Genomic DNA, 144,179 nt, shown 5'->3' on the forward strand with positions numbered 1-144,179 from the left:
GGGCCCTGATCGTGGATCCAAACAAGACAGAATCCCGACAGTTTTGCACTTTCCTCCCTTCATTGGGATGTTCCTGTTGGTCCACTCGTGAGGAACTTCGTTTTCTTTACATGGAGTTGTATCCACACTGAAGGCTGCAGTCCTCGATCTTCCTCAGCAAGCGCTTCGAGTCCTCTTCACTTCCCGCAAGCAAGGTGGTGCCATCTGCATAGCCAAGGCTGGTAACACCTGATGTGGAATTCTTCCTATAATCCAGCTTCCCTGATTATTTGCTCAGCGCGGGAGAGTGCACCCCGCTCCTGATTTTAAAGTCCTTTGTTCTGTTCACACGACTTCCTGTCGATCCATGTTCAGGCTGTGAAGTACGATCCAACATCCTTCTTGTGCATGTGGGGAGCCTGTTGCCCCAGCATACTTGGTTGCAGAGACTTTATCTTTCCCGCACTGAATGAAGCTGGTATCCTTGTGGAACATCAACTGGGCATAGGTGTACGGGCTACATGTTTTAAGATCTGGTCCATCCGCATGTCCAGCCCAAGCTGTCTGCCACTTAAGTTAGTCATCTCTTGTGTCCAGGTCCTAGGTCATTCTAGCCGTCCCTCAAGATCTATCTCACTTGAGGATGTTCCTTCGGAGAGGGGGGCCTGTACTGAATACAGGATTTCTGCATTCGTGCATCAATTCTGCTACTCTTCGCCTCGCTGTCTAGTCGGGAACAACGCAGATCCAATCTCTGGCTCACAGAGCTCACCGCACCTCAAAGAAGACAGGGGCACTTGGCTAGCAGGGACTACTATTATTTCTCACGATCATGACTCTTTCCTCCCACGGGTGCCGTGAAAAACAGTCTTATCTTGTTTGATGGCTGCAGCAAACCATTTTTCACACAAGCTGGGACGATGCCAAGCACCTGCTATCCTTGAGCAGGTTGACTTTATACCGAAGCGCAGCGCTAGTTTCCATTTCAGCTTGTGGCTACAGTTCAGCCTTCTGCTGCTTCTTTTATTTAAAAAAATATTTTTATTGGAGGCTCTTACATCTCTTATCACCATCCATACATTCATCCAGTGTGTCAAGCACCTTTGCACATAGGCCGCCATCATCATTTTCAAAGCATTCTCTTCCCACTTGAGGCCCTGATATCAGCTCCCCATTTCTTCCCCCTCCCTCCCTCGCCCACCCTCCCTCTCTCACGAACCCTTGATAAGCTATAGGTTACTATTTCCATATCTTATATCGTCCTCCATCGCCCCTCACCCACTTTTCCATTATTCGTCCCCCTGGGAGGGGGGTTCTAAGTTGTTCCTTGTGACCGATTCCCCCTTTCTGCCCCCACCTTCTCCTCATTCTCCTGGTATCTCTTTCTCCTTGTTGGACTTGAGGGGTTTATCTCTCCTGGATTCCCTGTGTTGCGGGCTCTTACCTGTAGCAATGCGCATGTTCTGGTTTAATCTGGTTTATACGGTAGAACTGAGGGTATGGTAGTGGGGGAAGGAAGCATTAAGGAACTAGAGGAAAGCTGTGTGTTTCATCGGTGCTACACTGCATCCTGACTGGCTCATCTCTTCCCTGTGACCCCTCTGTAAGGGGATGTCCTTGAAATCATTCAAATAATGACTATATTATTTTTTTTAATTTGCCATCTCTCCTCATTTAGGGTCATCTGCAAAGTTGGCAAGCATGTGGAAACTATTGAAAAGTGAGAGATGGAGGAGTAAAAATCACCACACCAATTAGAACCTGCATCTAAACCATGACAACTTTGGGGAGGACTCATCGCTGACTTTGGACATGTTTTCAGGAGAGACTCCTCCTGGAGAAGGATGTCCTGTTGGGTAAATAGAGGGACAGCAAAAAAGAAAGAGGCCCTGGACAAGATGGACTGGCGCAGAGGCTGTAACGCAGGAATAACTGTGAGGATGGCGTAGGACCAGGCAGCGTTTCCTCCTGTTCTGTCTTGGGTTAGTATGGATCAGAACCGATCTGTCTTGGGTTAGTATGGATCAGAACCGATGCAATGTACCTCGCCACAACCACAACAGAGTAGATCAGTTTGAAGGAATGAATATGTACTTTGCTCTGAAATTAGAAAAATCTGCTTCTTTAAATTCACATTTTGGACAAAGCACTTTGCACATGTTATCAGGAGAAACAAGTTCTGAGAGAAGGACCCCATGCTTGGTCAAGTTGAAGGTGAGCAAAACAGAGGAAGACCCCAAGGAGATGGACGGACACAGAGCCCGAAACATAGGACCAAATGGGAGGCTGACTTATAACCGGGAAGGGTTTTATTCTGTTGTACCCAGGGGTGCTATGAGCAGGAGCCAACCTGACAGCACCCAACAACAGGAAGAACAACAATAAAACTATGTATGCACCTCAACCCAAATATCTGGCTTTGAAGGGATTGCCCAAATTGCTGCAGCCGATGGCAACGGGTTTGTTTTTTGATGTAGACTTCTAAGAAAGATAGTTGCGTCATTCAAATGTATTGTCAGATTTACCACCGATCATACATGTCAAAAGGATAAGCTTTTAAATATGTATTAAGTTGAACAAAGACATCTGCTCAACCATTTTGCTGATAATTTGAAGTCCTGGGTTAATCAGGAAGATGCTATTTTTATGCTCTTTGTGGAGAGCGTCCTGGAAAACAGGAAGGCAAATCCAGATGTGTGAGCTCCGACTCCCCCAGACAAGGAGCCTCAAGCTCCTGCGTGAACCTGAAGGTTAGGGATCTCTTCCTAACTTTGGAAGAACTTCTGGTTCCAGCAGCCTCGGAGAACAGACATAATCACAAGAAGTGGATTCCTGGCTCCTCTCAGCCTCTGATTTACGAGGGGCGCTAAAAAGAAGGAAGTCAGGGAGGGAGGTAAAAATAGCTTCTGTTGTGTTGACCATGCCATGTCCTGGGTTTGGGGGTATGTTTGTCCCCCTGGGCGCAGGCCTATCTCCACCCAATGTTTTCCAATCATGCAGAGTTAGTGAGGTAAGATTCTGAAAGCAAATATGGCTTAACATTTTGCTGTTTACTGGGACCAAAAAAAAAAAAAAGATTATTTGAATGAAAAAAAATCCTCCCTGCTTCTCCAACAGTTCTTCAGAACTGTTGGTGGGAATAGGCCTGTTCTAGCCATCATAGAGAACAAACCATCTGCAATGTAAGGAGGCTTCAAAGGATGTGTGAGGAAATTCCAGGACTTTCCCTTTCCCCACCACCTTTCCCAAGACCCTCATACTTAGTAATGTGATGTGGGAACGCAGCCCAGACAGTCCAGCCTTCTCTACTTCTAGGTTAATACTCAGGATAGACCCACTCATCGGTCCATGAGTCCAGATAGGCAAATGTTCATTGCCACATCCTGTATGCGACACAGATTGGAAGAAGCTAAGTAGCCTTCACTTCCTCACTGCCACTGAGGCAATTCCGACTCCTAGCCCTCTTTGGACAGAGTAGAATTTCCTGGTGGTTTTCCCTCTGGCAGTGCAGCTGGCTGGTCTTCACCACTGATCTTTTGGTTAACAGCTGAGACAGTTGAGTACTACCAGACTGACGCTCTAGCTCAGGTTCTCTCTATGGCTCCATATCTGTGTGTGTGTGTGTGTGTGTGTGTGTGTGTGTGTGTGCGCGCCTACATTTCTTCCCACTTCAGTGAAAAAGAAAACAACAACAGAAGGTTTAGAAAATCCCCAAAGAAAAATCAAATAACAAACCAAGACTTCAGAAACAGTGAAAAATTTTGTGCCATGCACGTTTAAAGACCCTGCCCCCACACGGCAGAAGTATACTCAGTGAGTTGAACTGTTTGCTTCTGGGTACAGATACACAATCAGTTCCTGCCCACTCCCACAAAACCAATATTTAAAGAATATCAGTTTGAGAGGATGCCAAATTATTAACCAGCTGTATTAGTCTGGGTACTTTAGAGAAACAAATCCATAGAAATTCATGTATAAGAGAGAGTTTAATATAAAGGTTAAGTATGCATCAAGAAAACATCCCAATCCAGTGCTGCCAAGCCCACAAGTCCAACATTAACCCTTATGTCCAACACCAATCGACAAAGCCCTCCTCCATCTCACAAAACAGACACAATGATGCCGACTGCAGGAGGAAAGCTGAGTCAGTGAATGTGTAAACATCTCAGCACTGGCAGAGGTCTCCACATGGCTGCTCCCGCACCCAGGTTTGTATCGGGGTAGGTCCATGCAGCTTCTCCTTGGGAATGTCTTGCAGGAAGTGAGCCCTGCCAGCTAAAGGCAGCTGTACCCTGGTCCAACCATCAGAAAGCAAAAGACCCGAGAACTAGAAAGGCAAGACCCACTGAGCCATTTATTCCTCCGCCTTTCTATTAACTCCACTTGTGTTTATCGGCCAGGTTGGCACAATAAACTACCTCACCAGCCGAACATGTCCACCTGTCATACTCCGGCCTTGAAAGGATGGCCTTCTTGCAAGAGAGCTGTGACAAAGTTGAGAGGCCATCATCTGAGAAAACAAACATTCTCTAGAAATCCCTCAGCCTGCAGATCCCACAGCACTGGCCAATCAAGAAGAAGGTGGATCACAAATGGCCTACTCCTTGCCTTCCACTCTTGTTGAAGAAACTTCTGGCATTGGGGCTGATCTTTCCAGAGCATTGGTTTCACTTGGACGGATATTTGTGCACTAGACAACCAATGGAACAGAGGCAGCTGGTAGGCTGTAGCGATGGGCATGTTGGCCCTATGCTGCCACGGGGGCTTGGCACCCTAAGGCCATCCCCCAGCACCTTGTCTGTGACAGGGGGACTACATCACTAATGGGATGGTCTCCCGATGGAAAGTAGGGGAGGCTAGGGTCTCAGTGGGTTCTGCAGAGGGAGACCACCTAACTTGTCCTCCAAACTAAACACTTAAAAAGAAATCATTGTGAAAATATATGAGTATGAAAAAAATTTGTAAATTTAACAATTTCTGCATGTATAACTCAGGAGTATTGATTATAGCTGTCTTCTTGTGCAGCCTCAAACTGGGGTACTTTGTAAAACCCTGAAATAATTCCGTGTGTATGTCATTCCTAGATGCAAGAATATTCTATATTGATACCAGTACTATTATTTAATCCACATACTAGTCAGATTTCCCCTTCTGATACACTAACATTCTCTTTTCCTCCCATAGCTCTCTTAATTTTAACTCTATTTGTTTATTTGGTTTTTAATTCATTTACATACATATTTGTTTTTTCCTTGTGTTTTTTCCTTTTTGCTTGTGGAATATAATAGTTACAAAGAAAAACATAGTCTACATAGTAGCACAACTATCTCAAGACAGGTTTGTTGGTGGTTTGAAAGCACAACTATGCAAAGAACCAAAAATCCTATCATTGTGAATGAGGGGGAGTGCAGAGTGGGGACCCAAAGCCCATCTGTAGGCAACTGGACATCCCCTTACAGAAGGGTCACGGGAAGGTAGATGAGCCAGTCAGGGTGCAGTGTAGCAATGATGAAACATACAACTTTCCTCTAGTTTCTAAATGCTTCCTCCCCACCCACTATCATGATCCCAATTCTACCTTACAAATCTGGCTAGACCAGAGGATGTACACTGGTACAGATGGGAACTGGAAACGGAATCCAGGACAGATGAACCCTTCAGGACCAGTGGTGAGAGTGGTGATACCAGGAGGGTGGAGGAAAGGTGGGGTAGAAAGGGGGAACCGATTACAAGGATCTACATATAACCTCTTCCCTGGGGGACGGACAACAGAACCGTGGGTGAAGGGAGACATCAGACAGTGTAAAATATGAGAAAATCATTTATAAATTATCAAGGGTTCATGAGGGAGGGGGAAGTAGGTAGGGGGGGAAGAGGAACTGATGCCAGGGGCTTATGTGGAGAGCAAATGTTTTGAGAATGATGAAGGCAACGAATGTACAGATATGCTTTACACAATTGATGTATGTATGGACTTTGATAAGAGTTGTATGAGCCCCCAATAAAATTATTAAAATTAATAAAATTAAATTAATTTTGGGGAATAAAATCTCAACTATGTGAGTAAGGAATGGACGCCCTCTCCCTCTTGTCAGTGTTCCTGTCCTCCCCAAAAGACATTTATGCACAGGCACCTCACCTGATGCAGTGCTGTGTAACTATTGAAAACAATGTCTGGCGGCCACCACCATTCAATGGGAGAAGAACACCATTTTCAACAGATGGCACAGCATCTCTAAAGATTGGTGTTAGTTGCCATGGAAACTGCCTCACGGTGAGGCTGGGTGTGCAGAGCCGAGCTGCCCCACAGGGCTGGCAAAGCTGTGACCCTTTAGAAGCAGGCTGTCAAGACGTCTGGAGGAACCTCTGCACTGGTTCAATCGTCAACCTTTGGTTAGTGCTGAGCACCCATGGAGTCTTCAAAGCTGATGCACACATGGCTATAATTACATAAAAGATGCTCGACAGTCTTATCCACCTGTGGAATGCAGACCAAACCAAACCCATAATGAAATGCCATTTTATATTCACTAGGATAGTGCTAAGGGACCCTGGTCATGTACGGTGGCACGTTGGGCTGGTAATCACCAGGTCAGCAGTTGGAAACCATCAGCTGCTCCTTGGGAGATGGAGCTTGCTACTGCTGTACAGAGTTACAGGTTTGGAACCCCACAGAGGCAGTCCTACCCTGTCTTACAGGGTCGCCATGAGTTGAAAACGACTCAGTAGCACTGAGGGTTTTTTATTTGTTTTGAGCTGTGGATTTGAACTCTTATTAGCAAGGTCAGTGGTTCAAATCTGCAAGTCATTCCTTAGGAGAGAGAAGAGTCTGTCCCCTTGCTATGAGTCAATATTGACTTAATGGCAGTGGGTTGGCATCTGCTCTGCTTTGGGTAGGATAGCACTAATCAAAAAGGCTAATATGAACCAGTCTTGGTGAAGATATGGAGAATTTGAAACCCTTATACCCTTGTCTGTCAGTTTGTTGTACTGTGGTGGCTTGTGGGTTGGGTGATGCTGGAAGCGATGTCACTGGTATCTCAAATGCCAGCTGGGTTACCCAAAGTGAACAGGTTTCAATGGAGCTTCCAGACTAAGAACAGACAATGAAGAAGGACTCAGCTCCCCACTTCAGAGGAAGGAGCCATGGAAACCCTGATGCATAGCTTTGAAGCACTGTCAGACACTGCAGGCTTCATGAAGGGAAACAGCACTGTCGGAGATCATGCTGAAGCATGGGCCTCGGGTCAGAGAGCACTGGAAAGATGACTGAGGAGGAGTTGATTTCTCTGAGTGAAGTTGACCATGGTGACCTGAGTCGGGTAAAGTCTGAGGGAGTGGAATCTTGAAGGTAGAGCATGACCCCAAATAAGGAGACACATTTTGCAAAAATCTGCTAAAGCTAGGGACTTGGAATGTGTCAAGTATGAATCGGGGAAAATTGGAATTCGTCAAAAATGAAGTGGAACCCATGATAATCCATTAGGCATTAGTGAGTCTAAATGGGCTGGTAATTTTGGATCAGAGAATCCTATGACTTATTGTGCTAGGAACAACACAGTCAAGAGGAATGTCGTGGCCTTGTCAAAGAGGACACTGCAAAATCAACCAAGAAGTACAATGCTGTCTGTGATGGGATCATATCCATTCACCTTTAAGGAAATCCAATCAACACAACTATTATTCAAATGTCTGCACCAACCGCAAAAGCTAGAAAAGCAGAAATGGACGCATTCTACCAATGACTAGAGTTGGAAATTGATTAAACATGCAACCAAGATGCTCTGATAATCATTGGTGACTGGAATGCAAAAGTTGGAACAAAGAGAAAGGAAGGAACAGTAGTTGGGAAATATGAACTTGGTGATAGAGGCAAAGCTGGAGACCATATGATAGAATTTTGCAAAAAACAGCATGTTCTTTGCGAATAACATTTTTTGACAATACAAAAGGTTATTATGCAATGGATGTCTCCAGATGGAATATACAGACATAAAATTGACTATGTCTGTGGGAAGAGACACTGGACAAACTCAATATGAGCAGCTAAAACCAGGCCAAGGCCTGACTGTGGAATAGACCACTAATTGCTCATATGTACAGTCAGGATAAAGCTGAAGAAAATTAAAGCAAGTCCATAAGAACCGAAATACAACCTTGAGTCAGTCTATCTCATCTGCATTTTGAAAACATCTCAAGAACAGTTTTGGTCACTCTTGAGAATTTGATCCAAGGCTTTCTGGAGGAAGTGTAAGGAACACTGCGGAGACCCCGTGAAGTCACAAGCCAGCAAGAGTAAGGGAGAGGTAAAAAAGAGGAGCTGATACCAAGTACTCAAGTAGAAAATGTTTTAGAAATGATGATGACAACATATGTACAAATATGGTTGATGTATGGAATGTTATAAGAGCTATAAAATCCCCCAATAAAATTATTTTTTAAAAGATAACAGGGAGCAGAGAGAGAGCCGTACTGACCTGCACAGAGGTCAGAAACAGAGATGTGCATTGGTTCTGCCCTGCTTCCATTCTAGGGTTTCAGTCATATTTCATAACAAAATGCAAACATAGAAAATATAAGGATTTTGTTGTTTGCCTGTCTACTTTCGTTCAAATGAGCATTATATGAGGGGCCTTCAAGAAGTTTGTGGAAAATTTTTATCAGCTTTAATTCCATTTTTCCACAAAGTTTTTGAAATCCCTTCATATCTTGAGCTCCTGGTGGAGTAGCACTACATGAGAAGATTTTAAGAGTGTCATTGGTCAGATGTACATGAGAAGTGTTGCTTAGTCTATTATTCTGTGGAAATTACTGTCTCCCTCACCTTCATTTACTTTTCTGTACGTCCTGCAGCGGAATTAGCTCTTCTCCTGATGTGGGAAGTCGAGAGAGCCCAATTGATCCTGCGCTTCCCTGAGTTGCCACCGTGATATGTGCCTGCTAGTAGTTATGAAACAATTTTCCTTTTTCCCTCTGAGAGAATTTTTTTTTGGTAGCTCATCCTTCACTCAAGGAAAAATGGGCCCCAACAGTTTTCTTGGCATATACTTCACATATCACACAATCTACGAGTTCACTCACATCGAGGAGAGTTGTACACAGACAGTATGCTGTGTTTCACAGTAAGTCCTCTTTTGCTTAATAGTTTGCCAAGGATGACCCCGACCATATTTCCATCCCACCTGCTTTCCTCATGCCTCTGAGCTTCCCACCAGGAAGTGGGGGTTAATCTCTGCCACCCTCGTTTTCTCCACCAACTCCTTACAGTCGGGGTCGCCTGGTCTGGTTGCCTGCAGAGTGCACTAAGCAACAATAGACCACTCCGCAGGCAAGGACAGAAGGGCCATGTGACTTTCATCTGGTTCTCTTGGGACCAGAAATGCCACGTCAGAGGTCGCACCTCGAACCATCTGGAGGAGCCACGTATGGGCTCCCTAGCCAATAGTTCTAGTTGAGGCCTTAAATGCTTGATGCCCAGTCACCGGCTAAATTTCGAAGTGGTTTGTTGCAGGGAAGCAGTAGCTGAACAGATGGATAGCCTGAGAAAATCTGCCTTCCTTGTAGCCATGACCCAGACAGCGCACTCAGCCCTGAGAGGCCATCCCCACCCCCATTCCTGGTTCCTCCAGTCTCCAACCACCAGCACTGGATGCAACTTGAACTCTGCACGCAACTTACTGATGCTTTTGAACATCAGAATTACTGAAAAACTATAGTGAAATGGTAAATTATTAACAGAAAATATAAGCAATATCAGATGACCAAGACGTGTCCCCCAAAATCCTAAAATAAATCATCCATGGATTCCACTATGGGAAAATGAAAGCATTAACTATGGTGAAAGTTACCATAAACCGAATCAAAAGACAAATATCTGAGAATTTTCCCTTTTTCTTTTTATGCAATATATGGCAATGGATTTTTTAAACAATTTTTTAATTGTAACTGAATTCGGGTTTATGGAGATCAATTTTCCATTCAACAATTCATACATACTTTGTTCCATGTCAGTGATTGCAATCCCCATAAGGTAACCTCACTTATCCTATTTCCTCCCTGAGTTTCAGGTTTCCATTCTTCCTTCCTAACTCTTCTGAGCTTGTCCTTAGTGCCTGGTCTTGGCAAAAGGGACTCCATTTTGAATCCGGTGCCTTCAGCTTGGCTCTCAGAATTCACCTCTCATAGACCTCCCTTTCACTGACCTCCCTCTCACACTGATCTCCCCCTCCCCTGCTCAACCTTCAAATTCCTGGAGCCGGCTCCTCCCGGAGCCAGAATGTTTTCTGAAGATACGCACACTCCACTCTAGCCGTCCTTGGCATATAGACAAGGTCAAAGAACTTCTCCCTTCTGAAGCACCTGTGTGCACAGATCCTCCCCAGCTTGGACCCTTCCCAGCTGTGTCTGCCAGCAGGGGTATAAAAACCGCAGCCTAAATTTCCCAAAGTGCGGTTTCAAAGGCTCAATCTCCTGAGTTGCTGAATCCGCCCGCAAGCCTCCCAATAAAGCCTGCTTCTAAATTTTGCCGATTGGATCTTTGGTTCTGTTTCACGCCCCAAAATTCCTTACACTTAGGTGAATGCTTTTAAAAAGAATCATCTCTAAGGATTGATTACGCCAAAGTGTGAGTCCCCTTCCTAGTGCTGTGGTTGCCCTGGGAGACCAGCTTATGGTTTGGCTGAAAATTGAGTCACCTGAGGGTGATTAAGAGCCACCTTCTCTAGAAATGGGGCTGGGGTGAGGGTGGAGGTTGAGTTCCACCAGTTTCTATCTGACCCATGAATCTGTTTGCTTTTTAAAATACATTTTGAGTTTTGTTCCACACTTCTCTCCCATTCAACCAGGACCTTTCAGAGCAGGTGGTAGAAGCTTCTGGTGCCATAGTGGTTACACTTTGTGGGGCTGACTGAGCTACAAAGTCCAAAGTTTGAAACCACCAGCTGCTCAGCAGGGGAAAGACTGGCTTTCTGTTCCCATAAAGAGCGACAGCCTCGGAAACTCACATGGACAGTTCTACCTTGTCCCATAGGGTCCCTGTGAGTTGGCATCGAGTTTGGTTTGGTTTACAACAAGAAAATAGAGAAGCTATAATAAAATTTAAAGAGAAAAAGATACAGATATGTCATTCCCAAAGGAAGAAATGCCTACACAGTCTTGTGAAAGCAAAGCCAACATCAGGCTTCTATTACAGCCCACAGAGGTGACCGAGTCCTCAATAAATAAACTGCCACACATTTTCCTTAAGTTGCTGACTACCTCCTGCACACCACTCCAGGCCTGAGTTTGCAATGCGGGTGTCTGAAACTGGCCCCACCATGGTGGAAATGATAATCCTGTAAAGAAAATTGCTGGTTTTCCGCCATGAACACGCGAACCACAAATTCAGTAACCTTGGTAATTTTGCCGTGTTTGGCTTTAATGATCTCTTGTGGCTTCATTTGATGAGCAGGTCTGTGACGGGTTCTCCATTTTTTTTTCAAGTACACTTCTTCCCCTTTCTAAATGCTGTTATCTGAGGGGATTTTCCCTCCCTTTTCTGGTCTTTAAATTTCTGAAAATCCGGGGGGAGACGTCAGACAGTGCAATATATGGCAAAATAATAATAATTTATGAATGATGAAGGATTCATGAGGTAGGGGGGAGTGGGGAGGGAGGGGAAAATAAGCAGCAGATATTAAGGGCTCAAGTAGAAGGCAAATGTTTTGAGAATGATGATGGCAACAAATGCACATATGTTCTTGACACAATGGATGGATGGATGGATGGATGGATTGTGATAAGAATTGTACGAGCCCCCAATAACATGATTTTTAAAATTTCTGAGAAACAACAAAATGCAAAAGAAAAAAAAGAATCCAGATATCATTTTATTAAAAAGCAGTTTATTTCTAGGTAGTGCACAGTGCCAGTAAGAGGGCAGCCAGCTGAGCATCTACACGTGGCTGGCAGGGCACTATGGACGCTTGCACTGAGAGCTTTAAGACTTATCATTTCAATCCAGTCCTTTTGCTACTAGCAATTTAACCAATGAATATAATTAGCTGGTGTATCCCACACTTAAAAACAAAAGCAAAACCCAAACACTAAAATGGCACCACCTGTCAACCATGCAATGCATCTTCTCAGGCGAGTTAAAGCTGTGGGGTTGCTCTCGATTTAGTGGAAGACGGGAAAGAGTGGAATCATAGACCAGGATTGAATGTGGGCAAGTTTGTATCTATGGCACCAAACAATGAGAGGTGAATGGAAACACTTTAATGGCCACTCCCCCTTCCTTCTTTGGAAGAGAAATCTTTCCATTGCACTGTCATGTGGGAGCAGAATATGCTGAAGAAGAAGAAGAGGAAGAGGAAGAGGAAGAGGAAGAGGAAGAGGAAGAAGAAGAAGAAGAAGAAGAAGAAGAAGAAGAAGAAGCTTAATTATTTTGAAATTACGCATAATGTTCTGTTCTAAAGTCAATTCCAAATCAAACCAAACTCACTGCCATTGAGTTCATGCCGACTCAGCGTGACCCTGTAGGACCGGGTAGAACTGCCCCTGTGAGTTTACGAGATGGAAACGATTCACGGGAGTAGAAAGTCCTATATGTCTCCAGAGGAGAAGCTGAGGGGTTCAAACTGCTGACCTTGCAGTTAGCAGCCTAATGTGTAACCAGGACTCATTTAAAGTCTGTTAGGGAGAGTCAAGTCTGATGTGGTGGTTAGAGATGAGAAAAGGAAGCAAGGGCGGGAAGAGGAAGAGAGATGGCATAGTGAGCGGGAAGGAGGACAGACAGAGAGACGCAGAAGTCTAGGCGGAATGAGCAAATGAAATCAATCCATGGAGCACTGTTTCTCTCTCTCTCTCTCTCACACACACACACACACACACACACCACCCCACCCCCACCCCCAGCCTGTGCTTCAAGGCTCTACAACAGAAAGCCACAAAGAAGGAGCTCTCTGAACTGACAGGAACACAGATCCGTCTGCTCCTGCACGCACCGAAGGGCAGAGATGCTGTGCACATCAAAGCCACATGGAGGCAGTGTGGACAGGCGCGCACAGGCTGGATGTCTAAGAAGCTGTCGTGGGTTGTTCTGGAAGGAGAGCAAAGGGCCCCACACTCTCCGGGAATGACCAGGGACACCTCAGCGTGGTCAGGCACCTGCTCCCACCTCGAGAAAGCAGGGGGGGGGCACCCCAGGTGTTGCATTATTTATGGAGTGCCAATGTCAAAGCCAGATCCTGGCTTTGTGAAATGAAAAGATCAGAGAGGGCGAGTCAGCGAGGGCTGCCGGGAAGAACAGAGCAGGCTGTTACTTACCAAGGTCACGAGTGCTCACACACCAGGACACAGTGCAGACGTGGAACGCGATCAGACAGGCAGTGTACCGGCAAATTAAGTAAGAGTCTTTAGCAAAGATCAAGCCAGAGTAATTGCCCGTGGCAGGCCCCAGGTACTGCACCTCTGCGCAAGCCAGGCTGCCTTCTGCAGGGTCAGGAGGGTCCCGTGGAAAGAGCTTTGAATTGCTGGGTTAAAGGGGCCTGTCCTCTCACAATGGAAGCGCAGCCGTTGGAGCACCCAGGGGTGAGGTCCCTTTACTGCATGGAGATGGCTTTAAAAGGAACGTGCCCTTGATTTGAATCAGGAAGGGGTCACAGACACAGCGCATTAGCACTCAGGATTGTGTTCCTATTGTGTGGGTGAGGAGGTGCCTAGGTGGTGTCAGGGGTGTGTGCTCGACTTTGAGCTGAAAGGTGCCACGAAAGAAAGGCCTGGGGACCTGCTTGCCCCACGATCACAGCCAAGGACATTGGATGGAGCCATTCTGTGCTGTAACACACGGGGCCCCCTTTGGTTAGAACGGACTCCACAGCAGCGTTTGCCATCTGTTTGCTTTTAATTGGGTCAATAAAGCAGGGTGCCTTGGCCCAGTTGGGGAGAAACAGATCAAGTGACCAGCTAAGGAGTCCAGCGACTTGTGGAGAGCATGCCAGAAGCTATTCGACACCTGTCCCAAGCTCTGCCTGGTGTAGATTTCACCAACCCTGGGTCCTTTGATTCGCTCAGCATCCCTGTGCAGGGAGCCACAACACCAGAGCCAGCAAGTCCTGAGGCTCTCACACCTGCAGCTGTGAATGGCCCATGTCAGCTGCAGGCGCAAAATGTCCCCTTTCCCCAACCTGTTCCCTTTCATGGGGGCAGAGAAGTGGCCTGAGCCCAGCTTCCGTGTGACAGCCTTGGGCAGGATCATCAATGAGAAGGAGGTGTGGAGGAAGCGGGCCTGGTGGAGAGGGGGGCGCTGGGAAGGAAATGCTCAGAGAAGTGCGCCCAGGGAGGGAGCTGGACTTGACTGCGAGGTGCTGCAGCTTCCTTAGCAAAGATAAGATCAAGATGGGGCTTATTGATACAGAAAGAATGACCGACTTCTGCCCAAGTTGTCTGTTCTTGTGTCTGACATGTTAGCAGGAGCAAGCAAGGTGTCCTTTCGGGGTGAACGCTGCTTAAACTTGTAGCCCGGCCCTGGAAGGCACATTTGAAAACTGCATGTGAGATGCAGCCAAGAGAAACCAGCCGCCCTTGACAGCCCGCCCTCTGCAGGGGCTTCGCTGGGCCTTTCTCAGGAACACAAGCCACCATTGTCAAACAGAGCTTGGGACACCCCCCCCACTCAGGGCGGGAGGTCAGGGTGCAGAAGGTGTAACCAGTCCAGTACTCTCAGATGCTTTAGCAAAGGGACCCGTGAGCCCTGTCCTGAGAGCCACTAAACAGAACTGCAAACCTGATCCCTCGTTTTTTGTTTATCTTCCCCACCCCCTTAGGTGCTGCTGAGTCAGGTCTGACTCATCGTGGCCCTGTGTGCTACAGAAGGACACATTGCCCTGTTCTTAGCATGCATCAACTTAGCGATCCTCTGTTAAAGTCTTTGATGGAAGAAGCTGGACTCGCATCAGGGCTCTCAGCCCAACTGCTCCTGGGATCACTCTGGAGATTTGGAAAGAAAGCATCGATTGGGGGACCAGCAAATTAGGCAGAAGACTTTAGCCATGATGAAAACGTGGGGCCAGCCCCACGCGACCACCACTTCCACTCCAGCGTAAGCAGCTTCGGCTCCCCGAGCCCCGTGTGTCAGAGCAGAGCTGTGCTCCATCGGGTTTCAACAGCTGATTTTTGGAAGCGGAATGCCAGGCCTTTCTTGTGAGGTGCCTGTGGTGGACTCACACTCCCGCCTTCTGCTGGCAGCTAGGCATGTTAACTATGAACTGCTTCCACCCCCCACCCCCTCAACCAGGGATTCCAGGCCCATTTCAGACCAGTTAAATCAGAATCTCTGGAAGTAGACAGGTCATTGATATTGCTGGAAAGGGTGTCATGTGGACCCAGGGTTCCCAACCGTGCTCTTCAAACCTTCGTGGGCTTCCGCATCACCTGGGTATCTTGCTAACATTCTGAGTCTGCGCTTTTAACAAGCTCCAGGTGATGCAGATGCTGATGTTGTTGGTCCCATTGCCACACTTGCCATGACCATGATCTTTCACTAGGGGGCTGGAGTCTCACCAAGATAGTAAAACAAAGCCAGGAATCAAACTTGGACCATGTCCATCAAAGAAAACCTTCATGATAGGTGGAGGAGGACAGGGCTCAACAGATCAATTCCACTTTTCATTCATCAGACATTAATGGGAGAAGAACTTTGTGGCACATCGAGGCTACCAAATACGGAAAGAACTTGTGTAAGTCCGTTGACAGCCACAGCCCAGAAGACAGACAACCCAACAGGAAGATGCTCAGAGACTGCACTGATCACTCACAAAGGGGAAACTGGGACAGGCCACTGAACACCTGCGGGGGGTGGGGGGAGTGGAGTGCAATGAGTCTGGAAATGAGGGAAATGAGGCCTAAAATAGCAATCAGACACTTCTTCAGACCCCCTCAGAGCAAAACCAACCCAAATTAGAACGGCACACAGTGATGCTCCGCACAGAAATGTTGGCAGGATTGCGGATTCGTGGAAACTTTGGAAACCAGTGTAATGATGTGTTAGTAAATGTGAAGATGTGCGTATCCAACAACCTGCTAGTATATACCTGAGAGAAAGTCAAATTCATGTGCAGAAGGAGGCATGTGGGGGATTATAGAATGCATTCTTTTCTTTATTAACCAAAAAGCTGCAAATAATCTAAATCCCTCAAGCAGGGAAATGGATACCTAAACTGAGATTTTCTCGTGTAATAAAAATTGGAGAAGAGTTGTACATAAATGAATTGTAGCTACTATCTGGAGGAAAAATATTTAAAAGGTGATTTCTATTGAATCCTAGAAATGACACTGAAAAGAACAAAGTGTAGAATAATGTATGTATATACATAATACATATACACATATTTTGATTAATCTATCAAATCTGTGTTTTAAATAGATGAATCCATGGGATATAAATCTTTCCTAAACTGACCTATACATTAATGACAACTGAAACCTGAGTTTAAAAGTTAAAAGGAGGAGAGGGAGGGAAAGGAAGAAGAGAGGTGTGTGGTCATTTAAAAGGCTGAACCTACAGAACAGCAAGGAGAGCAGAGCAACGAAATCCCGGGGAACACCAAAAATAGACTTTGGGGTCAAGGCTTGCACCCCATCAGACTTGACCAGAAAACACTTCTAAAGGCCAACAAACAGTCCTTGAACTAACTACAGGCTTTTCTTTTTTCTTGTTGTTTTCATTTTTTGTTATTGGCTTTTTGTTGTTTTGTTTTGCTTTCTTTTGTTCAGCCTTGTTTTTTGTGCATGTTATTATCTCCGCAGGTCTGTCTAAATAAGAGAGGCTGGATGAACAATCTGGAGGAGAAACCAACAGGACCAACAGTTCTGGGGGGACATGGGAGAGGTGGAGGTGGGGGGAAAGGAAGTGGTATTAACAAACCCAGGGACAAGGGAACAACAAGTGATCCAAATCCGTGGTGAGGAGGGTATAGGAGGCCTGGTAGGGCATGATCAAGGATAATGTAACCGAGAGGAATTACTGAAACCCAAATGAAGGCTGAGCATGATAGTGGGACAAGAGGAAACTAAAAGGAAATAGAGGAAAGAACTAGGAGGTAAAGGGCATTTATAGAGGTCCAAATACAGGCATGTACATATGTAAATATATTTATATATGGCAATGGGGAAATAGATCTATGTGCATATATCTATAGGTTTAGTATTAAGGTAGCAGATGGACATTGGGCCTCTACTCAAGTACTCCCTCAATGCAAGAATATTTTGTTCTATTAAACTGGCATTCCATGATTCTCCCTTCCTGACACAATCGCTGAAGACAAAGCGGGTGCATAAGCAAATGTGATGAAGAAAACTGATGGAGCCTGACTATCAAAAGATATAATGTCTAGGGTCTTAAAGACTTTAAGGGAAACAAGCAGCCATCTAGCTCAGAGGAAACAAAGCCCAAATGGATGAAGCACACCAGCCTGTGTGATCATGTGGTGCCGAAGAGATCAGTTATCAGGCATCAAAGAACAAAAAATCCTATAATTGTGAATGAAGGGGATTGTGGAGTGGAGACCCAAAGCCCATCTGTAGGCAACTGGACATCCCCTTACAGAGAAGGGTCTCGGGGAGGATATGAGCTGTCAGGGTGCAGTGTAGCTAGCAACGATGAAACATACAACTTTCCTCTACTTCCTAAATGCTTCTTCCCCCTCCCCACACACACACACTATCATGATCCCAATTCTACCTAACAAATCTGGCTTGATCAGAGGATGTGCACTGGTACAGATGGAAACACAGGGAATCCAGGACAGATGATCCTTTCAGAACCAGTGGTGAGAGTGGCGATACTGGGAGGGTGGAGGGACGGTGGGTGGAAAGGGGGAACCTATTACAAGGATCTACATATAACCTCCTCCCTGGGGGACGGAGAACAGAAAAGTGGGCAAAGGGAGACATTGGACAGTGTAATATATGACAAAATATTAATGTATATATCATCAAGGGTTCATGAGGGAAGGGGGAGTGGGGAGGAAGGGGGGAAACGAGGAGCTGACGCCAGGGGCTTAAGTGGAGAGCAAATGTTTTGAGAATGATGAGGGCAATGAATGCAGAAATGTGCTTTACCAATGGATGGATGGATGGTTATAGGAATTGTATGAGCCCCCAATAAAATTATTTTTTTAAAAGCTGAACCTCTGCCTCAATTTCTGATACCACCTGTGTGAATTATCACTTGCCACGATCATGGGGTAGAACAAATAATAATACCTGAACCTCGGTGGCAGAAACAATGGTATTTATTGCTCGGACATCCAGCTGCTCTCTAAGTGGTTCTAATGATCCTGAGCTTACTCACAGGCCAGCTGGCTGTCAGTTGGGGGAAACCAGGATGACGCAGCTATGCTCTGAATGTCTCATCTTCCAGGAGGCTGCCCAGGCAAGTTCTCCTGGCAACCTCAGAGGGGGGTGGGGGGGGGGGGAGAGAGAGAGAGAGAGAGAGAGAGAGAGAGAGAGAGAGAGAGAGAGAGAGAGAGAGAGAGAGAATATGGGCCTGGCATACTCTCACTTCTGTCACATTGCAATGATTTTAATTTATAAGTCACAAAGCCAAGCTCTGATTCAAGGGGTGACAAAATAGACTCAACTCTTTAGTGGGGGAAACTGTAAAGTTTCATGGTTGAGGACAAAGGTTCAGCGAGCATGGCAGAATTGGGCCTCTGGTTGCAATCTACCACATTACCATTTCACTGTTCCCCTGTCTCATCAACATGATTGGCAGACAAGAACCAACGAGGACAGGGTACCCACCACATGCCAGCTCTTGGCCAGACTCTGGAGACTTACTGAGGTAGCAGGCAGAACATTTTTCCTCCTCAGGGAGATACAGCCCAGTTGGTATGAGAGGACACATGACATGGCGGATCAGGGACATATTCATCTTGAAGAGAGCATTGACTGTGTGGGGGAAAAGGTAAAGCTTAGTGGGTGGCCAACTGGTCTCTCCCCAAACACCAGCCTCTCTGCCGCTGAGTCCAGTCTGACTCAGCGAGCCAATGTCGTTAGGTCCCATTGAGTTGGTTCTGACCCATAATGACCCTACATACAGCAGAAGACAGCACTGCACGGTCCTTTGCCATCCTCACCACTGTTCCTCTGCCTGAGCCCGATGTTGCACCTACCGTGTCACTCCATCTTGTTGAAGGCCTTCTTGTAGAACAAGGAAGAACTGTCCCTGGGGGTGTCTGAGACTGTGCTTCAGGAGGAGAAAGCCCATCTTTCTCCCAAGGGGTGACTGGTGGTTTCAAACTGCACACCTTTCAGGTAGCAGCCCAACGTGGAACCACGACACCACCAGGGCTCCTCCTCTAAAGGCTGGTGGTTCAAACCCACTCAGGGATGCCACAGAAGTAAAATAAGGCCCGTCGACCTCCTTCAGTAACTATTACCACCAGGAAAACCCTAAGAAGTGGTTCTACTTTCACACCTACGGAGTCATCGCAAGTCAAAATCAACACAACAGCGGCCGATGTGTTGTTGCTGTTGGCAGTGTGTGGTGAAGAGGACATGCGTACTGCCTTGAAATCAACGATGAGAAGGTACCTGACACATAGTAGCCTCTCACGAAAAGTTCGTTGGATCTAGAAGCCCCATTCATTCTCTCAGTTCCTACCACACCGCCTTTCACCGGGACCCAGCCAGGCTCCCCGCCATCTCCGCAGGGCCATGCGTGGTTGGTGGTTCAACCCCACCAGGGTTACAGGGGTCTTTGCTGTCCCTTTCCTTGGAACACGTCTCATTCCTATGTCATTCTACCGGGCCATTTCTTCAGGAATGCCTGCCCTGGCACTCCTGGGAAGGTCACATTCCTGAGGTTCAAACTCCCTTAGCACTTTATCTGGACACAGATGGGTATCCTTAGGATCGATCAATGATGCTGGTTTCAGCTGCTGTCATCAAGTGATTCCTTATTTCTTTTCTTTTAATCATCTTATTGGGGGCTCATACAACTCTTATCACAATCCATCCATCCATTCATCCAGCCATCCATCCATCCATCCATCCATTGTGCCAAGCATATTTGTACACCAGAGGGTGTCTGCATTAGGCAGGGTTCTCTAGAAAACCAAAGCCAGGACACTTATGATTATGTATATGTACACACGCACACGCACACACATACACATATATTTATCTGCTGGGTCCAAGGTCAAGGAAGCAGACAGTGAAATCAAGGTAGGCAGAGTCTGCCCACAGGCAGCAAACAGCAGGGTGGGTCAGCAATAGTCAGTAGCTCGGAGCTTAGCTAAGTTGGCCCTGATGGGATCGCCAACTCAAGCACATTAACAGGATCCACCAGCCTCAGGCACAAGGGATGTACCCACCAGCGGCATGAAGAAGTAGGTCTTGAAGGAGCCTCAAGCTTTAGCAACATGATCCATGGGTTGGCTTGACCCCCATGTAATGTAGGTCAGAGATTGAGGCAGAGAACTAGCTAAAGCAGCAGCATGCTGGTCCAATCACCAGGGAGCAAGAAGCAGATGGGAGCCAGCTGTCTTTGTTTATTTCAGTCATCCTCGAATCCAGCTGCGTCCAACCAAACTCCGCTCACATGTTTCCATTGGCCTAGTTGGCACAATAAACCCAACTATCACAGTGTCCAACATGAAGGAAGCAATAAAATTCAGAAGCAATAAAATTCAATCAGATGCCCACTCGGAGATGGGCCAGAAGTGAGGGGAAAGTAGTTGCACATCAAGATCCATGGTCAGTCTTTTTTTTTAAAAAAAATCATGTATCGGGAGCTCTTATAGATATTATAACAATCCATAATTCAGTTAGATCAAGTATAATTTTATAATTGCTACCACCATCTATTTCAAGATATTTTCTTTCTTCCTGAACTCTTTGATATTATCTCCCCTTTATCCCTTCACTTCCTCACCCTACCCCCAGGAACCCTTGTTATCATATTACATATTATTATTATTATTGCAATATCTTACACCATCCAATGTATTCATTCACCTGAAATGCTGTTATTCGTTCCCCTCAAGTGGGGTTATACAGCCATTGTTGCTATTAGCTCCCCCTTCCTCGCCTTCCCCTCCTCTCTTCCCCTACCTGCAGAGAATTATTACTCCTGTTACTATTTCTGAAGGGTCATCTATCTTGGCTTTCATGCATCAAGCCCTCTTAATTATACAAATGAACATACACAGGTCTAACAAAATTAATGAGGTAAAACAAAGACCATAATAGTAAGGGGAGAAAATATTAAAGAACTAGAGGATAGTTATGTGTTTCATCAGTGCTACACTGCTCCCTAGATTTATCATCCCTCCCACGGTCAGTCTTGAATTAGTGTCAAAATGAAACCTTGACACTGGGTAATTGCCTGCCACCAACTCAGCTTTGTTCATGAGAAACACCTGAACCTCTAAAAACTTGGCTGTGAGAATGATGATGACCAAAGAATGGTCATTTGTGAAGAGTGACCTCTAGTGGGGGCATGAAGGTTATGCTATTACTATTATTGTGTGTCTCAGGAGTCCTAGTGGGGTAGTGGCTATGTGTTGAGCTGCCATCTGCATGGCTGGCCGTTCAAAACTACCAGCAGCTTCTCAGGAGAAAGACTTGGCTTTCTAATTCCATAAACAGCAGTCTTGGAAACCCACAAGGGGTTGCTATGAGTCAGCACTGACTCGATGGCAGTCAGAGAGCAGACTCATTGGGACCGGACAGAACAGAACTATTGCCCCATTGGGTTTCCTAGGCTGCTGTAATCCCTACAAAAGCAGATCTCCCGAGTTTTTTCTCCGAGAGAACAGCTGCTGTTCTGAACTCCTATGGGGGTGATTGAACCATTCATTCACTGGAAACTGGAACTGCCCCAGAAGGATCTGCCATCTACGCGCGGCTTCTGAAAGACCCTCCCGGGGGTCTAGGGGAGGAGATGAGTCAGTCAGGGTGTGATGTAGTAGGGTTTCTGGAGACGGGGAGGGTGCACTGGTGAGGGGGTCAGAGAGACCAAAAGCAGATTTTGAAACTGATTGTGGTAACAATTGTACAATAGTGCTTGATGTGATTGAAGTATAGAATGATATTATGTCTGTATTAGCTCCCAATACAGTGGGTTTTTTTGGGGGGAAAGGCAAGTGATCAGAAGCGTATGTGTGCAGCCACCTCCTTGAAGGGGCGTGCAGCGGTGTCTATTTCAACTCCAAACACGCGCACTTGTCCACCAGCAGCTGCACGTGTAGCCGTTTATCCTGCAGGTTTACTCCTGCAACGAGCAAGGAGATACACGCCAGGATGCTCACCACAGCAATTCCTGTACGAAAAATGGACGACCTGAAAACCATTGGAACTGGCAGATCTTGTCATTCATATTTTTACAAAAATAACAATTTTTGATAAAAGGAAAAGGACAAGAAACAACCTATCTATCCACCTGCAGTAAATGATGGAATTCATAGTAAACTATGACACGGATATCAAAAGCATGTGGAAGGTCCGTATATGTTGATACAGGAAGATTGGCATTACTGATCTTATAAACAAAGCTTTAGAACAGTGTAGGCTTCCCCAGAATTCATGTCTATATCATGCATGAACATAGTACATTTATGAATGTTTGCAAAGTAATTAATACTCGGGCCAGCTACTATCTTTCCAATCACTATTGGGTTTTGCTTAACTGTGAATACCCAGAGAGGCTCTGCTGCTGGTGTGGGTTACACCTTGGGCTGCTTACCACAAGGTCACCAGTTTGAGCTCACCAGACGCTCTGTGAGAGAAAAACGAGGCTTTCAGCTCCTGTTAAGATTTATAATCTAAGAACCCTACAGAAGCAGTTCTACTCTGTCCTGTAAGGTCACTATGGGTCAGAATTGACATGATGTCAGTGAGTTTTGTTGTTGTTATTGTTTTTTATGAAGCCCTGTTATTCAAGAGAAGCACTGTAGCCCAAGAGTTGAGAACACAGGCACTTAGGCCAGACTGCTAGGGTGCAAATACTGGCTTCATTGATGAGTAACTGCAATCTTGGGTAGGGTCTCTGGCCATGTCTTCGTTTCCTGGTCTCTACGTGGGGATAAATTCGTGGGGAATAAGCTGATACATTCAAAGCACTTAGAATACTGCCTGGAATGTTTGCTGTTGTCATTTGAACGTTTATCATGTTAAAAATGGTATGTCATACCGTCACCATTAGGGGAATCTGCGTGAAGGGTAACAAGACCTCTGTGTACTACTTTGTACCATCCCATAATTCTATAATTATTTAAAAATAAAAGTTAAAAACAATTAACTGTACCCAGGTGCATCAAAGGACTATTTCCAATAACAAAATGTAGGAACTGAAATGCCCATCAGTGGAGGAATGGACGAATCAACTTCAGTACATCCACACAACAGGATACTACCCAATGTTCAAGAATTGCGGTCCATCTGTGAAGCACCTTGTGACACAAATGGATTTGGGCGACACTGTGCTACTGGAAGTTACCCAAGCACAAAGGAGTAAATATTGTGTGAAGTCACAATTATAAAAAGCCAAGAAAAGGTTTTCACACTGAAGGTACATTCTTTGATAATTACTAGGGAAGGGAAAAGAGGTAGAGGAAGCCATGGGCTAGAGAGAAGATGAAGTGCTAACCTGGGCAAAGGAGAAGACCATATACAATGAGAGAGAGGGTGGCAAAAAGTGATGTTGGCAGAACAAGACATTTGAGAGGTTTGCAAGAGTGAAAGGGAACAGGGACAGATACCGTTCTAAACACAATCCTGCCATCACTGTGGTCAACGAGTAGATGCTTGGCTGGCCTTGCAGAGTGCAGAGGTCTGAGCAGAGGGCAGAAGACCCACAAGTATCATAGATTTGACAGAGAATAGTTGTCCATGTCTTTGTGCCGTCGCTGCAAATCTACCCATAAATGTGTACATTTATGAAAACTTCTCAGACAGAACAAAACATCTTGAGGGGATGAGTCGCTGAGTCTCGGAGGATTAGGATCCTGGTCCAGGTGGACCCCCAACTTCAGTTAGATCGTAATTCACAAAGACAATATTCTCCATGCTAATGTAGTGACTTCTAAGACTTCAGTCTTAGAAGCTTCAAAGTAGCCAGCTAAGGTATCTCTTCCTGTCCAGAGCTGAAGACAAAGGGAAACAAACAGGCCAGTAGGCTAATGGACCACACAAACATCAGTCTCCACCACTCAGAGGCCTGAAGAACCAGATGGTGCCTGGCTACCCATGTAATTGCTCTGAAAAAGGACCATATTAGCAGGTCCGGGATAGAATGGGAGAACAATGTGCAACAAAGCTCAAAAGCATAGGAGATGAGACTTATCGTTCAGATAGAGATGGGGAGTAGGCTGGGGGCGATGGGGGTGTGGGGAACCCAGAGCAGGCCCTTCATCACTCTTCAGGCCTGGCACTGAATTCCCTCCTGTATTAGAATAAACAATCTTTTCAGACCCAAAGGGTAGCATTTACCCCAGGATAAGGTTTAGGGGTGAGGAAAGACGGAATGGAACCAAGAAGCGCAGAGACGAGGTGGGCTAGTGATGGTACATTGCGGGGATTGGAATGAGCCAGTGGAAACAAAACGTGTACACATTGTAGACTGTCAAATGAATGCTCCACTCTGTAAACCCTCATGTAATTCACAGCTGTCAAAAGTGTTTGGAAATTAATCGCTATGAAATAACTGATACGAAAGCTGGCCAAAGTGAAAAGGGCAAGGTGTGCGGCGACATGAAGCGGGTGTCGTTGTGTTACAGAAATGGGAGGAGGAAGAAGAAGAACCCATAGATTTATATTTGCCGATGTGTGCTAATGGAAAGTCTAGAAGGACTCACTAGAAAGGAGCATGAGTGCCTACTTGGGAAATTGAAACTGATTTATTTTTGAACCAAGGGACGGTGTGATTCAAAAATGATGTAAAGTAAGTTACCGCGATCAAAGAAAAGGAGGAATTGCAAACAGCACCCTGCTCATGGCATGAAAGCATTTCGATTCGCCACATGTCAAATAATGCAAACAGGACAAATTATAGCGTCCGTTCAGTTAAATAAGATGCTCTGCCCATGGCTCTATGTTGACTCGTCATGTGTAAACTTCCTCAAATGTTGAGGGACACCTGAAGAGCAACCCCCTTTGCTTCAGCTTGCTACAGTTTCAGCGATAACTCCTGGTCCATGGTTTGATTTAGGACCAAGTGCCAGGTCTAGTTAAAAGCTTTCAAAAAGAGGAGGCATCTTGTCTGCGTCACCACCGGGGTCAGGTCTCCCCAAGTTAAAGAAGCACATGCAAGCAGCGCGGGCCCCGCTGCCCTTCGCTGGAGGGGAGAAGAGAACTGTCCAGAGGATTAGCCAGTTAGTCCTGGAAGACGGACAGGAAGACATACCCATAGACAGACAGATACGACACAGATCCCTCTGTCCAAGTTAGTGATCTCAAAACAGACATCAAACGATAAAATCAATTGATAGATTATCTTGTTTTTGCTACAATTTCTAGTCCTCAAGCATCTTTTTTTTTTTAACAATGTAGTAATCAGGGTAGACCAAAATAGCAGCTGTAACCAGGGTTCACACAATACTGATGTTTCTTAATTCATGTCAGTCGCAGTTGAGCTGAGGATTAGGGGGTTGGGGGTGGGGGTCCTTTCCCACAGCCATGTAGAAATCCAAGCTGAAAAAGGCTCTACTCTCTTCAACATCTGACGCTGGATCATTCTGGAATTTGATATCCAATCAATTCACAGGGGAGAGAATGGAAAATGTGGCAGAACATTTGGGGAACCAGGCCTGGACGTGGCGTACACCAGTTCTCTTGGTGCGCCATTGGCCAAAACTCAATCGCCCGGGGCCACCTCACTGCTGGGAAACATGGTGCGTGTACCTGGGAAGGAAATAGGCTAGTGAGCATGGCACAGTGTCTGTCACGAGCTGCACATGTGGCTGTGCATGTTTAATGTTAAACAAAAAAGTCAGTCCTGCTACCCAGTGGTCTTTGCAGTGACCCTGAGCCGTAGGCTGCACAGACACTGCTCATTCCCTAAGGGGAGGGATAAGAGTTCCCAGAGGAACTCTGTGAGCACTGGGCTGGCTGAGGTTGCATGAAGACTACTAAGTGAAGAAGCAGGAGCTTGCCCTCAAGTCTTTCTGCACTGCTCCATCTCCATCCCTCAGCCACTTGTTGTGAGGGTTAATGCATGAGTTCACGCGGCTGCACTGATTCTGTTTTCATAGACATGACATACTCATCTCCCATTTCGTGATGTGACCACCCAATCGGTTAAAAGTTTTCTGAAGGGTGTGATCTGTATCTGTGACAAAAAGAAGTTCTGGCAAAGCTCCTCCTCTCCCGTGCTCAACCTCGGTCCTTGGGACAAAAGCCAGCAGAGGCGATTGCCTGTCTCCATGTGGCACAGCGGAGGCTGGTCCACCAAGAGATTTGGGACATGCCAGCCCCTACCATGTCCCTAGCCCTTTCTCTTGAGTCTACCTCTCCATCCATCCATCCATCCATCCACTCCATTACCTTTGCTTCTCTGCAACAGCCAAAGGCACGGGCCTTCTTTCGATAACGAGCAAACCACAACTTCAGAAAATTATTGAAACAGTAAGCATAGAGCTTCTCGATGCAATCTATCTCCTTTTAAAAAGTTCACTGCTAGCTTACAGGCCATCGTAAATTGTTGCAAATCTATGCAACAATGAAAGTATTACATAAAAAATTGTCATGTGAAGTGACGTGATTTTACTTCTGGAAACATTCGTCTTTCAGTTTTTCAAAAATTGCATCTTGACATTCTGTCCTGAACCTTTTTAGTGGCATGTTGAATCTGTTGCATGTTTTCTACTGACTCCCAATCTTCTCAAAAGTTTCCTTTGCTACTTACTATTAATAGCCTCAGTTTCATTTTTCAGTTCGTTAATTCTGTCTCAAACTATCCCACGTGCTTTCTAATCTGTTCATCTGTACAATGAGTTTTTCACTTGTTTCTATATTCATTTCTAGATGTTCCAGATGGCTCGGTTCCCAATCTCCCTGGTCCTTTTCCAGTGTTCTAATCAGATATTTTTATGTCTTCAACAAATACTCTGGAAGCACGGGACTGTGTACTGTCACTTTGCTGGGCTGTGGTGGCTGGCATGCTACTGGACGCTATGCCAACAGTATTCCAACTACTGTCAGGCTCGCCCAGAGTGGACAGGTGTCAGCGGAGCTCTGGATGAAGACAGATTAGGAAGGAGGACTTGGGGAACTACTTTCTAAAAACTTGACCAGTGCAAACAGGAACAGCAGTGAAACACTGTCTGCCACAGCTCCGGAAGATGAGGTCCGCAGGTTGAAAGGCATGAAGATATGACGGGGAAAGAGCTGCTTTCTCAAAACACAGCCTGCCGTAATGCCTTGCATGCAGCAAAGCTTCCAGGACTTCCAGGTGTCGGAGCGGCAAGACTCAACATGAGAAGTAACAGCTGCAAAAGATTCTAGAATAATCGAATCCTGAAATATACAAAATATGGACACAGGAAAATTGAAAGTTACAGAAGGTGAAATGACTGCCTGAAGACGGATGTCCTAGGCATTAGTGAGCTGGTATTGGCTATTGGGATTCAGGCAATCGTATGGTCTACTATGCTAAAGCAAAGCAAAACAAAACTCACCACACGCTCTGCTACTGTGTTCCACTCATAGCAACCCTGCAGGGCAGTAGAACATTTACAGGATTGGGCGGCCTCGTCTTTCTCCCAAGAGGCAGCTGATGAGTTCAAACCCACGACCTTGCAGTTAGTAGCTCACTGTATATAGCCCACTGTGTCACCAGGGCTCCCATTCTACTAGCCTGGGAATGACCAGTTGAGGAGAAATGGAATCACATTGTCAAAAAGAACAATACAAGATATACAGTGACGTACAATGATATCACGGATATGCTAGCATCTACATACCTTTGAGGAAGATGACTTACGAACACTACTATTCCCATGTATGCATCAACCACCAAAACCAAAGGTGAACAAATGGCAGATTCCTACCAACTTCTATAACCTCACATTGTTTAAGTGTGTTGCTAATTGTTGGTGACTGCAAGAAACAATAAAGTAAAAGAAAGGATGGCTCAAGAAGACAAAGTAAAGCTTTATAATAAAATGTGCAAAGGTCTGGAATGAGGAATCCAGAAAGGGAAGAACACACTTGGAACATCTCGTGCTGACTGAAGAAAAAGCTTCAAGCCTTGAGTTGCACTATTGAAGGATTCTATGGGCAAAATAATGAACGATGCAGGGAGCATCAAAACACGATGGGGAGAACACAGCCATTGCATCAGGAAGAATTTGTTGGTGTTCAACCATTTCAGGAGGTGGTAGATGATCACCAAGCTACCACTGCAGTGAAGGGACTGGCCAAAACCAAAGCTCTGGGGTTTTAAGAAATACCAATTGAGATGTTTCAACAAACAGATGAAACACTGGAAGTGCTCACTTGTCTATGCCAAGGAATTTGACAGACAGCTACCTGGCCGGCCAACTGGAAGCGATCCCTATTTGTGTCCCATCTGAAGAAAGGCAATCGAACAAAATGCAGAGATTGTGGACGAGTATCAATATTATCACACCCAAAATTTTGCTAAAGATATTAAAAGCCTGGTTGTAACTGCACATCTAGAGGGAGCTGCTAGAAATTCAAGCTAGATTCAGATGAGGCTGTGGAACTGCTAATGTGAGGTGGATTTTGGCTTAAAGCAGAGATTACCAGAAAGATGTTTACTTGCGTTTTGTTGACAATGCAAAGGCATCTGACTGTATGGGTCTTAAGAAACCATGACTACATCGAGAAGAATGGGAATTCCAAAGTCATTGTGCTCCTGTGGACCCTGTGCACAGGCCAAGAGGTTGTTGTTCAAACAGAACAAGGGGATTCTGCGTGGTGTGGAATTAGAACAGCGTGCATCAGTGTTTCATCGCACCTACTCAATCTGTATGCGGAGCAAATAGTCCTAGCATCCGAACCGCTGCACCAGGACTGGAGGAAGGCTTATTATTAACCCGTGACTTGCAGATGCCACCACCGTGCCTGCTGAAAGTGAGGACTTGAAGCACTTAGGGTGAAAACGAAAGCATTGAGTACGGATTACAACTCAACAAAAACAAAAACCCTCACCACGAGGCCAATCTGCAACATCATGATAAACGGAGAAAGGGCTGAAGTTGTCAAACATTTCATTTTACTGGGATCGACGCCCATGGAAGCAGCAGCCAATAAAGCAAATGGCATTCTACTGGGCAAATCTGCTCCACAAGACGTCTTGGGTTCAAAATCAAAGATGTCACTTTGAGGACTAAGGTGTGCCTTCCCAAGCCATGGTGTCTTCAGCCATCTCATATGCTTTTGAAAGCTAGACAATGAGTCGTCGTAATAAAAAAAATACAATGCACTTGAATTATGGTGTTGGCAAGGGCTAGTGACTATATTATGGACTGCCAAAAGAATCAACAAATCTGTTTTGGAAGTAGTCAGAATACTCCCTAAGAGGGAGAACAGTGAGATTTCATCTCATGTTCTTTGGGCAGGTTATCGGGAACATCTAGCCCCTGGGAGAGGGCATCAGGCCTGGGAGAGGGCATCAGGTCTGGGAGAGGGCATCGGGAACATCTAGCCCCTGGGAGAGGGCATCAGGCCTAGGAGAGGACATCGGGAACATCTAGCCCCTGGGAGAGGGCAACAGGCCTGGGAGAGGGCATCGGGAACATCTAGCCCCTGGGAGAGGGCATCAGGCCTAGGAGAGGGCATTGGGAACATCTAGCCCCTGGGAGAGGGCTTCAGGCCTGGGAAAGGGCATCAGTCCTGGGAGAGGGCATCGGGAACATCTAGCCCCTGGGAGAGGGCATCAGGCCTGGGAGAGGGCATCGGAACATCTAGCCCCTGGGAGAGGGCATTAGGCCTGGGAGAGGGCATCGGGAACATCTAGCCCCTGGGAGAGGCCCAGCATAAAGGAAGTCCCTAAGAAAGAAGGATTGATGCCATGGCTACCATAAGGGTCTCAAGCACAGTAACAATTCTGAGGATGGTGTATATGGGTCTCAAGTGTAGTAACAATTCTGAGGATGGTGTATACGGGTCTCAAGCACAGTAACAATTCTGAGGATGGTGGGGTGTTTTGTTCTGTTGTTTATGACGTCAATGTGTTGGAACCGACAGGCACTCAACAACATCTGATTGCTCAAGTAGCCGAGACTCTGCGGATCTGTTTGGGAACGTCAGTGACACGGTTGTTTACGCATTGTACTGTTAACCGCAAGGTCAGAGAGAGTCCACTGTACGTGTGGCTGGAACATCTCCATCCTATAATTTCAATCACTTTAAAGTATCAAGGGACAACAGAAAGGCACACAGACACGTGTAAGAACATGATACATGTGGTTGAAGACAGGGAGCAGCAAGGATGCATTTCTTAAAAAAAAAAAAAAAGACTTAACACAATTTGGACAAAAATATGAACCAGTCTGACATAAGAAAGGACCCGCAGCACAGGCTCAGGGGGTTAGAGGTTTATTAAATCAAGCTTTTAAATGATATCTGCACCCACAGTCTGTAAACAAAGGCAGCACACATGAAAGTAGAAGGCTGAGCAAGCGCTCAGAAGTAATGAGAAGATGACGTTTCCTTTGACGCCGGCACCTCCCATGCAGCCTTCCTGGCCAACGGCAGGGCCATGTGCCAGTCTCCAATCAGATGCACATCAGGAGGGCTGATTCTGAGTCCCCCTCGGTGGAGGGGGCTCCAGACAGGTCTTCGTTTCACTGGAAAGTTCCCTGGATCACAGCAAGGCAACCATGATGGTTTACATTCACAGATTGGCCGAAGTAGTACAAATTAGGTCTACTCAGCTAATGTTTTCTTCTCTATTGCCATAATTTGTAAGAACTGTGAATTAAAATAAATGACAAACTACAGGTGGTTATAAAAATAGATAACTCAGAGTAATAAATATCTACAGTTAGCAGAGCACAGACTTTAAAAATTGGCCTTTCCCTCAATTGTGCGGGATTTAGCAGTATGTCCAAGAGGTACTTTCGACAGACGTCAGTGGTAAGACAGTATTTGTAAAGAAAAAACAAACACTCGTGTATAAAACCCAGATTCAGAAGTGAAATTCAGACATCCAACAAGACACATAAAACCTTAATTGCTCCTATCTAATTACTCTACTCAATAGACACCACAATTAGCTTACAGCCCTTTACGTACAAGCAGTCCTTGGGTTACGAACATTCAACTTCCTTCCGTACAACCCATTGTTGCAAACAAATCCCCAGAAATCTTTTAGATTAAAAATGGATACAATGTCTCGTAACAAAGGAGCATTACTTTGCAACATTGTTATTACAGTATTATTACATGATAGACATTTTAGTATAACTGGAAGCATTTCTTTGATTAATTTTTATGCATAGAAAGGTATCCTATATACAAAGACAAAAATTTGACTAGATGATGTTGGATGTGAACCGTAGCTACATGTTCCTGCTTACGTACAAACTCGGCTTGATGATAGATTTAGGAACGGAACTCATTTGTAACCCGGGGACTGCCTGGACCTTAAAAAATAACGCTTTGTTACCTGTGTACAAACTTTAAAAAAGATGTACCCCCCGATGAGCAAAGGTTAACAGTGGCACGAGAATGGCCGAGACCCGGAGCACTGTGTGCGCTTTCCCACACTTCTATATGGGGCCAAAATGTCCCCCAAATGTTTTGATTTTTAAAATTTTTAAACGTCCACCCTCCCCCGCCCCAAATGTATCCTACAATGATTTCAAGTATAGAAAGGGAGTGGGGGAACCCACACCAGGAAAATTTTAAAAAGGTCAAAATCTGACAAAGTGACTGGAAACCCATACATACATGAGTGACATTCGTATGTCCCTCTTAACACTTATCAAGTGCTCTTGTGTGGTACGTGTGTCCTGCCACCTGTAGTCACTCCTGTGCTAACTCCAGATGGCAGCGCTTGTGTGAGCTTCGGAGAGGTGGGCTTCCATGGGGTGGGGCCTGACAGGGTCACCTCACAGCTTACCTCGGACTCACGACAGACCTGAGCTGTTAACACTGGGAACGAAGAGCCTCATGGGGATCCATCGTAATGTCTCTCGGGGAGGGCGGGCACCTGTCTGCTGTCCCCGAGGTCACCATCAGCCCAGAGGGGTGTTCCCAAGTTGCTGATCCTGGAACCCACTCTCCTTGCTGAAAAATCCACCATCCAGTGTGTTTGGAACTTGCTGGGTGTGATGGAATTTGGGATTAAACAGATCCCAATGATTAATATTTTCAAGGTGCATGGGACCCCTTCGCGGGGTGGGGGTAGGGGAGGGGACACAGAGGCTGCTCTTCTCAAATTCCCTTGGCCTTTCCCGGGAGCACCCACTGGATGACACAGCACCCATTTACTATGGAAATTCTAATCTAGGGTCAGTAGTGGTTCTCACGTTTTAGTGTGCATCAGATACCCCTGGAAGCCTTTGTAAGGCAGAAAACCCAGACCCCACTTCAGGTCTGGGGGTGGCCTGGGAAGGAACTGGCACTTTTTAATAGATGCCATGGGAGGCGACTGGGGCTGAGCGGGGGCCATGCTGACAGCGTAGCTGCAGGAAGCCCTCCTGGAGCTGCAAACCGTTCTGTCTCAGGGACTAAACTGGAGATGCAGGCAGTCCTGTGACACCTGGTCCGGGTGCCTCGGTGGGGTTGAAGGGCCCTGGACCAGACCTGGTGGGCAGGGCTAGACATCATAAGGGCAGCAGCCCCTCTCTGGGGACCTGCGAGGCCTAACAGAAACATCTGCACGCATCGCCAGAATAAGCGTAATCACACGGCAATAGCATGTCAGGGAGGAAGGCCCAGCTGAGGTGTCTTCTGCCGCTGCCGAGTCTGAAGAGTGTGTTCTGGCCATGAGCAAAGGGAACCAGCTACAGGTGCAAACAGCTGCCTGGGCGGAGAGCCCAGAGCAGGGGCACTGACTTTAAAAATATCTGCTTTTGTTTTTTAAAAAGAGATCAACCCACAATTGACAGAGTAGGGAATGCTGACTTTGAGACCCCCTTGAGAAGGTATTAGCGTGGTGATTTTTGAATATAGTTCCTCCTCCAACCCCTCGTGTTACTGCTGGTTACGTTTGACGTCCATAAAACGAGCGCAAGAAGCTCCCCCGCCCCCCACCTCGGATAAACGCATACGAAACCAACCTAAAAAAGTGCAGCTGAGATTGGGACTCTCGGGGGGCTACCGCAGCGCCGACGTTTCCAAAGCAAAACATTAAAAAGGACCTTTGTCGTTTGATTCAAAGAACCCCCCACAGAATGCGGCCTGGTGAGGCCGGGCAAATGAGTGTTCGCAAGTGTTAGATGCTGTTCCATGTGCCTGAGTCGAGGACCTAACTGCCTCTCCCTGTTCAAAGTGAACCTAGGGAAATTCATCCACGTCCTTGAAGGGATGAGCCCTGGGGACACCTTCATTTCCTCAGAGTCCTGTTTACATGTGAATGGAAAAGACCCGATGGGGAGGCAGCAGCGGTCTGGCTCTCTACAGGTGCTCTGGGTGGCACTGGAGACAGGACAGCATATCTTTCACGGGCTTGCCTTCATAGCAGATCCGATACACTGCTGTAAACAACGGAAACCTGGTTGGGAAGCCAAAAAAAGAGGACAAGATCAGACCATCTGGCTTGGGTCGGGGAAACAAATCGAGCCTCTCTCCCTGCCTGTGTCCTTTATCCTGCAAAGTGCTTCTGCCCTGAGCTCTGGGTACTGCTCACCCTCTCCCTACAGCTCTCAATCCCACTGCCACTGAGTTGATTTTGATTCATCGTGACTCTACGGACAAGAGTCCGTCACTGTGGGTTTCCAGGGCTGTAAATCTTTACAGGAGCAGCGAGTCTCCTCATCTTTCTCCCCTGGAGTGGCTGCTGGGCTTGAAGTGCAGACCTGTGGTTAGCAGCCCAATGCATAACCCTCTACGCCACCAGGGCCCTAGACCGAGTCCTGTGGGAATCTTTGCAGGGGAATCGGTGGTCATCTGCAGAAAGAGTTGGGCGCCTGGCCAAGCCTGAGTGCCAGTCTCTGCCACTACAGTAAACGGTTTGCAGGGTAGATTTAAGATTGCGTGGAGACAGGGCTCCCCCTTCTCTAGAAAGGAGACCATGAGGCAGCCCACACAGAACCACATGTGAATGTGGAGAGACTCACCATTAGCAAAACACATCAAGAGCATGCTGGAAGACTAGGCCTTGCCTTCCATGAAGTGAACAGGTCCAAGGGAAAGTATGAAGTGGATGAGGGTACAAAACCACACCAAACTCGCTGCCACAGGGTCAATTCCGACTCAAAGTGACCCTACAGAGTAGGACAGAACTGCCCTGTGACTTTCCTAGATGGTAACTCGTTACAGGAGTAGAACACCTCTCTTGTTCCCGAGGAGCTGGCTGGTGGTTTCAAACTGCTGACCTTGTGGTTAGCAGCCCAATATGTAACTACTGCACCACCAGGGATTGTGGAGGAGGGTCCAAGTTGGGGGCTAATCATGCACTGCAAGGTAAGACATCATCATCCCGGCACACAGCTGGCTCAGGATTTTAGGGGCAGAAATCAGTAAGGAAATAACTTCATTTCAAAAAGGTCTTTAAACTCAACACACACACACACACACACACACACACACACACACCATGAGCGTGACAGAATCAATAGCCTTTAAAGGCCATTTCGAAAATTAACTGTTAGAAGCCTTTGACAACAACTTAATTTGAGGATAGTAAAACAGTACCAACATGCCAGTTGTCTTTGGGAGACTCTATCTTTGTGGGTCTGCCGCTCGACGGTCGGCTTGTCCTACTGCAAGGGTTTGCACGCTGCTGTGATGTGGTGGCGGAAGATCTGCTCCGGTGGTTCAAAAACCCACGGCAGGTTTTGCCGGCACCTGGCAATCTACTGCCCAAAGTTTAGCCAGTGGAAAATCACAACGGAATATCGCCTGACCTGCCTATTGGGAAAGACCACCGGGCGCAGTCAGTCACATTGGAAGGTATCATGCTGGGTGAAGTAGAGGAACAGCAAAGGTGGCCCTTGGTGAGAGGGTCAACCCCAGAGTCCACGCCGGCCATGGTGAGGATGACCCAATGTTTCATTCTGTTGTACCTACAGTAGCTAAGAACAGGGCTGGATTCAACAACTAGCTAGCTCCAGGATATTTTAAAGTATAGGGTGTTTTGCCATTGCTTGGGGCTAGGTTGACGGCCTCAGCTGCATTGACTTCAGGCCAGGCTTACAAGCCCCATGGCGCTGTGCTCTCCATGTGTAATGGAGCTGGGCGCACAGGTCTGTGGTGAGCATTCAGTGACTTACATTAAAGCCGGCGGCCTGACACGAGGGCCGGGGCGTGAAGCGCTGTCGCCAGGTGCCATCGAGTTGAATCCGGCTCCTCATGACGCGGCCACCACAGACCACGTCTCTGCCCTGTCCTGCACCTTATGTTTGCGCCCACTGCTGCCGCCGCCAGTCAACCCACCTCCCTGAGGGTCTTCCTCTTCGTCGAGACCCTGTACTGCACCAAGCATGACGTCCTGGACAGGGACTTTACAGGCCTGTTGGGATCACATGTCCAAAGACATCTGACAAGGTCTCGCCTTCTTCTCTTCTAAGGGGCATTCTGACTCTACTCCTTTCAACACAGATGGGTTGGTTCTTTGGCTTGCCTGCTACCAAGGCTTAAAGAATACACCCTGATAAAGACTGACTAGTAGCCCGTGGGCCGCAACCCCCTCACCAAGTACGAGGGAAGCCCTTGCTTGTCGGAGGGTCTCCTCTTCATCTCAGGATGGAGGCGCTTCTCCTCTGGAGACCGGTTAACGGACCTCCATCTCCACTGGGCAGCCTTCTAACGTTTTTCCGCCACAAGGAAGTGGAAATTGAAGAGGGAAGATAAATGCCCTGTGCACCCCCATTCTCAGCCTTCCATAGAGAAGTTTACGGCTGATTAAATGCACACTGGGGAAACGAGGGCTGAGCTGTACACTGGCCCAAGAAGGATGAAGGGGGCTGGGGCAGAGGCGGCTCACAGCAGACACTGCCCGTAACCCGCCAACCAGCTCCGGGAGGAGAGCACTCATCCAGCATCCGGCTTCCTGCTGTCCCAGGCTACCCCGCTGCCCCACTCAAGAAGGCTTATGGGGGCACTGAGGGCATCCACCAGAAGATGCCGTGTCGGTGAGGGGAGGCTGGCAAGCTGGCAAGTGAGAAACATAAAGAGGTGCAGGGCAGGTGGGGCTGGGGAACAGCCTGAGAGGCCGGGCAGCTTTTGTGGTGTGATGGGGGCACTTTCAAGCTTCACGGACCCACCCCACATGCAGCATGCGACCACCTGGGAGGGCAGTGGGGTCCAGGCAGCGGCTCCGACCGGACTCACACGACCGGAGGCGTGGTGGTCATGCGTTGGGGAACTAACCAGTAAGAGCAGCTTACCGGCAGTTCGACGCTGTCCTATAGGACCCCTATGAGTCGGCACCGATGGCAATGAAGTGGGTTTCTTTGGCTTAACCTTTTTTATTACTTCTTTTAAGATCATTTTATTGGGGGCTCTGGTGTAGTCTTTTGAGAAATAAACTGCCAGCCCTTTCTTCAGAGGAGCCTCTGACTAAACTCGAACCGCTCATTAGCAACCGGCTAGTGCATTAACCATGTGGTCCACACAGGGACTCCAGAAACAACTTAGGTCTAAAAGGGACCCAGACAAGTGTGTTCTGTGTCCATGCACAGACATGCCCACCAAATGGCAACACAGGTCACTCCTGACGGCAGGAGCCGGGGTCCCTTGTCCTCCTTTGCGGAACCGTGTCCCATTTGGTGAACAGGGATGTATCTTTTCACAGGAACAGACAGGCACGCATTGCTTACAAATTAGCCACCCATGCATGCAGCTCTCTCTGAAGGAGCCAGAGTCCCCACCCTGGCCCTTCCGAAGCTGAGCCGGGCCTGCTCTCTGGGCAGGTGTTTGCTGCCATGGAGGTTCACGCCAAGGGTCCCAGCACACCTGGTGGGGGCTGGCCCGGGAGAGGGTGGGGAGGGTGGGCATGGCTGGGTGCGGGTGGTGGGGGGGCTTACTTGTCCACCATCCCCTTCTGCTTGAGGATGCGGTACACTTCAGCGGATGTCTGCGGTCCCTGCAGCTTCTGCCCATTCAGCATCTCTTGCTCCAGCTCTTCAATGGTCTTAAAAACAAGAGTTGTGGGAGTTAGGAGAGAAAGGCCAGAGAAACCCTTCTGTCCACGAAGAGAGGATCCGTCTTTTGAGATACACGTGGGAGAGGAGAAGGGCGAGGCCCCATGGCAGGCCAAACAGACGAGCCCAGGACACAGAACCCAGGAGTCCAGAGCTTCGGGGTGCGGAGAGAAACAGACCAGCAGGCCACAGCCGCCCTGTCCATCCCCCTGGTCCATGAGCACACCCACCCAGGAGCCTGGAGGCGCTGGGGAGGGCAGTGAGCGGGGCACCCACCTTCCCAGTCCTGGCGAAGGCCTCGGCCACCCTGCGGTTGCGGCCTCCGTAGCAGGTGGTGATGAGGTCGGCCACGCCGCAGCTCTCCAGGAAGGTGGCGGTGGACACCTGGTCCTTGCAGAAGACCCTGGCGAAGGCGATCATCTCCATGAGGCCCAGGCGGATGACCGCGGCTTTGGTGTTGTCCCCGCAGTGCAGGCCGTCGCAGAAGCCGGCGCCCACAGCGACGATGTTCTGCAAAGGAGAGACCACAAAGCCGGGGGGGGGGGGGGGTGAAGTCCCCGAGGGGGAGAAACTGAGGCAGAGACAGGGGCGGGGGATGCTGGATTCACTTGCAAAGCTCTCGGCTGGTTGATGCACCTCCCTGGTTAGGGGTCGGGCAGAGGGACGAAGGGACAGCTCTTCCACAGTGTCATTCAGAGGACAGAGGGCCAGACTTGGGTCCATGGAGGGCGGCTGCTGCAGACCCCAGCCGGAGCCTCGGAGCAGATGCCGTGCGGGCAAACCACCTGACCTTTCATGAGTTCACAGCAAATGCCACTGTGGAGTCGCTGAGTGGTACGACCGGGTTAACACACCCAGCCGCCAGCGGCAAGGCTGGAGGTTTGTGATCCACTGAGAGACACCTTGGGAATAGACCCGGCGGTCTGCTGCTCTGAGATGCTCTGGACCACCGTCAGTCAGATTTGACTCAACTGCAACTGTTTTATATTATATATATATTCAATTGTAATTGTAATATATATACATATATTCAAGCTATTACATTGATAAGTATCTATATTTATCAAGCTATTACACTGATACCAAAAAGTACATGACTCAACAATACATGGCTTGATGATGCTTTCCAAACTGAGTAACAGACCCCCTACCCCCTGTACCCAACCAGCAGTGGGATTAAGAGACAGAATGCACCCAGTGCCATGAAGGCCCCCCGCAGTGCCCACCCCTGCTCCCCACATGGTCGCCACCTTTGGGCTTTATGTGAGTGAAATCACAGGGTGTCATCTTTCGTGGCTCAATCCAGTGTGATGTCGGTGACGTGCACCTGCCATTTACAGAGCGCGCATTCATTTGAATCTCGGCAGAGCATTCCACGTGTCCGCTCCCCTCTCCATCGGCGCTGGGACCATTATAAATGGCGCTGCAGTGGACACCCTGTTACAAGTCCTCCAGGGACTGGCAACACTGCTAAGCCACGAACGGGTGGCGGCCCTGTATGTACAGCTGAACCGGGCTCCACAGGGATTTCTGAGTCTGTGGAGTTCTGGAAGCAGGTCACCAGACCTGTCTGCTGAGGCACCAGAAGTGCCCACCCTTTGGCCTGCAGTCAGGCGCTTCACCATTTGGGCTGCCCAGGGATTCTCTGGGGTCAGGTGGAGCTATTTCTGTTGGGTCTGGGCTTAGGCATGGAAGTACTGGATCAAGGGACACTGCTGGAGGATTTGGGCCAACTGCCGGTTTTGGTAAATAAAGTTTTATTGGGACCCATCAATAGCCATCATTTGCACATCATCTATAGCGGCTGCTCCTCTACGGTAACAGAGCGAAGGACCGGCAACACAAGGTGCACAGCCATCCAACTCGCAAACGTTTTCAATCTACTCCTTTCCTGAAAACGTTCGCCGACTCTTGACCTCCTAATAAATAAAACATGCGGACCAAGAACTACAATACTTCACAGAAAGTGGCAGCATTCCCTGAGAGGCCGTGGAAATCTGAGACTCATTTCCACGCAGGCATACTGAGCATGTGTCCAGGGTGGAAGCACCAGGACGGGCCCTGGAGAGACAGGTGCAGCACAGGGAATGGGGTTCCTTCTACGGTGGGTTGGACAAAGCCTGTCCTCCAGGAGCTGAGGATCTGGATGGGAGGAAAGACATGCCTGTGCACATCACAAGCCAGAAGGAAAGGCGTGTCCTCAGAGTGGTGGGGGCCACCCCTCCTTTTGGAGTTGAGTTCAGGAGATAAGTTGAGTCTGAGCTGGGCTTCAAATAGCACGCCAGACAATAGACAACATGTAACACTTGTGTGGTGGCACAGGGTGGGGACTTTCTGGCCTGTCCCCCTCTCTGAACTTCTTTACTAGGAACCCCTGAAGCCAGGGAAAATGCATAGACTGACCCGATCTAGCCACAGAGAAATTTTCCACAATACCAGGCTGTGGGTGAGGCAATGGGCTGCTAACTATGAGGTTGGCTGTTCAAACTCACCAGTTTCCCCAAGGGAGAAAGATGAGGCTGTCTGCTCCCAAAAAGATTTACAGTTTAGGGGGTGGAGGGGAAACAAGACGAGCTTATACCAAGGACTCAAGTAGAAAGAAAATGTTTTGGAAATGATGATGGCAGCCTACGTACAAATATGCTTTATACAATGGATGTATGGAATGTTATAAGAGCTGTAAGAGCTCCCAATAAAATGATTTTAAAAAAAGATTTACAGTTTTAGAGACCCTATATAAGTGTGTTAAGAGTCTGAATCATTCAACATCTGAGGGTTATTGCTTGTTGTTAGACATGACATTGGGGCAGTAGTGACCTTTCAGAAGCAGATCAGCAGGACTTTCTTCTGGGCCACCCCTGAGTGGGGTCCAACTGTGCTAACCCTCCAGCTGGTGGTCAAGCACGTCCACAGCTGCGCCACCCAGAGAAGGTAAAACACTAGGCCCAGGGCCATCGAGTCAGCACTGGCTCATGACAACTTCCTGTGCTATGGAGGAGAACGGCCCCACGGGGGTTTCTGGGCTGCGCTCTTCGTGGAAGCAGCTCCCAGGCTTCTCTTTCGCAGTGCCCCAGGGTGGGTTTGAAACACCAACCTGTTGGTCAGTGGCAGACCGTTTGCATCACCCAGGGACTCTCCTACGGTGTCGGCACCGTGCTATCGCAGTCAGAGACGGGGACGCGAAGGAACCGAGGACTGTCGTTTGCAAGAGGGCGTGCAGTTAAGACAAGCACCTGGCCTCGAGTCTTCTCACTCTGCTGCCTCGCAGTCATGCACAGGCAAGAGGAGGGAAAGACCATGCGGTGCCCTCGAGGGTCAGGGAGTGAAAGGCGCAGGAGGGGCCCCCAGAGTCAAGATGAGGAAGACAGTGATGCAAGTCAGAGCACAGGAAACAATGGGCCATGCAAATGTCAGTGTCCACAATCCTGAGGTCAACAGAACTAGATGGTGCCCGGCTGCTCTGAAAATGATGGCCTTAGAAGGTCCTGGATACGGTGGGAGGAAAATGCGGGACAAAAATGCCACATCAGGAGAGACTGGTCTTACTGCTTAGCTAGAGATGGATGGAACCTGAGACTCTGGCCTTTAGTCACCCTGCAGGTCTAGAACTGAACTCACTCTCCTCCCTCGGCCCCCATGTGACTCATCGGCCATGTAAGATCAAAGTGGCAGCATTTTCTCAAGGACCGACCGAGTTCAGAGGGTCAGAATAAAAGGGGGCATGGGAACATGAGACACACAGAGGGATGGGCTTAAGCGATGGTACAATGCAGGGATTGCAATGGGTGAGTTGAAACAAAACGTGTTTGAATTGTTGAATGTAAAACTGATGATCTTCTCTGTAAATATGTACTCAATTCACCATTTTAAAAGTTAAAATAAGGGCTTTTTAGCAGGAAGCACTGGCATGCATCCCACCTGACCCACTGAAAAGGGTTAGAGGCACAGGAGTGAGCTCCCTGTCACTGGAATCATCCAAGCAGGACCTGTGTGGTGGCTTCGACCACCAAAGCATTGCTTGTGACCTCTCATGTATCAGAGTCCTCAGAGAAAAGGGTGCTATTGCACAGGCCGTTACAGATGTGAATTGTGTCCCAACCCCACCCCACATATGTAGTGGACCCCTAACCCCCACACCCAGGGATGGAGCTCTTGTGGCATAGTGGGTTGCACATTGAACTGCTAACACCAGGTCAGTGGTTCAAACCCACCAGCTGCTCTGCAGTAGAGGCGAGGCTGTGTACCGTGCAGAAGGACACTGTGCTTGGTAAAGGAGAGGGCAGCAGACAAAAAGAAGGCCCTCAGGGAGATGGACTGGACACGGTGGCTGCAGCAGCAGGCTCAAGCACAGGAGCAATGGTGAGCAGGGTGCAGGACCAGGCAGTGTGCCCCATGCTGTGTGCACAGGGTCGCTATGGGTCAGGACCAACTCGATGGCACCTGCCAACAGCTTCTGTAGAGATTATAACCCAAAGGGGCATGGGTCCTGTGTTCTGCAGGGTCGACGTGATGGTGGTGAGGCAACCCATGGATATCATGGCATCACCTCCATGATCTAAGCTTCTGTAGCACAGTCAATCGGTGGGCAAGAACCCATGCCTGGATAGGATGGGCCCTAAATGCAACCACTTCTAAGCTATGAAAACAGCAGATTAGACTCAGGCACATGCACATGTGGATGGAGCAGATGTGTCACAGGATCTACGACAAGCTAAGGAACCAGGAAATGCCCAGGGCTACTGACAAGGAAGGTGCTGGTACCTGAGTTGAACTGTTAGCCTCCCGGACGGCGAGAAAATACACTTCGATTCTTTCACACCATCCACCGCTGTGGCGTGTCTGACAGCAGCACTGGGAAACCAAGACGGAGCACAGGCGCCTGCCCAGCCCGGCTCCAGCTGCCCTCCTTGGGGAGGTGGGCGGGCTAGCAGGGTGTGATGTCAGGGCAAACTCTGGGCCGGCCCTGACCCAGTTTAATCGCCTTAGGGTGGATCTGGAAACCCACACGCTATCCCTCCACCACTTATCACTGTCAAAAGGAAAATCAATACCCTGAACGGGTAGGCTGGTGTTTGAATAGCATCCGAGCAGATGTCCTCTGAGATTGCTCAGCTGTGAAACTTATCATTATCCACTGCGCATTTAAATCTGCTTTTTAAACTATTCTGGAGCTAAAAATACCCTGAGCTGCAGGAGACACGGGCGCTTAGGCCCTTCCCTGCTCCCTGGGTGATGGCAGTGCTCGGCGGTAACCGTCCACCTCAGCCGGCACACAGGACGCCATCCCTCCTTGCTGTCATCCTCCCTCAGAGGACAGAAGGCTGCAGACAAGCAAACACTCTCCCCACCTGCGAAGCCCTGCCCACTGAAACCCAAATCAGTAACTGCTGTTTTCTTCCCAGCCAACAATGCACCAGAATTTTCCCTGGGCCAGCTCCTCCATCAAGGGCTGAAGTGGGAGTCTGCCTGCAGGGTAGCGGCTGACAGGGTAGCAGGAGATCCTCTTGAAGGCAGGGTGGTCAGTGCTGGCAAGGGGGTGGGGTGGGGCGGCAGCTAAGATCAAGCCCACCTGCGGCTCAGTTAGTCGAGTGGATTGCAACCCAAAGTGACCCCCACAGGGCAGAGTAGACCTGCCCCACAGAGTTTCCAGCCTATGGCTTGAATCCAAGAATGCAATCTTTCTGGAAGCTGATGCCACACCTTTCTCCCTGCAGAGCGGCTGGTGGGTTCCACCGATGCCACACCTTTCTCCCTGCAGAGCGGCTGGTGGGTTCCACCGAGCAATCTTTCGATTAGCAGTTGAACGCTTAGCCTCTGAAGGCAATTCCAACTCATCACTCACGCCATCTGGCTGATGCGGACACACAGCGAGCCTATAGGTCAGGGCCAAACTGCCTCTGCGGGTTTCTGAGACCTGAAATCTTTACCAGAGGAGATAAACCTTTTGTTTCCCCACAGAGTGGCTGATGGCTTCAAACTGCTGACCTCATGGGTAAGCAGGACAATGTGGAACCCACTACGCCACCAGGTCCTCTTCCGGCCTACAGCAACCCTAAGACAGAGCAGAACTATAGGGTTTCCTGAACTGTAGAATATCCTCACCTAATTCGCAATGAAAGAGTCCTTCCTTAAAAACGTAAGAAGAAGATACCACTGGGGTTCCAAGGCTGTAACCTGGGTGGTAGCAGCCTGCCATGCCCTTCGCCCACAGAGTGGCTGGGAGGTGGGTTTGCACTGTGACCTTTCAGCTGGCCTCCCAGGGCACCAGCCACCGTGCCTCCAGGGCTCCCATGCCCACACTGGTGGCAGGCATCATGCACCCCCTATCGGCTTCCGGCTCGCAGGGCTGGACAGTCATCTAAGTCACACACAAGTTCAGCAGGAATGCCTGTCGCAGGCGCCTCTTTGGAGCCGGGCATCCAGAATCTTGCTTCCTACCCAGCCACCTCTGTTCTAGGCCGTGTTTCACAGCATGCCCTTCGACCCCTCCAAAATACCCTGTCACTTAAAAACAGCTTTGGAAAAGCCCAGCCCAGTGATGAGCAATCAGGCGTTCCTGGTGCCTCCTGCTGTTGAACGGTCATTAGTTTAATGAAGTACTATTAAAAACACATAAAAAACTCAACCAACAAAAATAAACAAAACAGCCACAGCAGCCAGCAGCTTAAATGTATAACGGGGCTTGCACGCAACGTGAAGGGCGTCCCACACACAGTTAAGGATACGGGCGTGCTTTGGCTGGGAGCCAGGCCTTTAATCGGCTTTACGTTTTACAATTCTCAGTGAATAGGGACAAGTGGCCACACATATGCCACCCGGTATTTCTTTCAGAGTATGGCTTTAAATGCTGACTAGGGAAAAACATAAATAAATACATATATTCAGAAAAAGTGAGAGAGCTCCCTTGGACTTTGGTCTCTCTGAGTATTGACTGCCTAAAATGTCCAGCTTCCTTCTGAGGTGCCCAGATCCTTGAAAAGCGATGCCCCCCGGCCCCCAAAAGAGGACACACAGAGTAAGCGAACAAGTTGTTCACACTGTTAGTTCCAACTCACAGCCACCCTGCAGGGCAGAGGAGAACTGTTCTCTAGGGTTGGCAGGGCTGTAAATCCTTACAGGAGCAGGAAAACTCTTCTTTTTCCCAGGGAGAAGCTGGTGTGTTTGAACCACTGACCTTACGGTCCGCAGCCCAATGTCTAACCCAGAGGACCACCTAAGGGGCTCCGATTTCAAGGAAGAACCGTCGGGCTGTGTCCAGTGAGTGAGCAGCCCGGGTGCAGACACACCTTCCTTTCACCCTCAGGAGGCGCGGGCCTACAGTTACTCTTTCTCTAACTGATCTTGATCCCTCATCGGCAAAGATACAACTGTTCAGAGAGAAACCTTGCTTGGCAGCAAGCAGGTTCACCCCCGTCTTTAAAAAGAACAGCTAACTAAACCAGGAGAGCGGCCTCATTCGGAAAACAAGCCCTGTTTCCTGCTCCAGATAAGAGGAGAAATATATGAATGAGGAACACAATGCTTGCTCTTAGGCAAAAGCCTGCAATCAAGGTACTCCAAACGCTTTCCACCTGTCAAGGCTGACAAATCCCCAAAGGACAAAACCCCAGGATCGGCTGAGCTTTACAGATGACAGCACACTAGAGCCACCCAGGAAAGGCTGGGGCACAACAGCAAGTGACAGACAGGGCTCCGATTCACCATTCTTCCCAGCAATGAGCACACAGGACACAGAGCCATTCTTCAGGGTCAAAGACCAGCGGGGGAGTCGGGGGGGGGGGGGGGGCACAGCTCCTTTCCTGCGGGAGAAGTAACAGGGCAGGCCTTACCTTAAGTGCTCCACAAAGTTCAACCGTGTCTGCATCATCAACCACCGTAATCCGGAAATTTGGAGTCTGCAGAAGTTCTTTGAAGAGGAGACCATTCTCCATTACTTTGCTGCCTGTTTTAGATTCGGAGAAAACAAAAATTAAGTCACAGTCTCGTTTCTTAATTATAACGAATTTGGCTTAAGAGTCCCAGTGGTGCCACGGTGAGGGGCTCAGACGCTAACCAAAAGGGAGCTGGGTCCAATCCATCAGCTGCCCTGCGGAAGAAAAGATGTGGCAGTCTGCTTCCTTAAAAATTACCGCCTGGGGGGCAGTGCTGGCCTGTCCTATAGGGTAATCATAAGTTGACATCCACATTGACAGCCGTGGGCAAATACAGTTTTAAGGAATAAATTTTAAACTGTTGACTATAAACAATACATAGAAAAAAAAGGAAGAAAATATATCTGATAATTCTACCAGGAATGACATTAATAATTTGATGTACATCTTTAAATTATAGCACTATTAATAAAATTTCATAATGCCTTTCTCAAATCTGAAAACATACTGTAGATATGATCTTACAACTTGCTTTCCCCAAATTTTATGGCACGAATAATTTTGAGCCGCTGATGATTTTGAGCTGCCGACCTTGCTGCTGGCATACCAGAGTGCACTGGTTCCACCACCAGGCTCTGGTATGGCAGTTAGGGCCTGGCAACCCCCCAGGAAGTGACCTAGCACAGTGTAATGGACTTCACGCTGATCTGCTGTGTAAGGCTGGAGTGGAGTGCAACTGACCTGAGGCTGTGGCCTATTCCTAGATAAGTAGGTGCCAGGCTGGGGTCCACATCTGGCTCATCAGCTCTGGGCCATTAGACTTGAGCTAATGGATCTGACAGATCGCCTGCTGATCCTGGGAGCCACGGGCAGATAGCAGGCTCATCTGCCCGGCTGGCCTTGGAGTCAACCATCTCTGCATACACTAGCCATGGTCTCCTGCTTCCTGGTTCATCAGTCCTGGCAAAGACGTGAGTCAGGAAAATCCTCCAGTTTAACTTTGGACCCACAGACCTGAACAGGACTAGATTTACATGCTTCTACACGTGTGTCAGCTACTTTCTGGATGTGTGTATGTGTGTGTGTATGTGTTGTGTTGTGGTGTGTGTGTGTGGTTTTGCTTCTCTAGAGAATCCAGCTCACCATGTACACTCTTCTCTGGATTCCCAGTTCCACTCCACCATCTTTCCTGCACCTCCCTGCCTCTGACTCTCGTTTTTGGGCAAGTGTTACCCTCTTGGTCGCAAAGAACTGGTTGTTCTGAGATGCATACTCCTCACGAGCATGGCCGTTCACTTTATAGGCCTGACTGTCTGGCTGAAAGATGCGCTGGAACCGGATTCAGTTCCAGGCTTCAAGGATGTCTAAGGGCCAGAGTCTGAAGGGTGTCCCCAGTCTCGGTCAGACCAGCGAGCCTGGCCACGTTCACGATCTGCAATACTGCTTCCTCATTTAGTCTCTCTCTCTGCCAGGGCCTGACCAGAGCCAGACACACATGTTTGCGAACACTACTTCCTGTCACTGGGGCAGCACTGGGGATGTGACAACTGCTGGTAGTTTTCACACTTGATGTTTGTGTCCCAGGGCTTGGGAAATGGGCTGGAAAACAACGCCTGATGTAGAACATGCTCTGGTTAGTGGGTGCGAGGTGAGGCTAACCAAAGCCACCTGAACAATTGGCAGTCAACTTCCTGCCAAGTCAACAAAGAGCTCCGCACACGGAAAGCTGGCGCTGAGAGGAGCGCGCTTGGGCTCCGCCTGCCGGTAGGTCTGAGACCAGGCGTTCTTGAGCTTGTCTGCACTTCTTTCAACACAGCAAAGCCCAGGCCAACGACACGGCCAGCTTGGGCCCAGCAGCATTGGCAGCTTTGGAAGTTTCCCAGGTGGCTCCAATGGACAGACATGTTTGACTGATGTAGATTCCTCTGGGAAGGAGCCCGGGTGGTCTAAGTCGTTGTGGACCACAAGGTCAGCAGTTGGATACCACCAGCAGCGCCCAGGGCGACAGAATTGGCTTTCTACTGCTGCCCGCAGTCACAGTCAGGGAAACTCACGGGGCAGCTCTACCCTGTGTTCCAGTCGGCAGTGCGTTGGGTTTGAGGCTCAGTACAGGGAGTCCCAGAGCAGTGCAGATGGCTAGGTAAGCACTGAACTGCTAGCTGAAAGAGGAGCCGTTCAAACCCACCCAGAGGCGTCTCAGAAAACAGGCCTGGTGATCCACTTCTGAAAGGCTGGATGGGGGGTGGCAGTGGGGGGGCACCAACTGTAGTCTAGTCAATTCCAGCCCACGGCAACCTTTCAGGGTCAACAGAATGGCCCCGGGTTTCCAAGGCTGTCGCCTTTACAGAAGCAGCTCCCTCGGCTTCCTCCAGAGGAGTGAACTACTGAACTGCTTTGACCACAGTCTCATGGGTCTCCTTCCCACAAGCATGAACAACAACAAAGCCCAACCCCGCTGCCATCCAGTTGCTTCCAACTCACAGTGACCTTCGACAGGGTTTCTGAGCCTGTAAATCTTTACAGCAGCAGGCAGCCTCGTCTCCGTGGGAAACGAACACTGAGGGAAATAAGACGAGGAATCTACTCCCTAACTTACACCAGAGGGACTCTGGAAAGCTGAACTCCACGGTAGGAAAGCCTCCACATCGGTAACAGAGAGGTAAAGTCCAAATACATGATCCTGCTTTAAATATCATCCCCACAGATTCTCCCCTCACAGCTATGCAGCCTTAAAGTGAGCACATGGTTGCTTTCATCTCCCTAGAGAAGCACCATGGCACCCAGCCCCGCTCATACCTTCCCCAATGCAGGTATTAGGTTTCTTCACCTGTGAGCTCAGGGACTTTACTGTATTACTGCTCACATTGTGATGTATGTGACTACTGAACATGCATGTCTATGGCTACCTATAAATGTCCCAAGATAGTCACAGGTTCCCCCTCTCTCCTCTCAGTTCCACGTGTCTGACTCCTTTATTTTATTCTCTCTCCTATCTTTCCTATCCTCTATGACTTTACTGTAATCTTCATATGTTATTGCTGTACAATTGTGCCTACTGGCCTTTGGGTTGTTGGAGGCTGGTTTCCTCTGACACGGCTTTCTCCCACAGAGTGGTTGGTGGGTTTGAACTGCTAACCTTGTGGTTATCAGCCCAGTGGTTAGAAGCATCCTAAAGAGCAAGTCTCCAGGTCTGTGCCTTCGCTTCCTTGTGAGTAAAGATAGCACAGCACTCTCAGGGCAGTTGTGAGGTTCAGTAAACAGACACCTACGTGAGAACAGTGTGTTCGTCCTAATAGGCGCATGGGTACCTTAGATTCGGCATCCCAAACACGACAACAGCTGACATCTGCATGCTGGTGTCTGTAATTTGCCCTATTTTACAGACGGGGAAACAGAGGCCCAGAGAACTTTCCCAACTTGTCTGGGGGTCACACAGCTAATAAGACAGAGAGTCTAGAATTTAAGTCAAATTCTCTGGTTCCAAAGCCCATGTTTGAAACCCCGTGCTGGGCTGCCTCTTGGGCGTGGGAGCAGAGGTGATAAGCAGCAAGCAAGGAAGAATCACAGCTACAGTGATCTACTCCCACAGACCAGAGACCGCTGTTCAGTAGCTCTTCCCAGAAAGGGAGCAAAGTCCCAACAACCCAGGCCAGGGGGGCATGTGTCGGGAGTATGCTCGCGAACAAGCCTGGCCAGGAGGCAAGTATTGCTGAAGGCAGGGGACTGGTCTGGGAGGCACCGGACTCTGCTCTGTATTTTACATCTTCTATAATAAAACATTTTTTAAAAGTGTGTACATAAAACTTTAAAAGCTTATTTCCCATTCCACAAGCGTGTCTGAGATCCACCTACTGGCCGACTTCTGCTTTTTCAGAATGGAACTGGATTGGCTTGCCTGCTGAGAAAGCCAACTTCTTCCTCCATTCTCACTGGCAGCAAGGCGATAGACACTGACTCACAGCGAGCGAGCCTACATGGCAGGGGAGAACTGCACCTGTGAGTTTTTGACTCTTTACAGGAATGTCTCGCTCTGGTTGGCTAGCGGTCTTGAACTGCTGACCTTGCAGTTAGCGGCCCAAGATGTAGCCACTACTCCGCCAGGGCTCCGGAATCCTGGGAGGAGGAAACAAGTTTCCGTTTCTAGGTCAGCAATGAGAGCAAAGGGGGCTCTTACCACCAGGGGGCGCCTAGTTTTCGATGACAGAGAGGATTGTTACCAGATGCAGAAAGTCAGGCCATTTAACATCTTCCTTCCCAGGAGTCGTTTGACTTGACTCGACCATCCTTAAAAGTGAGCTGGTCATCAGGAAAGGAGATGTACACAGCCCCAACGCAGTGATCAAATCCAGGAACTGCTCATGTTGATCGTGGGGCTCTCTCATATGCATCAATCACTCCAAGGCTGGCTGACAGCAACTCTGACGCCCCGGCCCAGCAGCCCACACTGCAGTGGATAGTTAATACGGCTCACTTCCTTGGCCTTCTGTTCTCTTTCACAACAGTGGTTTCAGAACATAGCCTTTACCTCGGAGGTGTCTGCCTCGTGCGGTGCCAATTCTGGCCACAGCCTGCGACTCCAACCAAACCACCTTTGTGCTGCTGCTGGATCTGAGCGAGACGGTGGGAGAAGACCGGGTTCTGATTCTGCGGTGAGTGGCGGAGCCAGGCAAGCAGTAGGTGGGGTCTCGCTGACAGCCAGAGGTGAGGCCGGGATGCAGCGCGTACTTCGGACCCTGCATGCATCTTGCCTTTCTTTGTCTGACCTCCGGTTGTTGGGACTTGCGTTGCAGCCTGTCACCTGACCTGTTTTCACAAGCTTCCACCACTGCCTTGAAGACGAGCATTCTCCAGGCAGACAGCTGAATGTCAGGCCCCGCAACTACACGCACATTTCCCTTGGGTGGGTGGCCCGTGCAGACCCCTGGGATGTGCACTATGGGGAGACGGTGGCGGCTGATGTCAGAGGCAACAGAGAGGGAGAGCAGTTTGGAAAAACAGGTCATTTGGGAAATACTTAACCTCCACCTCCATGAGACGAGTGCTAATTTTCCTAGAAGAAATGGCTTTCTTTTTTCCCAGTCTGATGTTTTGTCATGACTAAACTCAGGCGATGTAAGGCTATTTCAATATATATTGCCTTCGTGTTTTATAGCATTCTGGTGGCGCAGAGTTCTAAATGCCTGGCTGGTAGTCCAAAGGTTGGTTTGAACCCACCAACCCTGCGGAAGAAATCGGTGGTGATCTGCTTCCATAAAGATTAAAGCCTTGGAAGCCTTTTGGCGGACAGTTCTACCTTCCTTATAACAGCGGTTCTCAAGCAAGGGGTCAGGCCCCTTTGAGGGTCATCTGATTCATAACAGCAGCAAAATTACAGTTATGAAGTAGCAACGGAAATAGTCTTATGGTTGGGGGAGGGGGGTAACCACAACATGAGGAACACTGTATTAAAGGGTCCTGGCATTAGGAAGGTTGAAAACCTCTGTCTTATAAGGTCACTGTGAGGCAATGTGCTTTGGGGCTTTTGCGTTCTATCTTTTATTGTTTTATTTGATTCATTTCACCAGTGCCAATCTCAGTCCATCTGGGGTCCCTCCCACGTGCCCTTGCTGCCTGCCTTCTGGACAATCATCCTCCCCTGTGCCCCTGCTGAACCCCACCCACTCAAAGGGCCACAGCTGGTTGCAAGGAGTGGACTCCTGACTATTGTTGAGCTCATTGGAGTCTCTCTAGAAGTCCACACTGGCGCCAGCCTCCCCCAGTTTGCTAATGCTGGCCCTGGCCTTTGTGGGCAGGTCAAACTGGAGTTGTCCATGCTGGGTCCCTGTGCTGTAAGCAGGTGTCCCTATTCTGGGGATGTGGGGTAGTCATGACACTGAAAAGTTGGCTGTTTCTCCGAAAGGCTTCCTTCGACTGGGTGACCAATGACGGTGTATGTTGCAGGTCCTCCTGAGAGAAGCCCACTGTTTATCTCCTATGTTACGAATGTGGGGGCAGTGCGAGTGACAACGGAGAGGAGGCTGGCAAGTCTCCCCGCACCCCTTTGGGCCCTGAGGCTCCCCTCACTGAGGCCTCTTCCAAGAGCACATGGGAGGGATACTCTATATCCTCGGGGCATACCCTCTGGCCATTCCCCCTCCCAGAAAAGCCACCAACCCAAATCCATCAAGCACTGGACAGTCAGGGGACAGTGGAGGGCCTGTTAGGACGATAGGGAGTAGAGAGGACTGTGGCCAACCGGACAGCACATGCCCCATCTACCGGGGGCAGCTATTCCTCGGCCATAGACTTCTGCTGCCCCATAAAAGCTAACCATTCCGTTCTTTAAACGATGCCACAAACCTGCACCTATGCATGGGCGACATACTGGAGTTTCAAATCTTGGGATCCAATTCTAGTTTCTTAAACACACTACGAAGGTCTCTTCCACTCACCTTAAAAAACATGGCTGTGGGGGCCAAGTGCAGGCCAGCGGTGACCCCTTGCTTTATTTACCCCACAGGATAACGGCTGTACTAGTCTTGGCCACCTCAGTCCAAACTATCGGCTAATCTGTATTAAGGAGAGGGGATCTGGGAAGGGGGAGGGGGCTCCTTTTCTCAGCACTGTTTATAAAATTAGCATCCTATAACAAAAGACTTTTGATTCAATGCAGAATAACTACACCAATGATGTGCTCTTTGGGGGTGGGGGTGAGCTCCGCGGGGAGGTGGCGATCACCATGGGAACGCGATGGGGACAGGTGTCCGGAGTCTTCACAAGACCTCTCAGTCACTGAGTATTCTGGTTCCCAGGCCCGGGGCGGCCCTGGGCTTTGCAGAGAAAAGTTCAACAATGGCTACAAGCGCGTGGAAAAGGGACCCACCGTGCTTACGGCGACCGTCAGCCACAAGCGCTTGCAAAGGATGGCGTGCCATGTGCACTCCACCCCAGCGAGCCACTCTAGCAAACAAGGGCGTCCTACCCCACGCACTGATTACATGTCCCCAGATAACTTCTCCTGGAAGACAAGTGCCAGGTGACCCCTGCACTCCTCCATTCCCTGCGCCTTGTGCTCCCCAATCCCCATCGGGCAAACACTGTCTCCTCCTGCCAAATCTTCCTCTCTCAGAGGCTGCCGCAACAAGCAGAAGCTGAGACCCACAGAGAAGACAAGGAGCAATAGAAACCCCGGGTAAACAGAAGAGGGCCCAGGCTGTAGCATGTGTACATTTGTTTGCCTTTACAGACCAAAAAAGCCTCATGCACACAGGTGAGCTATTCCGAAACAGCTGGGGTTCAGACCGGTGAGAACTCCTTGCCAAAGTCTACAGGAACACAAACAGGGCGGGAAGGAAGTTTCAGACGGACTGAGGGACCCGTCATTTCCAACCAGAGGGGAGAGATGGGTTAGTAGTGGAGGCCTAACTTGTTCATAATCTTAACGGAGCAGTAAATTACAAAACCATCTCGCAGCCTATATCAAGCCTGCAGATGGTAAAGGATTAAGTGTAAAAGAAACGTGTATGTACACTGTTAGGTTGCCATGAAGTGTCTTCTGACTCACATACAAGTGCGCTCCTTACAACTTTCAGACTGTGTGACCTTTCAAAATCAGATTGCCAGGCATTTCTTCCAAGGTGCCTCAGAGTGGGTTTGGACCAGTAGCCTTTCAGCTAGTAGTTGTGTGTTCAAGCACTTGCACCACCTAGGGATTCTCATTCTCTCTCTCTCTCTCTCTTACACCTATTGTGATTGTTAGCTTTTGCATCAACTTGGCTGGGTCATGGTCCTCAGTAGTTCGGACCTAACATGCAATGGAAACTCCAGGTGGCCCAGTGTAGCAAGCAGTGGTGGGGAGATTAGGGTGCAGAAGAACTTCTTATCCAGTTCGCAGCCTGCTATCTCCTCAGAGACGGGGCTGTTTTGTCTTCACAGAAGCCTGGGAGCACTCACCCCTCACCTTGCTAGCGCAGACTCTGCCTCTCTCACATGGACCCCAAACCCAACTGCCCGCCATACTGCCTGCTGACAGTGGGAGCCGTCAGAGCTTAACATCTGACCTGCCAGTCCTCCTTCCTGCTTTATTCCATGTCCTACTCCTGCTTCATCCTGTTTCCTGGTTCGCCTTCCTGTTTGCCTAGCCCCAGCAGCGAGGCCTATCGGGAAAAGCCGCTGCTTAACACCTGACACATGGACTCCAACCAGACTGAACTTAATCACATCTACTGTGTGAGCCGTTCTCTTATATAAACTTCACACACTCCCTCACCCCACCCCACCCCACCCCCCATCACTGCTTCTCTAGGGAACCTAGCCTAACACACATTTTACCCCCAGCCCCTGGAAGGATAATGAAGAAACTGCCTTGGGGGGAAAAACCCGGGTGGAAAAATACAATCTGAATTCTAATACACACCTTGTCACACAAGTTGACCTTTTTCCCTATGTCTCTACCACTTTTGCAGACACTGTTGTTTCCTTCTTCGTACGATTGGCAATTCCTCTCCTCTCAAAAATATGTTCTTTCTCAAAGTCAAAGCAATTCCATAACCAAAGAACCCAGTCCCACACAGAGTCTTAAAAGTGTCCAAATCTGAGATGCAGGGTGATCCATGAACTACCAGATCTCTGTGAACATACAGATGGGGAGACTTTGAATCTTGTTCTGTATGAGTGAATGAAGCCAGGTGGGGTGAATTACTACAAACAAGTTGCATGCATGCATATCCTGTTAGCACTGGCAGAAAAAAACCCAAAACCAACTCAAAACAAGATAACAAAAATTAAAATAATGCAAAGATGGTTCTTTTTATTCCACTTTCCTAAATATGATATGTTGTCTATGTGATTAAGAATAAAGGTTTATTAAATTTCCAGTTCAACTTGTAAATCTGTTTTTGTTGTGCATAAATACATACTAATACTTGATCTAAAACAAACAAACAAAAAAGAATAAAGGTTTCACAAGCAAACTCGCCCTAATGTGTGGGTACAGGTGAGAATCAGGAGCAACATTTTCCTGTGTGTCTGTCACTTTCAGAGAGCCTCTCCTGCCCCAGCGCTTTCATGTGAAATCCGAGATGGAAAGAAATGACCTTAAATGACATACGTGTTTGGCAAGGGTGGAGGCGAGTTCTACAGTGGTCAAACATACTTCTCTTGTGCAATTGTATGCCTCTTCCAACGTCCTTTTGTACACAAAGGCTGGGGAGCCCCGTCAAAGCCCTTTTGAGAAGCCGGGGCCAGTTGGCATAGCTCTCTGGGGTCGTGATGAATGGAAACGCCCGCGGCTGTGGGTCCTTTGCTGCTTTGTAATGTGGGAGCAGCACTGTTCACCCATAATGTGAGCACAGGGCCTTTTATCCCCCCAAACAGGAGACCTGGGCTCGTGCCTGGTTCCAGTTCACCTTAGCCAGGTGACTCTGGGCAGGCCCTTTATTCTCTGAGCTGTGCTTTTTTCCCACCTCTATAGGTGGGAACCATTCCCGCCAATTGCAGATCTCTTTGGAATCTGGTGAGGATCTGTAAGGGAAAGCTGGCTTTGGAGGCCAGTAGTACCTACCTTGGCTGAAACCTGCCGCTCCCTGGCATAAGCAGCCTCGACTTTCCGTTTATTCTCCATGGCTCCTAACTGGGCAGATCCAAATGCTCTTGCTGGCTTTAGACTAGTGGTTCTCAACCTACCTACTGCCGCGACCCTTTCATATAGTTCCTCATCTTGTGGTGACCCCCCCAACCAGAAAATTATTTTTGTTGCTACTTCATAACTATAATTTTGCTACTGTTATAATCGGGCGACCCCTGAGAAAGGGTCATTCGACCCCAAAAGGGTTCGCGACCCACAGGTTGAGAACCGCTGCTTTAGACTCATTCTTGTTGTTGAAACACTTTAGTTCCATAGGACGGGCTCCTTTATATATATCCCCCACCCTATTGAAAATCCTAAGGAGCATTCACGTTCAGTGGGGCTGGAAAGAGTCTGCTATGGAAATTGCCAGAAATGGAAAACATATGAGATAAACCACCCACACCTCCCACTTTGGGCGGGAGCCTGGGAGCACTTACCGATGGTGGTCTCACAGAACTTCTCCGCGGCCACCTCGTTGGCGATGTTGGCGCCCATGAGCACGCTGATGTCAATGCCCATCTTCTCGCGAATGATGTCGGAAATGAGTTTCAGCCCCTCGGGGCCTTCGTCTATCCCCTAAAGAGATGCCAAGAAGTTAGAGGGGAAGCATGTCAGCAAATGAGAGGCTGGAGATAGTTCTACTTCAAAACGCGTCTCCGATGACAAGCTGAAAGCACCTCTTCCCAGAATCAACGCATGTAGCGCGCACGTGGCATGCTTATAGCATGCTCAGAATAAACGCATGTATCACACACATGGCATCCTTATAGCATGCTCAGAATAAACGCATGTAGCGCGCACGTGGCATGCTTATAGCATGCTCAGAATAAACGCATGTAGCACGCACGTGGCATGCTTATAGCATGCTCAGAATAAACACATGTAGCACGCACATGGCATCCTTATAGCATGCTCAGAATAAACACATGTAGCACGCAAGTGGCATGCTTATAGCATGCTCACAAAACAGACATCCATGTCCACTACAAGCCCTCTCTGTGGGAACTAGATGATTAACACTACTGAAGGCCCCAGAGTGTGCACCCCCACCTCCCTCAGGTTCCTTCTCCTCCTCCCCCACCGGGGGGAACTATTCCAAATCTGTCTCCATCACTCCTTCCTCGGCCAGTCTCTCAAACGTGAAGGAACTTCAAAAGGCTGTGGAAAAGCCCATTACCTTTCAATGCCCATGTTCCTCCAACCTTTTGAAGCCCCTAATCTTATGTCACTGTCCCTCATCAGGTTGCTGTGTGTGTGTGCTGAGCACCTGTGAATGGCATGAGAGTGTGGGTGTGGTGTGCTCTTGGGCTACATCATACATTTGGAGACACCCATCTGGCTGCGTGTAGTTTCCGTGTGTTCCTTGCACACTGCTGTGTAGTAGTCCACTGTGCCGCTCGTCCATCCGTCCCCTGTGGGAGCACTGGAGCGGAGAGTCTCTAGGGTCTCCTTCATCTTCTCCCATCGCAGCCCTTCCCCCCGCAGTCTGGTGGCACTTACAGAAGGCTCTTCAGCAGAATGTGTTCAAAGGCATAAAACCAAACACACAGAATCACCCAGAGAGCCAATGAGATGGAAACAGTTACCAAAATATTTTTTAAAGGATAATGTGTAATAAAAGAACATATGCACTATTTCATTAGGGTCTTAAAGATGTCACGTTGGGTATAATACTACCAGTTTCCAATAGAGAGAAGTGTAAATGACACTCTGAGACACCTGTAATTGCTCTAAAGTGGCACCCAACTAATTATTAAAACCAATCATTGGTAACCTATATTCATAATAAAGGAAATGCCCATTCCAGTTAGAGGTTAAAATGACCCCCCCCCCCCAATTTATGTTCTTGGCAGAAGGTTCACGAACTTCCCGTTAAAACCTGGGTTCTGGCTATCAAAAGATATAGCATCTGGACTCTTAAAGGCTTGAAGTTAAATAAGCAGCCATCTAGCAAGGAAGTAAATAAAAGCCCACATAGAAGAAGCACACCAGCCTGTGCGATCATGAGGTGTTGATGGGATCAGGTATCAGGTATCAAAAGATCCAAAACAAACAATTATATCAATGTGAATGAGGGGAGTTGGAGTGGAGCCCCAAAGCTCACCTACAGACAATTGGACATCCCCCCACAGAAGGGTTACAAGGAAGGGACAGTTCAACCAGGGTGCAGTTTAGCACCGATGAAACACGTAACATTCCTCTAGTTGCTGAATGCTTCCTCCCCACCACTACCATGCCCCAGTTCTACCTTACAAATCCAGCTAGACCAGAGAACACACATTAGTACAGATAAGAGCTCTCAACACATGGAATTCAGGACAGATTAGCCCCTCAGGAACAGTAGTGGGTGTAGCTATATCATGAGAGTAGTGGGCCGGGGAAGGGGGAAATCCATCACAAGGTTGGCTATACAGCCCACTCCCAGGGAGATGAATAACAGAGATGTGGGTGAAGGGAGACAACGGACAGTGTAAGACATGAAATAACGACAATAATATATAATTGAACAAGGATTCATGAGGGTGGGAAGGTGGGAGAGTGATTCATGAGGGTAGCTGAGGGAGGGAAAAACAGAGAAATTGATAGCAAGGGCTCAAGTAGAGAGAAAATGTTTTGGAAATGAAAACATAAGCACAAGTGTACATAATACAATTAAAGGATGGGCTGCCATAGATTTGTAAGAGCTCCCCAGTAAAATGATTGATAAGTCCAGCAAGCCACCCCAGGCTTTGGGTGCACACTTGGGGGTGACAGGGGGGGGGATTGCTGTGTCTTAAACGTAAGGGTGGTGAAGGCGGTGCAGGAAGGACCGCACGGTACTTCATTCTGTTGTACACAGAGCCACTGCGAGCCAGAACCCATTCGACCAAAAGCGTGCACACGTGTGGCTTCTCCAGGAGTGATTTCCAGACCTGAGACGGAGGCTGCTGACTGGAGGTGCTTCCTGACCAGGACGCTCAGCAGGAGGTGCCTACCCTCTCATTCCTGCAGCTGCTCAGCTGCATCAAGAGAAAGCGCTCCCTCCTAAATCTGGGCTGAACTGGCCTCAGAGCAGATAGGCTTCTGATCACCTTACAAGCATCGAAGAGAGCAAAAAACAGGCAAAACCGCCCAAACCCATGCTACAGCTCCCCCTTCAGCTCCACACCACGGTCAGAGGAAAGTGAAGGAAATGGGAGTGAGTGTTGGGGGCGTGGTTCCTCCCCCGAGTCTGCCCAGGAGTTACCTTGATGAGGGTGATTCCCAGCGCCTTCTTGGGCACCCTGCCGGTGATCTCATCGCAGATCCTGTGAATGAACTGGTGAGGGATGACAAACACCAGCAGGTCTGCATCCTGCACGGCCTCGTTGAGATTTGGGACAGCAACCTGCACCCAAGAGAAGAGTCGAGGATTTACTTTTAGATCACACCCACCACGAACCAAACAAAAGACTCCGAGTCCACTGCCGTCACGGAGATTCTGACGCTCAGCCCACCCGCATGCTGGAGAGTGGACCTGGGCTCTGTGCGGGTTTCAAGGCTGTCATCCCACAGAAGCAAATCGCCAGGCCTTAACCCAGAGCACTGCCAGGGGGATTCGAACCACCAACCTCTAGGCTAGTAGTTGAACACAAACCACTTGTGCTACGCGGAGGCCTAATATCACGATATGTTTATCTATCATGGGGGCTGGGAGCCAACGGAGCCACCTGGGCAGGGGACTGGCCCTCTCCTGCCATCATTCTCATTTCTGAGAGTCAGAACAAACCTATGTGATCTGTTCGCTGTTGTTTCCCCTTAGTCCATTTCTCCCCGCAGAGGTGACCTTCCAAGGACAGTCTCCCCTTTGGGCTGGTGGCCAGCTGGCTTCAGCCAATGGGGGGCACAGCCAGGAGGTCAGAGGGGGGAGGAGAAGGCGGGCACGGTGGACCACTCCTGCCAAGGCTTGGCATTTTTCTACATACTCCTCTGCTTGGATTACACTTCTAAGCTCTCTCCTGGCTGGTTTGGTAACACTGTTCTGTCCTCTTTGCCCTTTCAGAGGTGGTAATAGCTTTCTGCAGCCGCTAATCTCTGCACATTTCTCCAGTCCCTGTCGATTGCAACAGACCCTGCATGTGTGTGTACACACACACACACACACACACACACGCACACACACACACAAACCAAACTCAGTCAATTCTGACTCCTGGTGACCCTATGTGTCTCAGAGTTAGAACTGGGCTCCAGACGATTTTCCCTGGCTGTATCCAATGGCGGTAGATCTCCAGGTCTGTCTTCTACGGCACCTCTACAAGATGGACTCAACCACCAACCTTTAGGATAAAAGCCGAGAGCAAAACTTTGGAACCCCCAAGGGCTTTCAATTCTGCCCATAGCTATACATACTGGCTATGATGGTTAGTGTCTGTGTCAACTAGACCTCCTGGGTGGGGGTGGAGCCTAACCTATCCCTCAGGTGGAAGTCTGATGACACCTCCTGAGAGGGTGTGGCCTTTTGTATAAGAGAGAAATCCTTATACTGAAGCAGAGCCGACTTCTCTTTGGCCATTCATTTACCTTCTGCTAGAGCTGGATCCTGCATCTGATTCCTTGATCTCAGGTCCTGTCAGCAGACTACCAACAGTGGATCCACTCAGCTAATTTTGGATTCACTGTACCTCTGCCTCCTGTGCCCTCCCTGCCTTGCCCCCCAGTTCCCACAGCTACAGGAGTCAGGAGACGCCTGGCTTGAACTGGACTAACTATCTAAGGTACAACTATTGGTATCTGCTTGCTTGTTTAAGCAAGAATGTAACCAGAACCACAGAGAACAAACTACAAGGTCTACACAAGCCAGGACCTCAACTATCCTGTGACTAGAACTAGATAGTGCCTGGCTACCAACAGTGACCAATCCTACCAGGACCACTAGTTAGAACGGAAAAGAACTTCAGATTTTAAAAACGCCCAAACTAACTGGACCACTGAGATCACAGGACCACTTGATTTAAACCTTGAACCAAAATGATCCTGAGACCACCCTTTAATCGAAAAACAGAGTGTCACACATGATAAAGGCTATGCCCCATTGGATCAGAGTTCTACTCTTTTTAAAACCTGCGTTAGTCCAAAAGGTGAGCATTTAATTCAATCCAAAGATGAGAAGCCAAGGGGGCAGGGAAACTAGAATATAGGAAATGGGACAACCAGAACACAATTAATCTACTGCCTAGCCGCTATTCTTCCTTCTAATCAAAAGTGTCCCTATGTTTCCTTTGCAAAGCTACCTTTGTCTCCATTGTAACCATGTGATTCAGGTACAGGTGACTTCTCCCCAGCTCTGGAAATGGTCCTTAAACTCATCCAGCCAATGAGCACACAGAATTGGAGCCAAGAAGAAACCAGGAGATGTTTGCTGGGGATGACAGTGTGGTCTGGAGCTGGTGCAACCAATCAACACATGTGACGGGGGGACCTAGATGTGACCAGAGACTGCCTATGGATGAAGCCAACCCAACAGGGGAAGCGGAGGAACCTATAAGGCCTTGTGGCTATATTTTAAGCCAAGTGCTCACCTGAAAACAGCCCTAAATGGATTTTTTCTCACGAACAAAAACACTACGTTAGCTTAACTGGTTTGAATGGCAATATAAAAAGCCATTCCCCAAAAAGATCAGGTCTAAAATGAGCACTTTATGCCCATGAAGGCAGGGCGGAACCTGCTCTCCTCTGCAGAGGGGGTTCTCCAGGCTGTTAATATAGAGTGAGTAGTCTCAGCTGACATGGATTTATAGGCATTCCCCAAGTCACCTGTGTTTATTCTCTGCGGCAGTTGGATTTTATGTCAACTTGAACCTGTGTGAGAGGGTAGGGGTGGAGTGCAACCAGTCCATCGGGTCCCAGCCTGATGATGCCTCCTTAGGGGTGTGGCCTTTCAATAAGAACAATAGTGAGACCTTCTCTCTCTCTCTCTATTTTGCTTTTTGCCTTCCTCCTCACTGGGACCCTGTGTCTGCCTCCAGAGGCTACCCTACGGGGCCCCAGTGTCCTGCAGAGCTGACAGCACCCTGCCATGTTTCCTCTGACCTTGGAAACACATGACTAGGCATCCAGTGGCCTGTGAGCTCCCTACATTCCGCTTCACCTTTCACTGGCTTGCAGCTGCATGCGTCTGACGAGGACTGCAGCAAGCATCAGGCCCGTGGACTTGGGTTGGACCGGGCTGGAATGCCTTCTTGATATGAAGTTCCTTCTTATACACAGGTGAGTGTCACTGGTTTTCTCCCTGGACAACGCAGCCTAACAGCCACCTCCAACAGGCAGTTTGTTTGGCTGCATTAGCCTCCCATGCTAGCCCACATGCCCTGTTGTGCCTAATGAGCAAAGTTCATGGTGCTAATTTGATCCATGCTTTCCCCAGGCAACTTAAGAAGCCCCATTCCTCATGTCCCCTTGGTCCTAGCCAGGGCCCCTACTCCCCTTCCTATACAGAACCTAGCAGCTTCAATTTTTAATCTTATTGTATCTCCTCTTTCCTACCCAACACAGACACACACACACACACATACACACACACATGTGTGCACACCTTCTTTTCAGTGCATCTCTGAAATGGAAGAGACCAAAGCAAAGGAGATAAGATGTATGTTCGACTCCTACATCTGCAACTGACCCTCGGTGTGACTTTGGCCAAGCGACGGCCAGTCTCCCTGGGTCTGGAATAGGGACACAAATGTCCCTTCCTACCTGGCTGCTTCACAGAGCTGCTGCAAAAGCATTAAGGGAAGTGGCAGAGCTTTCAAAACAACAAAGACCCAAATGAACACAAGCCACTATTCAGCAAACAAACCCACCTGCCGCCTCTAAATCCCTCCCTTTATAAAGTTGGCCCAGCCCCACTTTCTTTGTTTAAAAACCTTTCCCGAGAAACATGAACAGCATTCTCCAGGAAGCTGGCAGCTGCTGGGGCTTCCTCCTGCCCCTTCCAGTTCCCTCCTCCAGCGAATCAGAAAGCCTTGCCTTGCGTTTGGGAAGGAATGTGAAGGGTCTCCTAGAAGGTCTGACCTGGGCTCACAGGCATGCGTGCGGCATCCTCCCATTTTTCTTGGCAAAATACTTCGGATTTAACTCAAAAAAGCCATGTGTAATCTGAGCTCCATGTGTTCTGTGCACATGGTCCAATCACCGAGCATTCTCGGAGTTTCTCCATGATGATGAGGATATTGGGAGTCCTCCAGAGACCATTCCTCTTCTCCCATACTAGCAGAGCACGATCTCTAAGCAGACTTCCATCCTCCAGAATAAAACTGTTGGCTAAACCGCTAGCCAATCTTTCCCTCGGGGCAGGGTCAAGATGCTGCTTTGGACATGCAGACCCATTTCCCAGGTCTCTTGCCAAAATCTCTCTGAAGGTGTGTGCCTGTCAAGATCCTGATATATCACAAGGCTTGCCTTTCAAGGGCAGGCAGGGCAACTAATCAAATCAGAACACAGTGGACATGTTGTCAGGAGAGACCAGACTCTAGAGAAGGACAGCATGCTTGGTAAACTAGAAGGGCAGCAAAAAAGAGGGAGACCGTCCACAAGATGGACTGGTACAGTGGCTGCAACAACGGGCTCAAACATAACTATGAGGATCGGTGCGCAGCCTTTTGGCTAAGGTCAAGTGTAGAAGCGTAACAGAACTATGATAGCAAGGCAGTGCCGGACCTGGCCGCATGCACGGGGCAGAGTTTGGCACACGGCTGAGGCTATTTTGTTAGCAAAGGCGCTCTGTTGCTCAGGCTAAAGGAATCCGGAGGACACAATGGTCTGTGTGTAAACAGACTATTACGGAAAAAACACCACGGGATATTTATTCATCAGCTTCAATCGGGCAGGGGGCGGGTCTGCCCTTCTCATGTCTACATGCCTCCCTTGCCCCTCCCCCAGGTTCCTGGACCGGGGCCAGGTCAGAGCCTCTATTTCTCCCTCCAGACTTAATATACTTCTAAAGGGTCTTCTGACAGTTTCCAATTTTCTCATATCTCTGTGTATAATTTAGGCTGTGAGGAGGATTTTTTTTAATTAAAAGATCATTTTATTTATTGGGAGCTCTTACAACTCTTATTACAATCTGTATACATCAATTATATCAGGCATATTTGTACATATGTTGCCATCATTCTTTTCTAGACATTTACTTTCTATTGAGCCCTTGATATCAGCTCCTCTTTTCTCCCCCGTGGCCCCTTGTTAGATTATGAATTATTATTTCCATATCTCACACCGACCACTGTCTCCCTTCCCCCAGGGTGTCTGTTGTTAGTCCCCCTGGAGGGGTGTGTGTATTTATGTGTCAATCATTGTGCAATTGGTTCCCCCTTCCTCCCACCTTGTCTTCCCCGTCCCCCTACCCTTCTGGTATCGCCATTCTCATTCCTGCTCCTGGATTCCGGGTGTCCTGGGCAATTATCTCTTACCTGTACCAGTGTACGTGCTCTGGTCTACCCCGCAGTGAGAGGCAGCGCTGGGGTCATGATAGTCGTGGGGTGGGGTGGGGTGGGGTGGGAGGTGGGGGTGAGGAAGCCTCAAGGAACCAGGAGTTTCATGGAAAAGATTTTCCCCACACCCCAGTGCCGCAGCTGTCCCAGAGGGTTGATCAAAGGGGGGGGGGCACTTCAAGGGGACGTTGGGAGGCCACGGAGGCCTAGCAGCAGCAGCAGCAGCAGCAGCAGCAGCAGTCAAGGGCAAGGTTGCGAGTTCCAGCCTCCAAGTGGACATGGTTCTAAACACCAGGCCCATTTTTAGAGTCAGAAAAACCCAATCCAACCCAACCCACAACTCGTAACAGGGGAAAGAAATTGGAGGGGCCCCACCCCGCCAAGTCCCAAGCTCTGCCTTACGGGTGGCATCTCAGAAGATATGCCTCTCCCCCCAGTCTTACCACATTCTCGGGCAGTTTGTGTCCGGGGAGATATTTAACGTTCTCGTGGTCGTTATTGATGATGTCCGTCAGTTTCCTCCCATCAACCGTTTCTTCAAAGACCCACATCTTGACCGTAGAGGCAAACTTCTGGAGTTTCTTGACATTGTTGCCTATTATTTTTGCCACAGCTGAGCCCCTGCACAAGGAACCGAGAGAGAGAGAGAGAGAGAGAGAGAGAGAGAGAGAGAGAGAGAGAGAGAGAGAGAGAGAGAAACAGACAATTAAGCATACTTGAGTCAAAGAGAAAAAGCATTATAGAGTAACATGACAAAGACTCTTGTTCTCCCCTTCCCCCACCCCCACCCCCCAGACTATCATGATCCCAATTCTTTGCAGGTCTGGCTAGACCAGAGGATGGATACTGGCACAGACAGGAACTGGAAACACAGGGAACCCAGGCCTTTGAAATGAGCTATCACTTGGCTCTTACTAGACAACTTTCCTGTTGGGAAGAACAAACGGGAACCGGTGGTGGGGAGCACCCTGCACGCTCAAGCACTAGAGATCCACGATGGCTTCCAGCAACCATCTCAAGACGGTCTGGCCGGGTGGAGGGGGATGGTCCCGTGAGGAGAGGACGCACTGACACAGGGGAGCATATGGAGACAGGATCCTGGCCGCCTGGTCCTAGGCAGTCCCAGCGCCTCCCAGCTGGTGCACACGCCTTGTGTGCTCTGACAACCAGGAAAGGACAAACGGAGCAAACATCTCAAACTCAAGCTCACTGCCGGCGAGTCGATGTCAACACGCAGCAGCCCCACAGAGCTGAGCAGAACCACCCCTGCGGGTTTCGGAGACTGCAGTTCCTGCCGAGGAGAGGCTAGTGGTTTCGAACTGCAGACCTGGCGTAACCCACTGTGCCAACAGGGCTAGTCACTGTCCTTTCCCTCAGACAGAGAGAGGAGAGGCGACACAGTGGCTCTCACCTGAGCTGGGCACCAGAAGGTGGTGTTGCCCTGTCCCTGTGGTTCGGTGGTTCTCAACCTTCCTCATGCCACGACCCTTTCATACAGTTCCTCATGTGACCCGCCAACCACAAAATTACTTTTCATGGCTACTTCATAACTCTAATGTTGCTACTGTACTGAATTGGGTGACCCCTGTGAAAGGGCCGTTCCACTCTCAAAGGGGTCGAGATCCACAGTTTGAGAACGTGGGTTATAATGACACTGTGGGACAGAGCAGACCTGCCCCTCCAGGCTTCCCAGGCTGCAGGTCCCCAGGCCTTTCCTCCCAGAGCTGCCACGTGGGGCCAATCACTGACCTTTGGGGTCACAGCCAAGACTTACCCACTTGTGCCCCAGAAGTCCTCCGCATTAGAATTACTTGCAGGGATTTTTAAAAATCCTTAGTGCTGGGCTGCAGCCCACATCTCTTGGGTGGGGCCAGGCTGTGGGTTTTAAAGCTGTCCAGTTGCAGCCAGGTGCTGTCAGGCCGATTCTGGGTCCTGGTGACCCCATCCACGTCAGAGCAGAGTCGTGCTCCGTAGGGTTTTCAGTAGCTGTTTTTTTGTGTGTTTTTCCCCCCAAAGTAGACTGCTACTGAGCCCGCCTTCCAAGGAGATCCCTGGATGAACTTGACCACCCCCCTCAGTTGGCAGCCAAGCACATTAACCATTTAACACCTCCAGGTGACAGAGTTCCCTGGGTGATTCTGATGTGCAGCCCTGCTGAGTACAATCACGTGGGAATGTCCTCCTCCTTCAGCAACGAACAGTTATGGACATGGATGGGAGGGCTATGTGGCCTTATCTGTAAAATTCGTATTCTGTCCTTGCAGGAGGTTTATGAGCTAAACACCCATCTGTCCAATTCTCCTCCTGAAGCTTTGTAGAAAAGCAGCCTGAGGTCTCATCACCACCACTGTCTCCTTCATTCTAATCTTGGAAACAGCTGCTCACCTGCTCTCCCAGGCGCCCAGCCTGCCCTGGCATCGAACTAATGTACACAAGGTCAAAGAGAACAACTGTGATGCTGGCGGAGGAAGCCCGAAATGACGGGGGTCCTATGAGACGATGGGAACCCAAATCAGGCAAATAAAGGAGGAAAAGAAATCGGAGCCTAAAGACCTCTCTTGTCGACCTTACTGGAATGCCCGTGATGTGTGCTGGAAGGGAAATCCTAGTTCCATTATTCACTCAGATCAGGACCTTCCTTCTTCTGCCTCCTCCCCTCTTTCATCAGGCACTTATCTCAGTCATCACACATTTCTGCATACCTACTATGCAGCAAGGAGGAGCCCTGAGGGTGTCAGGGTTACACACTGGGTTGTGAACTACAAGGTTGGCTGTTCGAAACCACCAGCTACTCCATGGGAGAAAGACAGGACTTTTTACTCCCGTAAAGACATGCAGTCTCAGAAACTCACAGGGGCAGTTCTACCTTGTCCTACAGGGTTTCTATGAGTAGGCATCAACTTGGTGGCAGTGTGCTCGGTTTGGAGATTTTTTACTATGGAGCAAAGCAGCTCTGGTAGTGCAGTGGTTAAACCCTTGGCGGATAACCCAAAGGCTGGTGGTCAGAGCTCAGCCAGAAATAGCACCTGGGGAGAAAGGCCTCATTGCCATCCAGTTGGTTCTGACTCATGGCAACCCTGCAGACAGGAGAGAATGGCCCCAGTGGCTTTCTGGAACTCTTTACAGGAGCAGAAAGCCTCATCTTCCTTTGCTGGAGCAGCTGGTGGACTTGAACTGCTGACCTTGTGGTAACCCACTGCATGACACTAGGTGTGTTAGTCGAGGTGGACTAGAGAAACAAATTTATAGACACTCATATGTGTATAAGGAAGAACTTTATATACCAGAGCAATTGAGTAAACATCCCAGCCCAGTCCAGATCAAGTCCATAAGTCAGATATTAGCCCTTATGTCTGATACCAATGTATAAAGTCCTCTTCAGACTCATGGAACACATGCAATGACACCCATGAACCATAGTGAACAGCAGGTTCTAGCTGGGGAAAGGGTGGGGATGGCTGGGAAGGGGACCAAGGACAACCCTACTCCCACGGAGACATGGAGAGGCTTCCCAAATTAGCCCTGAGAAAAGCTGGTGCGGCACACATGTGCACAAATAAGACCTGAGTGATGGGGAGAAGGCAGATGAAGGAATCATAGCACAAAGGACAACAGACTTTTAAGAGATGTAAGTTCAGAACTCCAGGGAGCCTGAAATTTCCTAATCTCATCTGCTGGCTGCCTGGATGTGGGATACAGAAAGGCTTTCCCCAGGACGTCCCATACATATTTATGACACATGGTAAGTGACTGTACACTTGGAGCTTAGAGGTTGTCTCCCTGAGGGAATCAGCCATCTAGAGCAATCACACTCTATAGCCTGTCCCACCCTAAGTAGGGCCCACTCCCTGCTGATATGGATAGTGGATTGCTCCCCTGAAGGAGCGCCCAAAGACAAGGTTAAGACCACTCCAGGAGGACCAAGGTTAGGCTGCCATCTTGAATCTAGAGTCTGCCCATCTTGTTCCATGTGTACCCCTAGTGCCTCCCCTTCCTATAGCGTGTACACCCCTAGCTCATCCTCTTCCTGTCGTGCATATGCCTATTGTACAGGCCTTTCTGTTACATATGTGGTTATCTGTAATCAGGGGGCTTGCACATCCCCCCAGATGTATATAAGCCATGACTGGAAATATATCCTGCTCTCTGCATTGACCTGGCTGCTGAGATCATGGCTGTCTGGGAGGTGAGCAATTGCATGTCTTATATTGTCTGGTGTCTCTTTAATTTGACCCCTTAATTACACAATCGCCCCTTGGACCCACTCGATTCTGGCAGCTGATACCCCACACCTGGGCACCCTGGCCAGCAACCATGGCTTCCCAAGAGAGCACCCAGGTGTAAGAGGTGGATTATGAAAGTCGCCCACTTCTCCATCCCACCCTGCCACTTCTCCCATAGTGAGTCTATAGAGGATGTACACTGGTACAGGTAAGAACTGGAAACACAAGGAACCCAGGACAGATAAATCCTTCAGGACCAATAATAAGAGTAGAGATACCAGGAGGGTAAAGGGAAGGTGGGGTAGGAAGGGGGAACTGATCACAAGTATCTACATATAACCCCCTCCCTGGGGGATGGACAACAGAAAAGTGGGTGAAGGGCAATGTAAGACATGACAAAATAATAATAATGCATAAATTATCAAGGATTCATGAGGGAAGAGGGTGGGGAGGGTGGGGAGGGAGGGGAAAATGAGGAACTGATACCAAGGGCTCATGTAGAAAGCAAATGTTTTGAGAATGATGATGACAACAAATGTACAAATGTGTATGACACAATGGATGGATGGATGGATGGATTGAGATAAGAACTGTAGGAGCCCCCAAAAAAATAATTAAAAAAAAGAAGAAGCGAGTCTATTTCCCCATTACTTGGCTCTGGGTGGGCTTCAGGCTTGATTAGGCCAGGATAATGTTGCGGAAGCAACGCCAAAGCCAGTTCTAAGTCTAGGTCTCAAGAGACCTAGCCTGTTTCCGCTCTTCATTCTGGAGCCCTGTGATCAAGCTCCTGGGGGCCTGCTGGAGCACAAGAGGCCGTGTGGAGGAGAGGGCCCCGCTGACCCAGCTGACGCCATGCTAGACCAGCAGTCAACCCCAAACACAGCAGAGTCCAGCCAGACTCAGCCAGGCTTCCCACCAATACTACTCGGCTAACTACGGGCACATGCATGAGGCCAGCCCAGCCAAGAACTACCTTGCTGATCCATAAATGCACAAGCAAGATTACACACACACACACACACACACTCTGCTGCGGCACTCATTCCAACTCAAGGCAACTGGCTGTGTTACAGAGCAGAATTGCTCCCCAGGAGTTTGCTGGCTGAAATCTCTGTGGAAGGAGTCCCTGGGGAGGTACCTGACTACTGGCTGAAAAGCTGAAGGCTCGGACACACCCAGCGGGACCTGGAAAGACAGGCCTGGTGACCTGGAAGGCAACAGTTCTGCTCTGCAAAACGCAATCTGAACGGACGGAAGCCAGCAACCGTTTCTGTGAGACCAGGCCGACAAGTCTTTCTTCCGTGACACCGCTGGGCAAGTTCGAATCATAGACTTTCAGGTTCACATTTGGGTGCAACCTCTTTGGGCCACTTAAGTACCTTAAGCAATAATAAAGGCTGGGAATTTTAAGGTGTGGTTCCCTGGGCAACCAGCTAGTCACTTTCAGTTTCAATAATGTCATCTGCTTCTCTTTTTCTCCCCTTCATTCATAAGATACATGAAAGAAGAAAAAATTATGAATAATCCCACCACCTAAGAAGAACCACTGTTAGCACTGTGTGTAATTCTCTGTAGTTAAAGGCTTTTAAAGTATAATCAAAGGCCAGCGTATTAAATGCACAAAAAAAAGAGAAGTATTTTAAGAATAGATCTCACTTGGTGAATGTTTATTTGATCTCAGGATAGGAAAGCTCTCTAAGCTTAAATTCAAGAGAAGAAACCACAGAGGAAAGGGTCTCTGTGAGCAACTTCACTGACAGGAAAGGAGGGGAGAGGGAAGAAGAGGAAACCGAGCTTTCCCAACCGGCAACATATGAACCCCAGAGGAACGTGCTTTGGTAGAGTGCTGACAGCGCTTATAAAGCAGGGCGCCCGATTGTACATAGCGCACGCTCACAGGCAGAAATGACCGAGGGAAAGACAGCATCCACTATGCAGCATGGAGCACCTGGTCTGAGGTCCTTCTCTACTCAGATGGAGAGGGAACTGCTTACCCCCCCCACCCACCCCACCCCACCCTATCCCCCATCCTGCTCTGAACTGCACCATCAGCATCTGCCGGTTCCCCAGCTTCCAGGGTGACTCGCCAGCTTAGTGCACAGTTGGAGACGGGCTGATGTTGTAGCGCTTCCATGGACCAGGCTTATAGAGGATTGTTTATTCTGTATACTTTTCTATATTTTAAAAAATGTCCTCAAGAGACACATGTTCGTTCCCTAATTTTGCTTCCTTCCCCAGCCCCCTGCTTCCTGCCTTCCCAAATTACAAATCTTTTCCACCTGTGAAAATATTTCAACACATCCCAAGTCTAAAACAAGCAAGTTCCAGCAAGCCCCAAGGCTATCTGGAAAACAAACTGACGGGGAGAATGGAACCCACAAAACCCTTCAAACTCATCTTGAACTCACAAAATCCACAGGTATAGAATCCATTCCAACTCACAGCCATCCTGGAGGGCAGAACAGAATGGCCCCGTGGGGTTTCCAAGGCAGTCCCTCCTTATGGAAGCAGGCCACCACATCCTTCTCCCACGGAGCATCTAGAACACACCTGCCCACCTTTCAGTTAACAGCGAGCACTTGACCACTATACCACCAGCGTTCCAGAATTCATTTTCGGCAATACTTCTTTTCCAGCCTACACCAAGCAGCATCTAGGAGCAGCTGTTAGAGACAGCCTGTCCATGATCTGCTCACCCACGCGGCCGTTCAATCACACACGCCACAGGCAGTATGGCTTCTTAATGACTAGAGTATGACGATGATGAAGTCATGTCATTGTGAAAGGCTCAAGGAGCAGGAGATGCCCCAGGAGCCCAAATTATAGGGTCCCAGACAATGGCTTAAGCATTGGACAGCTGATCACAAGATTGGAGGTTCAAACCCACCAGCCACTCTGGGAGAAAAATAAAGCTGTCTGCTCCCATAAAGATTTACCAAAAGAGAGAGCGAGAGCAAGAGAGAGAGAGAGAGAGAGAGAGAGAGAGAGAGAGAGAGAGAGAGAGAGAGAATATGAACCAGATATAGGAGTTTCAGTAAGAAAGAATGCAGAGAATGGTTGTTAAACGAAAGAAAGAAAACGGTTTACATTCGGAAACCTTAAGGGGCAGTTATGTTCTGTCCTGGAGAGTTGCTAGGAGGAAGAACAGACTGGACAGGTTTTGATTTTTGGTTTGGATGATGTCCAAGTCACAGATTCATAAATCACTGATGGCTCTCAAAGCAATGATATTGAGACTTAACCTGCCCCCAGTGCTTCAAACCTTACACTCTACTCACCAGCCTAAGCCTCTGGATAAGCACATCCATCCTCCAGACCTGTCTAAGAATGATGGGAGAGAGCCACGTGGTCCACATTCTAACAGCACCTACCACCTGCCTACTGTTGACACAGTAACCAAAGTCTGCTGCCCTTCCAGGCGAGAATGGCTGAAGGTTATTGTCAAAGCTCTCCGGAACCCGGGTAAGGCTCGGACTGCCTTGAAAGCTCAGCAGTCGCCCCCTGGGCGAGAGATGAGGCTGTCTGTAGCTGTAAAGAGTTACAGCCCTGGAAGCCCTGTAGAGGGCCACTCGGAGATGGGATTGACCCAGGGGCAGTGCCTTCCAATCCCACCAAAGTGGACGCTCAGATTTCCAGTCTGAGCTGGGCTCCTCACACGTTTGTTATCCCAGAGCAAACAAAGCACTCTCTCATATTTCTATCCACTCTAAAACAATCTCCCACCTGAGAATGCCACCTTTCACCCTCATCCTACCTGCTTCTTAAAGAGAAAAATGAAGTAGGAAATCACAACTACATAATTTTCATACATCATTAAGAGATTGGCTTCTACAGATAGATCTACAAATGGGTGAGTATAAGGTTACTCACGTAACACTGCTAACAGCAAAAGCATAACCTCCCCCCCCCCGTCACCCATCGAGAGGGGATTACCTAAAGATAAAACTGTACACAGGAATACCATAAGCCAAAAAACCAAACCCACTGCCTTTGAGTCAGTGCCAATTCATAGCACTCCTATAGGACAGGGTAGAATTGACCATGTGGGCTTCTGAGACCACTATCTCTTTATGGCAGTAGAAAGCCTTATCTTAATCCCAAAGAGTGCTGGTGGTTTCAAACCGATTGTCTTGTGGTTCGCACGCAGCTCAATGCATAACCTACACCACCAGGCCTCCCACAGGAATACCATGCAGCCATGAAAAAGAATGAAGATGTTCACTGCGTGCAGGTATAGGAAGATCAAAGCCCTTTGAGAAATCAAGGTGTAAGGAGAGTATCCGCTGTCACTGTCCCAGGGGGCAGTCATTAGCTGCGCATTTAAAAAATTAATTTTAACTAACTTGAATGAAATCAAATGACAATTTTTAGTCACAACAGCCATGAGTGACTAGTGGCCAGTACATTTAAACAGCACAGATAGAAAATGCTTCCACCAATTCAAAACGTTCTATTGGGGAAACCCTGATACACATGGCACTACTACACCTTGTATCAACAATTAGAAGGAAGAAGCAATAAGACGTGAGTTTCCAAGACTGTAACTGTTTGTGGGGGTAGAAAGGCCCATCTTTCTACCTCAGAGCTGGCTGATGGCTTTGAAATGCTGACCTCATGGATCACAGCCCAATACATAACCACTACTCCACCAGGGCTCCTTGGTAGTGGAATAAGATTCAATAAAAGAAAAAGATTTACTATTTTACATGAATGACACAAGTATTCTGAATTTTAAAAAATTGAACATTGTTAAAAACAAGGTGTTATGTAATAAATTTATTTTTCATAAATCAAAAAAAAAAGAAAAAGATTTAATAAAAGATGGGTACCACATAGAAAAAGCACACCAGCCTGTGCCATCATGAGGTGTTGACAGGATCAGGTAACTGGCATCAGGAGACTCAAAAGAAACATTGTTGAGAGCGAGGGGGAGACCCAAAGCCCCTCTAGACAATGGGACATTCCCTCACAGAAGGAAGGGACGAGTCAACCAGGGTGTAGCATAGGTCTGATGAAATGCACAATATTCCTCTGGTTCCTTGAGGCTTCCTCACCCCCACCCCTCGAATATCATGAACCCAGTCCTGCCTTTCACTTAGGGCTAGACTGGAGCATCTACACTGGTATAGATAAGAGCTCATGACACACAAATTTGGGTCAGAGATGGGTAGCGGACAGGTGGGGGAGGTGGGGGGAAAGAGGACTGACCACAATGATCGACACATATCTACCACCACCCCTCCAGGGGGAGGAACAACAGAAACCGTGGGGAAAGAGAGACAATGGTCAGTGTGTAAGATAAGAAAATAATAATTTATAATTTATCAAGGGGGCACAAGGGAGGGAAGGGGAGGGAGGGAAAAGAGGAAATGATAACAAGGACTCAAATAGAAAGTAAATATTTAGAAAATGATGGCAACATATGTAAAAATGTGCTTCATACAATTGTTGTATGGAATGTTATAAGAGCCCCCAATAAAATGATCTTTTTTAAAAAAAGATGGGATCAGAAAGAGAATTTTCACATCTGCAGTCTTAAACCATGTGAATTTTTTCCTACTCATAAAGTTTAAATTAAGAAGTGAATCTGGATGGATGCATGAATGGATGAGTAAATGAGTCCATGGGTGGGTAGATGGATGCAGCAGTAGATGAGTGTGTGGTTGGATGGAGGGGTGGGTAGATGGATGCAGCAGTAGATGAGTGTGTGGTTGGGTAGAGGGGTGGGTAGATGGATGCAGCAGTAGATGAGTGTGTGGTTGGGTGGAGGGATGGGTAGATGGATGCAGCAGTAGATGAGTGTGTGGTTGGGTGGAGGGATGGGTAGATGGATGCAGCAGTAGATGAGTGTGTGGTTGGGTGGAGGGATGGGTAGATGGATGCAGCAGTAGATGAGTGTGTGGTTGGGTAGAGGGTGGGTAGATGGATGCAGCAGTAGATGAGTGTGTGGTTGGGTGGAGGGGTGGGTAGATGGATGCAGCAGTAGATGAGTGTGTGGTTGGGTGGAGGGGTGGGTAGATGGATGCAGCAGTAGATGAGTGTGTGGTTGGGTGGAGGGGTGGGTAGATGGATGCAGCAGTAGATGAGTGTGTGGTTGGGTGGAGGGGTGGGTAGATGGATGCAGCAGTAGATGAGTGTGTGGTTGGGTGGAGGGGTGGGTAGATGGATGCAGCAGTAGATGAGTGTGTGGTTGGGTGGAGGGGTAGGTAGATGGATGCAGCAGTAGATGAGTATGTGGTTGGGTGGAGGGGTGGGTAGATGGATGCAGCAGTAGATGAGTGTGTGGTTGGGTGGAGGGGTGGGTAGATGGATGCAGCAGTAGATGAGTGTGTGGTTGGGTGGAGGGGTAGGTAGATGGATGCAGCAGTAGATGAGTGTGTGGTTGGGTGGAGGGGTGGGTAGATGGATGCAGCAGTAGATGAGTGTGTGGTTGGGTGGAGGGGTGGGTAGATGGATGCATGGGCGGGAGAGTAGGCAGGTCAGTGAGGGACTATGATCAGACTGCTCCACCACTTCGCTGATAACTTAGAACACATTATGTAACCGTCTTGTAACCATCTATGCCACTGATTCCTTGACCTATTCTAAATAAGGATGATGACAACATTCCACTGAGGTAACGTATGGTAAGGATCCAACAAGTGTTAGTCTTTATTACAGTACCCAATGTCTGAGAGTGGGCTGGCTGCACCATGCAGATCCTCAACGATAGGTCCTATCTTGGTAGGATCCTCTTAGTCCAGTAGTCCTCCACTTTCTGAATGCCGTGACCCTTTAATACAATTCCTCCTGTGGTGGTGACCCCCAACCATAAAATTATGTTCGTTGCTACTTCATCACTGTCATTTTGCTACTGTTATGAATCAGGCAACCCTGTGAAAGGGTCATTAGACCCCAAAAAGGATCATGACCCAGAGGCTGAGAACCGCTGGCTTAGTCTGAGCAGCCACAGCTGATTCAGCAGTTACTGCCAGGACCCTGCCCAGTTCCCATGGCCTCACGGTCACAGATCCCACAGATCCCAGCACATCTTCCTGCCACTATGACTTCCTTCCTCAGGCTCCTCACAACCCAGAGCTCCACACGAACTCCAAAACCTCACTGCCATCAAGTCCATTCTGCCTGACAGCCACCACCAATAAGCTGAGTCAGCACTGGAGACTGCATCTAGTAGCATGCATTGCTGGTCTTAGTCCGGCGTTCAGAGTCATGTGGCCCAAGCTAGTCCGAGTTCATTGTAAGCAGGTGGGACATTCAATGTATTATTTAAAACAAGGTCCTTTAGAGAGTAATGAAGGGGTGTACTGGGCAACAAGCACAGACTTGAACTGTCCCAGGCAAATGAGAATGCATGGTCACCCCAATTGTAAGTAGGGATACAAATGTGTCCATAATAATTACTTATGTTTCTATAGCACTTGACCATTTACAAAGTATCACCAGCCAACTCACAGGGTGGGAACTAAGGGAAGCCAGGGAGGGGTTCACTAAAGAGATGCAAGTTATACATGACAAGATTCCATCTAATTGTAGGCAGTAGGGATTTAGATGCTTGAGGGCATTTCCATCAAGTTGGAGTGGTTTCATGAATGACTGGGGATATTTCTGTCCCAGTAACTGGTGCCAAAGCAATTAGGTCCGATCTTACCTTTCCCAAGGCTGGGGGAAAATGCGGACAAATTCTAGTGTTTGGTTACCCAGAATCCCTACATAGCACTCCTTCCTTTGGCACTGGAACACCCCACACACACTCCACACAAAAAAACAAGTAAAAGGCCACCCAAAGATAAAGCATTTTTAAGAACCGTGCACCTTGGGATGCCCTCTGGCTATGCTGATGAGAATGGGACACTGCATATCTATCCAAGGCAGTAATTCTCGAATGGAGGCCATGAATGCATTGAAGTAAATGCAGTAGAGAAGAAGCTATCAGACACCAAATAAATAAATAAATAGATAGATAAATAAATAAAAGACACATTTCTGACCGCGTGCACTAAACATCCTGGGTTCTGTTAGTTGAAGCCGCTGATGGAGGAGACTGGGAGCTTCCCTGAAGCACACACTGGAAGAGCAACTGGCCTCATTCACCCAAAGGCTGGAGAATGCTCGGGCGCGGAGGCCAGGCCTTCCTAGATGGCACCGACACACCACCTGCGGGAGCCCGAGCTGGCCTGCTGAAGGATGACAGGCAGGATGGCTGGTCACGGGTGTCATTCGAGCCAGTCCCCCCGCTGGATAAGAGGAAAGGCTGAGGACCCCACCCGCTGACCACGGCCACACGAGGAAGCACAGACGAGCCCAGGAGCAAAGCCAACCAGTGAACCTCGCCGAAATTATCCTCCCAAAGAAGCACGACCTAATCGATGATCATTTTTTGAAGCCACTGTATTTGCGGGGTAGACTGTTAGGCAGCAAGAGATAACAGATTTGTTTCCCGTCTTCCAGCTGTGGAAGGGGTTGAGCACCAATCTAGGAACAACAACAAAGTGCCACCACACCGGCTGCTGGCAGTCACAACTGCCTCATGGTGACCCTAGGTGTGTCCCAAGAGAACTGCACTCTGTATGCTTTCTAGTCTCTCCTCTGGGGCAGTGGTTCTCAACCTTCCTCATGCCGCCACCCTTTCATACAGTTCCTCGTGTGGTGGTGACCCCCCAACCATAACATTATTTTTGTTGCTACTTCTGAACTGTCATTTTGCTTTGCTACTGTTATGAATCGGGTGACCCCTGTGAAAGGGTCGTTCGACCCCCAAAGGGGTCTCGACCCGCAGGTTGAGAACCACTGCTCTAAGGGTATGTCTGGGTAGACCCCAAACTCCCTCCTTCCCATTAGCATCCGAGCACGGTTAGCATTTGCATTACCCAGGAGCTCCAAAGTGCCACTCGCATGGCCTTAATGGAGGTCTGAGGCCTTCAGCATGTTGAGCTTAGTTCTTAGCATCAAATGTTGATGCGAGACGGCAGGTGGAGGGGAAGGTGTCCTGAATGGCCAGGACCCAGAAACTACCTCGAACCAGCAACCTTTGGGAGACTAGGGGAGATTACTCAGAGGTTAGACTTTTCTATCCAAAGGAATGTGTTATAAAAGAAAGTGGATTCACTGAAGCATTGCTCTGAGAATAACAGGCGAAAATTGAAGGTGCAGCTAAAAATCTTTTTCTATCAATTAATCTGATAGAACAATGTTTCCATCTGGTCCCTTCAAAAGCCATAAGCTGTGATCATGTATCATGTCTCCGGAAGAAAGGACAGACACAAAGCACATGATAAATATATCTAAAGACACGTAGAACCCTGGCACTCACCCGCACCAGAACTTGATATCATCGGATTTCAACGCCAAATGTCGAGAGAATTTTTAATTGGAGCTCAAACGAAACATCAGAATCTGACCCAACGCACGTGGTTTTTGTAAACAAAAGCAGTTCGTGTTTCAGTCACTGGGAGTTAGTTGGTGTTGTTAGTGCACATGGTTTAAACCTTTTGAGGCTGTGTTCCAATTGTCTTACTATAATATTCCTAGTTTTTGTGGCTTTTTGTACTGTTTTTAGATTTAAAAAATGGGTCCTAAGAAAGAAGTTTTTTGAAAAAAATCATCATAAGAAACTGGCTAACCGTGCTGTTGATGTTGTTGATACTTTAATAAACCCGTTAGGGAAACGCCAACAGCAGACCACATTAGGCAGATTTTCTTTTCTTAGAGAAAGCCAGCCAGGTCCTAGTGAGAAAAAAAAAAAAGAACAAAAAGATTTTTTTTTTTTCAATAGAAAGCCAGCCAGGTTCCTAATGAAAAAGGCAAAGAAGAGGGAAAAAAAAAAAAAAACTCCTGCAAAGCAGCTACCAGTTGATTTGATGGAAGGGGATTCCCCTCCCAAACAGTGACTCTCTCTCTCCATCCCTCCTCTCTCTCCATCCCTCCTCTCCACGTCCGTGTCCACAGATCCAGATCCTCATCAGTCTCATGGTATGGACCATACTGTAGTTGTTAAAAACTTTTTGAATGTTGTGTTTCTTATTTAAATTATATTATTTAACTCTGAACTTATTTACATTGTAATTTCTGTGTAATGTTTTGTATAAAAAGGCAAGACTAGGGTAACAACTTGGTGGCCGAGAACGGATTAATCCATTTTCTGTTATTTCTCGTGGGAAACATTGATTTGGAACTCGCCTACATTGCATCTCGAAGCTCCGTCTACAACGAATTAGCGTTGAGGTCCGGGGTTCTGATATATATCCATGTGGAAATCTCCTCTGATACAGATTCATGATTTTTAAGACTTCATTTCAATTTTACTTCTTGTAAGTGGAAGATTCATTGGCTTTTTTTTGCTGTGTGTGTGAGAGAGATGAGTATATAAGCAATATTTTATGCCTATAAATTTGTAAGGAAGAGCCTGCTTCTTACTGAAAATAGTAAGAAAATGAGCAGAAACCTTGCCTCTGGGACTCAAAGGGCCAGTGTTTCAACACTGTCTGAGTAACCACTGACCTTGAGCAAGTTTTCCCTACGCCACAGTTTTGTCATCTAAATAGGTATCATAAAATTACCCCTGGAGGCTGGGGTAATATTTTAAATAGAATATTAAAACAACACTTTAAATAGTTTAAATAGAATGCGGCATGTGCCTGCGGTGGGCAGAGGCATCTGACTTTATTTGGCAGCAGTTTCTGGTGTTATTACAACAATCATAGCGGTTCCTGGCCTTATTACAACAATGGTTCACCGCCCGAGCAGAGGAAGTGGATGAATGATGAGAGCGGTGAGGACTGGGAGGCAGAGGTGAAGAGATAAGAGAGCTTCTGGGTCACTCCTAGAGCCAGACTCATGGATCGCTACCTTGAACAGGTGGGGCAGGTGATGGAAGTAGTTGATTAAGTATCTAGTTTTTATTTGTGGTTTTCATTTGACAAACTTTCATCCCCACCACCCACCACCCCACGCCCACCCGGAGGCAAAGAGTGGATGCTACTCCCAGCCAGGCTGCATTTAGTCCCCTCAGGTCTTCTGGAGCTGAGTCCTCTGTGGGCCGGGGCGGGAGGGCTTGAGGGCGGCTGCAAGCAGGCATGTGGCAGGAATCACAGACAAGAGGGGGGCCAAGGGGACAAATACCAGAGTGCTCTGACCAGACAGCTCTAAAAGACCCCTCAAAAAGGTACTATAAATTTGAGAGCCCAGTTTCAGTCTTCAGTGCAAAGCAGGGCAAAACACTCACTGACCTTCGGTCTCAGAGAAAGCAAGTAATGGTAAAAACAAAGGCCACAACTTATCAGCGACACTCTGCTTTGTGTCCTCTCTCTGGCTTTTGGCCTACACCAGAGTCTGTTTTATGACTGAGGAGGGCATAGGCCGAGGACGCTGAAACTAATAAAAATTAATGAGACTCAACTTGCCGTCATGGAATCGATTCTGGCGCTGTAGCATTGGTTATGACAGCCCCTCGGAGGGTTTCCAGTGCCGTAACTTTGTGGGAATAGAAAGACTCATGAATCGTGTGCCGATCACTATGCCCCGGTGGTGCAGTGACTGAAGTGCTGGGCAGCTAACTGCCAGGTGGGCAGTTCAAACCAACCAGCAGCTCCTCAGAAGAGAGAGGAGGCTGCTGGCTCTCATAAAGCTTTTCCGTTGATTTGCTGGCGGTGGTTTTTTGGCAGTGGGAGCAAACATACCCTCTACCCGAATCATCTCGCTCAATCTGCGCCGTGCTCCCAGGCAGCAGGTACCAGCAGTATAAGCAATGATGCTGGGAGAGAAGCCAGTGGCCCAAGCCCGCGCAGCTGCCAAGTAGGGCAGCCAGGATGGACACCCAGGGGGTCGGGTTCGAGCCCTCCTTACAACGGTTGCACAACTTTGCCCTAATGCACATTTCTGGACATGGGTGCCATGCCCTTGGGAGGTCTGGCTGTAAAAGAGAGTTCTGAGGTTTTCATTCTAGAAATGTAATCTTACATTGTGGCTGGTGAGCTTCTGGAAGGGCTGGGGTAGAAACTTTGTTTCATTTTTAGAGGGACCAAAGTCTTGTTTTACCCAGTCACCAAAATCAGGAGAAAAAAAAAAATCAATACCACTGTAGAGACCCTCCCCCACACACACACATACAACAGTTTCTGAGGTGGCGTATCTTTATGGGAGCAAATGGCCTCATCTTTCTTCTAAGAATGGCTGAAGGCTTTAAAACCCCGCCCTCGCACTTAGCAGTCCTTGAAGTCATTTAGATGAGGAAGTCTGCCTTGCCTTGAGCAGTAGGGCCGGGCTCAGCTGCATGCCAGTGCTCCAAACCCCATCCCTGGCTTCTTTATCGGACCCTCTCCAAGCCACCCAGCTGAGAGGAAAGGAGATATGCTTCAAGGATCGGGCAAGGTAACATCATTAAGCTTGTTTTCTTTCCCTTCGGGAGTCCTTTTGGATAAAGCTCCTGGGCTAGTTAGCTAAATTCGATATTCTAGTCACTGTAGTAAACTCAATGACAGTTTATATGGATTGTGATAAGAGTTGTATGAGTCCCTAATAAAATGTTTGTTTTTTTTAACAATTTATTGGGGCTCATACAATTCTTATCACAGTTCATACATACACATACATCAATTGTATAAAGCACATCTGTACAGTCTTTGCCCTAATCATTTTTTTCTCCTCTTTTCTTTTTTTACATTTTATTAGGGACTCATACAACTCTTATTATAATCCATACATATACATACATCAATTGTATAAAGCACATCCATACATTCCCTGCCCCAATCATTCTCAAAGCATTTGCTCTCCACTTAAGCCCCTTGCATCAGGTCCTCTTTTTTTTTTCCCCTCCCTCCTAAAATGTTTTTTTTTTTTAAAGACAATTCATAAGAGGGAAGTGCTCAGTGTCAGGGTGAGGTCACCCTCCCTATGAACTTGTCCGTGGCAACATTTAGATAAGCTCCTTGAGGTGTTTCAAAGTCCTAAGTGTAACTATTTTGTCCAAGCAACTTTTACCTTGCTGAAGTGGGGGCCAGATGGGCGGGGTTGGTTAGGGCTGTCGATTGGTGATGTTTCAGAATTATCATAACGAAAACATGCTCCACTCTCAAGAAATAAGATTCAGCAAGTCTAGCTGCAGGGGGGTATTTCTGATGGACTACTTTAACAATTAACTTCGATATCCACCATTTTATTCAGTCCATTTAAAATGTTCAGCTTCTCGGATTATTTGCTCCCCATATAGATTTAGTGAGTACGGAAAAGGATACAACGTTGACACACACCTTTCTGGACCTTAGGCTACACGGTTATCCCCTTGTTCTGTTTAATGCCTCCTCTGGGTCTATGTACAGGTTTGTCATGAGTAAAATTATTCGCAATGTTATCCATCATTTGTGATGAGCCACGCCGTCAAATGCATTTGCATAGTCAACAAAACACAAGCAAACATCTCTGGTGTTCTCTGCCAAGATCCAGCCGGCAGCAGCAACACTGTCCCCCACACCATGCCTTCTGAATCTGGCTTGAAGCTCTGACAGTGCCCTGCTAATGTGTGGCTGCGATTGTGTGTGAGTTATTTCCAGCAGAATTCTATTTGTGTGTGACATTAATGACATTGCTTGATCATTTCTACCTTCTTCTGGATCACCTTTCTTTGGACAGGGCACAGATAAGACTGCAACCATGGGCTGAAAGACAGCAGTGGTTGTGGGATGAGGCTGCACAGGGCAGTGTTTTGTTCTGTTGTACAGATGGTCACAATGATGTCTAACAACCTACTGATGTCTCTCCTTGCGACAGATAATCCATTCAAGTTTGTGTTCAAGAAGTTCCCTTCCACCCTCTTGTCCTCCACAGACCCAAAGGCAAGTTTCTTAAGGGCAGGGATTGGGGGGGATTGTATCCATTGGGTGGTATCATCCTGTCCTCCTCCTACAGCCCCACATCCATACCTACACAGGACCAACCTACAAATGTCTACTGACCAGAAGGAATCTCCCTTGTAGGCATCTGGCTTTTTGCTTGCGTGGCTTTCAGTTCCTAAATTCCTGAACCTCTTTGGGGAGACCGTGCCCTCTCTCTAGGACAGGAGCATCCCTGCACACAGGACGGTGGCAGGGAAGCCAGCAATGATTCCAGTAAGATTCCATAATTCATGAAGCCAGGCAGCCTGCCCAAACTGTAGCGTATTTCTCAATTGTCTTGCGGCAGTGTCCATCAAGTTCTACTCTATTTCCCTGGGCTGGAGCCAGCCAAGAAAACCACCGCGTACACTGGAGGGAATCCACAGGCCGGCAGCCAGATCCCAGTGGAGGGACAGGGACCTCCCTCCACTGCTTTCACTCTGTACCCACAGCCAGTGAGGCCTGGCCTGTCTGCTTCTACTACATCTTGCCAGGTAGAACCAAGGGCAAGAAGGGGCAAGAAGAGGAAACAAACCTTCAGAAAACTCAAACTATATGGTGGCTTTTTCCAGTCCCATGGCCAACGAGGCAGCTGAGAGCTCACCCAAGTGACCTTGGGATCAAAACTGGCAAAGGCGAACTGAAAGTCTACCAACAGATTTGCAGGGTGTCAGGAGCAAGCGCATTCCATGTGGGGAAGAACATTCCATTGCCAGGTGAAAGAGCTCACAGAAAAGTGTATCATCCTCCAGTACTTGTAGGGCAGAGGGGAAAGAAAACACAAGGGGCTTCAAAAAGTTCATGGAAAATTGGAATGAAAAGATGATGGCTTTATTTTTTTTAAACTCTCATATATATATAAACATTTGCTGGCCTCTATATGAAATTCCTTTGGGGGTGGGCACAAGAAAATACTAGTTTTTCCTCCAGGTAGAATGTAGAGAAAAAGTATGGGTAGGAAGGAGATTCCCCACTGGTGATTTGTGTGTGTGTGTGTGTGTGTGTGTGTGTGTGTGTTTTGTGTGTCCTGGGGTGGTTCCAACGGTTTGCGTTTGGGCTACTACCCTAATGTTTAGCGATCTGAATCCACCCAGCAGCAGCTAAGAAGAAAGGTCTGGGGATCTGAGCCCGTAAAGACTGCAGTCACCAAAGTCTAAGGAGCAGTTGGACTCTAAAAAACAATCACCTGGAGTCGAACCACCTGGCAGCAAGAGGTTTGTAGTCTGAGTTTTTGAATGACATGCTTGAATGCATTTCCTAGTCAAATATAAGTAAGTAAAACGTGAAGTCTTCAAACATCAATGTAGTATGTTTGTTTGTATGTGCCGGGCACCGGGAAGATGCAATTCTCAAAAGCTGGGGGGAGAGGAACGGAGACGATAGTCAACTCACTGCCTTGAAGTAACCGAGGTCAGCAACAGGGGTACAGGGAGCGACCACTGTCCTCGTTGGGATGGAAAAGTCTTCAAGCAGGTAAGGATTCCTCCAGGAAGTGCTTTCTCGAGTGGAAAAGCAGTAAGGCTGGGACCAGGCTGCAGCTAGTATCCACTGCTGCTGCACTCCTGAACCCCCAAACTGTTCTGAATGTCAGGCCAAACAGACCACTGGTCATCCGAACCACTGAAAGGCCAGTCACTCAAGTACAAGCCCTCCCTTAGCTGTAGGGCAGAGTGCACAGAAATGGGGCGGGGTAGGGAGCGGTTCAAACACCAGATGCTACATCCTACCTTTCCTCCCTTCTGCCACAATCACTGCACACCAGAAACCCACCGTGTGTTCCACACAGGTCGCTAAAGGAGCTGACATCTGTAGAGCGCTTCTAGGAGCGCTGGGCACACATTGCTTCATGTTCGCTAGAGTCAAATAAAAGCCCAATAAGGGGGTGGGGGTGGGGTGTCCAAGCTGTGCCCCGGAGTATTCTCAACGCCCCTGCACGATACTGGGAACGGGGCCTGTGGGAATTGGATTTTCTTCCTGATACAAGATTCCTAGGAGTGGACTTGTCAGAAAGGGGAAGGAGGACACTTCGGAGGGCCAACGCCTGCCCCACCAAGGACGTACCCAACGCCCTTTAGTCCTCTCTGCCTCCGTTTCCTCAACCCCAAAAAAACGACAGCAGGAAAGGCAGGGCTTCCACCAAAGCGATCCGAAGTGTTGCGCAGAGCCGCCGGGCGCGGCGCGCAGGTGGCCTCGGTGCGCCCGCCGCGCAGCAGCGGGCGCGCAGACAGGTGCCCGGACGCGCAGTGCCCTCTCCACGCTGCTCTCCACGCGAGCGCCTCGGCGCGGCCTCCACTGGTGCGCGAGACCCAGCCCGGCCGCCCGCCCGCCTCCCCGCGCGCAGCGCCGGTGCCCGCGCCACGGCTGACCGCCGCCGTGCCCAGAGCCCCGGGAGGCGGAGCCTGCACCGCTCCCACCACCGCTCACCAGTTCCCGGAGCCCACGATGCACACTTTCAGCGGAGCCGCTGCCATGGTCAGGCCGGAACGCAGCAGCTCAGCCCTCGCCTCTCGGATCGGTGGCTCGCCGGGGTCCGCTCCGCCTGCCCTTTAGCGGCTCGCGGTGGCCCCACCCCTCCTGCCACTCGGCCAATGGCCGCGGCCACCTCGGCGCGGACGCTCGGGGCCACAGCTGACAGCCCGAGACGACCCGCCCCGCCGCTCCCGAGAACCACTGCGCACGCCTGGGCCTGGCTGCCCTCCGGGCAGGTTTCGGCACCGCCCCGTCAGCCCAGTGCATGCCGGGACTTGTAGTTCTCACCTCCCCGCTGCGTGCGCCCTTGGTGAGCTTGCTCCCGCACAGCGGCGCCTGCCTCTGAGTTCATACGCAGCGACCCTCGCGCCCACCTCAGAGACTCCATTCCACCCCGCTGGTCTAACCTATCTGGCTGAACCGGCCCAAGGGAGGCTCCTCGGGTTAACTCTATAATGGACTGTACATGAGTCAGGGCTTGAAGTGCACACACTTGTCTTTGCAGCTTCTGCCTCATAGAAACTTGACATAGCCAGGCACCTCTGAATGAGCTCAGATGATCTGGGGCCTTCAAGACCTGGCTGGGCAGTACTTCACTTTAGGGTTCATACCTTTCCTAGTTGTCGTCAGGAAGATCAATCCCGATTTGTAGCCACACCTATTGCACCAGAGCTACCCGGGGCTGGGTGCTGCTTCATCCGCACAGGGTTCGAGGCCTTTCTTACAGCCGCTGGGTCAAGCCGCTTCTGGAGCCTCTTCCTCGTTTTCCCTGACCCTCTACTTTAGTTGCATAATGTCATTCTCCAGAGCGCGTGGAACGCCAAGGGAGCAATCCGGGTGTACCTCTTCAAAGGCAGATTTTTTTCATTCTTCTGGCAGTCCAGGGTATAGTCAATATTCAATTATCGGCACCATAATTCAAATGCATCGGTTCTCCTCCGGTCTCCCATATTCATCGTCCAGCTTTCACACGCATATACGGTGACTTAAAAGTAAGAAGAGGACGTGGAATAAGGGATACCGTTGCTGATGTCAGACGGATCTTGGCTGAGAGCAGAGAAAGCCAGAAAGATGTTTACTTGTGTTTTAGCGACTTTGCCAAGGCATTCAACTGTGTAGATCATAATGAGCTATGGATAGCCTTGAGAATCATGGGAATTCCAAAGCATTTCTCTGTGCTCATGAGGAACTTGTACATGGAACAAGAGGCACTTATGAGAACAGAATGATGTGATACTGCATGGTTTAAAATCAAAGTGTGCCTCAGGGTTGTACCCTGTCACCATACTTATTCAATCTGTATGCTGAACAATTCATCAGAGAATCTGGCTTAATGAAGAAAAATATGGCATCAGGATCCGAAGGAGGCTTATTAACAACCTGGGATATGCAGATGATGCAACCTTGCTTGTTGAAAGTGAGGCAGACCTGAAGCACTTGCTGATGGAGATCAAGGATTGCAGCCTTCAGTGTGGATTACACTTCAGTGTGAAGAAACTAAAAATCCTCACAACTGGACCAATAGGTAAGATTGTGATTAATGGAAACAAAACTCAACTCAAGGATTTCACCTTGTTGGGTGCTCAAGGAAGCAGAAGTTAAGAGGTGTAAAGGTATGTTGTATTAGGTAAATGTGCTACACAAGACCTCTTTAGAATATTGGAAAACAAGGATGTTACTTGAAGACTAAGGTGCGCCTTAACCAAGCCATGGTATTTTCAATTCCCTCATAAGCACCTGAAAAAGTGGAACTTTGAATAAGGCAGACCAAAGAAGAAAAGCACCATGGACTTCCAAAAAGACAAACCAATCTGTTTTAGAAGAAGGTATTCCTTAGCGACAAGGGTGGCAAGGTTTTGCCTCACACACTTGGACGAGTTGTCAGGAGAGCCCTGCCCCTGGAGAAGGACATCACATTTGGTAAAGTGGAGGGCCAGTGGGAACAAGGAAGGCTTTCAAGGAGGTGGATTGAGAGTGACTACCACGAAGGCCTAATGCACAGGAACAATTGTGAGGATGGTGTGGGACCAGGCGGGGAGATGTTCTGCTCTGTTGTGCATACAAGGGGTCACTAAAAACCAGAAACAACTTAATGGCACAAAATACCGTGATGGGGGGTCAGGCACACTTAGACCTCAAAGTGACAGCTTCCTTTTTAATTTTCATTTTAACACTTTCAAAAGGCCATTCACATCGGATTTGCCTAACGCAATAGAAGAATATGCTGCTGATTCATTGTCTGCTGTTTCCATGGACATTGAGATGTAATCCATTAATCTCCCTAGATGTAATCCATTAATCTCACTCCTCTAGCCATAATTCCTTATATGATGTATTATAATTCTGGACTCTGTGTCTGTGGATAGAATTCCACTTTGGAGGGAGTTATTTGCCATGCTCCTGGACAGGATTGAGGTAGGGTTAAGTACTGGTGGTGTAGTGGCTATGAGTTAGGCCAAGATCCAAAAGTCTCGCAGTTGGAAATCACCAGCTGCTCCTTGTGAGAAAGACAGGAATCTCTACTCCCAAAGGCCATTATAACCTCAGACACTGACAGAGGGAGTTCTACCCTATCCTATAGGGTCACTATGAGTTGGCGTTGACTCAGTGGTAGTGTGTTGAAGAGTTCTGACCAAGTCACAACCTTTGTTTCCTTAGAGGCATTTTTAAGACTGCTTTGCTAAGAGGTGTGACTGGAGACGCCATCCCTCATTTTCCTTGGGGTATGGTTGGCTAAAAGTTAAACAAAACAAAACGCCTCCATCAAAGCCATCCTTCTGTGCATCAGGCCTCTCCAACAGAGAGAAAAGGCCTAGGACCATTGGAAGAGTGTCTACCGGATTGTTTGAAGTGGTGGAGGCACCGAAGATTTGGGCACATTGATAATAGTAGGACAGAGTAAGCAGAGCAGCAGGGACTAAGGGATGGTGAGGTAGAGTGACAGGCGAACTTCCTAGTCCTTGAAGGCAAAGCCCAAGGGATCACGTGGCTTGGTGGCTGAAAGCCCAAATGACTTGGCAGTTACCAATAGCCATATACTTACTGTTTGTTGATACTAACGCATGAAAATGAGTCCCTAGTACTATTTATCAAGGAAACACCACTGGAGCAAACTCCTCAGAGACACTGCCCCTCTCTGGGCTGGCTGGAGAGGGATGGAAGTAATCCACTTTTTAATGCACTCTGCCTGAGGGCAGGACTATCTACCCAAAACTCATCCCCATCAAAGGGATTCCAACTCCTAGCAACAAGATGACAGGGAAGAACTGTCCCTGTGGGTTTTCGAGACTGTAACTCTTCATAGGACTAGAAAGTCTTGTCTTTCTCCCTCTGAGTAGCTGGTGGTTTCAAACTGCTGACCTTGCGTGAAGCAGCCCTGTGGGAAACACGCTATGCTTCCAGGCCTCCTAAGATTATTGCATCCTTGGTTAATTATCGGAAGGAATTCAATGAGGGCTTAATCTAGGCGGGGACTCTGCAAAGTGATTTTGGGTTTTCACTGTTGTCCATAGCCTCCTGCAACACCTCTTGGTCTATGTACATGAACACAATGAAATGTTCTGAAATTCCCATTCTTTGCATTGATACCTATAATCTGTTAGGATCCCAGGAAAATGCCTAAATCGATAAACAACTAAACATCTTTTCTTGTGCTCTGAACTGTCAGCCCAGATCCATCTGACATCAACAATGATTCTGAATCCAGTTTATATATCTGGTAGTGCCCTGTTTCAGGTACTACTGCAACTATTGTGAAATGACCTTCATAAAAATATTGCTTACAGGAGCTATTTATAACATTGTTCCATAATTTTTGCATTCGGTTGGATCATCTTTCCTTGGAATGGACACACATAAAAATATCTTGTAGTCTGCCAGATAGATATCGTCCCAATATCTTGGTATAAGCCCTCCCAATGCTGAATTACATTGTTGAAGCATGTCAATTAATAGTCCATCAATGCCTTCAGTGCACCTTGTACTTCTTTCAAAATCACTGGCTTCTGATCATCTGAAATGGCCGAATACTGACAAGTTATTTTTGGCTCAGTGACTGAATTTATTCTATCCTATTATGATATTTCTCACCTCATTCAATAGTTTGCACATAGAATCTTTCAATATGGGAACTCACTCCTGATTTCCAGCCCCTCAGTTCTTCCACTTGGGAAAATCCAAGTGGGTTTTCCCCTTCGGGCTTTCTAACTCCAAGTCTTTTCACAAGTCATTCTAGTACTTTGTCTCCTTGTGCTGCCCTTTGAAATCTTCTGTTCACTCCTAGACAGCATCACTTCCACCTATCACTGTAGCTACTCTATGCTCACAGGCAAGTTTCAGAGTTTCTTCTAACATCCATTTTGGCCTTTTCTTTTTTCCTTTCTTTTAAAAAATTATCATTATTATTATTAGTTGGGATTGAATACATATATCATAGCATACCAAATCTCAATCGTGACAAGTAGAATGTACAATTGCAACCCCAATCAGTTTCCAAACATTCTTTTTCTACATGGACTCCTGACATCTTTTCTATGTTTTTAATGATCATTTCCTTTCTTCAGGTATGATGTCTTCATGACATCCAACAATTAAGTTAGTCCTTTGGTCAGTATTGCTCAATGAGTCAAAGATGTTCTTAAAAAGGTCTCTGTATGAAGGTGGGATAGTCTCAAAGTCTTACTTTGGCTCTTGTGGACTCATTTTAATTTTCACCATCTTCATCGTAAACTTGCATATGAGCCCTTGATACGCTAATCCTCAGTGGGTCCCTGGCCTTCTCTGCTTGATGATATTGAACATCTGCATCTGGTCTTTCCATTCTCAAAACCCAAACCAAACTCACTGCCATCTACTCAATTCTGAATCATAGCAGCCCTATAGGAGAGAGTAAAATTGCCCCCGTGGGTTTCCAAGACTGTAACTCTTAACGGGAGTAGAATGTCCCATCATTCTCCCGAGGAGCGGCTGGTGATTTCAAACTGCTCTAGTCAGTTTGATTACTGTGTATTCCATCCAGAGAGGTCCTTGTACATGGTCACTTTTATGTTTTTTTAAGGTGTTTACAAAAAATCCTTGGTGTCACAACATTCGATCATGCAATATTCCGCATTATTTCTATCACCAAGGCCATGTTTTCCCGCTACCAAATCCTTCTTTGTTTCCAACTTTCACATTCCAGTCACTGGCACTTATCAATGCATCTTGATTGCATGTTCGATCCATTTGAGACTACAGAAGCTGATAAAGATCTTTGACTTCTCCCTGGTTTAAATTAGTGATCTGTGCATAAATTTGAACAGTAATTCTATTAATTGATCTTCCTTTTAGGCATATGAATATTACCCTATCACTGACAAGGTACTCAGGATGGGTCTTGAAATCTTCGCTTTGATGAGGAATGCAACGCCATTCCTTTTCGATTTTTGATTCCCAGGACAGTATGTTTGTCCAATTCAACACGGCCACCCCGGTTCATTTCCATATCTATCTTTACGTGTTCCATTTCTATTTTGACAACTTCCAGACATTTGATTCATGTACTCTACGCCCCACTTATTGGTGGATATTTGCAGCTTTCTCTTTCATTTTGAATTGTGCCACATCAGCAAATGAAGGTCTTGCAAACCCACTCTGTGCGGGTCACTGAGGTCTACTCTGCTTCGAGTTGCGGCTCCTCTCCAGTCGTATCTTGCTTGAGTTCCTTCCTCCCCGAACGAGTCATCTTCTGGCACTGTATCAGACAATGCTCCACTGCTAAAGATTTCACTAGCCTCACCCCACCCCCTTCTCCCAGGTAGGTCACCAAGTTCTCCTTCGCATGGAGGCTCCACTGAAGCCTATCTACCTTGAGTAACTCTTTGGGGATCTGAAATACCAATGGCATAGCTTAAATTTTAAGCCTTGAACATCATGGTTACAAACCAGCCACAACAGTACGACAAATTGTCGCCTCATGGTGGAGTTACAGGTGGGGGAGGGCAAAGTCTTTTACACCAATGATCTATGTCTTAGAATCATAAGAACTTTTAAAACCCCCATGCCCAGGCTCGATCCCAAAGCACCTACCTTTCAGGAGGCAAGATGCAGGCACCAAGAATGAGTTTTCAAGTTCAAGAAGAGATTGCAAAAGGCAGTCAAGACTACAATGTCAGCTGAGAGTGGTTACAAGAACAAGTGCTCTAGCACCTTGAACAATACTAGGCTATTAGTTTAACGCTGGGCTGTGAGTCTGAATCCATGTGGGAGGAAAATGAGACTTTCTACTCCTTAAAAGATTTAGTCTCAGAAACCTACAAGGAAAGCTCTACTCGGTCCCACAGGCTCGCTGTGGATTGGAACTGTTTGGAAGGCAGTGAGCTTGTTTTTGGAGTTTATTGTAAACTGTAGCCTTATGCAAACCTATGCTCAGAATTTAAGCTCTAATACAGCTTTTGTCTAAAAATTTCGTATCTCCTGCCTACGTACTCCTATTCCAGAAGGTGGTAAGTCCACCTGCAACATCATGAGCTGACTATTTGGCAGACATCATCATATTCTATTCATTGATCAATTGACACACCTTACCAATCTGCCTGTGTAGAACATTGAATTTGTTGAATTTTGTAAACTAGGGGTCAAGATTAAGGCAAAGATGAGACAGGTGCCACTCAGGAACCTAAGGCTGAGAGAATCAAGAAAGCTGCTAGAGAATGCATGCTTACGACTTCATTGCTGTTAGTTCAGAGACAAGCATAATTAAATATGTCAGAAGAGCTCAGGATTGAATTGAGTCCTCCCAAAACAAATTGTAAGTCCCAACCCCTATTTGTAGTGGTGAATGTAATCACATTTGAGAACAGAATTTTCTTTGGTATGTTAATTAGGTCATATCTGTGCGAGGTGTTTCCTAACACAATCACATTTGAGTTATAAAGAGGGCAGGTTAGGCACAGAAGCAAGGAAGCACAGATGAAGAAAGATGGATGTCTCTGTGGAGATTATCAAAGACACAACAAAGAGAAGCTGGTGGAGACTAGGATTGCTCCTGGAGCCCTCTGGGAGAGCCTTCCTTTAGCAGGGGTGCAGAAGGTCCAGCCCACAGGCCACCTAAGGCCCGAGAAATCAATACCAGCCAACATTACTCTAAACGCACTGCCATAGAGATGATGCCGGCTCATAGCGGCCCTATAGGGCACAGGAGAATTGCCCTGTGAGTTTCTAAAAATGTAATTTTTTACGGTAGTAGAATGTCCCATCTTTCTCCGACTGAGCTGCTGGTGGCTTTGAACTTCCCACCCTCGGTTAGCAGCCCCACAACTAACCACTCTGCTAGCAGGGCTCCTCCTTGCCAACACCACACACCCCATCAGAGAGAAGCCAGCTCCTCCAAAACCAAAAACTCAATGTTATTGAGTTGATGCCAACCCACAGTGGCTCTACAGGACAGGGTACGGGAATGGAAAGCCCTGTCTTTCTCTCAAGCAGGGGCTGGTGGTTTCAAACTGTTGACCTTCCAGTTAGCAGCCCAACTCATTACCACTATACACTGCCCTGTTCTGCCATCTCATTAGGGGTGAGTTAATTAAATGTTTGACTAGTATGACTGGCCGATAATGGTATAAATATCCAAAGGACTCTTGGCAGAAAAAAAGGTTCCCCTCCCCACTAGAGCCATGTGGCCTGATTTCAGACTCCTAAACTGTGAGAAAATAAATCTCTGCCCTTTAAAGCCAACTAGATGCCACATTTCCATTATAACAACATCAATAAATATGTATAATATAAAAATATAATAATATATTATAATACCATAAATGATTATTTATTTTTAAAATATTTTTTTTTTTGAAAAGAGAAATTATACACTCGAAATGTAGAGTATGGCTATGGTGGAGCGGGGAGTTGATGATTCTTGCATCTTTCACAGAGTGTAAATATTTCTTGCATCTATGGAATGCAGATCTAAGAGAAGGGGAAAGCTGCAACGCAGATGAGTGATGAGATGGAAATGGGCAGCAGGCCGTGAACACGAGGGCTCTGGATCCCGATTTGGAGGTTGTCTATCCTCTGCCAGTTCCAGGCCTGGTTGTCTGATGTGCCAGAGCCGATGATGTCGAACTTGTATGAGCTGCCTTTTCATAAAAGGTTTGACCAGTCAGATGACAAACGGGCCCAGTCTCCTTGTGTCTCTTGGGAGGCCTGGAGAATTTTATAAAACATCTGTGAAATTCATGGAAACAGTGTCTCTAAGAACGCGGTGGGCAGGTGCACGCAACAAGATAAAAGACTGGTTGATGCCTAGGCAGCGAGGAGCAGCCTGGCAGCAGTTCGGAAACCCGGCCCAATAATCTCCTTAGCTAGGGTCTGGGTTTCATGAAAAAATATATTTTTCTTCTTTTAAAAAATGTTTAATGCAATGAATGTACAAATGTGCTTTACATAATTGATGTATGTATGGATTGTGATAAGAACTGTGTGTGCCCCTAATAAAATGATTTTTTAAAGTTTAATGGTTTTATTGACAAATAATTCAGATACCATATGAGTCCATGGTTTAAACATATTGAAAGATTTGTGAGTTGGGCAATTATCACCACAATCGATTTTAGAACATTTTCTTCCTTCGTATACTCAATATTTTTAACCCTCCACTTCCCCCTCAACCTCCCACACCATGAACCTAAGAAACTATTAATCCAGTTACAGCCACTATATATTTACTTCTCATGGATTTCATATAAAGAAAAACAAACAAACAAAAGAAACCAAACTTGACCTATGGTTACCGTGGGTGAAGGAGGAGGAGCTTTTGCTTAGGGGGCATTGAGTTTATTTTAATCTGGTAGAACAATTTGGAGAGAGATATCAATAGTAGTTGTACAACAGTTCTTCCCATGCAGCCATGTGCTTCATGTATTCATCACTGCTTTCTAGCAATGTGTAGTACTCCATTTATATGTATATACCACAGCTTTTTAATCCAATCATTAGGAAATCATGCTAAGCGAAGTAAGTCAAGCACAAAAGGACAAGTCAAACATGAGTCGCTGGGGTAAGCTTTTTAAAAAAAAATGCAAAAGGGCCATGGGCACAAAGCTACTGTGTACAAGCATTCCTGGGATGAGGACCAGGTAATATGGCAGGGACCAGACCAAATACAGTGATACATGTGGTAGACAACTAAAATGGAGGTGGGGATATAAAAAAAGAAATAAGAAATGGGTAGCGGGGACACAGGGCACTAACCTACCCAGGGAGAGGGTATTGTTTATATCTCCACAAGGAAAAAGGGACCAGACTTCAATCCAGTGCTCCAAGATGTGAATGCCAACATGCCCGCATGGAGTAGGGAACCAGTAGAGAGGTCTGGGAGGCCGGCCCCAATCCCAACTATGACGTGGACACCTGCTCCTTCCCCCAGAAGAATTTATTTCAAAGGACGACATTGAATCTGCAGCTCCGGGAGAGAATCATGTCTGATCGGAGCACAGGGGTGCAGATGAAGTGGGAGGAGGAGAGAGTGGAGCACATCCTGGCCCACCAGGCCGTGAGGACGATGTTTCCAATTAGAGCAGCCAGGCCACAGAGAGGACCAAATGGCCGGCCCCACTATGAGACATGACACCCCTCACTGACCCATAGCCCTACTTGGGACAATACCAGAGACACAGTGTGAGAATTGCACCTGATCTGATCCCGCCACACCGAGACAAAACACTAAGGGCATGCAACAGAACAGCAAGGGAATGGAGACGCGAGGTCCCCAGGGAATGCTGAAGGTGGACTTTGGGGCCAGGGCTTGGTGCCCCAACAGACTAGACTGGAAAACACTCTTAAAGGCCAACAAACAGTCCTTGAACTAACTACAAGCTTTTCTTTCTTGTGTTTTTTTTTTTTGGTCATTTTTTGTTGTTGTTTTGCTCTATGTTGTTGCTTGGTTTTGCTCTGTCTTGTTTTTGTGCATGTTATAATCTCTGCAGGTCTGTCTAAATAAGATAGGTTGGATGAACAATCTGGAAGGACTGACAGTTCCGGGGGGACATGGGAGAGGGGGAGGTGGGGGGATAGGTAGTGGTGTTAACAAACTCAGGGACAAGGGGACAACAAATGATTCAAATTGGTGGTGAGGAAGCTGTGGGAAGCCTGGTAGGGCATGATCAAGGGTAAGGTAACCAAGAGGAATTGTTGAAACCCAGGTAGGGACTAACCATGATAGTGGGACAGGAGGAAAGTCAAAGGAAATAGAGGAAAGAGCTGGAAGGCAAAGGGCATTTATAAAGGTCTAGATAAAGGCATGTACACATGCAAATATATTTATATATGAGGATGGGGAAATACATGTGCATATATTTATAGGTTTAGTATTAAGGTAGCAGAAGGACATTAGGCCTTCACTCAAGTTCTCACTCAATGCAAGAATACTTCTATTAAACTGGCATTCTATGATGCTCACCTTCCTGACACAACAGCTGAAAACAAAGTGGGTGCATAAGCAAATGTGGTAAAGAAAGCTGATGGTGCCTGGCTATCAAAAGAGACAGCGTCTGGGGTCTTAAAGGCTTGAAAGTAAACAAGTGGCCATCTAGCTCAGAAACAACAAAGCCCACATGGGAAAAGCACACCAGCCCGTGTGATCATGAGGTGTCGAAGGGATCAGTTATCAGGCATCAAAGAACAAAAAATCATATCACTGTGTGCTCACCTACATGATATAATCACTGAAGACGAATGGGTGCATAAGAAATTGTGTCAAAGCTGATGGTGCCCACCTATCAAAAGATATAGGGTCTGGGGTCTTAAAGTAAGGTGACCAGACATCCTGCTTTTGGCGGGACAGTCCCGATCTTTAACAATTTGTCCCTCATCCCGCGGCATTTTTTAAAAAGTCCCGATTTTTGGAAAGAATGCATGACAAGCTAGGGAACGGCGGGAGAATGGGAAGGGACTATACATAATACATAATGCCATTCAAACAGGTGCTGACATGTTGCACGTAGATGTGGACAATATTGTTATTAAAATATATCCCTTATTTATATATATACACTGTGCACGTTGATATGCTTAAAGAATTTTGTGAAACTGCGCAAGTCGAATATCAGAAAATACTTGGATACAGTAAAACGCGCTGGTTAGCTCTTTTGTCAGCTGTCGAAAGAATTTTGAAAATATACAATAATTTGAAATCCTACTTTCTATCACAGGATAAATGTCCTAGAATTTTAGAAGAGTTTTTTGAAAAAGAATCTTAAAAAATTTGGCTAGAGTTTGTACACAATCAAGCAGCTCTTTTTCCAAATGCTATAAAACTTATTGAAGGTGACAAAATTTCGGTAATCAAAGTAGCAAATGAAGTTAATAATTCAAAATTTAGTGTCAAGAGCAGTATAAAATAATTTTTTCCCATTAACTATCCATAATAGTATAAGCCAGCTAGAAGAACAAGGTGCAATAAATCATGTAGATATTATGAATCATGTTAAAAAGTTCTATACTAACTGCATAGATTATTTAAAAGAATGGATGGAACATGACAATGATATTAAACATTTTCATTGGGTTACATTAAAACAAGAACTTAATTGGAATGATGGGCAAAAATCATTCGATCATATTACTCAAAATTTCCCATATAGTAATATTTCTGAAAATGATCTTTTTAATGAGATATCATTATTAAAAAATATATTGATAAGGAAAAGGTTAAATCTTGGGCATCAGCAAAAATCACAATAGAAAACAAACGGTTAGAAATATTTTATCATTCTGAAACAAACCATGTTCCATACAATAATGCACGAAAAATTGTGGAATATGCACTGTCCTTACCAGAAACTAATGCTGAGACTGAATGCGTTTTTCCTACAGTAAATAAAGTGTGAACATCAGAAAAATCACAATTAAGTGTTGAGATTTGAAAGCCATTTTATGTGTGAAATATAATTTAACAAATTCTTGTGAAAAATTTTATGACCTTTTAAATGACAGCAATCTACTAAAAAGAGTCACTCAAATGAGAAATATGCCAAAGAATAAAATACTATACATAATTTTAATGTATTATATTTGTAAATTGTACTTATGTTTAAATTTTAAAAATATTACAATACTATTTTTGCATTTCTATGAAAATTTTTGTTGCTCCATATAGATCAAATTTTAATCAAGAATCCTCCCTCCCCCACTCTCAATGGTGTCCCCTTAACCAATGTTAAAATCTGGTCACCATATCTTAAAGGCTTGAAGGTAAACAAGTGGTTATCTAGCTTAGAAGCAACAAAGCCCACAGGGAAGAAGCACACCAGCCTGTGCAATCATGAGCTGTGGAAGGGGTCAGATATCAGGCATCATCAGAACAAAAATTCTTATCATAGTGAGTGGAGACCCAAAGCCCATTTGTAGGTCACTGGACATCCCCTTACAGAAGGGTCTCGGGGAGGAGATGATGAAAAATACAACTTTCGTCTAGTTCCTAGATGCTTCCTCCCACCTCTCCCCCGACTATCATGATCCCAATTCTACCTTGCAAATCTGGCTAGACCAGAGGATGTACACTGGTACAGATAGGGACCAGAAACACAGGGAATCCAGGGCGGATGATCCCTTCAGGACAAGTAGTGAGAGTGGTGATACCGGGAGGGTGGAGGAAGAGTGGGTTGGAAAGGTGGAACCTATTACAAGTATCTACATGTGACCTCCTCCCCGGAGGATGGACAACAGAAAAGTGGGTGAAGGGAGACATCAGACAGTGTAAGATATGACAAAATAATAATTTGTAAATTATCAAGGGTTCATGAGGGAGGGAAGAGCGGGGAGGGAGGGGAAAAATGAGGAGCTGATGCCAGGGGTTTAAGTGGAGAGCAAATGTTTTGAGAATGATGAGGGCAATGAATGCACAAATGTGCTTTACACAATATGTATGTATTGATTTTGATAAGAGTTGTATGAGCCCCTAATAAAACGATTTTAAAAAAAGAAAGAAGACACGCTATCCCTCCCCCCACCAAAAAATAGTTGTACAACGGGAAGAGTATAATTAATTTCACCTAATTATACATATAGAAGTTGCTGAATTGGAAAATTAAAAAAGAAAAGAAAAACATACAACACATCCTGTGTGAAACAGAACCGGGAAATGAGTGTAGGAGGACAAACACTCAACGTGAAGGAGTCTGGGAGGCTGGGGCTCCTGTGGAGGGACCTTCACGTTCGTGGATTGGAGGTCTTCCCACTCCCATTCTCCTAAGCAAAGTTATTCCCCAGGATGTCCCCCCATTAATAATACCAAATCTAAGGTGCTGTCTGCAAACACAGGGTCACTGACAACATACTTGGAGATCAACTGTTTGAAGGTTATCTACCTGAAGGTTGTCAGTCATCTGAGGCAATCAGACTCTATTGTCTGTCCCACCCTGAGTAGGACCTGCTCCCTTCTGATAAGGAGAATGGATTGTTCCTCTGAAGGAGAGCCCAAAGACACCTAAGGTCAAGCCAACTCAGGGAGGACCAAGGTTAGCCTGCTATCTTGACTCTAGAGCCCGCCCATCTTGTTATGTATATGCCTTCCTCTCACATAGGTGCCTCTAGTCCCTCCCCTTCCTATTGCATGTACACCCCTAGCTCATCCCCCTCCTGTTATGTATATGCCGAGTATACACCCCTTTCTGTTAGGTATGTGCCCACCATGGCCTGCATGCTGAGATTATAACTTGTGAGATTACATTATGCTCTCTCTCTGTGCCGACCTGGATCATGAAGTCATGATCTTGTCTCTTTAATTTAATCTTCAATTATACAACCCACCCCTTGGACCCATTAGCTTGTGGGGAGGCTGGTCCCTCATGACTCCCATCCCTAACAACGATAACACAAATAAAACATAAGAAAACCTGAATTCAAAAGAGAAAAAGAATAAAATCAGAACACATTTAAAATGGGTCAAAAGAAGGAACAAATGATAGGTGTTAAATTTTAACCTGAACTACCTCTACATTATTCTACTTTCCAGGGAACTCAGTCTGATACCAGGACTATTCATAGGCCACCTTCATGGTCAGAGAGAATTACTGGACCTAATTCATGTAGGGACCCTGCAAAAGGACTTGGGCTTTCATAGTCATCTGGGTGCAAACTGGCTGCTACGAGTTTAAGCTCGAATATAGTTCCTCCCTCGGGTCTTAAATTCTTATTTACAATCCTTGGATCACACAGGCTTAGGTGACACCTAACTTAGATGGCTGCTTATGAAAGACGTTTCTTATTCTATAAGACTGGAATCGCAACAGCGTTGCCAACATCCCTGTACAACCTGGATCCCTTTTTCTCCAGCTTTGAAGAACACTTCCCTCATTTCCATTGAGCCGTCCTCACCAACCTCATTATAATATAAAAGTAAAATATTATGACGAAATGTGTACAGACCTAGAGTTAGAAAACCAAAAAGGAAGAGCACACTCAACATACCTTAAACTAAAAGAACTGGAGAAAAACATCTAGCCTCAAGTTGCCATATTGACAGATTCTATGGGCAAAATATTGGATGATGCAGGAAGTATCAAAAGAAGATGGACGGAATACACAGAGTCACTGCACCAAAAAGAACTAGTCATCATTCCGTCATTTCAGGAGGTAGCATGTGAGCAAGAACTAATGGTACTGAAGGAAGAAGTCGAGGCCGCACTGAAAGCACTAGACAAAACCAGGTTCCAGGAATTAATGGAATACCAATTGAAATGTTTCAACAAGCTGATGAGCCACGGGAAGCACATACTTATCTACGCCAGGAAATGTGGAAGACAGCTACTTGGCCAAGTGACTGAAAGAGATCCATATTGTGCCCATTCCAAAGAAAGGTGACCCTACTGAATGCTCAAATGATAGAACAATATCACATGCAAGGAAAATTTTGCTGAATATTATTCAAACAATATTCACAGCAGTATATGAACAGGAAACTTCCAGAGGTTAAGTCTGGGAAGAGGACATGGAACATGGAATATCATTGATGTCAGATGGATCTTGGCTGAAAGAAGAGATTACCAGGAAGATGTTCACTTGTGTTTTATTAAACATGCCAAGATATTCAACAGTGTGGATCATAACAAACTATGTATAATCTTGAGAAGAATGGGAATTCCCAAACACTTCCTGTGCTCCTGTGGAACTTGTACATGAATTAAAAGGCAGTTGGGAGAACAGAATAAGGGGATATTGCATGGTTTCAAACCCGGCATGGTGTGCATCAGGGGTGTATTTTCTCACCTTACTTACCCAACCTGTATGCTGAGCAAATACTTAGAGAAGCTGGAGTCTATTGAGACAAACTCACACTAGCCACTGTAATGCCATCTTGTCGATTGCTGAATGACCTGCCTCCTTCCACCTCCCACCTTGGAAAGTCTCACTAGTGATTGACTTTAGAATGTACTCTCATGTTCTGGAGATCAGAACATTGCAAATAATAATATTGTTCCTTTTGATGTTGTAGCCATGATATTACTAGTTTTATTTTACTAACCAGGTTGTTATAGTCAATGCTGTACCACGGAACACTCACTAACTCTACAGAATAGTAACATTAGTTTTGCTTTCTGCTTATGTCCATGCTTGCTAAAGTCCTATAAAAATGATAAATGAGTTTTTTGCCTTTAAAGATGGACTCAAATATCTACTCAGGACTACAACCAATGAATCACTTTTAGATTCTAGCACTCCGATTATAACTGAATAAGGAATCTTCTAAATTATCAAGACATTGCAGTGGCTGCCATTTATTTGAACCCGCAACACTATGAAGAAGAATGCAGCATCAAGATTGGAGGAAGGCTTATTAACAACCTGCAGATGACACAACCTTGTGTGCTGACAGTGAAGAACCTGAAGCACTTACTGATGAAGATCAAGGAGGTACAGCCTTCAGAAGAGATTACAACTCAATGTGAACAAGACCCAAATCCTCACAACTGGTCCAATTGCTAACATCATGATAAACAGATAAAAAAGTTGAAGTTGTCAAGGATTTTGTCTTTCTTGGACCCACAATCAATGTTCATGGAAGCAGCAGTCAAGAGATCAAAAGAAGTGTTGCCTTAGGTAAATCGACTGCACAGACCTCTTTAGAGTATTGAAAAACAAGGATGTTCCATTGAGGACAAAGGCACACGCGACCAATGCCGTGATATTTTCCATCGTCTCAATTGCATGTGGAGACTATGGAAAATTCCATGGCTTGGGTTAGACACAGAAGCCCTGGTGGTGTCGTAGTTATTCATTGGGTTGTGATCTGCAAGACTGGCCATTCAAAACCACCAGCTGCTCCTTTGAAGAGAGACTTTCCACTCCCGCAAACAGGTACAGTCTTGGAAACTCACAGGGGCAGTTCTACCCTGTCCTATAGGGTCACTTTAACTTGGCATCAACTCGAAGGCAGTTAGTTTGGGGTTAGGGGCACCTTAGTCCTCAAAGTAACATCTTTGCTCTCCACTTCTCTAAAGAGGTCTTGTGCAGCAGATTGACCTAATGCAATGTGTCTTATGATCTTTTGACTGAGCATTGAGGGTGGATACAAGCAAGAAAAAAGGTCCTTGACAGCTTCAACCTTTTCTCCATTTATCGTGTTGTTACCTATTAGTTCAGTGGTGAGGACTTTGGTCTTTACATTGAGTCAGGACCTACACATAACTCCTAAGGAAGGCTGTAATCTTCGACCTTTACCTCCCCACATTCAAGAGGTCGTGTTATCTACAAACCGAAGGTTGTTACTCAGCCTTCCTCCAATCCTGATGACACTTTCTCCATAGACTCCAGCTTCGCGGATTATTTGCTCTGCACACAGAATGAACAAGTATGGTGACAGGATACCACCCTGACACAAGCAGGATTCCCTTGTTCTGTTGTCACAACTGCCTCTTGATCCATGGACAGGTCCCACATGGGCACAATGAAGTATCCTAGAATTCCCATTCTTCTTCTTGTCAATGTTATCCAAAATTTGTTATGATCCACAGAGTCAATTTCTTTGGCATAGTCAATAAAACGCAAGTAAATATCCCTCTGGTATTCTCTACTTTCAGTCAAGAGTCATCTGACATCAGCAACGATATTCCTTGTTCCACGTCCTCCTCTGAATCTGGCCAAATTGCTGGCAGCTACCTGCCAAGGTGCTGCTACACCTGTCTTAGGATGATCATCAGCCAATTTAACTTGCTTGCAAGATCAGGGATATTCTTCCATAGTTTGAGTGTTCTGCTGGGTGACCTTCAATGGCATGGGCAGAAATGTGGATCTCTTCCAGTCGTTTGGTCAAGTACCAGTCTTTTAGATTTCCTGGTGTAGAGGGGTAAGTACTATTTATACAAATTACTATTAATTGCTCTTCTAAAAAGTGGTTATGCATTGGGCTGCTCACTACAAGATCAGTAGTTTGAAACCACCAGCTAGCTACTCTGGTGAAAGCGGAGGGTTTCTACTCCGGTAGAGTCATAGCTTCAGAAACTCACAGTGCAGTTCTATCCTGTCCTATACGGTTGCTATGAGTCAGAATTTACTGGATAGCAGTGAATTTGGTTTGGGGTCCAGGGGTTAGGGAGGGTGGGGGAGAGGGAGAGGGGAGGGCTGCCACTGAGTTCATACCAACCCTTTTTAAAAAATCATTTTATTGGGGGCTCATATAACTCTTATCACAATCCATACATACATCCATTGTGTCAAGCACATTTGTACATTTGTTGCCATCATCATTCTCAAAACATTTGCCTTCTGCTTGAGCTCTTGGTATCAGCTCCTCATTTCTCCTTCTCTCCCCAATACCCACTCCCTCATGAACCCTTGATAATTTATAAATTATTATTATTTTGTCATATCTTACACAGTCTGACGTCTTCCTTCACCCACTTTCTATTTTCCATCCTCCAGGGAGGAGGTCATATGTAGATCCTTGTAATTGGTTCCGTTCCCTCCCCTCACCCTCCCAGTATCACCACTCTGAGCATTGGTCCTGAAGGAATCATCTGTCCTGGATTCCTTGTGTTTCTGGTTCCTATCTGTACCAGTGTACATCCTCTGGTCTAGCCATATTTGTAAGGTAGAATTGGGATCATGATAGTGGGGGTGAGGGAAAGGAAGCATTTAAGAACTAGAGGAAAGTTGTATATTTTATCATTACTACACTTCCCCGCAACCATTCTATAAGGGGATTTCTAGTTGCCTACAAATGGGTCTTGGGTCCCCAATCTGCACACCCCCTCATTTACAATGATTTGATTTTTTGCTCTTTGATGCCTGATAACTAATCCCTTTGACACTTCGTCATCACACAGGCTGGTGTGCTTCTTCCATGTAGTCTTTGCTGCTTCTGAGCTAGATGGCAGCTTGTTTACTTTCAAGTCTTTAAGACCCGAGATGCTATCTATATCTTTTGATAGTCGGGCACCATCAACTTTCTTCACCACATTTGCTTATGCACTCATTTGTCTTCAGCAATCATATCGAGAAGGAGAGCACACATTGTTATGATTTTTTTGTTCTTTGATGCCTGATATCTGATCCCTTCAGAACATGATCATACAGGCTGGTGTGCTTCTTCCATGTGCATTTTGTTGTTTCTGAGCTAGATGGCTGCTATATAGCTTTAAATCTTTAAGACCCCAGACGCTATATCATACCAGCTCTTAGTGACCCTGTGAGAAAGAGAACAGCCTTGTTGGTTTTCCAAGGCTTTAAATCTTTTCAGGTGCCTCGACTTTCTACTCCCAAAAAGAGTTAGTCTCAAAAAATCACAGGGGCAGTTCTACCTTGTCCTATAGGGTTGCTATGACTTGGTATTGAGTCAATGGCAGGGAGTTTATCTTTACAGGTGTAGAAAGCCGTATTTTTTTTCTCTTCGGGTGACTAGTGGTTTCCAACTGCTGTTCTTCTGGGTGGCAGTCCAAAGCATCACTCATCATACTTCCAGTCTCATTTCCAAAGAACACAGATAGAAGCTATGGAAACAACAGTCTGAAGGGCCTTTCTTGATCCAATAGGCAGGAATAGAGGAGGCCAACACTAATGATCATTGCTTTTTATCCACCTACTTGTTTCTGAAGATACCCCTAGGCCAAGAACTATTCTTGTTAGGTGCCATAGAACTGGTTCCAACCCAGAGTGACCTCATGCTCAACAGAACAAAATACTGCCCAGGCTGTGCCATGCTCACAAAAAACTCTGTTCCTATGCCCGATCCCACTGTTGCAGCCACTGTGTCAGTCCATCTCTTGGAGGGCCGTCCTCCTTTTCACTGCTCCTCCATTGCACTGTGCCGATGTCCTTCTCTCGGGACTTGTGTCTCCTGTCCAAAGTATGTGATACAAAGTCTTGTCATTTTTGCCTGTAAGGAGCCAGACTTCTTCCAAGACAATTCACATTGCCTTTTCAGTAGTCCATGATATTTTCAATATTCTTCCCCACAACCACAATTCAAATGCATTGATTCTTTTCCATTCTTCCTTATTCAATGTCCAACTTTCACATGTATATAAGGCAATGGTAGATACCATGGCTTGGGTCAGGCGTGTCTTAGCCTTCAAAGTAGCATCCTTGTTTTCCAATACTCTAAAGAGGTCTTGTGCAGCAGATAGATGCAATTTAATGTGTCTTATAATCTCTTGACTGCTGCTTCTATGAGCATTGATTGTGGAGCCAAACAAGACAAAACCCTTTACAACTTTGTCTCCATTTATCATGATGTCCAGTTATGAGGATTCTGATCTTCTTTACAATGAGTTGCAATCCATATTGAAGGCTGAGATTCTTGAATTCCACCAGCAAGTACTTCAAGTCTCTTCACTTTCAGTAAGCAAGATTGCATCATCTTCATATGCCAGCTTGATAATAAGCCTTCCTCCAATCCTGATGCCACATTCTTCTTCATTGAATTCAGCTTCTCTAATTATTTGCTCAACATACAGATTGAATAATTATGGTGGGCGACTATAACCTTGATGCATATATTTCCTGACTTTAAGCCATGAATGATTCCCCTGTTCTGTTCTCACAACTGCCTCTTGATCCATGTGCAAGGGTTCCAGTTTGTAATCTATTAGTTTAAATTCTGAGCACCCAATTTACCACAAGCTGTGGATGACAGTGGTAGCCTAGAATACATTTGCAGAGTCCCCACATATATTAAGCCTCCACTGAATTCCTTCTGATCATTAACCAAGCTGTAGATAATTAACCAAGCTGTAGATAGAGTGCAATGGAAAGTGGATTATCTCCACCCATCTTCAAACATCCCAGGGAGGAGCAGTCACTCTTCAGAGCTTGTTGGACTGTGGCCTTGAGGGACAGCACCATACTGGCAGTGGTATTGAGAGTTACAGTCTTGAATCACACCCTATCTATCAGTTATGGTCTGATGGCCTTGGTTGGAAGGTTCTGAACCAATCTTGTAAACTCTTCTATCAACCATAAAATACCTGTCTCAATCATAGTCCCTTTCCCATTTCCGTGGGCTCACTCCTGACTGTGATGCGTAGATCTGCCGTGAATCATGAATTTGTGACAATTTTTGTTGTTCTATGCCTTACTTATCTAGTGTCCTGACTATGAATCCTTGCACATTATCTCATGAACTCATGCTGTGTTAGTCTGGGTTGACTAGAGAAACACACTCATGTGTGTAAGAGAGAACTTTATCGGCCATCTAGCTCAGAAGCAACAAAGCCCACAGGGAAGAAGCACACTAGCATGTGTGATTACGAGCTGTTGAAGGGATCAGGTATCAAGCATCAAAGAACAAAAAATCATATCATTGTAAATGTGGGTGAGTGCAGAGTGGAGACACAAAGCCCATCAGTAGGCAACTGGACACCCCCTTATTGAAAGGTTGTGTGGAAGAGATGAGCCAGTCAGGGTGCAGGGTAGCAATGATGAAACATATAACTTTCGTCTAGTTCTTAAATGCTTCCCCCCCGCCCCCCACTATCATTATCCCAATTCTACCTTACAAATCTGGTTAGACCAGATGACATACATTGGTACAGATAGCAACTGGAAATACAGATGACCCCTTCAGGACCAGTGGTGAGAGTGGTGATGCCTGGAGGGTGGAGGGAATGTGGGGTAGAAAGGGTGAACCGATTACAAGAATCTACGTATAACTTCCTCTCCGAGGGATGGACAGCAGAAAAGAGGGCGGGGAAGACACCAGACAGTGTAACATATGACAAAATAATAATAATTTATGAATTATGAAGGGTTCATGAGGGAGAGGGAGCAGGGAGGGAGGGAGAAAATGAGCAGCCGATATTAAGGGCTCAAGTAGAAAGCAAATGTTTTGAGAATGATGATAGCAACAAATGTACATATGTGCTTGACACAATGGATGTATGTAGGGATTGTGATAAGAATTGTATGAGCCCCCAATGAAATGATTTACAAAAAAAAGAACGGAACTAATGTCACAGAATTATATATGCAGAAAATGTTATAATGGAAAATGCTTTTGCAGTATGTATTTTTTACCATAATAATTTTTAACAATAAAAAGAGAGAACTTTATATCAAAGAGTAATTGTACATTAAGAAAACATCCCAGCCCAGTCCAGATCGTCTGGTCTGATTTTACCCCATATGTAAATACTACTCTGTAAATTCCTCTTTAGACTCACACAACCATGCAATGATGCTGAATGCAGGAAGAACATGGGCCAGTGGGTGGAAAGTCTTGTGGATCCTGTGGCGGTGTAAGCATCTCAGCACTGGCGTGGGTCTCCACTTGGCTCCTCCAGTTCCAGGGTTCTGGTTCTATCAACCTAGCTCCATGTGGCTTGACAATAGGAATGTCTCGCAGGGAGAGGAAGCAGAGAGAGAGTGTGTGTGTCTGACCTCCACTGAGCTATTTATCTCCATCCTGCTTCCAAAATGAGGTCATCAAGCTGGGACCCAACTGACAGGCTAGACTCCACCCCTTCTCAAGTTGACAGGAGATTATGTAACTGCCACATGTGCTGAGGGTCTCACTCATTCAGATGATGTCTTTGTCCTGTATAAGATTTAATAAATGTTTTCCTTAAAATATATTCGAAATTGGAGTCTCTTTCGCATCCAAAACAGTAACTCTCCCAGGTCACACGGTGGTTGCCTTGTTTCTTATCTCAATCTCTGTGGAATTTTTTTAATGTGCTATCTCAGAAATAGGTTAGATGCAGATGTCACCTGGAAGGGCCAGATAACTCAGAAAATTTCTTGTTTGTCCCACTGTTAGTGACCAAAAGCCTAATTCCTGCTATCTGGTTAGTCAACAGATATATCCTGAGACTAAGACAAAAAAAATCCTTATTGTTTGTCTGCTTACCCATGATTAACAATGTTAGCTTGAAACTAAGTTGTTGTAAAACATCTGTAAGTGGAATCTGGACTTGTCCCAGAGTATGAATTCCAAAGTAAAACATGTATAACCTCTCTATGTATTCTGATTTCAAACCAGATTCCCTCAGGACAGCCTGCGGGTCCTCATGGGTGCCATCTTCTACTAAATATTTCTTTTTCCTTCTAATTTGCAGTCAGTCAATTGGCTCTGCTGCTCCAGGGCATGAATCCTTATCAGAGGTAACAGTGTCCTCCAATGACCTTATCTCTCCCTCCCTTCCCAAATTTATCAGGGAGATAATCATAGTTCCTGCTTCTCCCTACTCCCTGGAATTGGTGGTCACATTGGCAGTCCAGCGGTCAGAAGGGTGTGCATAAAATACTCACCATTGCATTTGGATTGTCTCAAGCTCTAAAACAGAGTTAAGGCACTGATTGTAGGTTGCAGCCTTCCAAGAATCCATGCCTTTTGGTTTCAGGCACTAACGCATCAGAAAGAGGAGGCTGAATGGGCACACAGACTCAAAAAGGAATGTCTAGCTCCCACTGTAAACCATCACCACTTGTCTGTTAGTTTGTTGTATGTTGTTTTTATTTCAAATACCAGGAGAGTCACCCCAAGTGAACAGGCTTCAGCGGACAACGAAGGATCGATCAGGCTGTGCACTTCTGAGGAATGAGCCACTGAGAACCTTAGGGCTCGCAGCAGAACATTCCCAGAGAGCGTGCCAGAGATGAGCCTATCAGTTCAGAAGTCACTCAAAATATGTCCTAAAAAGAGCTACCTTTTTAAAGTGGAGTCACTCATAAGGACATGGATGGAATAAGGCAGTGGTTCTCAACCTGTCTCGATCCCTTTGGGCCTAAGTCCATCAGAAAACACATAAATATTTCACAATATATAATCACATATTGTTTTGTGATTAATCACAATGCTTTAATTATGTTTAATTTGTAACAATACATCTGATATACATCCTGCATATCAGATATTTACATGACATTTCATAACAGTAGCAAAACGACAGTTATGAAGTAGCAACAAAAATAATGTTATGGTTGGGGCTCACCACAACATGAGCAACTGTATGAAAGGGTCGCGGCATGAGGAAGGTTGAGGACCACTGGAATAAAGCCTTCGATGCCGTCCTTTGCACAACTCATAATGAGAAGAAACAGCAGCTAACGTCTACTAACTGGAACTTGGAAACCTACAAAGGCAATTTTTCTCTGTCTTATAGGGTTGTTATGAGCTGGAACAGAACCTCTGGCAGTGAGTTTGGGAGTTTTTGGAGCAATCTCAGAAATAGAGATGGGAGGACACTCGAATCTTTTAGGATGTGGCTTTCTTTATGCTGACTCGGTACTCATTAGGTACTCATCACTATGGAAAATTGTCCTGTTAAACAAAAGCTAGTTAAGTCTTGGTGAATTTTCCATCCTCTTGCACAAGGCAAAGTTGCCCCAAATTGAAGAGAAAAAAATTTAAATGTCAAATATTGTACTCTTTTGAATTCGTGTATGATTATATTTTCAATAGATTATTTCACATATTGTCAATTACTTGCCTTCTGTATTAGAGCTTAAAATCTGAGCACCCTGATTTTCAAAAGTTATGGAGGGTAGTGACAGCCCAAAATCCTTTTGCATGGATTAAGCCTCCACGAATTATTTCTGATTATTAACCAAGGGTGTAGCTAATGTTGCCCTCAGCAGAGTGTCTTGAAAAGCAGATGAGCTCCACCCCTCTCCAGGCAGCCCAAGGGAGGGCCAGTCGCATAAGGGTTGGCCTGGATGTGTCTTTAATGGAGATCATCCTACTGGGGACAGTGCAGGGGGTCCCATGCTCATGAGTCATGCCCTATCTGCCTCACCCTGATGGCTGTGGTCGGAAGATCCTGTACCAATCTTGTAAGTCCTGCGATCTAACATCATATATGCGTCCCAATCATGGTCCAATTCCTGCTTCTGTGGTCCTAACTGTAGCTGCGAGGTATTTATCTGCCACCAATCATGAATTTGGGACATCTGGGTTACAAACCACAGGGTCAGAAGTTCAAAATGACTGGAGCCTCTGCAGGAGAAAGATGTGGCAGTTTCTTTCTTTGGAGAGTTAGTCTCAGAAGCCCACAGGGGCACTTCTACCTTGTCCTATATGGCTTCTAGGAGTCAGAATCGACTTGGCAGTAAGTTTGATGTTGGCTTTTGATCCCTTTTCCCCATGCTGTGAATCCTTGGACATCATTGTGACCTCTTGCTAAGGGCAGCCCTCACCCGATGACGTGTCTGTGTCTTTGTGTTGTGTCTCTGTCCCTTTAAAGACAATAAATTATATTTGAGATTGGGGTCTCTTTTGTACACTAAGACACTTCTCACTTAACCTAATTTCACATTAACAATGTTAAAATGAACATTGCTGTGGATTCAAGTATGTCACACCCCCACCCCACATACTAGCAGGATTCAAAATGTTCATGGAAATGTTCTATTATAATTTAATTCCATTTTCCATAAACTTTTTGAAGCCCCCTCCTTTGTGCTGTAAATCCTAGCCCCTATACTTGTGGTTTAATCCCATTTTCAAGGGGTTTTCTTTGTTATGTTAATGTAGAAGGATTGGTGTAGGCTATAGGGTTACTGTACCAAGCAGAATGTCCTTTTTTCCAGGAACTGGAAAAATAGACCAAAAAAACAAGTGCATTGCCATTGGGTAGCTGTCACTCCTAGTGACCCTCATATGGCAAGGTGGAACTGCCCCTGAGTTTCTGGGATGGTAACTCTTTATGGGAGTAGAAAACCCCATCTTTCTCCTATGGAGCAGCTGGTGGTCTCTGAGAGGTCAGCACTGAGACACTGAGCAGAGAGGATTGAGACTAAGAATCTGAGGTTAATAGTGACTTTGTGAGCGTAGAGAAAGAGCTCTCGGGAGGGAAAGGAGAACAGAGAACGGGACAGGAGCATCTTGAGCTCCTGGGAAGTTCCAAGACCCAACGAGTTAGGTCAGGGAAATCGCAGCTTGTTGGTGAGGCGGTGGGAGATATCTAGGGCTCAAGTTGTTGGTGGCCAGGTCAAGCAGCGTTAATGGCCGTTCAAAGTTTGGAGGGAGTGACCCTCCGTGGCTAGGCGCCAAGGGGCAGTCCTTCTCCAGTGGCCTTGCTGACCGCAGGATGGACAAGGCTTAGTGGGTGGCCAGAGATGTAGGTAATGCTTAGCCCAGTGCCCTTCCTGGCCGCATGTGAAGCAGGGTCGCAGCGGCAGGTGGTTAGAGTTACTGCTGAAGATGCCGTTTCCTGAAGTCTCCTGACTCCTCCCTCCAGCCGGCTGCAGGGCGGCAATCAAGACTGGGCCTGGCCAGCTGGCCCCTGTGGGCTCGAGATTCGTAAACTGCCCCAGCCGGTTCTTCTCTGGCGTTAAAACCTTAAATGCCATGTTGACCAGGTCACGGACAGGGGTCTGAGGGCCATCCTCGGATGTTTAAAGTTTTTTTTTTTTTACATTTTATTAGGAGCTCATACAACTCCTATCACAATCCATACATATACATACATCAATTGTGTAAAGCGCATGTGTACATCCCCTGCCCTAATCATTCTCAAAGCATTTGCTCTCCACTTAAGCCCCTTTACCAGGTCCTCCTTTTTCCCCCCTCCCTCCCCGCTCCCCCCCACCATGAGCCCTTGATAATTTATAGATCATAATTTTGTCATATCCTTCCCTATCCGGCGTCTCCCTTCACCCCCTTCTCTGTTGTCCATCCCCAAAGTTTTGTAAGGTCTCTCTCCCCGGGACTAGATTTCAGCCTCGGTCCTTGGCTCCGCACCAGAAAGATTTCACGCCGAAGCCGGGCTCGTGATCCAAGTGAATTTAATGAAAGTTCAAAAGAAGCATCAGGTTTTACGCGGCACCCATAGGGTTCCTTTGACCACGCGGCCTGGCAGAGACTGCCCCAGGTCACGCAAAGATCTCTCTCCTTCCACGAAGATGACCAGACCACACAAGCAAGCCAAGACAAGACCCCTCTCCCTCTCGGTCCCTGCCTTTTCAAGGGTTCCCGGGGGAGGCGTGGTGAACGACCCCAGGTTGATCCCATTGGCTGAACTGCAGTCACCTGGCCCAGGTGGGCTGCTCCAGGTGTAACGCACCCATCTGGGCCCACCAGCGGGAAAATCCAGCTTTGTCCTTTGCTGGCTCTCCTGGGCATGCGTAAATGGACTTCCCAATTCCCTAGGCTAAGCTACCTAACAGTTTCTTTTCCATGTTGGTGGCTGACTGTGTTATAAAATGAGTGGCTAGCACAGTACCCCCGTTGGAGAGGTGGGTCTAGCCTGGCATACGGGGGTAAGGCTTCAGTTAGGTGAGTGAGGAAAGCTGCCAGGTCCTTATCTGTTTGCTGGGTAATTTCCTGCGACTTGTCAAAATCTACTGCTTTGTGAGAAAGGGTTTGTAAGCCGTCCAGCAAGTACTGTATCATGCGGTCTCGGGCGGCCCCACCTTCGCGTCTTGAGTACCTATTTGATAGGTTTAACCTGGCTCTTCCCTAGGAACTGCCTGAGGACCCATGGGTATGGTGGCGCCTGTGAGATGGAGCTGATCTGCATGTTGCTGAGCGGCTGTAAAACCCACTCTTGCTCATCGGGGGTGAGGGTGGAAGTGAGGACTATATAAGGCTTGTGCCAGGTTCAGTCATAAGCCTGGGTGAGATATCGGAACCCCTTAATGTATAATGTATGGAGTGGGGTTGACAGAAAATGTTCCCAAGTGCTTTTTTTATCTTGGAGAGATCTGGGAGGGAAAATGGCGCATGGACCCTGATGGGGCCTTCGGCTCCAGCCACCTCACTGAGGGGACAAATGTGATGTGACCTACAGTGAGAAGCGACAGGGAAGGTAGAGGGCCGGGGAAGGCTGAGGGGGCTGAGGCTGAGAGGGAGGGGAAGATTGAGGAGGCTGAGGAGGAGGGGAAGGTTGAGGAGGAGTCTGACTAGGTTCCGGCCCTGAAGGGGGTGGCAGGGAGTAAGGTGGAGGACGGGTAGGTGGGAAAGACAATGCTTGCAGGGAGTCAGAAGGGGTGATTTCGGGTTGAGTGGAGGTGGAAGGTAATTGGAGTTTAGCAGGAACCCGAGGGTGATTGAGCAAGTAAGAACCGGGCTGGGTTACAGGTGACACAAAAGGAAGGACAGGAGCAGAGGAAACGTAAAACCTGAATGTACAGAACCTCCAACCATTTTTGAGTCTGGCAACAAAAATTGTTGAGGTCACAGAGAGTGTTGTAATCGAAAGTCCTAGCCAGTGCGGCTCATTGTCCAATTGGGATTGTGGTCACAGTTGGTTACAGAAAAAGACTGAGTGCTTAGGGCGAATATCTGGAGCCAAGCCCGGTTCAGTGACATTGGTCAGGAAGCATCCCAAGGGCCTGTCCCTGGGAGGCTTAGAGAGCGAGCTTTCCGTGGTGTCTTAAACTGCAAGGGGTACAGTCAGAGGAGAAGGACGTCTCCTGGTCCCCGTCTGCACCCATCAGTCAGGAGGTGGCCCAGTAACCCTGAGAGGCATCAGGTCAGAGCTAGGGGCCTAGTTGGAGAGTCCTGGACTCCCGGAACAGGGAGGTTCCCTGGTGCAGGCCTGAAGCTTTAACCAGCAGACTGGGACCTTGGGTCAGTGACAGTGAACAATACCGCAGGGAGATAGGGAGGGGGAGGGCCCTGACTTTGTGGCCTTTGCTCAGGAGGGAGCAGATTTTAGATAAGGTCTGAGAGCAGGCACCGCAGAACTGCCAGCACAAAACACACAAACAGGTAGGAGAAGGTCAGACACACTCTTTGCGTTCTAGTCCAATCAGAGGGTGCAGTCACTGCCAGGCCCAGTGCCAGGAGTCCTGTTAGCCCCAGAAATCACAGAAAGTAAACACAGGCCGGGGGAGGGGGAGGGACGGCAGAGGGGTGGTTGGGAGTTGAGGGGGTAGTGGAAGGAGGTGATGGTGAAGGGTACCCAGAATATGGAGGAGGCTTTACTGGGGACGCAGACAAGGAGTCAGGTTCAGAGAAAGATTAGTGCCGGAAACCTGATTGGTGAGCAGTGGGTCTGTTTGAGCTGGCAAGTGTTTCTGGTTAGGAGAGTACTGGGCTCAAGGAACTGGGGCGGGGTGACAGGGAGTACAGAGAGAGGGACAGGAGCATAGAAGGAAGAAAGCTTGGACACAGGGGACCTCAGGCCATTTACCAGTTCGCTGGCAAAAGTTACTAAGATCAGTTAAAATGTTGAAATCAAAAGTACTGTCTTCTGGCCATTGAGACCCATAATCTAGTTTACATTGGGGCCAAACCGAATTGCAGTAAAAACAAGACATTTGGGCCAGAGATTTGGTGGCAAGCCAAGAGTTGAGAGATTAACCAGTAAGCAACCTATAGGTGTGGAGGAGTCAGGCTTGGAATTTTTGTTTCCCATGCTGCAGGGTTCTTGGAAGAGATGGAGCTAGACAATCAGCATCCTGAGTATCCAACTGGGCCTCTGGAACGGGGAAGGGAAAAGCTTCCCAGCTCCCCCAGAAAAGGAGCAGAGAGAATCAGGTGTCCCCAAGTGCTGTCCTCTGGATGTGGCTCTGCTGTGGGCCCACGGTTCAGAAATGAAATGAGTGAACACAGCCTCTAAAGAACCCAGCAGCAAGGGGCAGTGGCCGAAATAGCAGAAGTAAAGTTTTGTCAGGTACTGCCAGGTACTCACTCTTAGATGTGGTGAGTGGCAGCTGAGAGGTCCTGGTCCAAGAAAAGCAGGGATGGAGGAGAGAGGGGCGCCGCACTGGCCCAAGGGAGGGCAGGGGCTCCTCAAAACACCTCTTACTCTTCCCGGGTTTCAGGCACCATGATGAGAGGTCAACACTGAACGGAGAGAGGATTGAGACTAAGAATCTGAGGTTAATAGTGACTTTGTGAGGGTAGAGAAAGAGCTCCCGGGAGAGAACGGGACAGGAGCATCTTGAGCTCCTGCGAGGTTCCAAGACCCAATAAGTTAGGACAGGGAAATCGCAGCTTGTTGGTGAAGCCGTGGGAGATATATAGGGAGGTGTATGTTGACAACAAGAAGGGAGATTTGTTGCTTGCAGCTGCAGGACCTTGCGTCAGGATGCGATCCTTGGGAAGTGCCTTTGTTGGTTGCCAACCTACTGGGCCAGGGGCTGCACAACCTTGGTCTGGAGAGAGAAACTCCTTGGAATGTTGGGGCAGAAGATGCAGCCTTCAATAGATCATTCATCTTCCCGAGAGGCTGGAAATGGGGGCCTTGAAGTTCTATCTTCCTGAGGAGCCGGAGAGGAGATCGGGGCTGCCTAGTCCAGACCTGGCCCAAACAGTCTCAAGCGTTCAACCTTGCAGTTCGCAGCCCAAGTGTAACCACTATGCCACCAGGGCTGCTAATGAAGAAGGAGAAGGACATTGGAAAAGACCCTTGATGAGATGAACTGAGATGCAGTGGCCGCAACAATGGGCTCAAACAACAATGAGTGAGAGGACGGCACAGACCGGGGAGTGTTGTGTTGTGCTGTTTATGGGGACAATGGATCAGAAGCAATTTGAGGACACCTGACAACATGACACTTTCGGCTTCCTATGAGTCAGAATGAACCCAATGGCAGCGAGTGTGGTTTGGTTTTAGTTGGTGTCTTGTAGTAGAGTTTTAAGTTCTAAAGTATTTGGTTTGTGGAAGTCTGTAGCTTACAGTGGGAACTCATTTCTGACCATTAACTCAAAAAGCCCCAAACACACCCACTGCCATCCAATGATTCCAACTCTAGCAACCCTGTAGGGCAGGGTAGAACTGCCCGTGTGAGTTTCTGAGACTCTTTATTTTTTAAATTTTAAAACATGTTATTGAGGGCTCATACAGCTCTTGTAACAATCCACACATCAATTGTATCAAGCACATTTGTACATATGTTGCCATCATTGTTTTCTACACATTTATTTTCTATTGAGCCCTTGGTATCAGCTCCTCTTCCTCCCACCCTCGTGGCCCCTTGGTAAATGATAATGTCTCCTTTCCCCCACAGTTTCTGCTGTTCATCTCGGGGTGGGGGTGCGGTTATATATCAATCATTGGAATCAGTTCTCCCTTCCTCCCCTCCTCTTACCCCCTTCTCCCTGCCCTCCTGGTATTGATACTCCCATTCCAGTTCCTGGATCCCATGAATCATGAGCTCTTATGTCTTATCTGTACCTGTGCACATGCTCCAGGCAGTACTAGGCTCATGATAGTGGGGGCTGAAGAGGCCTCAAAGAACCAGAGGAGTATTGTGTGTTTCATCGGTGCTATACTGCGCCCTGATTGACTCATCCCTTCTCTGTGACCCCTCTGTGAGGGGATGTCCTATTGTGCACTAATGGGCTTTGGGTCTCTGTTCCAACGCTCCTCATTCTCAACAATATGGTTTTTTGGTTTGTTTTGGGTCTTCTGATGCCTGTTACTGCTTTGTCTTCAGCGCTTGTGCTGGGAGGGTGAGCATCACAGAATACCAGGCTGTTAGGACAAAGTGTTTTTGAAGCATCAGCAATCTAGCTGAGAGCAATCTACTAAGAGGCAGAAGTAGGTCAAGCGTGATGATGGGGCAGGAGGAAGGTAAAAGGAAACTGAGGAACAATCTAGGAAGCGAAGATATGGATAGAGGTATAAGTGTGTACGTATGCTAATACATTCATTCATAAAAATAGAGATATTGGCCATGTACATATATTAATATGGCAATTCACTGAGGTTATGGACAGACTGTGACTCTTTAATGGAGTGGAAAGCCTGGTCTTTCACCTGGAATGCAAACAAATTTGCTCTTCTGCAGAGGGGGATGAAGGTAGATTCCCATCTCTCTCCCTAGCCCTGGGAGAGGCAGCCTTGCCCTCAGGGGCCATGCCTGTGTACAGCCTTTTTATTTTCCTGTGTGTGTGTGTGTGTGTGTGTGTGTACAGCCTTAAAGCAAGATCCATGGCGGTAGAGTGGGCTTTGCTAACTGCAAAGTCAGTAATTCAAACCCATCATGCATACATTCCCCCGGGGACAAAGATAAAACTGTATCCTCTCATAAAGATTTATAACCTTGGAAACCCAAAGGGGCAGTTCTACTGTCTGCTATAGGGTCACTGTGAGTCAGAATGAACTCAATGGCAGTGAGTTCAGCTTCTTTGGTTGGCCCTTAAGTGACGTTTTAGTACCAAGGCTGAGACAGATAGGTAGCCAGCACAGGGACTGGGATGTCCATTGCATATGCTCAGAGGTTCCAGCCTCTGGCCAGGAAGGGGTGGAACACCTCGGTGGGTGTTACACCTGGATTGACCCATCTGGGCCAGGTAAATTCAGTTCAGCCAATGGGGTCCACCAAGATCTTCGACCACGCCTCCCGTCGGAGGACCAGAAAAGCCGGAGTCCAGAGCCTTGAGCCCTTTCTTTGTCTCAAGCTGCTCCTCAGAGGTCACGCAGTGATCTCCTCTGGCCTTAGGACCCCACGTGTGGGGGTGAAGTGCCCTGAAGGTGCCTGTGTAAAACCTGAAGCTTCTTCTGTCCTTTATTAAAAAACCCATTGGGATCACAATCCAGGCTTCGGAGTGAATTCTTTCTCGTGTGAAGCCAAGGACCAAGGTATTTCCTCCCGAGGAAATTATAATAATTATATTATGGCCACAGAGCCTTTGGACAGCACATGGCCTCATGCTGGTGGTCCCTCTCATCCAGATGATTAGTCTTGTCTTATTCAAGACCTCCTAAAGGGCTCTCTATAAAATATGTTTGGTTTGGCTTTGTTTCCCCCTAACCGATCTTAACTCGGTCTCTTTGGGTCTATGTCATTGGGCAGAGTAAGTCAAGAAGTCCTGCAGTGGAGATAGCGGACAAGAGATACCAGGCCACAGGAAGGTTACTGAGAAACAGAACCAGACGATTCAGAGAAAGCCTTCCCCTGGAGCCAGAGCCCTGGATCCAGACTTCTAACCTCCTAAACTGAGAGAAAATACACTTCTGTTCATTAAGATCACTCACTGTGGTGTTTATAGAGAGCAGCGCTAGATGCTTAAAATAAACGTTAAAATTTTGGAAGGAAAACGAGAAGATTAAATTTTGGGTTTTTTTTTTTTTTTTTAAAGAAAGCTCTAAGTGTTTTTTGTGACACCACTATGACTCTGAAAATTTTTCCACCAGCGAGCACTGGTTGGGCTCATTTCTCTCTTTCCAAGTAGACCATATAGCTGGGTGGCTCTAGGGAAATATTTTATCCACTGCTCTCTGAGTCTATACATCACCGCTTTACTTCCTAATTACACGCTGCGCAATCCCCAGTGGTGGCATTTGTTCTTGGTACAACTGGCTTCAAATGAAATTTCCCATCCTCAATATTGCTATTGACAGTCTAATGAGGAATTACAGGATTTTGGCTGGGGAGAACAATGCCTCATCCTGGAAATGTATTTGGGCTTTTAGCTCACTCCCTCAGGGGGATAGAGACAAAATGGATGAAAGGCAAGTTTGGCTGTTTGCAAAAGCCAAATGGCACCCCAGACAACAGCAGATGCAGGTGCCAGTTACATTTCAGTTATTTAGTTGTCAAAGTTTATTTAGTTGTCAAAGGGGCGGCACCAGATTTTGCCCACCAACTGTACCTTTTCACGAGGCCCTTAGAGGGGACGGTGCCAGGACCTGTTGCTTCTCTTAACGACCATCTACCATCATGCACCTGTAGGTTAGGAGGCAGCTCCAGTCAAGCCAGGGGGATTACTAGAGATTATTATGTCGGGGTAGCAGCCACTTTGGATCATGTGGAGAAATTGCCAGCTTTAAAGAGGGAATGAAGAGACAGCATTGCATTTTACCAAAGAAAGGCAGAGATAATTATTCCGAGTTTTTACTAGATTAAAAAAATCAAATGTCCACTAGAATTTGGTCCTTAATTTGATTCTTGCTCATTTGTTTATTCAGTGGGAACTCACTGGGTTACTGTGAGGCTAAGTGTGGTGGATATCATGCATGTCACCCCCAGACCCAGCGAGATGCTGGGGACTCCTGTACTTTGCCTTCCTTTGTTTAAGATTCCCCACTGGGCCCCAGCTTTACACTGGGACTGGATGTACTTTGCTCTCCTTTTTTTCATCTTGTAATTCGGTTAGAGTTCATGATAAACAGACATGCCTTTGCTGTTTCCCTTTAAGAGTTAGATGTTAACCCTCTTCCTTTTGAAGGGGAGAACTGGCTAAGCACAGCTGCAGGGCGCGTGGAGAAGCAGAGAGCCATCTGAGGAACAGAGGGCTTGGCGCAAGACTGACGACACAGCTGTTTGCTACAACAGTAGCTCAACCATAGCGAGGATCGTGAGCGGCACGGTACCCGGCCAGCTGTGTTTGGGTCTGCTGCCCATCGGATTCCTGAGTTGGAACAGATCGGAGGGCATCTGACGGCAACAGCGCAGGCAGCTTAGAGGAGTGGCCTGGCCACCTGCTTCCCTTTTCCCGCGGCCACTCAGCATGGTTCTCCCCTGCCACACACGGAGTCCCCATGCGTCGGACTTGACTGCAGGGCAGCTGGTTTGGGTTTTGACTGGGGGGAGTGATACGATCATATGGATCCTTTAGAATAGTCCTTTAAAGTATTAGATAAGGAATTTAGGGAGCAGTGAGTTTATGCTAATGGGGGAGGAACAACTTGGGAAAAGAGGGTGAGAACGGCTGCCTAACTCAAAGCACATAATCGGTGCCCCTGAAGGACACGTGGCGAAATGGCTGAATTGGTCCATGCGCTTCTGTGGACAGTCTCAACACCCCCCAAATTAAAAAACCAAACTCAGTGTCATGCAGCCGATTCCAGCTCTCAGCGACCCTATACGACAGGCTAGACCTGCCCCATGAGTGTCCGAGACTGTAGCTCTACAGGAATAGAAAGCCTCGTCTTTCTCCCACAGAGGGGCTGGTGGTTTTGAACTACTGACCTAGCAGTTTGCAGTCCAACTGACAACCACAGAGCCACCAGGGCTCCCTATTCTCAACAATAACCATGGGTCACCTGATTCTAGGAAGGACGAGGTTCTGTAAGGGGTGAAGCTGGAAGCAAGCAGGGCACTGAGTTCCAAAGCCCTTGTCGTGGGTAAGCCAGGCAGCAGGAATGGGGAAAAGCAGCCTGGGTCAAGGAAGAACACACAGGGCCTGGCAATTGAAGGAATCCAGGGGAAGAGAGAGGAGAGGGGTCAGCATGGCTTCCAGATTTCTGACTTGGACTGCTAGGTGGGTGGTGGTGGGTTCGAATGACCAACACTTCTTAGCAGTCGGGCCCTTTAACCTTTGTGCCACCTAGATTTCTTCAGCAAATAGAAAATGGCTTTTTAGAGCCCCTTTCCCACAATTCCATTTACATTATTTCCTTTATAAGACAATCGCAATGAGTAGCATGCACAGGTATCATCTTACATACATGTGAATTTTTATTTAGGATAAATGACCATAGTGGAGTTTCTGAGTCAAAGGACATTCCGGTTCCTACTTGTGGCAGATTCCTCTATTTGCCCTCCTGCATCCATTCTTCCTAGTTTCTTTAGTACGCCAGTTCTCAGCCTGTGGATCTCCACCTCTTTGGGGTCACCCAATTCATAACAAACAGTAGCAAAATGACAGTGATGAAGTAGCAAGAAAATAATGTTATGGTTGGAGGGTCACCACCACGTGAGGAACTAGAAGAAAGGGTCACGGCACGAGGAAGGTTGAGAACCACCGCTTTAGTAAAATCCCTCCTACTTTTCAGCCCAGCTAGAGAGTCCACTTCCTGGCCTGCCTTCCACACTCGGTGGGCAGATGACTAAGTGGTGGCCAGTGCAGCGTGGGTTGACATGGCTTTCCACCATGGCCTGTTTCACCGTTCCCTGTCCAGCCTGACATTTTGGACTTGAAATCGGAATTGGAAGTTGTGTGTTGAGGATCCCAGAGTCGCCCTTCCCGCGCAGGGCACCACCTCCATCTTGAGAATGTTGGCCCCCTCAGAGCCGCCTCACGGACGGCAGCACGGAGCCCTTGCCCATCCCGAGTCATCATCATGCTGGTTGGGACCTGTGAACCCATCGTTAGCAGCTGTCGACTGTGCCCGCCGTCTCCTGAGGGCTGTCCTCTTTCTCCTACGACCCTCCGCTTGGCCCAGCGTGGTGTTCTCAAGGACAGGTGCAAACTCAGCAGGGTAAAGTCTGGCTGTGTATCCATCTCTGTGCACCTGCTTATATCCCCCCTAACAACACACTGTCCTTTTAGTGTCTGAACTGCGCCCCACCCCGCCTCTCTCTGGAAGAGTGGGGAGCTCTGGTGACCTTGTCTGGTGAGGTTTGGATTGTCCAAGGGGGAGAAAGTTGTGGCTATCTGCCTAGGAAAGTTTACAGCCTTGGGCAGTCCATAACGGGTCGCTATGAGTTGGAGTCGACACAATAGGGTGTGTGTGTGTGTGTGTGTGTGTGTGTGTGTGTGTAAGTCTCTGAAAGTGTTATGCTTCTCCCTCTTGTCCCTAGTGTTCTGAAGTGTCTTGACTCCAATCAGTCCTTTACCATTCATTATGACGGGCCCTTTCTGTGCCCTTTCCATCTGCATTACAGCATCTTCAATTCTGCGATATTTCCTGGCATTACTTTTATTTAGAATTCGCTCCTTTCCCTTTCTCTCAGAGTTTCTGTCTGAATGTTAATTTTTTTCACAGTAAAGCCTTTCGTTCTTCATTTCCAGCAGTTTGCCTGTCCATCCGATGTCTCACTCAGCTCTTTCAGAGCATTCGAAAGGCTGAGGCTCTCCTGTTTTCTGTTTACAAGCGCATTTTTTTTCATTATCCTTTTTATGTTTCTGAAGACACTCATTTTAGCTTTTTTTTTTTTTCTCTTCCAATTTTCTTTTGTTTTGGTGTGTCATATGTGTGCTGCCTTTCAAACGTCTGGTGATGCGTGCCTGGCTGTTCATGTTTAAGAGGTAGGCAGCTGCTTTTCTGGGTTTCGGGGCTTGTCAACTGAAGGTAGCTGGGTCTAAGTATGTCATCCACATGAGGTGTGGCGGTTACTTAATCTCCTGTCAACTTGAGCGAAGGGGTGGAGTCTAGCCTGTCAATCAGGCTGTAGCCAATAATGCCCCTGTGTGGGCCTGGCATTCTCCTAAGAATTCTGGGATCTCCTGTCTTCCTCCCTGGAGATGGGACACATTCTCTCTCAGTGAGACTTTCCTGTTGACAAACCACATGGAGCTATGCTGACGGAGCCAGAGTCCTGGAGCTGCAGGAGTCACATGGAGACCCATACCAATGCTGAGATGCTTCCACTGCCACTGAATCCACAAGACTTCGACCCACTGGCCTGTGATCTTCCTGTATTCGGCGCCATTGCATGTGTTGTGTGAGTCTGCAGAGGAACTTATAGATCGGTATGGGACATATGGGCTACTATTGGACTTATGGACTTGATCTGGGCTGGGATATTTTCTTAATATACAATTACTCTTTATTATAAAGCTCTCTCTTACACATATATGAGTGTCTCTGGATTTGTTTCTCTAGTCAACCAGACTAACACATGAAGTTACTCCCAGGTGTCAGTAGCTTGATGTCTTTTCTCCAGAGCAGATGGATTTCTCAGTAGAAGAGTTCTCAGGGAAGAGGGGCAGTACTATCACACGTCTCAGGGAAGAGAGAGGCAGAGGAGGGAATAGTTCACATATTTGTACCCTGAAGACTCACTCAATTCACTGCCCCAGGAGGAAATCTGACTCACAATGACACTGCAAACTAGCATTCATCTACAAAGATTTTATTTACTTTAGTGAGTCAGGGGTTTGCTTTTGGTTTTATACATTTCATTTAAGTTTTGGTGAAAACACACAAGCAAAACTGGTTCCCTTTGGACAGCTTCTCTTGTAGACATGTCACGCTGTGTCAACAGTCTTGTTATTTCTGGCCCTGGTTTTTCATTGCCATTGACTTAAATGCCCTGATGCCCACCCTTCCTGTCTGTGCTTCAGATTAGCCATTCTCCATTTGGTCTGAGGTAAGTAATTGCATAACATACGGCAACACTCAAGGTGACACGCTTTACTTCTTGAACTAAGCTGTTACCTAATTTAAAGTGACTTTAGGGAGTAGTTTGCATCCAATATTTAAAGAATAATTCAAGGCAATGGATGCGACAAGGATTTTGAATATTTTTTTCAGTAGTTATACATATGTTTGCGTATTAATTTAATAAATATTAGCGTGAGTTTTCTCTGTGCATGTGTGTGCTTTTGTGTGTATAAGACAGGGAGAAAGAGGTCCCGGGAATACATATTTGAGAGAAACCATGTCCTTCCCTGTCTTGGGAATGGACATGATGACAGACCATTGTATGTCCAATCAATGAGGTGGAGGCATCCCAGGGGCACCAGGAGAGGAGCCCACCATAAAGAGCCCTGGTGACATAGGGGGTTACTTCTATGACTGCTAACCACAAGGTGTGTCAGTCCTGGTAGACGAGAGAAGCACATTCATGGACACACTCATATGCGTGTAGGAAAGAGCTTTATAGACAAGAGCAATTGAACATGAAGAAAGCATCCCAGCCCACTGCAGTACAAGTCCATAAGTCTGATATTAGCCCATATGTCCGATACCAATCTATAAAGCTCTCTTCAGACTCATGAAACACATGCAATGATGCCGACTGCAGGAAGATTCCAAGCCAGCAGGTGCAAAGTCTTGTGGATCCAGTGGCATTGTAAGCATCTCAGTGCTGGCTGGGGTCTCCGCGTGTCTCCTCCAGGTCCAGGGCTTTCACTGCCATCTGCATAGATCCATGTGTCTTGTCAGTAGAGAATCTCTTAGGTAGTGAGCCCAGAGTGTGTGTCTCCCACCTCCAAGGAGGGAAAACAGGAGTTCCCAGAATCCTCAGGAGAAGGTCATGCCCACACAGAGGCCTCATTGGCTATATCCTGAGTGACAGATTAGACTCCCTCCCCCCACACATGCGTAATCCTCAAATTGACACCAGATCATGTAACTTCCAGACAAGGTCATCAATTCGAAACCACTAACTTCTCTGAGGCAGGAAGATGAGCTTTTCTTCTCCCTTAGAGAGTTACAGTCTCAGAAACCCACAGAGGAAGGTGTGGCTCTGAAGAGAATTGGTGGCAGTTTGCTTTGGGTTTTCAAATTATTATTTAAAATTTTTTTGCATGGGCCAGGAAGTGAACCTGGGCCTGCATACATAATTCTAGGTCTGTCTGCTGACCTTTATAACTATCTCCCCACCGGTCGTGGGGGGTTCCAGGAACTGCCCCTCCTAGCCTGAAGTCTATTTTGGCATCTCCTCAAAGTCTTTGTGGCTTGGCTTTGCTCCTGTTGCTGATCTGTTATGCTCCCTTCTTGGTCCGCCCCACTCTGGGGGTGGTCAGACCAGACTCACTCCCTGACTTGTGTCCCCAGGATTGTCCTCTGTCACGGTATGTTTCAGTGAGGGGGCATCATGTCTTGAGCTATTGCCCCCCCTTGTTTTTAAATATCAGAGTGGGGACTATCAAAAGTGGGGGGGAATGGAGGGTCTTTTGCCTGAGCTTTCCCAATCACAAAGGGCCTCACATTTTGACCTTTGACATATGTTATCTCCAAGTGAGGTCATAGTTCAGTCATGGAGGTGGGAAAACCAGGTGTCAGGGCTCCTCCTTTTGTAGAGGGGGGCTGTGGCGGATGGTCTTTATCCCCTTCCTATCATTTCACTGGTACACAGTCCCTTCCTGTTTGTCCCCACTCCCGAATGGATTTACCCACTACCTAAAGGAAAGGACTTCAAAACATTCATGGAGAGATGGGTTTTGTTTGGTTGTTTGTTTGCTTGTGGAGGAGGCAACACAGCACTTTTATTGAGCAGTAAAGTCAGGAGACATGGCATAGGTCCCCAGTGGTTCTACACTACTGCAAAGGCATAGGTAGTGAAACCTCATTATTTTTAATTCAATCTTTCCATGAATTTTTGGAAAGGGATACATATATTACTTATACACAGTATAAACATATATATATACTGAGTTAGTTTATTGTGCCAACCTGGCTGATAAACACATGTGGGGTTAATTGAAGGGCCTGGAGATAAATGGTTTGGTGAGCCTCACCTTTCTAGTTCTCGGGTCTCTTGCTTTCTGATGGTTGGACCGGGGTGCAGCTGCCTTCACCAGTTCCCTACTTCAACTGGCAAGACTGACTTCCTGAAAGACACTGCCAAGGAGAAGCTGCATGGACCTACCCTGATGCAGCCCTGGGTGCTGGAGCAGCCGTGTGGAGACTCCTGCCAGCACTGAGATGCTTACACATTCACTGATTCGGCTTTCTTCCTGCAGTCAATGTCATTGCATGTGTTTTGTGAGATGGAGGAGGACTTTGTGGATTGGTGTCAGACATATGGATTAATGTTGGACTTGTGGGCTTGGGCAGCACTGGGTTGGGATGTTTTCTTGATGTGCACTTACCCTTTATATAAAACTCTCTTATATATGAGTTTCTGTGGATTTGTTTCTCTAAAGTATTCAGACTAACACACACAAAAACCCACTTTGGTAGTTACATAACCTGATGTCAATTTGGGACTTGAGAGGATTAAGAGTGAAGGGGTGGAATCGAGTCTGTCAATCGGGTCATAGCCAATGAGGCCTCTGTGTGGGCAGGGCCTTCTCTTCAGGATTCTGGGAACTCCTGTGTTTCCTCCTTGGAGGCAGGCAACACTTTCTCTGTTTGTTTCCTGAGAGATGCTCTACTGACAAGACACATGGCACTATGCTGAGAGACCCTGTGCCCTGGGACCTGGGGGAGACACGTGGAGACCTCTGCCAGCCCTGAAACGCCTCTGCCACCACTGGATCGACAAGACTTTGCACCCATCAGCCTGTGATCTCCCTACATTTGGTGTCCTTGCATGTGTTGCATGAGTCTGAAGAAGAATTAAGAGAATGGTACTGGACATCTGAGTTAACATCAGATTTATGGACTTGAACTGGACTGGGACGGATGCTTTCTTAATATTCCATTGCTCTTTTATATAAAACTCTTTCTGCTACACATATAAGTATCCCTGGATTTGTTTCTCCAGTACACCCAGACTAACACACCACTCATTTTATAATCCATCTCTGAGAGGTCTTGGCTCTCCCTCATGCAGTCACGAGGGACTTAAATAGTTGGCCGCTTTATCAAAGTACCAGCCATCGTGATACAGCAGTTGGCTGCTAAGCTTGCGCCTACTCAACAGAGTGATAAGACACAGGCCCGGGGATTTGCTGCCATAAAGTTTACAACCTAGGGAGCGAAGTTCTATTCCATCACAGGGATCCCTGTGAGTTGAGGATCAACTCAATGACATCAAACAACTTAGATAAAGTAGATTTAGTTGAATCAAAATATCTCCACCTAGGTCTTTTAGACATGTGCTTGCTCTCTTCCTGGTGTCCTTTGGTTACCCTTGTCTGGCTAGGATCTCTGGGTTCTTCCTAATTGGTCATTTTGTCTTCCTACTTATTCCCAGGTTGAATTCCCCTGCAAATTCTCACAGAGACTCCACTGTTGTGGACTTTTCCCAGCTGTCTCCTTTTTTTCTTATTATCAGAGGGCTGAAATACTTCACCTCCCCTGCCTGTTACAAGTTAGCAAATTGAAGAAAATGTGGAACAGAAAAATGATAGATGTCCTTGACATATCAGAGTTCTTACAACATTTCCCAGAGGAAACAGAATAGGAAACCAGTGAACACAGGGCATAAAAAGACAAGTTTCCCTAGCTGAAGCACCAGTGGCCAGTAAACATAAAAACATATTCAGTATGAGATGCAGTTTAAATACTACCAGAAGAAAATGAACTGAGATTTGATGTCTTTCCTAGTAGTTGTCTTAGAACTTAAAAGTACATGCTAATACTCTACATTCATGAAGATAAGGATTCCATTCTACTCTGAGATGGGAATATAAAAATGGCATAACTTCTTAAATAATAAATCAACTATTGTGCTTCTATGAAATGTGACAAATGTGTGCAAAGATAATTATGAGTAAATAATAAAAATATACTTTTAAGCTAGATGGCTGCTTGTTTATCTTAAGCCTTTAAGACCCCAGACCCTATATCTTTTGATACCTGGGCACCATCAGCTTTCTTTGCCACATTTGCTTATGCACATATTTGTCTTCAGCAATTGTGTTGGGAAGGTGAGCATCATGGAATGCCAATTTAATATAACAAAGTATTCTTGCATTGAGGAAGTACTTGAGTGGAGGCCAATGTCCATCTGCTGCCTTAATATTAAACTTATAAATATATGCATGTAGATATATTTCCCAAACACACCAGCCTGTGTGACCATGAGATGTCGATGGGATCAGGTATCAGGCATCAAAGAACAAAAAATCATATCATTGTAAATGAGGGGATGTGCAGATTGGGGACCCAAAGCCCATCTGTAGGTAACTGGATATCCCTTTACAGAAGGGTCGCAGGATGGAGAAGAGCCAGTCAGAGTGCAGTGTAGCACCGATAAAACATTCAACTTTCCTCCAGTTCTTAATTACTTCTTCACTCCCACTATCCTGATTCCAATTCTACCCTACAAATCTGGCTAGACCAGAAGATGTACACTGGTACAGATAGGAACCAGAAACACAGGGAATCCAGGACGGATGAACCCCTCAGGACCAGTGGTGAGAGTGGCAATACTGGGAGGGTGGAAGGATGGTGGAGTTGAAAGGGGGAACCAATTATAAGAATCTACATATAACCTCCTCCCTGGGGGATGGACAACAGGGAAGTGGGTGAAGGGAGACATCTAACAGTGTAAGATATCATATAATAATAATAATAATTTATAAATTATCAAGGGTTCATGAGGGAGAGGGGAGCAGGGAGGGAGGGGGAAAATGAAGAGCTGATACCAAGGGCTTAAGTAGAAAGCAAATGTTTTGAGAATGATGATGGCAACAAATGTGCTTGACATACAATGGATGTATTATGGATTGTGATGAGTTTTATGAGCCCCCAATAAAATGATTTTTGAAAACCTCTTTAGCAAATATATATATATACTTATATATATATATATATATATACTTTTACCTTAACTATTGCTTCTAAACTTTCTATGTGTATTATTTTCAAAACAAAATAAAAGCAATGAAATATTTTCCAACCCATTGGGATTCAAACCCTGCTTTCTGGAGCCTGAGTTGTAAGTGAAGCCCACCTCGAGGGCAGTGTTTGTCAGGGAGGGACAAACTGTGTTCTCCACCCAAAAAGTGTTTGCATTTGAAGAGGAGTCCCAAGGCCTTCACACAAAAGAGAGAGCAAACATATTGCCATTTTTGCTGGTTTCCCAATACACTGGGTCACTATTCCCAAAGACCAACAGGTACAGAATCACCTTAGTCCAAAGGAGAAGACAAATATATATTCTCTTCTTTTCTCCTCTCATACAGAATCACCATTCCCCGAGGCCGCCAGACACAGAATTGTTATTCTAAATATGGGGTGGGACGAGGGCAGATGAAGAAACTTTTAAAAAAATCATTTTACTGGGGGGTCGTACAACTCTTACCACAATACATACATACATCCATTGTATCAGGCACATTTGTTGCCATCATCATTCTCAAAACATTTTCTTTTTACTTGAGCCCTTGGTATTAGCTCCTCATTTTCCCCCTCCCTCCCTCATAAACCCTTGATACTTTATAAATTATTATTATTATTTCATGTCTTATTTGGCCCAATGTCTCCCTTCACCCACTTTTCTGTTTTCTGTCTCCCAGGGAGGGGTTATATGCATATCATTGAGATTGGTTCCCCCTTTCTCCCCTGCCTTTCCCGGTATTGCTACTCTCATTATTGGTCCTGAGGGGTTCATCTGTCCTGGATTCCCTGTGTTTCCAGTTCCTTTCTGTACCTGTGTACATCCTCTGGTCTAGCCAGATTTGTAAGGTAGAATTGGGATCATGATAGTGGTGGGGGGAGTTGAGGGGGGAGCATTAAAGACCTAGAGAAAAGTTGTATGTTCATCAGTGCTATACTGTACCCTGACTGGCTTGTCTCCTCCCCCGACTCTTCTATAAGGGGATGTCCAGTTGCCTACAGGGGCTTTGGGTCTCCATTCTGCACTTCCCCTCATTCACAATGATATGATTTTTTTGTTCTTTGATGCCTGATACCTGATTCTACAGACACCTCGTGATCACACAGGCTAGTGTGCTTCTTCCATGTGGGCTTTGTTGCTTCTCAGATGAAGAGACTTTTGAGGGGCTGGAAGCTGCCTCTGACATGTGAACTGATATTGTGAGGACCTTTGGAGAGAGCTGATTATGGATATTGGACTGATGCCTGGAAGAGAAACCAGTGTTTACATGAATTTCCAGAGACAAGACCATGATTTGTAGGAAGATGTCCCAAGAGAAGAGCTGTAAATGGATAGAACAGTCCCACAGGAAGGAGGGGGAATCTATCTGACCTTTTTGGGGGGATGTGGGGGGAACATCTTCTCTTACAGAGCTCACTCAGGAAAACAGGATATACACCCAATCTGTGTGATCCCATCAGTCATTTGGTGGGAATTACAAAGACCGTGGCTAGAGATAGCATATTAAATAATTCACTGTACCTTAGTTCTTAAATTCTGTGAGTCCATTTGCCAGTGTTGTCTTTCTGAATATCCCCAAGGCAGACAACGGGAAAGCCAGAACTGAGTCTGTTGCTCACCATAGTAAGATAGGACAGCAACCCCACTGAGCTTTGACAGGACCCAGAGCAGTGATTCTCCACTTTCCTCCTGCCGCGGTCCTTTCATGCAGTTCCTCATGTTGTGGTGACCCCCACCCATAGCATTATTTCGTTGCTACGTCTTCACTGTCATTTTGCTACTGTGATGGATCAGGCGGCCCCTGTGAGAGGGTCGTTCAATCCCCCACAGGTTGAGAACTGCTGGCCTAGAGGGTAAGGTAAAGGAAGAATTTGTTGAAATTTGGGTGAAAATAGGATTTTCATTGTGAAGACGCTGATTAATATTAGATAAGAATCCTGATACAAGAGTCCAGGATTAGTGAGGATTTTGAGGTAACAGATTCTGAGACTCTGAGGGCACAGATTTGATGGGCCCTTCAGGAAGTTCCTGTCATGTATGGTCTAGCCATCTAGAGCTAGCTGGGGTTAAGAGTTTGCAGGAAGAGGAGAGCCATGCTAAAGCTACCTTACAGGAACCTTGTGTGCTGGCTGGCAAGAAGTGACTCTCGAGCCTTATGCGGCTTCTTGGTATGTGTGTCCATGTGGCTCTGAAGTAAAATTAAAAAAAATTAAAGCATGTATGTTAGTCTGGGTTGACTAGAGAAACAAATTCATAGACACTCATATGTGTGTAATAGAGTACTTTAGATCAAAGAGTAATTGTATATTAAGAAAACATCCCAGCCCAGTCCAGATCAAGTCTACAAGTCCGTTATTAGCCCATGTGTCTGATACCAGTCTAAAAATTCCTCTTCAGACTCATGCAACAGATGCAATGATACTGAATATAGGAAGATTACCAGCAAGTGGGTGGAAAGTCTTACGGATTCAGTGGCGGTGTAAGCATCTTAGTGCTGGCGTGGGTCTCCATGTGGCTCCTCCAGGCCATGGGCTCTGCTGGTATCCACATAGCTCCATGTGGCTTGTCAACAGGAATGTCTTGCAGGGGGACAAAGCAGAGAGAGAGTGTGTCCTACCTCCAGAGAGGAGATAGGAGTTCCCAGAATCCTCAGGGGAAGGCCATGCTCACACTGATGCATTATTGGCTGTGACCTGATTGACAGGCTAGACTCCACCCCTTCGCAAGTTGACATGAGATTATGTAACTTCCACAGCATGTTATTCAAATAATAGCGATTTCATTAGTTTGTAAAAAATATAGTGAAGGCTCTCAAATTATTTTTAAGTTGTTGTGAAGGCAGGATTGGCTCTTCTATCTCAAGTTTGCCAACCCCTGGTACAGTGGTTGCATGTTGGGCTGCTAACCAAGTCAGGAGTTTGAAACCATCAATTCCTCTACTGGGGAAGATGAAGCTTTCTACTCCCATCAATAGTTACAGCCTTGGAAAGCCCCGGGGTCAGTTCTCCCCTGTCCTGTAGGGCTGATGTGAATCAGGACTGGCTAACTGGCAGGGAGTTTGGTTCTGTCTGAGTAAAGCTATCTTCTCCCATAAAGATTTAGAGCCTCAGAAACTCCCATGAAGACTGACAGCTTTAGGGTCCCTATCAGTTAGCTAAATGCTCCTTAGAAGAGGGCAAGACTTTATCTCACATACTTTGGATGTTATCAGGAGAGAACAAAATGCCAAAGTCACTGCCTTCAAGTGGGCTCTGACTCATAGTGACCTTGTAGGACAGGGGAGAACTGCTCCTGCAGGTTTTGAGACTGTGACTCTTTGTGGAAGCAGAAGGCTGTATCTTTGTCCCAAGGCGTGGCTGGTGGTTTCAAACTGTTAACCTCATGGTTAGCAGCCCAACTTTAAACTCACAGCAGCATTGACCATTGGCAGGTAATGTAAAACAAAAAGGCTTGTCCTCAGGCAGGGTGAGTTCAAAGTGACTCTCCTGGCCAGCCGCCCTTCCACCAAAAATACTCAGAAACCTCACTGCCATCAAGTTGATTCTAAGGCTGTAAAGTTTTATGGGAGCAGGAAGCCTTCTCTTTCTCCTAAGGGAAGCCTGGTATATCTGAACCCCTCATTTCTGTTTCTCCCAAGGAAAGCCTGGTGTATCTGAACCCCTAATCTTGCTGTTAGCAGACCAAAGGATTCAGCAGAGTCCCCAGACCCCATGGATAATCTCACCCTCAAGAATTTTTGTACAAATGCCATTGGTGGAAATTGGGGTTTGTGTTAGTCTGAGTTAACTCTATCCCTTCGCAAGTTGACAGGAGATTACGTAACTGCCACAGACCACCCCTTGTCAACTAGACACTTTTACATGACTGACTCTTTAACCATATATAATTTTTAAACAAAATAATAAAATCATATGTGTACCTAACAGGATAAAACTAAATGCATATAATTCAATACGTGCCAAAGGCTCATTTAAACATAATATCCTACAAGTAAACTAAACAAAAATATTCTATGCTTAACCATTGCAGTTAAGTGAATATCTGTACCAGCGGTTCTCAACCTGTGGATCACGACCCCCTTGGGGGATGAACGACCCTTTCACAGGGGTCACGTGATTCATAGCTGTAGCAAAATCACAGTTATGAAGTAGCAATAAAAATTATTTGATGATTGGGGGTCACCACCACATGAGGAACTGTATTAAAGGGTCACGGCATTAGGAAGGTTGAGAGTCACTGATGTATACCGTAATCCTGCCAGCATATTCCCCCACCTATAAAAGTTTATAAGCCAGCTACTCCATGCCTGTATTCATCCCATTTGGGGTATCCAATTATTATACAGGCCGCTTACGTCAACCCGGTGCTATGAGGAGCCAGCATGTTCTTTGATGTGAAGAGTCTTCATTCCAGTTGTAACTTTGTGAATTTGCATCCATAAGCTGAGTCAAATCAGGACAGGCCATCCATAAAGTCAGCAACAATATGCACCAATTCACAGGCTCAAATATCTTCATCTCAGGTTCTGGTCATCTCAGTGTGGGCTGCCTCACTTAGCCTCACCAGGGTGCCCATTGGCTGCCTTGCCTTAAATCATGGCCCCATCACAAATTCTCAACAACCTTCACCCCTCATGCTAGGTCATGAACTTCAGACCAGTCAGCTGCTCTCGTCTTCTCCTCTAGCCCCTGTGACCACATCCATGAGTGTCAGTGGCCCGACTCAACTCGTCGCTCGCTCTCTCTCTCTCTCTCTCTCTCTCTCTCTCTCTCTCTCTCTCTCTCTTTTCCCTTATTTTTTTTCCATTAAAAAATCATTTTATTGGGGGCTTGTACAATTCTAAACTCAATCCATATACATTCATCCATTGTGTCAAGGACATTTGTACATTTGTTGCCATCATCATTTTCAAAATATTTTCTTTCTGCTTGAGCCCTTGATATCAGCTTCTCATTTTCCTCTTTCCCCACCCTCCCTCCCTCATGAACCCTTGATAATTTATAATTTTTTTTTCGTGTTTTAACACTGACCAATGTTTCCTTCACCCACTTTTCTGTTTTCTGTTCCCCTGGGAGGGGGGTATATGTAGATCATTCTGATTGGTTCCCTCTTTCTCCACCCCCCCCAACCTTCCCTTTACCCTCCTGGTATCACTACTCTCAATATTGTTCCTGAGGGGTTTATCTGTCCTGGATTCTCTGTTTCCAGCTCTTATCTGTACCAGTGTACATCCTCTGGTCTAGCCAGATTTGTAAGGTAGAATTGGGGTCAAGATATTTGGGGGGGGTCATTAAATAACTAGAGGAAAGTTGTATGTTTCATCAGTGCTATACTACACCCTGATTGGCTCGTCTCTTCCCCGAAACCCTTCTGTAAGGGGATGTCCAATTGCTTACAGATGGGCTTTGGGTCTCCACTGTGCACACCCCCCTCATTTGCAATGATATGATTTTTTGTTCTGGGTCTTTGAAGCCTGATACCTGATCCTATTGACACCTCATGATCACACAGGCTGGTGTGCTTTTTCCAAGGTGGGCTTTGTTGCTTCCCAGCTAAATAGGTGCTTGTTTATCTGCAAGCCTTTAAGACCCCAGACACTATATCTTTTGAGAACCATTAACCCATCATCTCTTTATTGCTGCGTATCTCTCACTTCCACTCAACAAGTGGATCCAGGTGGTCATCTAGCAAACATTTCAGCCTGTCCACAAGCTCCCTTCAACATTCAGTCCTAGAGTGGAGAGTTCCTTCCATGGCTCTAAATTTTTCCAGCCTCAAGCACAAACCACTAATTCAAAATTTAAAAAGCCAAAGAGTTCCTTTTTTCTTCATCTGTCAACAGCCCCCTAGGCAAGTCTCTTCACCTTCAAATGTCCTGAGCACTCGAGACACCGGGTGGGGCTTAGCTTTTCAGGGCCTTCTTTGCAGGAGTGTTCTAACCCATTTAAAGTTCCAATTTTAGCTGCTAAAAGCAAGCAAGTTTTCAAGCTCTCTATTTTTACTTCCCAATAATCATTTCTATCAATCCTTTTATTAATAACAGTAGGCAGAAGAAAACCATGCAAACCTAGTACAGTCCTATCCTAAACTCAATTCTTAAAACAGTCCTGTTCAATCCTCATCTATCTTATCTTAATCCTTATCTGAAGTTTTCCATTGGTATGACATATGGCTTTAGGCCTCTGAGTGAATCAAGCCAGGGCCAGGCTTTCTGTCAGCCATTTTGACATACTGTCAGTCATTTTCATTAAGCAGCATGGTCTCTGAGGAATTCAAGGGGTGATTTTATCCCCTGAACTAAACATTTACATTTATCACATTCATTTTTGCCATTTTAAACAGGAATAACCAAAAACAACAACCAAAGGGGGGGAAAAACTACCCTGAGGCAGAGGTCAAACAAACATCCACTCTTCATTTTTATGATTTGTTTCTCTAGTACCCCCTCCCAGTACCATAATGTGTCAGTCTGGGTTAACTAGAGAAACAAACCCAGAGACACTTATATGTATGTAATAGTGTACTTTATATCAAAGAGTAATTGTATGTTAATAAAACATCCCAGCCCAGTCTGGATCAGGTCCATAAATCCAATATTATAGCCCATATGTCTGATACAATTGTATAAATTCCTTTTGAGACACATGCAACACATGCAATGTTGCAGAATGCAGGGAGACCACAGACCAGTGTGTGGAGAGCCTTGTGGATCCGGTGGCGATGGAACATCTTAGCACTGTTAGGCTCTCCAGGTGGCTCCTTCATCTCCAGGGCTCTGGCTCCATCAGTGTAGCTCCATGTAGCTTGTCAACAGGAATGTGTAGCAGAAAGACTGTGTCCCGCCTCCAAGGAAGAAGACAGGAATTCCTAGAACTCTCAGGGGAAGGCCATGCCCACACAGTGGCCTCATTGGCTATTGACCTGATTGGCTAGACTCCGCCCCTTCACAAGTTGACAGGAGATTACGTAACTGCCACAGGGTTATTAGGGCCACTTCGTCTCATACGTTTTGGGCATGTTTCAGGAGAGACCTGTCCCTGGAAAAGGATATCATGTTTGTTAAAGTAAAAGGGCAGTGAAAAGAGGAAGATCCTCAGCGAGATGCATTGGCACCGTGACTTCAAAACTGGCTCAAACACAGTTGTGAGGATGGCGCAGGAGCGGGCAGCGTTTCACTCTCTTGTACTGAGGGCTGCTATGAGTTAAAACTGACTTGACAGGACCTAGAAAGCAACAGGACTGCATGGTCATGAACCACATACCCCAAAGAAGCTGGTCGAAGGACTACCACCCCATCTTGAAAGCTTTTTTCATCCGCAAGAATGTATGCTTCACAATCATGGTCCCTTTCTTGATTCTGTAGTCTAGCCTGCAATTGTGATGATTTGATCTGCTATCGATTACTATTCTGTGACCGTTTCCTTTGTCGTTCATGTCTTATTAAGTGATCTTGTTTCTGTGAATGCTTGGACACCATTAAGTTTCGGTGGTTAAAGTGGTCTACTTTAACTTTGTTCTGTTTATGACCTAATAAATGGTTCTTGTTCTAGGGGAGAAAAGACAACCCGAATTCAAACGTAATTTAAAGAGATACATTTATTAAGTGTTAATTAGGACAAAGAAAAGACAAAAATAAATCACCTGGATCCATCCTAGTGCTGTCCGTCAGCAGTAGCCCAAATGATACACAGCCACCCAGCTAAACAGGATGCATGAAGAACACAGGAAACTGTCCCAGAAACATGGTTGGTGGCAGATCAGTTCACCAAGGTTGCAGGATGGATAAACAACTGGGAAAAGGACCAGGTTTGAGATAAGTACACTACTGTAGATAGAAGAATTTTCATGACTAGTTCAGGGCCCTCTGACCAAAGCATTCAGGGTCTGATTTGTGACTATTCAACCCTAGTACCCCAATTTCCATTAAGGACATACACTGACAAATTCCCAAGAGCAAAGTTGTCCCTCCCTGGACTGGCGAGGGCAGTGGTAGTAATCTACTTTCAACCATACTCTGCTTGAAGGCAAAGCTGTTTCACATTGCTCGTTAATGAACAGTCTAAAAGAATTCAGTGGAAGCTGAATCTGGGTCCACAGTGTTCCAAAAGCCCAGGGCTCAGAAATTAAGCTCTTAAACAGTCTCTATATATTGGGATTTAATTTGAAGCCTGCTTGTCTCCTAAAGCAAAAGGAATGCAACATTAGAAGTACTTACTTGTCTATACCAAGACATTTGAAAGACAGCTACCTGGTCAACCTACTGGAAGAGATCCACGTTTGTAGTCATTTCAAAGAAAGGTGATCCAACAGCGCGTGAACATTGATGAACAATTTCATGTAATGATGTGCAAATAATGTGTTTTGTTTGTTCCTTTTAAAACTCTTTTCTCGGGAGTGCGATTTGGGTGAAAGGTTGAAGAGCAAACTAGTTTCCCACCCAACAACTCATCCTCTTGATGTGTTGGGACACTGATGGCAATCTCCAGGAAGCAGCAACATTCCTTGTTCCCCTTCCTCCCTGTGTCTCCCATTTCTGCTCCTTCTTTCCTACCCCACTCTGCCTTCTCAGGGATGTCACTCACTGGGCACATGCTGCTCTTAGGGTCTCCTACAGCTGATTGTTCGAAGGAGTGTGAACTTCACTGCCTTTATTGTTTACCTTGAAGGCCCGTCTCAAGTTTGACTGAAAGTTGATCCATAAGAGTGAGCTCAGTTGTAGGTCTGGAGGGTGCCTGTGTTAGACAGGGTTCTCTAGAGAGATAAAACCAAGTTGCCGACAATTATATATATATACATGTTTATCAAGATAGATCTATAACACAAGAAATGAACAGTTAAGTTATAAACAGATTGATATATAATACAGGAAATGAACAGTTAAATTATAAAGCAGTACAAATGGCTCAGTGCGACTCACTCCCGAGAGAGAGTTGTGAGACACTGGCAGTCCTTCAAGTCTTGAGGGCTGCCAGGTAGTCCTCTGCAGAGAGAGCTAGGCTATCCCAGCACAGGCAGCAAACAGCAAGGCAGGTCACCAACTGTCAGCCAGGCCACCAACAGTCAGTCCCCAGCTCAAGAGATGTAAATTCCAATCCTGTGGCCTTAAAGGGACCTCAACTTACAGCGACACAGTCCACAGGCTAGGTGTCCCACAGGTAGTGTGCCCTTTAAATCGAGGCACAGAACACGCAAGGCAGCCGCACACTGGTCCAATGATTAAAGAGCAAGAGACAAGAAAGGCAAGGCTTACCGAGCCACTTATCTCTCCACCCTTCAATTAATCCCACTTGTGTTTATCGGCCAGGCTGGCACAATAAACTATCTCAGTGCCACTCCCAGGGGATGCAACTATAGTTTTGATGAAGATAATTTTAATAAATTGCAACACCAGTCCATCAACAGGAAACTGTCAGAAATGCCAGCCAGGTCAGTAAGAGAACTTGGAACAAGGGACTTCATTGTTTTCATAAGATGGATCTTGCCTGAGCATAAAGAATTCCAGGAAGAGGGTTATCTCTGTTTAATTAACTATGTAAAGACAGTTTGACTGAGCGGATCGTACCAAATTATTGATAACCTTTCAAAGAGTGGGAATTCCAGAACACTTGATTGTGTTCTGTAGATAAACCAAGAGACGGTCACTGGAGCATAACAGAGGAATATTGCATGTGAGGAACAGCCTGGCATTAGCATTTATTGACTTTGATTCCAGCAGAGGACCTGCAAAATAATAGGGACTTGCAGACAGACAGGACTATAGTATTTGTCAAATCTCAGATCAGGAAAGGTGTGGGTCAAGGTTGTGTCCTTTCATCACACTTATTCAATATGTATGCTGAGCAACTCGTCTGAGAAGCTGGACTCTCTGAAGACAAACTCAGCACCAGGATTGGAGGAAGCGTCCTTAACAAGCTGTAATATATGAATGTCTCAATCTGGCTCTCTGAAATCATAGAGGACTTGAAGCCCTTTCTGATGAAGTCAGAGATTATATGGCCTTCAGTAGGGATTGCACCTCAGTGTTGCACCTCAGTAGGGATTGCACCTCAGTGCCATCAAGTCGGTTCCGACACATCGCGACCATATGCACAGCAGATGTCCTTCTCCAGGACCCTGTCTCTGCTAACAACCTGTCCACAGCACGGGGCATGAAATCTTGCCATCCTGGCCTCTAAGGAGCACTATGGCCATGCTTCTACCAAGATATCAGTTTGTCCTTTTAGCAGTCGATGGGATCTTGAATAGTCTCCTCCAGCACCGCAATCCAAACGCCCCCCTTCTTCTTCAGTCTTCTTGTTCCAGCTCTAGCGCTCACGTGCCTACTTGGAAGAGGTTATGGAAAATACCACAGCCTGGGTCAGATGCACCTTAGTCCTCCAAGTACCATCTTTACTTTTCAATATTCTAAAAAAGATCTTATGCGCCAGATTTAACAGATGCATTGTGTCTTATGATCTCTTGATGGCTGCTTCCATGAGCACTGATTGTGGATACAAGCAAGACAAAATCCTTGACAACTCCCACCTTTTCTCCATTTATCTCGGTTACCTATGGGTCCTGTTGTGAGGCTATTGGTCTTCTTTTACATTGAGTTATAATCCATACCGAAGGCTGCTATCCTTATCGTCATCAGCAAGTGCTTCGAGTCCTCCTCGCTTTCAGCACGCAAGGTTGTGTCATCTGTATATTGCTGGTTGTTAATAAGTCTTCCTCCAAGCCTGATGTCACATTCTTCTTCATAGAATTCAGCTTCTCTGATTATTTTCTCACCCTTCAGATGGAATACATATCCAAGAGGACACAATTCTGATGCACACCTTTGCTGAATTTAAACCACGCGGTGTTCCCTGTTCTCTTCTTACAACTACCTCTTGATCCGTGTGCAAGCTCTGCATGAGCACAATGAAGTCTTCTGGAATTTCCATCCTTCTCAAGATTATCCATAGGTTGCTATGATCCACCCAGTTGAATGCCTTGGCACAGTTATAAAACACAAGTAGATATCTTTCTGGCATTCTCGGCTTCCAGCCAAGGTCCATCCGACATCAGCACTGGTGGACTTTGTTCCACCGTTTCTTCTGAATCCAAACATTTGTCAGCTCCCGGGCAATGTACTGCTACAACCATCGTTGAATGATCTTCAGCAAAATTTCACTTGTATATTATATCAATGCTATTGTTGTATACTTTGAGCATTCTATTAGGTCACCTTTCTTTGGAATGGGTACAAGTATGGATCACTTCCAGTCAGTTGGCCAAGTAGCTGTCTTCCAAATTTCCTGGCATAGATGAGCACGAACTTCCAATGCTTCCAATGTGTCCAATGGGTGTTCCATCAATTTCTTTCTTTTTTTGTGTGTGTTATTGTTTGAAGTGAACTTGTTTGTCACAAGACTCCAAGTCCACTTCAGTTTCGCTTTCCTCCTTTTTTTTAAAGCCACTCAGACCACTGTTTAGGTGTGAGGGCTAATCCATCAATTCCTGAAACCTTAGTTTTGGCTACTGCTGTCCATACGGCTTGAACTTCTTCCTTCAGCACCATGGTTCTTGCGCACATGCTACCTCCTCAAACGGTGGGATGTTGACCAGTTCTTGTTGGTCCAATGACGCGGTGCATCCTTTCCATCTTCTTTTGATGCTTCTGCATCAATCCATATTTTTCCCATAGAATTTGTCAATATTGAAACGCAAGTCTTGAATTTTTTTCATGAGTTCTTTCAGTTTCAGTTATGCTTAACATGTCCTTCCTTTTTGGTTTTCTAACTCAGGGTTCTTTCACATTTCGTTATGATATTTTACCTGGTCTTCTTCAGCTACCTTTTGGATTTTCTGTTCAGCCCTTTGACTTCATCATTTCTTCCATTTGCCTTAGCTACTCTATAATTAAGAGTGTGCTAGTCTGGATAGACTAGAGAAACAAATTCATAAACACTCATAGGTGTGTAAGAAAGAAGTTTATATATAAGAGCAGTTGAATATTGAGAAAACATCCCAATCCAGTCCAGTCCAAGCCTATAAGTCCGATATTAGCCCATATGTCTGATAGCAATCTATAAAGTCCTCTTTAGACTCATGAAACTCATGCAATGACACCAAATGTAGGACAATCACAGGCCAGTAAGTGCAGTCAGTGGCGGTAGAAACATCTCAGTTCTGGCAGGGGTCTCCATGTGGCTGCTCCAGCACCCAGGGCTGTATCAGGTTTGGTCATGTGACTTCTCCTCAGTGATGTCTCACAGGAAGTGAGCCAAGAGAGAGAGTCTCTCTCCTGCCTCCAAGGAGGAAGTGCCGATTTCCCTGAACTCTCCCCCCCCCCCCCCGAATTCTCAGGAGAAGGTCATGACCACACAGAGGCCTCCTTGGCTGTGAGCTGATTGACAAGCTAGACTCCACCCCTTCACTTTGAATCCTCAAACTGAAAAACGATTATATATCTACCACAAAGAGCAGGTTTCAGGGTCTCTTCTGACATCCACGTTGATCTTTTCCTTTGCTGTCTTTGTGGTGGTCCTCTTTGGAGGAAGTAGCTGCTGAAACCCTTATGAGAGCTTTGAGACACCTCAGTGCAAAGAAAACAAAAATGCTCACAAGTGTAACAACGAACAACGTGATAACAAATGGAGACAGTTTTACATTTTCAAAGAGCTCATTGTGCTTGGCTCCACTGTCAGTGATCATGGCAGCAGTAGTCAAGAAATCAAATGATGTGTCACAGTGGGTAACTTTGCTGCACAAGACCTCCTTAGAATGCGAAAGAACAAAGAAGTCACTTTGTGAACTAAGCCATCCCTCATCCAGGTCATGGTATTTTCAATCACCGTAAATGCAACTGAAAGCTGGACGAAAACCAAACACACTCACTGAGTTGATGCTGATGAATACCGACAGTATACGGACAGGGGAAAATTGTCCCTGTGAGTTTCTGAGGCTGTAACTTAAAAAAAAAATCATTTTACTGGGGGCTCGTACAATTCTTATCACAATCCATCCATCATGTCAAGCACATTCGTACATTTGCTGTCGAGGCTGTAACTTTTAATGGGGATTAGAAAGCCCCATTTTTCTTCTGAAGAGTAGTTGAACTGCTGACTTCACAGTTAATAGTCCAATGTGTAATCGCTACACTGTCGGGGCACATGGAAAGCTGAACAATGAATAAGAAATACCAAAGAAGTATTAATGCTTTCTAATCATGGTACCGGTAAAGAATATTGAGTACCCAGTGGACAGCCAGAAGCATGAGCAGATCTGAGTGGAAAGTACAGCCAGAGGGTGCTCCTTAGAAGGAAGGTGGATGAGGCTGCATCTCAGATGGGTTGAATATGTTTTCAGGAGGACTCAGCCCTGGAAACCGGCATCATGTTTAGTAAAGTAGAGGGTTCGTGAAAAAGAGGAAAACCCTAAATGGTATGAATTTACACAATGGCTGCAACAATGCACTCCCATATCATAACGATGGTGAGGATGAGACCTATCCGGGCAACAATTAGTTCCGTTATGCAAAGGTTCCTGGTGAGTCAGAACTGACTACACAGCACACAGGTCTAACTGGAAGCTCTGCCTCTTATATGAAATGTACTTAATGACTCTGTTTTTATAATGAACTGACCCTGAAATCCTATACATGACTTCTAACACAGAAGGGAATTTACAGTGATCCTCAGGAGCTGCTGTACCTGGACCCCACCTTTATAGCTTACTTATTCCATGTGATGGTTAGATTTTATGTCCCCTAAATGCACTCAGGTAAAGGTAGGGGTGGAACCCAACCTCTCAACCAAGTTGCAGCCCAATGACATCTCCTTAGGCGTGTGGTTTTTTTGTGTTACAGAGACCCTGAATCGAACCGAGTTCTCTCTTGTCCCTTTGCCTAATGCTGCATCTGGATTCTACATCTGGACTGTCGATCTGTTATATTGCTTGCTGAATCCCAGAGATCATCAGGGAACTACTGATCTTGGATTTTTTTGGCTGACCTTGGCCTCATTCAATTACACATCCACCAGCCTGTGGCTCTCATGCTGCATCTTACTGCTTCCTATCTGTCAGTTCCGGAAGTTACATGAATCATGAGAAGACTCCATCTTACATCTGACCTACGCACTTGAACTGGACTGGTTCCACATTGGGCTGCTAGCCATAAGGTCAGACGTTTGAAACCATCGGCTGCTCTGAGGGAGAAAGAGATGACTTTCTATTCCCATAAAGACTTACAGTCTGGGAAAGTCACCACAGTTGTACCCTGTCCTATAAGGTTGTTATGAGATGGAATTGACACGATGGCAGTGAGTTTGTGTGTGTGTGTGTGTTTAGATTTACCTACTTCTATAAGGGTGCAACCCATTTCTTTCTTTCTTTAAAAAATCATTTTATTGGGAGCTCTTACAAATATCATTATAGTCCATAGTTCAATCACATCAGTATTGTACAATTGCTACCACAGTCGAAGTAAAAACATTTTATTTCTTCTTGAACTCCTATCAGCTCTGCTTTATCCCCTCCCTCCCACACTCTCCCCGCCAGGAACTAATATTTATTTATTTCCCCATCTTGTACCATCCAATATATCCATTTACGTACAATTCTGTTGTTCGCTCCCCTTGAGTGGGGTTATACAGTCATCAGTGCTATCAGTTGCTCCCACTTCACCCCCTGCCCCTCCCTCATTCCCCTTTCCCTTAGGGAACCATTACTCCTGTTACTGCTTCTGAAGGGTTATCTGTCTTGACTTTCATGTATTGAATGATCTTAATTATACAAATGAACAAATGCAAGTCTAACATGATTAATGATGTAAAACAAATAAAAACCATAATAGTCAGGGGAGGAAATATTAAAGAACTAGAGGATAGTTAGGTGCTTCATCAGTGTCATACCACACCCTGGATTTATCTTCCCTTCCATGTGGCTTTTCTGAGAGGGTTTGTCCAATTAACCTGCAGGTTGATTTGGGGTCTCCACTATATCCCCACCTCTTCACATCAATTTGACTGCTTGGTTTTGAACTTCTGATACCTTTCCCATTGACAACTCATGATCACCCAGGCTGGTGTACTTCTTCCATGTGGGCTTTGTTGCTTCCCTGCTAGATGGCTGCTTGTTTGACTACAAGTCTTTAGGACCCACACTTCACCTTGTGCCACCTAGTGACCACGCAGCCTACGCTGCCCATCATGAACTGGGTTTTGCTTGACCCCTGACGCTGAGTCACAAAGTGGATGTGCACAGCAAGAGTCCATTATCAATGGAAGTGGTGTAGACATGAGATCAGGCTAGAGCAAGTTCTTAAAGCGCACTTAGCTTCAAGTGGCCCAAATACCTATGGTCTCCACTCCTGTCACGCTGTCTGTCACCTTTCTCCCAGTCTGCACCTATGGCCTCATGAGGGGTCCCTAGGATCAGATTACTAAGGAGGAGAAAACTTGGACTAGGTTTACCGATGGTTCTGTAGGATATGGCGGTGCCAGTCAAAAGTGGACAGCAGCAGCACTACAGCCTCTTTCTGGGACCCCTCTGAAGGACAGTAGTGAAGGAACACCCTGCCAATGGGCAGCACTTCCGGCAGTACATCTGGTAGTTGAGTTTGCTTGGAAGGAGAAATGCGGTGAAGAAATGTGCGACTGTATATTGATTCATGGACTCTGGCAAATGGCTTCCCTCGATAGTCAGGGGCTTGGAAGGAGCATGATGGGAAAATCAGTGACAAGGAGATGTGGGGAAGAGGTATATGGATAGATCTTTCTGAACAGGCCAGAAAAGGGAAGATATTTGTGTCTCCCATTAATTCTCACCAAAGAGTTACTTCTGCAGAGAAGAACCTTAACAATCAAGTGGATAGGCTGACATGCTCATCCTCATTCAACCAGCCATCCTCTTTCCAGTCATCCTTTCCCTGCTGCTCCTGTCCCTGCCCAGCGGCTGCATGAATAAAGTGGCCATGGTGGCAGAGATAGCGATTATGCATGGCCTCAGCTGCATGGACTTCCACTCTTCAAGGCAGAGTTGGATTTGGCTAATGTCACTGCTAAGTGCCCTATCTGTTAGCAGCAGAGGCCAGCACCATGTCTGAGATATAGGGCCATTCCTCCAAGAGACTGATTATTTGGGACCATTTCCTTAATGGAGAGGGCAGAGTTTTATTCTTACTAGAATAGACATTGACTCTGGATGCAAATTTACCTTCCCTGAATGTAATGCTTTTACAAAAACTACCATTCTGGTTACCAAGAGGAAATGGATTAATATTGCATAATGAAAGTACAGAAGAATCTGTCAGGAGTCTAAAATCCCCCTGGTCGTTTCTTAGTACTACGAAGTCCCGTGATTAATGTCTATGATCACTGCATGCCTCGTAATTCTGATATGACTATGAAGAGCTCAGAATCTTCAGAAATGAAGGTTTGGGTCCTCCACCAGGCACAGACCCAGGATCAGCGGAGGGCAAGGGAAATAGAGAATGGGGAGTGGACGCAGGGAGTTCTAACTATGAGCAATCGTCTCATGCTCAGCTGTAGAAACAAGGATGATTGCTGTGGGTGGTTCCTGTTTGCACACATGCATCAAGTGTTTTTGTTTCACTCACTTTTAAAATACACGATGATCATGGGACTCGTGTGCTTTAGGCTGCATGTGTATTCGTTGTATCATGTTAGGTGCACGCATGATTTCATTATTGTCTTTGGAGATTATGTATGGTTTTCATATTGTTTTGTTTTTTAATTTTTAAATTTACTTTTTTTAAAAATCATTTTTTGGAGGCTCATACTCTTTTTTTCTTTTATATCATTTTATTAGGAGCTCATATAACCCTTACCACAATCCATACATACATCAATTGTGTAAAGCACATTTGTACATTCATTGCCCTCATCATTCTCAAAACATATGCTTTCCACCTAAGTCCCTGGCATCAGCTCCTCATTTTTCCCCTCCCTCCCCACTTCCACCTCCCTCATGAACCCTTGATAATTTATAAATTATTTTGTCATATCTTGCCTTGTCCTACATCTCCCTTCACCCACTTTTCTGTTGTCCACCCCCCAGGGAGGAGGTTATATGTAGATCCTTGTAGTCGGTTCCCCCTTTCCAACCCACCCTACCTCCACCCTCCCAGTATCGCCACTCACACCACTGGTCCTGGAGGGATCATCTGCCTTGGATTCCCTGTGTTTCTAGTTCCTATATGTACCAGTGTGCATCCTCTGGTCTAGACAGATTTTTTAAGGTAGAACTGGGATCATGGTAGTGGGGGGTGGGGAGGAACCATTTAGGAACTAGAGGAAAGTTATATATTTCATGTTGCTACACTGCACCCTGACTGGCTCGTCTCCTCTCCTAAACCCTTCTGTAAGGGTATGTCCAGTGGTCTACAAGTGGGCTTTGGGTCTCCACTCTGGACTCCCCACCTCGTTCACAGTGATATGATTTTTTGTTCTGATTATGCCTGATACCTGATCCCTTCAACACCTTGTGATCACACAGGTTGGTGTGCTTCTTCCATGTGGGTTTTGTTGTTTCTGAGCTGGATGGTCACTTGTTTACCTTCAAGCCTTTAAGACCCCAGGCGCTATATCTTTTAATAGCTGGGCACCATCAGCTTTCTTTACATTTGCTTATGCACCCGCTTTGTCTTCAGCGGTAGTGTCAGGAAGGTGAGCATCATGGAATGCCACTTTATTGTTTTGGTTTTTTTAAAAAACATTTTATTAGGGGCTCATACAACTCTGATCACAATCCATGCATATACATACATCAATTGTATAAAGCACATCATATATTCTTTGCCCTAATCCCTCTCAAAGCATTTGCTCTCCACTTAAGCCCTCTGCATCAGGTCCTCTTTTTTTTCCCCCTCCCTCCCTGCTCCCCCTCCCTCATGAGCCCTTGATAATCCACAGATTGTTATTTTGTCATATCTTGCCCTATCCAGAGTCTCCCTTCCCCCCCTTCTCTGCCGTCCATCTCCCAGGGAGGAGGTCACATGTGTATCCTTGCAATCAGTTCCCCCTTTCCAACCCACTCACC

General features: G+C 46.7%; 1 protein-coding gene across 1 annotated transcript; it reads right to left on the reverse strand.

The window, feature by feature from the left end:
• Window positions 1–30,511: 30,511 nt before the first annotated feature.
• On the reverse strand, window positions 30,512–83,888 carry GPD1L (glycerol-3-phosphate dehydrogenase 1 like). The gene is made up of 8 exons (XM_075547105.1): window positions 83,682–83,888; window positions 63,610–63,787; window positions 57,946–58,086; window positions 55,157–55,295; window positions 45,071–45,183; window positions 37,518–37,751; window positions 37,125–37,231; window positions 30,512–33,649 (listed from the first exon to the last, which is right to left on the reverse strand). The coding sequence occupies exons 1-8, from the start codon at window positions 83,726–83,728 to the stop codon at window positions 33,553–33,555; spliced, it is 1,056 nt and encodes a 351-aa protein (XP_075403220.1). The 5' UTR covers window positions 83,729–83,888; the 3' UTR covers window positions 30,512–33,552.
• Window positions 83,889–144,179: the final 60,291 nt, after the last annotated feature.

This window comes from Tenrec ecaudatus, chromosome 4 (assembly GCF_050624435.1).
Source record: "Tenrec ecaudatus isolate mTenEca1 chromosome 4, mTenEca1.hap1, whole genome shotgun sequence".
In the NCBI taxonomy this organism is placed as follows: Eukaryota; Metazoa; Chordata; class Mammalia; order Afrosoricida; family Tenrecidae; genus Tenrec; species Tenrec ecaudatus.

Excerpts from the sequence above, each read along its gene's own strand:
- GPD1L (XM_075547105.1), bottom strand. The coding sequence starts at position 83,728 with ATGGCAGCGGCTCCGCTGAAAGTGTGCATCGTGGGCTCCGGGAACTG. Across the intron at positions 55,296-57,945 it reads TGGGAATCACCCTCATCAAG|GGGATAGACGAAGGCCCCGA; the intron begins GTAACTCCTGGG and ends GCATCTCTTTAG. Across the intron at positions 33,650-37,124 it reads CAGAAGGGGATGGTGGACAA|GTTTCCGTTGTTTACAGCAG; the intron begins GTAAGCCCCCCC and ends CTTCCCAACCAG.